Source organism: Equus caballus, chromosome 19 (assembly GCF_041296265.1).
Source record: "Equus caballus isolate H_3958 breed thoroughbred chromosome 19, TB-T2T, whole genome shotgun sequence".
NCBI classification, from domain to species: Eukaryota; Metazoa; Chordata; class Mammalia; order Perissodactyla; family Equidae; genus Equus; species Equus caballus.
Window position 1 is genome coordinate 41,432,843 of NC_091702.1, and position 143,471 is coordinate 41,576,313.

A 143,471-nucleotide genomic window follows, 5' to 3' on the forward strand; every position below is an offset into this window, starting at 1 on the left:
TTTCTCTGTATAGTCCTATTCTGTGTTGTGTAAGTGGCACTTTATTTGGCAGAAATGTCTCCCCACGTGTTTGTTTCTATCTGAATTGATCAGCACACATTCTACATGTCCATTAGCCAGCCTCAGTTTTTTCATTCTATTTTATGTGAAGCTCTATTTCAAAATGCAGCTTTTCTCAGAAGAGTGCCTGGCCATTCTCCTACAGGCTGTCCTGAATGGAAGGTGCTCTGCCCGCACCTGCCCGAGGCCAGCTCCGGGTACACACCTGGACAGGTGGTGCTCCGCCCCCTCAGGTGCACCCTCTGGGTAAACACAAGGTTTCCTGGGCTGCTGCCACCACCAAGCTTGCCAGGTTCACTGTTGCTATGTCTCTGACGCCAGTGCTAAGGAAAGTCAACTTTTAAAAACAACCTTTCCTTTCTTCTCTAATCTGGTAGAAAACCAAAGCGCGAGGCAGGAACCAATCAAGCAGGAGAGTGAAGCTAAATCAAATAAATGTTGAACTTGATGTTCTCTGACTCCGGTCCCCAGAATCTCTTGAGAGGTGCGAGGATCTGTGGAGACCCTGGCTGAGGGGGCAATTGCAAGGCCTGGGGCACAACATGTAAGGGAGTTCGAGGAAGAATAGGGGGAGTTCCTCTTACATTACTGCCTTCCGCCTGTCACCTGCGGCTGAACCTCAAAAAGCCTAACAGCCAGGCTGTCAGCACCACGCTGGGGTGAAACTGGAAAATGTCTAAGTTGGGAGAGAACTTTGAGATCTCAAGTGTAAAAGTTTCGTTTATTTTTTTTCTTATTTTTTTCTTTTTATCGAGTTCATAATAGTTTACATCGATGTGAGATTTCAGTTGTACATTATTTCTTGTCTGTCTCCCCATAAAGTGCTCCCCTTCACCCCCTGTGCCCACTCCCCCACCCTCCTTCCCCTGGTGACCACTGAACTGTTTTCTTTGTCCATGTGTTTGTTTATAGTCCAAATATGAGTGAAATCATCTGGTGTTTGTCTTTCTCAGTCTGGCTGATTTCTCTTAGCATAATTCCCTCCAGGTCCTTCCACGTTATTGCAAATGGGATGAATTTGTCTTTTTTATGGCTGAGTAGTATTCCATTGTATATATATACCACACCTTCTTTATCCAATCATCAGTCGATGGTAAAAGCTTCACTTTGCTGATGTGAAAACTGAGCCCCAGAGGAGGAAGGAAGCTTTTGCCAAGCTGACATGCCGGCTGGTGGCAGAGCTGCCATAGAACCCAGGGTCCTGGACAGCCCCCATGACTTCCCAAAGTGTGCTCTTACTCTCAAAACTAGCTCCTTTCCTAGTTTTCCTGTTGCCCTCAGAAGCCTTTTCCCTCCCGGTTAATGACACTGGGAATCTGAGAGTCATTATTAACTATTCTTCTTTATCTCATATTTTCAGTTAATGAGTCCTATTGAATCTTACTTTAAAATAACTTACTCTCAGGCCAGCCCTGTGGCCTAGTGGTTAAGTTCAGCACACTCCCCTTCAGCAGCCCAGGTTCGGTTCCAAGCACAGATTTATACCATTCAGCAGCGGCCATGCTGTGGCAGCATCCCACATACAAAATAGAGGAAGACTGGCACAGATGTTAGCTCAGGATGAATCTTCCTCAGCAGAAAAAAAGAAAAAGAAAAAACATCTTACTCCCTATTCCAGCTGCCATCACCCTAGGCAGTGCTTCTTCAGTCCCTGCCTCCTGCTGGCCTCCCTGCCTCTGGCCTCTGTCCAGTCCATCTGGCAGAAAGCTCCCATTGGGATAATAGCTCACAGTTGTCATACACATGTGTGCCACCACTGTTCTAAACGCTCTGCATTTATTATCTCATTTACTCCTCATAAAACCCTAAAAGCTGGATGCTTTCTTTTCTTATCCCCATTTTATAGATGAGAAAACTGAGCCAGAGAGCAGTTAAATACTATGTCTAACATTGCACAGCTGGCAAGGGGCAGAACAGGGATTTTATAAAACCAGGTAGTTTGGTGCCAAAGTCCAACTCCTAACTACTGTACTGTATTGCTCTTTTCTGAAGCACCAGTATTACTATGTCACTCCTCTGCTCAAGAACATTCAGTAGCTCCCCTCTGCCTGTGGGAGTTCAAAGTCCTAGTTAGGCCTTCAAGGCACCGAATGGTTTGGCTCTCACTTCCCCTCTCTGTGTCTCAATTTCCTGAGCTGTTAGTTGAGGATGATCACAGTAGTAACCACCCCATGGGGCTGTCATGAGGATTAAACAAGATCACCCCCGGAAAGCACTTAGCTTAGTGCCCAGCACAAAGTGACTCTTGATCAACGTGAGCGACCATTGAGTTACCTTTGGACCCTATTTCTCCCAACTTCCTTATAGTACTCCTCTGACCAGGATGTTGCTGTAAATAAATGGTCCTTCTTGTGTGGAACTGAACGTGGGTGTGGTTTTTCCCTTCCTAGAAACTTTCCCCACTCCCACTCCCGTATGCCGGTGTGGCCCAGTCCTCCCATCCTCCAGGCTCCCTTCGTCAGCGGCCCCTCTCCCCACACTAATTGAAATTCTTGGTACACTTACTCCCACCATACTTTTTTCCCACATCATTTGTTTAATCATTTGTTAAACATTTGTCAAAAGCCTGCTCTAGTAATAACAATAATTGAATTTGACGTTATAATTCACAAGGGGCTTCATGTTACCACTAAGCCTCTGAAAAGCTGCTCAAAAGCCTTGGAAGGTGGTTTCTGACTTAGAGCTGCTCTAGCTGCCCCAGCTGAGTGTCCATCCCAAGGACCATGGGCAGCAGGGTGGTGACGTCGATGGGACCCCCATCTTCAGGAAGCTTACAGCCTCGTATGCAAAGCAAGGGCTTCCTGCATGGGATGACAATCCAGGACTGACTGTGACAAAGTCTGGCGGAGCAGCTGAGAGGTGGTGCCATCACCCGTCAGGCACAGCATGGCTTCTGGCTGCGCAGGTGTACACTTCTCAGACAGCGCCTGGGGCAGACGCGCACACACCCTAACTGAAGGCAGACTTGCAGAAACAAAAGCTGCTTGCTCTCCAGCTGTCAGGGACGTCTCCAGGAGATCCCTGACGTCATCCGAGGCTGAAAGAGCTGCTCTGAGAGACACGTGGACTGCCCTCTCTCCAGCTAAGGAGGTGGCCAGCTCTGCCCTGGGCTGTCCTCTTCAAACAGACAGCTGCAGGCCACATGACGCCATCTCCTGACCTCAGTTTAGTTTCCTGGGGGCAAGAGCTGACTCAACTTCAACAATAATAATGTGCTATATTATCTCGAACTTTTGAGGTCAGGAAGCTGATTTTGCTTTAAAATGTCCACTGCCTTCCTTTCATCGAGCTGGTGAGGCAGGCTGGCAACAGAAGCAGTGGGCCCGGAGAGGTGAAGTGGCCCCCTGTCTTGGGCAAGGATTTGGGAGGGCCCCTCCTCCAAGGAGGCCTGCGAAGCGCCCTAATCATCTCGGCCGCATTGGAACAAAGCTTCGGTCAAGGTGAGTCCCTCTTGCAGAGAGGCAGATGTCAGCCCTTCAGGGAGATCTCGATCTCCTCCTTCCATGTCGCAATCCCTTCATCGTATTGTCACAGCTGTAATTCCTTACACAAGAGAAATCAGTTTAATGGGTAATGTGGCAATATCTAGCAGTTTTACACAGACATTTACCCTTTGACTCAGAAAGTTCACTTCTAGGAATCCATCCTAAAGACAAATGGTCAAAAATTCGAAAATTAAGTAATAGACACAAGGCTATTCATTGCAGCACTATTGATGATAGCAAAAGACTAGAAATCACCCGATGGCTATAACAGAGGAGTGGGTAAATAAACTAGGCTGCAAACAGGATGGAGTACTATGCAGCTGGGAAAGGAAACAAAGAGCATTTCTTTATTGCTGTGGAGGGATCGCCAGGATGCATTGTTATGTGTAGAATGTCAGGTGAAGAAAATTGTTAGAGTGGCTATCATTGGGAAGGGAGAGACGAATGTATCATATATGCTTATTTAGTTATAGAAAAAAAATGAAGGATAGACCATGGAAATTTTTTTTAAGTTATATGTAGGAGGAGAAGGGGGACAGAGTGAGACACACAAGATAGAAACTAGACTTTTCTAAATGTATCTTATTTGGTAGATTTATTTTGGAAGCTTGTAAATATATTAGAAAATCATAAAACAAATTTAGATTTGACAAAACAAAATAAACTTGTTTATCAAGTTGGCGGCATAAGGACGCAGTGAGGAACTATTTCAGTGATTAAATGCATCAACGATGCCTACATTAAAACTCAGGAATTTGACAGTACGTCCCTAATGGGTTATCTCCCAAAGAGCAAACCCAAAACCTTAAGTTGTTCTTAACAATGAAAAGTGAAGTGTGGTAGCATTGGTATTGAAATTCTAAGACTGTTTGTATGGATGGGGGGATAAAGCAGTGAGTGCTTACATTGGTTGTTTTGAAAACTGGGATTTTTGACATGAGAGAAAGGAGGCATAGACGTAAGATCAATAAAGTTAAGTAGAAAGTCTCTAATCCTGAATTTGAAATAGAAATATTAGTATGAACCTATGAAGTCTTTTCTTGAAAAAAAACTATTTCTAGAAAAGTGGCTGATTCCAGATCTGGGGTCCGGGGAAGGAAATATACAAGATGAGCCTGGAACATCACATGACACACCAGAGAGTAAACAAGCTGTCAAGGACAATAGGGTGCCATCAAAAGGCAGGTGCCCACCTCTGCCTGGGTTGTCCTCTTCAAAACCACAGCTGCGAGCACATCAGGGGTCAATGTGCGGAGCCTCCCACTAGCCAAAGACGGGACAGCATAATTCAATAAGAACCATAACTGCAATGACTGAAACTCAGCAAATCGGTTTAAAACCATGAATTCATAATAATATTTAAAAAAATTAAATCTTATTGGTCACCTTTGGTGGGTGCTGGGGATCCATTCACTATTTTGAAAACTGGCAAATAAAGAGAAAGAAGTAATTGCTTTACTCTTCCGCTGATAAATATATCTTAGTTTAACCACACAGGTGATCAGGGAAAGCTTCTCTTCTGGATGTATTCCAGCCAGTAAACGCAAAAGAAACTAAAGGATTAAAATATCACCACTTCACAATCCTTAATGAGTTAATGGACTTGGACTCTGATCCTCGGGGACTATCAAAAGACAAACAGGCAGATGCTAGGTGCCTCCTGAAGATACCGGTCATGAAGTCGTCTTGGCAAAACGTCAAACTTATATTTGATCAACTACTGGAGATCCAACTACTAGTTTAGAGGAAATGCTCTAAAGGGTGGAGAATGTGTTAATGCAACCACTGGCTGCAGTCACCAAAATTCAGATTGTGAGAAATTCCACGTGACAAATGACGCAGCCTCTTCAACAAATAAATGACAAAGAGGAGAAATCTATGGAGTAGAAGGCATTTAAGAGGCACACTGAAATCTTTATGGATGACAATGATATGATGATATATGATTTGCTTCAGAAGAATCCAGGGAAGGATCAGTGTTAGGATAAAATTAGTCATGAGTCATTAGTGATTGAAACTGGGTGATAGGGCCGTGGGGGTTCACGACACCCTTCTCTCTCTTTTGGTTTATGTTCAGAAATTTTCCACAGTAAAAGAAAAACAAAACAGAAAGAATAGAAAAAAAGGAAGTCACAGAAAAGCTGAATAAAAATACATTTTCCAGCGGCGGTGGCCCCTGTGTGTGCTCCCTGCTGAGCTGCAGCCAGCACAGAGCACGGGGTCTGCTGTCAGTAACCTCTTGATGAAAACGCCCGAGCTTCAGGTCGAGCTTCAGTCGAGGGTACCGTTTCTCCCAGGTTGGAAGAATGTCCCTCTGCAGCCTGGGGTCTGACTGCTCGTACAGCAATAGCAAGGAAGATAATTCACTCTGCAGGAGGCAGGGACGGGATTCCTCCTAGCTGCCCCTACTGGGAAGTTTAGTTTTTTCTTCTTTTCTTTACCTATCCATTTATTCTCTACACAAGTATTAAATGTCTGCTGTGTGTGTGAGTCACCACATGACAGCATAAGGCCTTAACAGGGGCCCAAAGCAGCCACGTGGCTAGAGAAAAGAAGTGGATTTTGAAGTTAGACAGACTCAGCGCCAATCCTGGTTCAGCCGCTTTCTAGCTGTGTGACCATGACACATTCCAGCTCTGAACCTAGTTTCCTCAGTAAAATGGGGATAACACTCCCCACCATTTTGCCGTTATCAGAATTAGAGATAACAGTTGGAAATCTCTCAGCAGAGTTCCTGGCACATATTTCGCTCCTTCTATTTATTTGCTGGAGTGAAGTTTGTACGCACTTTGGCCCTTTCTCCTTTTGGAAAAGCAGAGCCCAGGCGATAAGACTAGTGGAGGTGGGTAGAGGAACCCAGGAATCCTCTCTTCCTATGGCTAAACAGGAAAAAAAAGAAAACTTTGCCTGGGCATCCTTCCCATTCTTCAGAGCCCCTTTCGAGTTCTTCCTGCAAGCAAAATTAGTACCCCCTCCTTTCTCCACAGCTTTTCCACAAGTGTATTTTAACACATCCTTGATTCCTTTTATTAGTGTGATTTTTTTGTCAATACAGCTGTTCCTCTCCTGTCTCCCTCTCCCCCGGGCTATAAACTTCCCGATAGGGCAAGAGTCTTCACCATCTTTCTTTTCCCTCCCTGATGCCCAGCACAACGTCTTGCACATTGCAGGCCTTCAAAAAATTGCTTCCTGCCTTGAAAACCTGCCCAGCAAGGGTCTGCTGTATGTGGGGGGATGCGGGAAGAAAGAGGGGGCCGACATTTCTCCTTCACTTTAAGCTCTGTACTGTATTGTGTATACAAATGGAGACCGAATCCCTTCAATTTATACAGCATTTTATAGTTTATATATGCAGAAAGTTTTTGTTGCTATTACTAATCTTACCGTTTAAACTTTTCAAAAATTCATAAAATTCCCTCATTGAAATTTATTCATACCTTCTCTTCCTTTCGGTTAATAATGTAGAGGTAATAGAATTTTGTCTCAATTCTCTATGGCCTGCATACAGCACTTGTCTACTAGACACGTGGGGACAGGGGTCCCTAAGCTGGAGACTACAAATTTCAGCTGACCATGAACCCTCAGATTGTGCATCAAATTGTACACGTATGTGTGTGTACACACGTGCATTTTTAGATGGGGCGATGGTCCGTGGTTTTTTAGTGGCTTCTCGTATGGGTCCCTGACCTACCTAATGAGAAGAGCTGCATTAGCTAGAAGAGGTGCAAAATGATGAGAAACGCTAAGTGTTCACTGGGAACTCTACTTTTAAAAGATAGTACAGGGGCTGGCCCCACGGCCGAGTGGTTAAGTTTGCCTGCTCTGCTTCGGCGGCCCGGGGTTTCACCGGTTTGAATCCTGGGCATGGACCCAGCACTGCTCATCAGGCCATGCTGAGGTGGCATCCCATGTGCCACAACTAAAAGGAACCACAACTAAAATATATACAACTGTGTACTGGGGAGCTTTGGGGAGAAGAAGGAAAAATAAAATCTTTAAAAAAAAAAGAAAAAAGAAGATGGTACAGGTAGTACTCACTCCCTATTTTCAGCAAACAAGGAGAAGGTGTGATATTGATATAATAAGACATATGTGTATTCGGTCTTTATCCCCAAAACCCTCGGAATTTCCCGAGTGGTAGAGGTGAGAGGAGTGTCATTCTGTTGTTATTCATAATTATTCATAATTAGCCCCTTTCAATCAGGCCTGAGTGTGCGCTAATAAGGTGACTGGTGGGCCCCTGGGTAACTTCTGCAGGGGTGCTGTTTGCCACAGGAACCAACCTTGTGATTAAAGGGCTGAGATTTTCAGACTCCTCCCCCACCCCTCCCCTCCATGGGGTGGGGAGAGGTGCTGAGACTGAGCTAATCACCAAGAGCCAAAGATTTAATCAATTATGGCTGCATAATGAAACCTCCATAAAAACCTAGAGTTTGGAGAGCTTCCAGGTCGGCAAACACAGCCACACGCTGGGAGTGTGGCACACTCCACGTCCTCAGCGACAGAAGCCCCTGCGCTCAGGACCCTGCTGGACCTCGCCCTGCGCACCTTTGCAGCTCGCTGTTCATTTGTACCCTTTATAATAGACCGAAGATAGAAAGTAAAGTGTTTCCTGAATGCCGTAAGCCATTCTGGCAAATGATTGAATCTGAGGTGGGGAGGAGTTGTAGGAACCCCGATTTTGTAGCCAAATCGGGCCAAAGTGTGGGTACCCTGGGGACCCAATACTTTCAATTGTCTTCTGAAGGGGGGCAGTCTTGCGGGACTGAGTCCTGAAACCTGGGGAGTCTGACACTCACTAGTTAGTGTCAGAACTGAGTTGAACTATAGGATACCCAGTTGGCGTCCGGAGAGTTGGAGAACTGGTTGTTGGTGGGGAAAGTAAATGTGTGTTTGTGTCAGTAAATGTGCGTTGTGAGTAAAAACACCCCAAGAGAGGAAACATCCTTTTCAGTAATTTTAATGTATTTTACCTTGTACCAGGAATGCTTTGATAATAAACATCCTGTGGGATAAGGGGAGAATGGGTACAGAATATAGTGATAGACTCCAGTGAAGAAACTTGAGTACATACTCCTAAAAGATATCATACTGTGCCATTGATTCCATTTCCAGAATTGTAAATAAATCCATCTCGAGGCTCTGAAGGCAGATTACCATGAGAAGAAAAGAGAATTATGTCATCGTAGGGCAGAAAGTAATCTTCCTGTGAAAGGCCAAATAACACTGCACACCCACTCTTTCCTCTGATCTCTCATTTCTTTCTTGCAGCCAGCCTTGTTCAGAACTTTGACATAAGCAGTAACCTCCTAAATTGTCCCATTACTTGGTTATCTCTTTTGTTCCAGATTAGTCATTTAACAAGATCATCTTAATCAAGTTGTTCCACACTGAAAAAGGCAGAATGGCCCTTCTTTGCCCACCTTGCGTGTAGGACCCTTCACAATTTGACCTTATGCGCCCTTCCTAAGGTTCCTCATACTCCCTGCACATACCCACCCTTTGGCCGGCTGGCTTACTCAGTCTCTTCCAAACACGTCTAATAGATCCCATTTGTTTACACTTGGAACGTCCTATCCAGAAGGCTGTCTCCCCATCTCCTTCCCAAATCATAGCCATCCTTCAAGGCTCCATTCCTTTCCCTCCTCTGTCTGCCTCCCCATTCAATTGTTTCTGCCTCCTAGAAACGCCAACATTCCACATTTATTCCCTGTTCTATGTGGCCCTTTCCCATTAACTAGCTCCCTCATCTTTGATTTTCTCAGCTGCTCCGTGAGTTTCTTAAAGGCTTTGCACATCACGTATCTCCCTGGCCCCTAGCACAGGGCCTGCCTGCAGTAGATATCTGATCATTTCTTTTTCATTGATTAATTTTGTAATCACCATAAGGTTTGAACTCCTGAATGTGGCCTACAGGCCCTGCGTGAGTTGGCCTCTGCCATTCTCTTTGGCCTCATTTGTGTCTCCTTTTCCTAAACACTTTATACCGTGCCATCCCCAGGACCAGTCAGTTCCTTAAGCACTCCAGCAGTGACATCTCATGCCGCTTCCTCTGCCTGAACACTCAGTGCCTCTTCTTCGTCTTGTTGACTCTTACTCAACCTTTGGGTCTGCATCTAGGCATCACTTCCTAATGAGAAGTCTTCCCCTAGACTCTGTTAGAAACTACAGGTTAGTAATCAGTGGCAGCCAAATGCAGTGAGTGTGTGTGTTTAGCTAGAGGAAATGGGAAACATCCACATCACCCTCTCAAGAGCTCTCTCCAGCTTCTTCTTTTCCTGTCCCCTAGTCCCCTTTGGGTGCTGGCCATCTGAAATTACTCACAAGACCCCTGGATGGACTTTGCTTTCTTCTGCCTCGGTGCCTTTATACACATTTTTCATTCTGCCTGAATTCTATTTAATCCACAACTTTTCTTCATCCAGTTAACTCCTATTGATCCTTCAAAGCCCAGGCAAGTAGTCTATAAAATGGGAACCATGGTATTAGTTTCTACCTGAGAGGGTTGTTGTGAGGATTAAATAAGTACATATATGGTTCTTAGACGACTTCCTGGTATGTAGTGAGTGCTCAATAATTTTTAGCTATTGTTATCGTCAGCACTAACATCATCTTCTTTCTCATCATTATTATCAGTATGCTTGATACTATATACAAGTATCATGACATTTATCATGCTATATAGTATTGCTTTTCATGTCTGTCTCCCCACGATCTGAACTCCTTGTTGATTGAATGGTCATCAAATAACTAGGTCATTCTACAAGCCCTAGCAAAGCATCAACACTCAAAGCTCGGCAGAAATCCTACAAGAGCTGTGAAACGGAAAACATCAACTGGATGAAAAGACTGGGAAATGGAACAAGTAAATAAGCCTAAAAAGAATGCCTTAGAAACAACCACAGGACTCCTATTCACCACTGGGGAGAGTGCAAGTTGACACAACCTTATTTTGCAGGGCAATTTGATGCTTACTACTAAAATTTTAAGTGTACGTACCCTTTGACCAAGCAATATCACTTTTAGGAATCCATTCAATAAAAACACTTACTAAGGGGCAGGCCCAGTGGCACAGCGGTTAAGTGCTCATGTTCCGCTTTGGGGGCTGGGGGTTTGCCGGTTCAGATCCCAGTTGCGGACATGGCACCGCTTGGCACGCCATGCTGTGGTAGGCGTCCCACATATGAAGTGGAGGAAGATGGGGATGGTTGTTAGCTCAGGGCCAGTCTTCCTCAGCAAAAAGAGGAGGATTAGCGGCAGTTAGCTCAGAACTAATCTTCCTCAAACAAAACAAAACAAAACAAACAAAAAAACCCCACTTACTCAAGTATGCAAAGATAGATGATAAGGTTGACCATGACAACATTATTTGTAAACCAAAAAATTGGAAATAGCCCAAATGCTCATCAAAAGGGGACTAATAAAATTAATTGTGGGATTATAAGGCATCCATACAATGCAATCCTATGCAACTATTGTGAAAACAAGGTAAAACTATATGTACTGAAGATACACGTCCATAATACGTAGTTAAGTGAAAAAAAGCAAGTTGTAAACTAGTCTAAATGTATGAGCCCCATCTTTTGGTCAATTTTATTGAGGTATAATTTAAATACAATAAAATTCACCAATGTTAAGTGCACAATTAGATGCATTTTAACAAATGTATATTGTCACATCACCACCACCACCACAATCATGATATTGATAGACTATGCCCATCACCCCCAAAAATCACTTTGAAACCTTTTACAATCACTCTACACCCTCACACTCCGGCCCCCCGCAACTACAGATCTGCTTTTTATCACTACGGTCTTTTACTTTTCTAAACTTCGTATAAATGGAATCATACAGTATACAGTCTTAAGTCTGGCTCCTTTCACTTAGCATAGTGCTTTTGGGATTCATTCATGTTGTTGCCTATCAATAGTTCATTCTTTTATTTTTTTGAGGAAGATTAGCCCTGAGCTAACATCTGCTGCCAATCCTCCTCTTTTTTGCTGAGGAAGACTGTCCCTGAGCTAACATCCATGCCCATCTTCCTCTACTTTATATGTGGGATGCCTGCCACAGCATGGCTTGGCAAGCGGTGCCATGTCTGCATCCGCGATCTGAACTAGCAAACCCCAGGCCACCAAAGCAGAATGTGAGAACTCAATTGCTGTGCCGCCGGGCTGGCCCCAAATAGTTCATTCTTTTTTATTGCTGAGTAGTATTCCATTATTTTGGGAGGGGGGGCGAAGATTAACCTTGAGCTAACTACTGCCAGTCTTCTTCTTTTTGCTATGGAAGACTGGCCCTGAGCTAACATCGTGCCCATCTTCCTCTACTTCATATGTGGAACGCCTACCACAGCATGGCGTGCCAAGCAGTGCCATGTCCACACCCGGGATCCGAACCAGCGAACCCCGGGCTGCCAAGAAGCAGAACGTGCGAACTTAACTGCTGCACCACCTGGCCGGCCCCTGAGTAGTATTCCATTATAAGAATGTTCCACAATTTATTTATTCACTTATATTTGATGACATTTGGGTTGTTTCCAGTTTTTGATGATTGTGCATAAATCCACTATAAACATTTATGTACAGTTTTATTTAATTAAGCTTTTTATTTTGAGATAACTGTAGATTCACATGCAGTTGTAAGAAACAATACAGAGAGATCCCCTTATTCAGTGGCCCCCAATGGTAACATTTCATAAAAGTATAGTACATATCACAACCAGGATATTGACATTGATACAGTCAAGATACAGAACAGTCCCATCTTCACAGGGACTTCTCGTGTTGCCTTGTATAGCCACATTCACCTCCCTTTCCCCTTCCCCAGCCCCTGGGAACCACTAATCTCTTCTCCATTTCCATAATTTTGCCATTTTAAGAATGTAATATAATGGAATCATACAATATATAACTTTGGGGGGATTGAGTTTTTTCACACAGCGTAATTCCCTGGAGATTCATCTAAGTCATTGCATATTTTCATAGTCTGTTCCTTTTTATTGCTGAACAGCATTCCATGGTAAGGAAGTGCTACAGTTTGTTCAGCCATTCACCTGTGGAAAGATGTCTGGTTTATTTTTGGTTTTTGGCTGTCACGGATCAAGTTACTACGAACATCTGTATACAAGTTTTTGTGTGAACATGAGTTTTCTTTTCTCTGGGATAAATGCCCGGGAGAGCAACTGCTGAGTTGTATGGTAGTTGCGTGTTTAGGTTTTTTTGGGCTTTTTTAAAGATTGGCACCTGAGCCAATCTGATGCCCATCTTCTTTGGTTTCTTTTCCTTCTTCTTCTCTCCAAAGCCCCCCAGTACATAGTTGTATATTCTAATTGTACATCCTTCTGGTCGTGCTATGTGGGATACCACCTCAGCATGGCCTGATGAGCAGTGCCATGTCCATACCTGGGATCCGGACTGGTGAAACCCTGGGCCACCAAAGCAGAGTCTGCGAACTTAACCACCTGGCTACGGGGCTGGCCCCGTCTGTTTAGTTTTATAAGAAACCACCAAACTGTTTTCCAAAGGGGCTGTACCCGTTATACATTCTCACCAGCAATTTCGGAGTGATCCAGTCTCTCTGCATCCTCACCAGTGTTTGATGTTGTTATTTTTTACTTCAGCCACTCTGCTGGGTGTGTAGTGAGATCTCACTGGGGTTTAATTTGTATTTCCCTAATGGCTACTGATGATAACACCTTTCCCCATGCTTATTTACCACCTGTATATCCTCTTTGGGATGTCTGTTCATGTCTTTTCCCCATTTCTTAACTGGATTTTTTTCGTAACAGTTGAGTTTTCAGAGTTCTTGATATGTTCTAGAAACTAGTACTTTGTCAGGTCTGTGGTTTGCAAATATTTTCTTCCTCTCAGTAAATTGTTTTTTCATTCTCTTAACAGGGTCTTCTGCAGAACAAATTTTCTTACTTTGCGGAAGTCCAATTGATCCATTTTTCCTCTTAAAGATTGTGCATAGATTTTTTATGTTTTCACTTATCTCAGATAAAAACCTAGGCATGAGATTCCTGGGTCATATGGTACATGTATATTTAACGTGATTTCTAAAACTTCTTAAGTACTTTCCAAAGTGACTGTACCATTTTGCATTCCTACCAACAATGTGTGAAAGTTCCAGTTGCTCCACATCCTTGCCAACACTTGTCATGGCTAGTCTTTTAAAACTCAGCCATTCTAGTGGATGCATAGTGATATCTCGTTGTGTTTTTAGTTTGCATTTCCCTAATGACCAATGATGTTGAGCATCTTTTCATGTGCTTACTTGTCATCCGTATGTTTTCTTTGGTGAATTGTCTATTCAAATCGTCAGCCCATTTAAAAAATTGGATGTATTTTAATTGGTTGCTGTAAGCATTTTTTTAATATATTCTGGATACAAGCCCTTTGACAGATACGTGTTTTGCCAATATTTTGTCCCAGTCTGTGGCTTGCGTTTTCATTTTCTTGACAGTGTCTTTTGAGGAGCAAAAGTTTTTAACTTTTTTTTTTTTGGTGGGGAAGCTTCACCCTGAGCTAACATCCATTGCCAATCTTCCTCTTTTTTTTTTTTTTTTTTTTGCTTGAGGAAGATTAGCCCTGAACTAACATCTGTGCCAGTCCTCCTCTGTTTCGTATGTGGGATGTTTCCACAGCAGGGCTGATGAATACAGTAGGTCCACGCCCAGGATAGAAACCTGTGAACCCAGGCCGCCAAAGAGGAGTGTGCGGAACCAAAAGTTTTTAATTTCAACGAAGTCTACTTCATCATTTTTTCCTGCTTTTTGTGGTCTGTTTAATATATGTCCAAGCTAAGGTCACAAAGACTTTCTCTTATTTTTTATTCTAGAAATTTTACGTTTCCAGCTCATATTTAGGTCTATGATCTATTTCAAGTTAATTTTTGTGTTTAGTATGAGTTAAGTGTTGAGGTTCATTTATGTATGTCCAAATATCGATTATTACAGTGCTACTTATGGAAAAGAGTGCCCTTTTCCCACTGAATTGCCTTGGCGTCTCTAAGGAGTTTTCCAACTGCACAGAGGGAACGGTTCCCATAAGCCTGCCCTCTCTGCAGACATGTGCTGCAAGCCTGGGGATTTCCCAAAACCACCCTCAGGTTTGATACTTCACTAGAATGACTCACAGAACTCAGGAAAGCTTATACTTACAATTACAGTTTTATTATAGCAAAAGCATACTAATTAGAACCAGCCAAAGGAAGAGACATGAGGCAAAGCCTGGGAGGGTTCCAAATGTAAAACTTGTATCATCCTCAGGAATGTGTTGCCCCACTGGCACTGAAGTGTGGTAATATGCACAGAGTATTGCCAACCAGGGCAACTCACCTGAGCTTTAGTGTCCAGAGATTTTACTGAGGTGTCATTATGTAGGCATGATTGATTGAGTCATTGCCCATGTGATTTATTCAATCTCCAGCCATTCCTCCCTGGAAGCCTGGCTGTTATCATGTGACCCAAAGCCACAACCCTCTAATCACATGTTTAGTCTTTCTTTTATGGCCAGCCTGAGTCATCTCATTAGCATAAAGTATCAGGTGTGGTTCCAGGGTCCCACCATGAATAACAAAGACATCCCTCAGGAAATTCCAAAGGTTTAGAGATTACTTCTGAGGATCGAGGACAAAGGCCAGACCTCTTTGAATGCCACCTTTCTCGCTACACAGCATCTTTGTCAAAAATAAATATACAACATGGTTCCTATACAAAGGTTTAGGGTATATATGCAAAGGTCTATTTCTGTAATCTATTCTATTCCATGATCTACCAGATAGAACAGTAGAAACCTTTTACTTTGTAGGTAAAGTGTTTTTACAATACTTGGTTTTTAAATAATGTGCATATAACACTTTTGTATTCAGTAAAAAATGGTAAGGATATATGAAAGGAAAATCATTTGCCTAAGTAGAAATGAAAAACTCAACACAATGGTTGCAATATAACATTGGGAAATTTCCCAGCAAATGAAGCAAAAAGATTAGAAAATAGGAGAGAAAAAGGTAAGAAGTTAGAGTATTAATTCAGGAGATCTTACATCTGAACAGCATTGTTCCCAGAAAGAGAGAAAGAGAAAAAAGGAGGAGAAAACAATCAATGGAATAATTCAAGAACAGATTAAACTGCCAGATTGAAGAACTCATAAGTGACCAGTACCATTTTAGGGACCAAGAGGTTTTACTGCTACCAGAGAGGGAAAAAAGCGAGTCACACACAAAGTTTAGGAATCAGAATGCTTCTGACCTCATCAGTGATACTAGAAGCCAAAATGCAATGAAGCCTTTAAAATTCTGAAGGATGTCATTTCCAATCTAGAATTCTATACCCAGCCATACTACCAATTGAGTATGAGAGTGGAAAAAAATTTCAAATAGGTCTCAAAATTTTTACCTATAATATACCCTTTCTCAAAAAGCTACTGGAGAATGTACTCTACTCACAGGTAGAATAAATCAAGAAGGGGGCCTAAAACGGGAAAGAGACAAAGACTCCCCAGGAAGATGGTGAAGGGAAATCTCTGTGTACCAGAGGTAGAGATTAACCACTTTCCTTTGTAGATGTGTGGCTCAAGAAACAGATATGATGGGAACCGTCATCACACAGATCCCCACTGACATTATACTCTCATTTAAACTTGAGAACAGGTTTATCTGTATTAGTCATGGCTTCACAATCTATTAAGGAAATTCCTGCTCATCTCTTTATGCCTTGCTGCTAGAATCAGTTGAGAACACTCATTTCACAAAAACACCCCTATTTCTGAAATGTTCTGCTTTGACCTACTCTTGAGAGCTGGACATAGACTATGGTGAACTTAGAAGCAGAAAGTGCAAAGCAGCCCTCTCCCTCTGTCCCTATTCCTACAGTGTGTTCAGTGCTTGATCCATACAGAAAATCTGACAGATGCCCAGATGCAAGTGAGCCCTCTTGGCTGGAGACTTATTTCCCTGAAGCTAATGAAATGTAAGCCCCTTACTTATATATGTTCCTCTCAAGGTCCAGTACCTAACTCAGTATTTGTAATTTTGACCTCATAATCTTCGTAAAGAGTCCTCCAAATTATATAATCTTCAGGCCCTACAAATTCTGGATCTGTCCCTACTCATGACTTTTCTTTTGACTTCCCCAGAAAAGGCTTTTGAAAACTGAGGAAAGCTTAAGCTACACTATACCCTGGTGACTCTTCTCAAAAAAGGTGGTTTGCCCCCCAAATTTCATCTAATACTGGCAACAATTCTCTTTCTTTACACAGCTAGATTTGTGTTATTCAAATCCAAGGAAATGATTGTTTAGGGACGTGTAATATGGGGAGTAAAACTGTAAAGAAAACTGAGATGATTAACACAAATGTCAGCATAGTCGTTACCTGGGGGGAGAGAGGGGTCGGGGAAACAGATTGGAGAGGGGCACACGGCTTCAGGCCCTAGTAGGCAACAGGTGTTTTTTTTTATTATGTATCTTTAAACTGTGCATATGCTTCTCTGTACATGTGATACATTTAATAATGTAAAAGGCAGGGGAGCTGCCTAAAGAACATTGTTTCCTTCCTTGGTTGGGAGCACAGCCAGACAGCCAGACAGCCAGACAGCAAGTGAATAAGTGCAGAGTCATTGTCAATAGCAAGTTAAGTACAAAAGGAAACAATGATTTTCTAACTTTCTAATAAATCTGTGCCTGAGAGGAAAGTGGTAACCCAATAAAGCCCCGACTATGTGGGGAGGGGCAAAATCCAGCTGGCTCTCCAAGCCCTCCCAACACAACAGCATCTTTTTGGGGCCAAAGTGTGTCAAAGGTCTAGTCCTTAGTTTTGTGTGTCCAGGAACTTGATTTTGGATGCCCCCCTGGGGCTTCCCAGGCTTGGAGGGAGCTCCTCTTAACGACCAGCCGCTTGTGAACTCCATGAGGACAGAAACCATGATTTCTCCATCTTTAAATTCCCAGTGCCTAGCAAAGTCCTACCTACAACATAACATAACTGCACACAGTGAAGAGCAGACACATGAGAAGACAACTGCTGCCACGTGATGAAGTGCCCTCAACTGGACGCCCAAATGCCTGACTCCAGGCAAAGCTTTGCCATCAACTTGCTGTGCGACTTTGGGCAAATTGCTTTTCCTCTCTGGGCTTTGGTATCCTCGGCTATGAAATTAGAGGTGGGAAGAACTTGCGGAAGGAATGCAGCATGTATAAGGACCCAGCAATTTTCAGGCTATGCCTGTTCTGTTGTCCACAGAGACCATTTCAAACTTCCTCCACTCTGCCCAAATCCCCAAATCTCTTCCCATTCTCCTCGCTCTTAGCAAATGACCTGGCTCCCTACTGCACAAAGAAAATAGAAATCTCTGATGGGGACTGTCTCAACCTTACACTGCTGCGTCTGCACCCACGCTCTTCCTTGTCCCACATGGACATGAAGGAAGTATCCTTTCTCCTGAGAGCTTAAATTAAACATGTTCCAGTCATTCCCATTATAAAAACAGAAACAGAAACTTTCGTTGGTCCCAAATCCCCCTCTGGTTGTTAATGTATCTTTCAGCTCCCTTCCCAAAGTTCTTAAAAGTGGTCCAGACTCCGTGTTTTGTTTCCCCACCTTTCAGTCCTTCTTCAGCTACCTCCAGTCTGGTTCCCCCTGCCCCCACCTTCCTGTCCCCACCCCTCCCACTCTATCACAGTGGCACTTCTTAGGGTCACCAAGGACTTCCATTACCTGAGGGACACTCTCACGCTTCCTCTTCTGCGAACTCTCAGGAGAGCACCAAGCCCAGTGGGCCACTTCCTCCTTCCTGAAGGCCTCTACTTTCTTGGTTTTCAGACACCAAACACTCCTCATTCCTATCTAAGCCACTAATCAGTCTCTTTTGCCTGTTTGTCCCTCTCTACCTGATCATTAAGTTTACAGGGCCGTAAGACCCCGTCCTGGACTCATTCTCGTCCCACTCTACACTATCTCCCTGAGCAGTCTCATTCATTCCCAGTTTTAATTCAGAGATCCAGTCCCTCGCTCACCTGTTCACAAGCATTTATTGAGCATCGAGAATATGCCACGTTCTGTGAGTTTTGGGTACAGGGTCCCTGGACTGTTCCAGCCAGATAGGGAATCTTTTTTTCATTTGCATTAAAAAAAATCTCTTCTCTTGTGTGGGTGTGTGCTGATTTTACTTAATTTTAGCTAGAGTGTATTGAGTGCTTATTCTTTGCCCGGAGGTATTCTAACAGCTCTGCAAGAATGGTCATTTAATTCTCACAGCAGCCCGATGAGGGAGGGACTTTTGTTTTTTTAACAGACTTTATTCTTTAGAGCAGTTTTAGGGTCACAGCAAAACTGAGCAGAAAGTGCAGAGAGTACCCATATACTGCTTGCCCTCCCCGACTCACAACCTCCCCCGCTGTAGACATCCGGCACCAGAGTGGGCCATCTGTTACAACTGATGAACCTAGGTTGACACAGCATTATCACCGTAGGACCATAGTTTATATTAGGGTTCACTCTTGGTATTATACACTCTATGGATTTTGACAAACGTATAATGACATTTATCTACCATTATAGTAACACACAAAGTAGTTTCATTGTCCTGAAACTCCTCTGTGCTCCACCTCTTCATCCTCCCTCCCCATAACTCGTGGCAACTACCGATCTTTTGCTGTCTCCATAATTTTGCCTTTTCCGGGACATCATGTTGGAATCATACAGTATGTAGTCTTTTCAGATTGGCTTCTTTCACTTAGTAATACGCATTTAAGATTCCTCTATGTGTTTTCACAGCTTGATAGTTCATTTCTTTTTAACACTAAATAATGTTCCATTGTCTGGATATACCACAGTTTACTTATCCATTCACTTACTAAAGGACATCACGGTTGCTTCCAAGTTTTGGCAATTATAAATAAGGCTGCTATACACATCCATCTGCAGGTTTTTGTGTGGACGTAAGTTTTTAATTCATTTGGGTAAATACCAAGGACCATAATTGCTGGATGACACGGCGTTATGGACGGAATGTTTGTGTCTTCCAAAATTCCTATGTTGAAGCCCTCTCCCCCAGCATGGCTATGTTTGGAGATGGGACCTCTAAGGAAGTAATTAAGAATAAAAGAGGTCATAAGTGTGGGGCCCTGATCTGATAGGTTTAGTGTCCTTATAAAAAGGGACATTAGCAAACCCTCTTTCTCTCTCCCTCCACATGAGGAGAGGCCATGTGAGGACACAGTAAGAAGATGGTCCTCTCTAAGCCAGGAAGAGAGGCCTCACACAAAAAATGAATCATCGAAAACCTTGATCCTGGACTTTCCAGCCTCCGGAACTGTGAGAAATTCAATTTCTGCTGTTTAAGCCACTCATTTGATAGTACATTGTTATGTCATCACAAGTTGACTCATAGCTATGGTAAGAGTATGCTTAGTTTTGTAAGAAACTGCCAAACTATCTTCTAAAGTGGTTTTTCCATTTTGCATTCCCAGCAGCAATGAATGAGAGTTCCTGTTGCTCCACATCCTCACCAGCATTCTGTATTGTTAGTGTTCTGGATTTTGGCCATTCTAGTAGGTGTGTGGAGGTATGTCATTGTTGTTTTAATTTGCAATTTCCTAATGGCATACGATGTTGAGCATCTTGTCATATGACTTTTTGCCATTATATGTCTTATTTGATGAGATGTTTGTTTCTTACTCAGGTTGTTTGTATTCTTATTGTTGAGTTTTAGGAGTTCTTTGTATATTGTGGATAACAGTCCTTTATTAGATGCATCTTTTGCAAATATTTTCTACCACTCGGTGGTTTGTCTTCTCATTCTGTTGATGGTGACTTTCACAGAGCAGAAGTTTTCAATCTTTTTTTTTTTTTTTTAAGATTTTATTATTTCCTTTTTCTCCCGAAAGCCCCCTGGTACATAGTTGTATATTCTCCGTTGTGGGTTCTTCTAGTTGTGGCACGTGGGACCCCGCCTCAGCGTGGTCTGATGAGCAGTGCCATGTCCGCGCCCAGGATTCGAACCAACGAAACACTGAGCTGCCTGCAGCGGAGTGCACGAACTTAACCACTCGGCCACGGGGCCAGCCCCCAGAAGTTTTCAATTTTAATGAAATCCAGCTTATCAGTTATTTCTTTCATGGATCATGCCTTTGGTGTTGTATCCAAAAAGTCACGGCCATGTCCAAGGTCATCTAGGTTTCCTCTTATGTTATCTTCTAAGATTTTTTTTTAAGATTTTATTTTTTTCTTTTTTCTCCTCAAAGCCCCCCAATACCTAGTTATATGTTAGTTGTGGGTCCTTCTAGTTGTGGCATGTGGGATGCTGCCTCAGCATGGCTTGATGAGCGGTGCCATGTCCGCGCCCAGGATTCCAACTGACGAAACCCTGGGCCACCGCAGCAGAGCGCGCAAACTTAACCATTCGGCCACGGGGCCGACCTCTAAGAGTTTTATAGTTTTGTGTTTACACTTGGGTCTATGATCCATTGTGAGTTAATTTTTGTGAAAGTGTAAGGTCTGTGTCTAGATTCCTATTTTTGCAAGTAGATATCCAGTTGTTCCAGGTCCATATATTTAAAAGACTATCTTTTCTCCATAGAATTGCTTTAGACACTATTTTTATGCACATTTTACAGAAGAAGAAAAGTTAAGGAACTTTCTGCAGGATCATGCAGCAAGTAATTGGCAGATGACATCCAACTCAGGTTGTCTGCCAATGAACTCATGCTCTATCCACAGCTTTCTGTTGCTTCTCTATTTCATGCCCCTCTATGTAGTAATGAAGAAACACATGTTCATTGTAGAAACAAACTAATAGGCCAAAAGAAGCAAGTAAATATTAGCCATAACTCCATTACCCAGAGATAACCACTGTTAACATTTTGACATATACCCTTCCAGCCTTTAACCTCTGCACATAACTACGGTAGGTTTTTATTATAAAAATTAGATGATAATGTATTCTTCTTTGTAACTTGAACTTTTTTCATTTAATAATAAACCGTGAACATCTTTTCATGTCAAAAAACATAGCTTTAGAATACAATTTTCCTCGGAGGTACAGTACACTCTCACACAGATTTATCCCAATTTTTCAGCCTACCCTTTCTGTTAGGCACGTAATTTGTTCCTATTTTTCCTTTGTGGTTAAATCTTTATCAGCACACTTAGTTGTTCCTTAAGATAAATCCTAGCAAGAGAATTGCTGAGTCAAAGAGTGGAGAGGGATGTACCTTTCTAAGGCTGTGCTGAGGTAGCTGCCCTGATCAGGTCTCTGGCCACCACCTCTGGTACCATAGTTGGAGGGCATTTGAAATGGCCAAGTCCAAGGCCACAGGCCGTTTTTTTCTTTGTTTTCAAACATGTCAAGTTTCGTCTTTTTTTGGAGTATTCATACAGAAACTTAGGAGAAACTACAATGGGAGCTGCTAGCCTGGTACCATTTTGAATTAGCAAAGTCTTCTTTAATTTGGTGCCTGAGCCCCAGCCTTGTGACTGTCACCAGTGCTAATTTGCCCTCAAAGAGCTCAGCCTCCTGTGTGCACAGGCACTGGAGGGGGAAGGTGGGGACAGGAATACACACGGCTAGCTTGAGGGCTATGCAGACTGTGGCAAGTCATATTATAAAGTGCTCTGCCAATCCAGAGAACAGAGTAATTTAGGGTTTGGGAAGATGGATCTGAAAGCCAAGGGACAAGGGAAAGACTTGGACAAAAGCCCAGAGAAGTGGGAAGACTTTGGGGGTGAAGACCTTGTGGCCATAATGAATAGAATGTTAGAATGTGTGCGTGTGTGTACACGCGTGCGCACGTGAGCACACACACAGGCGATATTTAAGAGGGTGTGGTTGACTACTGTAGAAAGTCTAAACGTTGTGAAGCTTTGAGCGAGAGGCCACCAAGGTTAGTCGCTGTACTACAAGCAACAGGAAACTAGGAAAGGACTTTTAAAAATAATACCTAGTATGAGCAGGGTAGTGCAGCCAGGAACAAAAACAGACTTTCTGTTGCGCTGTAGATGGGGCCCAGTGCTGGTCTCTTCCCCTCCCCTCTTTCCACCCTGGTGATTAGGAGAGCAGAGCTGGGAGGACAAAAGGGCAGCCTGCCCATCTGCTCAGCTGACAAGTACACTCTCAGAGGCTGAGGAATGTTCGGCAGGTCTTCACTCCGGACTCAGACAATGTTTAACCACACTGAGCCTCTGAATCGAGCCAACCGTCTCACAGGCCAGCGGTCATTATTTCAGGAGTTCTAAACTCTAAGGGCAAAGAGGGTGAAGAGAGGGAGGGTGAAGGCCCAGGGGACAGTTCCTGGAACGCATGGGGTCCTGGCTTGGCTGCCCAGAGAAGTCACAATAGAATCAGACAATTTGTTGCCTGGGGGAGGAAGGGAACCCAACGGGCAGAGGACAATGGTGGTGCGGGAAGTTTAGGAAGTTTTCCTGAGGTGCCAAAATTGCTAGTTCCTTTTGTGGCTGCTCCTAATTTAGCAGTCTGCCGCTCTCCTCTCTAATCTCACGGTGGCCACCATGACCTTCCAACTGTTGCCGCCTCCAAACGGTTGATAGAAATTGCAGCTGAAATCCAGCACCAGCAGAAAGACACACCCTGCAACACCCTACGTTTTGCTGAACATCGCAGTTTGGAAGCCTTTTTCGAGAGGACAACTTTTACTAAGCCGTGGCTTGCATTCAATTCTCTTCAACTTGAAGATTTTTCTGCTCCTGGTTAGAGAGTTAGTCCTGAAGCCCGAGAAAGCGCTGGCAAGGCCTGTGCTGAGGGCTTCATCACGAGGCTGGTCTCTCTTGCCTTCACAGAAAGAAATTCCCCCGGAGAGCTCAGCATTTGGCTCTGCAATTACGCTTTGAAATGGAGATGACGTTGACTGGGGCAGACTGGGGAAATCCATCTGCAGGGCCCATGCAGAGCACGGGGCGGCTGGGGATCAAGTTCCTCCCGTCTGAATCGGTGGCTGAAAGCAAATAAGCTCTAATTTACCTAATCTTTTCACAGCCCCAAGAAACTGGAAGGAGCCCTGAGTCAATCAATAGACTTTTCCTTCCTCCACCTAGCTTGGTACAAGACGCTACCAATGTTGTAATTAGGAATGCTAATTTTAGCAATGATTGGTAGGAGAGTCATGCTAATTATTTCAAAACAAAAACCACATTTTTCAGATTTTCCTCTTCTCATTTAGCAACCTCTTCCGAAAAGAGTCACAGAGTCACATCGTGTTTGCTGGTTCTTTCTCATCTTCCGGCCTCTCTGTGTTGCAGGCGCCCAGGGATCAGGCCTGGGGCCTCTTCTCATCTCTGTTCTACTCGCTGCCTAGGTCACCTGAGCCGGCCCTGTGACTTTCTGCAGCATCGTGTGCTGATTACTCTCAAATGCCCCCTCCAGATTCAGATTTCACGTGCATGACGTGTGTAGCCGCTTGGGTCAATCAGCGTCCCCCGCCTCCCATTTCACTCACCCTCCCTTCCCCAAAGCCTTTTCCCCGTCCTCTTCACTATTTCCACAAATCGAAACTTCCTGTTTCCAGCTGCTCAGGCCTCAAACCTTGAATTCATCTTATATTCCTCTTTCTCCCTTACTTCATATATAAATCATCAGCAAATCCTACTTCCTTTACCCTCAAAATATATTCAGAATCTCTCTCACCTCCTCTCTCTTTGCCGTTCGAGAGCAAGATATCATTCTTTCCCTTCTATAAGCCTCCCAAATAACCTTTTATGGTCTATGGGGATCCTTTTACAACATGAGTCAGACCAGGTCAAAACCCTCCACAGGCCTCTTTCCCACTGGTCCTGCCCGCTTCCCTCTGACCCGCTCTCCTGCCCCACCCCTGGCTCACCCTGCTGCTCTTCGGCAAGCACTTTTCAGCCTCAGCAGAGTTCACTCTTCCCCAGATATGTGTGGTTTGATCCCTTCACTTTCTTTCTTAATGTGCCACTCCAGTCTAAAATGGGATCCCCACCCTTCAGTGCCCTCTAGGCCCCATATGCTGCTTCCTTTTTCTTCATTGCATTTATTACCACTCAGCATTTTTTTTTGCACAAGATTCGCCCTGAACTAACCTCTGTTGCCAATCTTCCTCCTTTTCTCCCCCTTCAAAGCCCTAGTACATAGTTGTGTATAGTTGTAAGTTCTTCCACTTCTTCCATGTGAGCCAGCGCCACAGCATGGCTACTGACAGATGAGAGGTGTGGTCCCTCGCCTGGGAACTGAACCGGAACGCGCTGAACTTTAACCGCTAGTCCATCAGGGCTGGCTCACCACTCAGCATTTTATCTATTCATTTGTTTATTTATTGCCTGCCATCCCCCCACCAGAATATTAACTCAGTGGGGGCAAGGTCCTTGTTTGTTTGCTGCTAAATTCCCAGTGCTCAGCACCTACAATGTACTTAATAAATACATGTTAAATGGGGGGATCAAAAGGCTCTTAGGGTTTATTCAGTCCAAGTGTATCACTTTACACATGGGGATACCATGGCCAGGGGGACAACTGTCCAGAGGAGGCCACTTCAAGATGAATAGCTATGCTGGAACATGTGTCCAAGTGCCCTGACACGCAGCCAACCCTAAAAAACTGAGGCCCGTGGTGAAGAGCTCACCCTAAGTCAGCGCCAAGCACGTGTTTGTCTGTGCGTATTATCCAATACTCAACTTTATCGTGGTAATATACTCTGATGCTTACATTTGATTCTTTTTTTTTTTAAAGATTGGCACCTGGGCTAACAACTGTTGCCAATCTTTTTTTTTTTCCTGCTTTATTTCTCCAAAACCCCCTGTACACAGCTGTATATCTTAGTTGCAGGTCCTTCTAGTTGTGGGTACATTTGATTCTAACGCTATTCCATTTTTCAAAAATACTGACCGGGGCCGGCCGAGTGGCCGAGTGGTTAAGTTTGCGCACTCCGCTTCGGTGGCTCAGGGTTTCGTGCGTTCGGATCCTGGGTGCAGACATGGCACCGCTCATCAGGCCACGCTGAGGCAGCATCCCACATAGCACAACCAGAGGCACTCACAACTAGAATATGCAACCATGTACTGGGGGGGCTTTGGGGAGAATGAGAAGAAGGAAAAAGAAAAAAAGATTGGCAACAGATGTTAGCTCAAGTGCCAATCTTTAAAAAAAAAATCGCCAAGGGAATTCTGTATCTACTGAGATGGATGGCTGTCCACAAATATGGTTAATGAAAAATAAGTTTATTAAAAAAAAATTAAAAAATAATACTGACCATAGTCCATTAAATTAATTTCATGACCTGTTAATGGATTGTGACCCACCATTTGAAAACAGTACACTATACTACAGGGTAAAAAACAAATCTTTCTATATATTTTTCCTGTTTTAATAGTTCTAAAAAAACATGGCCAATGCACAAACATATTTGTTTAAAGACTTTTAAAAATGTTAGAGGAGAATAATCTGTTGACAGTAATTCCATAGTGAACTTGGCTGTGCAGAGAAATAAAAGAAATACCTAAGGTCTGGTTTCGTGGGCCTTATGGCTCATGTATGTTAATCTTGAAACATCATCTTATTCCTGATTCCATCTCTGTCACCCTGTTTACAGTTCTGAATTTCATGCTATACCATGTCATATTCATTTTCTTGGTTTCGTGCCTTGTTTTCTGTACCAACTCATGCTTATAAATTGCTGCTTTGTACTTTCAGTCCAAACAGTGCATTCCAAAAGGAGGCAGGAGGAACGGTGAGGGTTTTCACATAGCTGACTTTGTTTTGACAGTGATGGTATCTGACAGAGTGGGAACTGATTACAGCCCGACACCCAGGCTCAGTGTACACACCAACTATTCATAGCCGCTGGGGGCAGGGAGACACACATGAGCATGGGGACGAGAGACTGAGAAGCTGGTCAGGCTAAGGACAAGGAATATGCGTTTATGCAAGGCACAGAGGTCAAGGCCACGTTAAAAATCAAGTATTTAAATATTGGCTCCCGCACAATAACTCTCTGGTCTAAATTTATCCCACTCTTCCAACTCCCACAGGACTGACAGAGCAGCTAGGGTTACCATGCAGGAAAGAGGCGGAACAGGGTCCAGATCTGTATCTAAAAGAAAGGTCAAATGAAAGATGCAGAGAATTTGACATGGCTCCTTCAGATGCAGTGAAAGATGCTCCAGGTAACGGGATATGATTGCAGGAGTACATGGTTATATAAACAAGATAACTACCTTCACCATCTTCATTATTATTGCCGTCGTCACCCGTGTGGCTGGGAATTTCAGTGGGAGTGTACCACCCAGTCCAGGCCATTCCAACTCTTCTCACAGAGATGGGGAGAAAGACCCGGTGAGACTGGGATACGTGTCCTCGTTATTCTCCGAGGGCTTCCCCATCCATTCCCGGCCCTGCTCTGTGCCCCCTGGGTTCTCTCTAACTGCATCCCCAGCCTCCCTGTTCCTCTGGCTTCCAGTTGGGTTTGACCAATGGGAGGCACTGGCAAGAGATTCCAAGGTGACGTATTTATTCCCAGCTCCATCCCACTCCATCCACGCTGCTTGTTCTCTGCCTTCCTGAGCTTCTGGCAGTGGTCATTCCTCTTCAGCTCTGGCTCCTGTGGGAGGCCCCTCTCCTGAGACTCTAGCTCTCACAGGCTCCAGCCGCACCATTTCCTCCTCTCTGCCCCTCAGACCTGGTGCTAGTCCCTGGGGACCACACCATTCTGTGCTGGTTCCTTAACTCTGGCCACACCTTTGTAAACAATCCCTTCATTAAGCTCTTATTCTCCCCGCTTCTCCTCAGTTAAACACTTTTGAGTGTGCATCTGTTGCCTGCTGGGCCCCTGACTGATGCACTTGGCCTCACGTCTATGGATGCTCCCAGCCTCATCTCATAGAGTTCCAGGCAGGCAGAACACTTTGCTGCCTTGAAATCTGCCCTCTGGCCATGGCACAGGCCCCTGGGGTCTCTCTCTACCCGTTCCGGTCCTGCTTTTTTGGGATGGTTGCCAGCTGCTGAATGCCAGCAGCTGGCCAGTTGAAGTAGCCCCTGGCTTTGCTATGCAGTTAGGGACAGGACCAGGCAGGGCCAGAGATCCTGGCAGCAACTCCAGGTTTTTCAGGCCTCATTCCTTTCCAAGGGCTCAGGAGAGGTGGAAATGGGCTGGTTCAAGCTAGTCCCTAAGGGGAAGTAGACTCTCAGGAAAGAGCTTTAAAGGTCATCTGGGCCAACCCACTCCCTTTGCAGCTAGGGAAGCAAGGCCCAGGCAGCAGGGACTCCCCCGAGATCACAGGAGAAGGTACTGGGAGAGACAGGGTGAGGACCCAAAGCCCCTGCATGTTTGTTATTAAATCTCAGCGCTGGAAGGAACATTAAAAGTGTGCAGCCTGACCACCATAAACAACAAAGGACAGGGCTCTGCCGTTTACAAGAGGGGATTGCCAGAGCCACATTGGTCCCTGGCAACCTCCAACCCTAACGGTAACCAGAGATGGTCCAGATGGTCCAGACAGGGCAGCGGGATGTGACTTGGTGTGAGCAGGCACCAAAGGAAACTCCCTTCCACTCAAGGTTCCCACTAGCTCCTCACTCCTAACAGGGCAAGCTCCCTGCCAATGGGCCAGCTCACGGAGCAGCCACACAAGGAGTGGGCAGCACGGCCTTCCCTGCTTCATGTGAGTCCATCCTGTGGCAGAGCGTTGGCCATGTTCCCCAGCCAAGCTCACTTCCTGGGCCCTCGGCTTAACTAGGTTTCCCAGCCCTGGAGGCTGGATGGGACCACATCTTCACCAAAAGAAGCAAAAGTGAAAGCTATGGGTCACTTTCAGTTCATGGTGGTGAAGGAAAAGCTTCACTCTCTCTTCTGTCCAACTGACTGAAAGCAAAGGATTCCAAGATGGTGAAGTCACCAGATGGGCCCAACCAGGATGCCTATGTTTCTGGAAGACAGCTGTACGGGAGCACCACCCCACCGGTGCCACCACATCGTACTATAAGGAGTGAGAGATAAATAAGCCTTTGTCGTGCTGAACATTGAGATGAGGAGTGGAGAAGGGTGGGCAGCAGCTAGTGCTAACAACCCTGGTTAATACAGAAATCGAGTAACTCACCAGCTAACCCACAAATCCCTCAATCCCTCGGGCTTGATCTTTCAGAGACATCCTCAGGCCCTCCTTTCCGCCCTATCATGGAAGTCTAAATTCACTGTCTCCCATCCAATCCTCCCTCCCTCCCCTCCCCTCTCTCCTGCCATCTATCACCTGAACAGCTCAAATACCCTCCTAGAGAGTGGGTTTTCTCCCTTAGAAGCGCTCTTCCTGCTCTGCTGGAACCGTTTCTTTAAAGGGCCCTCTGACCCTCTTCGGTTCTCAAATAACACACCTAGCCCTGCCCCTGGGATTGCCTGGATCCCAACGGTCATTGCTGGGCCACTTTTCTTAAGGCAAAGCTACTGGTGAATAGCAGTATTCTCTTTGGGTTTGCAAATGCACACAGAAGTCTCCCTTATCTCCTTTATTGTTTCATAGAGACAATAATTTAAGAGCACTATTTACAAGTTTTTGATAACAACAACCATAATAGCAATGACAGAGATGATAACCCCACCTGTTTTTTCCATTGTAGAAACTTCCAGCCATTCACCCTATCAATCTCTTAAAATAGAGTCCTTCCTATCTTGACTCTTCCCTTTTGGGACATGACCTGGGTTTCTATGTCTAATCTCCAAGATCCTGGGGTGGTACCCACAGAGAGACATTTTTTTAGTTGCTTCAGGCCATAGGGGATTTTTCTGCTTTAGAAGACAATGAAATTTGTGCTTTTTCCCACCCTCCTGGAGGAAGAAATATTTCAGGGGGCACCACACCTAAACATCCTGGGCATTTCTAGCAAATCTCAGCAGATGATGAGATGGGTCGGGAAAAATATTGCAACTGAGGCCTGTATCACATATGGGAGAATTTTTTTAAAAATCAGTATAGGTAGTCAATTAAGTTAGAGTAGCCTAGTCTTTTATCAGTTTCTCTTAACTTGCTCTTGAGTTCTTAAAGGGTAAAAATCTCTAGTGAGATGATCGTAGATGATTATGGGATGGTGCCTTAGTGATGAGTGAGTGAGTGAATTATTGACTGATTGACCGAATGAATGGATATTATAATCTATTTGCCTCATGACCATGTGAGGCCATGGAAAGTGGGCTCTCCAGAGTCAGGAGACCCAGGCCCTAACCTTGGCCCTGTTATGAATTCAACCATGTGATCATAAGCAAGTCAATTCTGCAGACTGACACATGGTTTCACCACTTGTGAAATGAAGAGGTTGGACTAGATCAGTGCTTCTCACACCACGTGGACATAGATCACCTGGGGATCTTGTTAAAGGCAGATTCTGATTGGGGGGGTCTGGAGTGGGGCCCCAGATTCCTCATGTCTAATAAGCTCCAGGTGATGCCAATCCTTCTGGTCTATGGGCCACACTCTGGGTAGCAGGCATCTCAATCTCCAAGGTCCTTTTCCTAATGCTCAATGGCTCTATTTTTGACACCTCAGAATAATCAGTTTATTTACCACTCAGTAACCAGACTCCTTATAAGAGGTAAGTTTGACCCTTTGGTAGTTTCCATATCAATCAGAAGAAAGTCCAATTTTTACCAGGGAGGCCTGAAACGCCCTCTGATTCCCCGGCTCCATTGCTTCTCTGACCCCCTTTCCTGCCACTTCTTGCCCTTGCTTATACACTCCAGCCATGTTGATCTCTTTGCTCTTCCAGGCAGGCTCTAGCCTCAGAGCCTTTGCGTGTGCTTTCCCTCCACTGGGAATGCTCTCCCCCAGAGATCTGTATATATTTGGTCTTTGTCCAAATGTCACCTTATCAGAAAGGTTGTCCCTGATCACCCTATAAAAATTATTCCCCACTTCTGTTCTCTCAGTCTTTAACTCCTTACCCTGCTTAATTTTCGTTCACAGCAAATATTGCCATCTAATATCTTGCATAGAGGTTTTTGCAGCTAGCGATTGTCGTATTTATTTAGTGGTGTCTTTGTTTTGATTATTGTGCATTTATTTGATTATTGTGCATTTATTTGATTATATTTCTATCGTCTTTCTCCCACTTGAATGTGAGCTCCATGGGAGGAGGAATTTGTCTATTTCCCTCACTACCATCTCTCCAGGACCTGAACAGTGCCCAACCATCATTTGTTGCATGAGCGAAAAAATGAATAGATGAATAGAAAAGTGAGATATGGATAGGCTATTTAAAAAAATAGCAGGGCCAGCCCCATGGCATAGAGGCTAAGTTTAGTGCGCTCCGCTTTGGCAGCCCAGGTTTGTGGGTGTAGATCCTGGGCGGGGACCTCCGCCACTCATCAGCCATGCTGTGGCAGTGACCCACATATAAAGTGGAGATAGATTGACACAGATGTTAGCTCAGGGCTAAAAAAAAAAAAAAAAGATAGGGCCCTCTGGTGTCATTTGAGCCATCCGCACTCTCTCTATCTACAAGAAAACTTAGTCCCCAAGCTCCCAGAGGCTGCCAGATAGAAGGAAGTCTACACAGAAAATGGCTTGGGAGTCGCCTTAGCCACAGAGCAGTTTCCATACTCACAACTCACCTGACTTGCCTTTGCAGCCATGGTCACCTGAGAGGTGTATATCCAACTCTCCTTGCTCCATTAACCTTCTGATTGTGACTTATTCCCATGCTGACTTCCCACGGTGAGGAAGAACAGGCTGGTCAGGCTGACCCCAATGCCCGCTTCACCTGGTGTTTATACACCTCATTCTAAATTAATCATTCGGCATTCTGCTTTAACCCCCTCCAGTCTCCTCCAGTGAGTCAGCTTTCTGAGTCCCATTAACTTTGAAGCCCTAATGGGATCAAGTTTCTGAACCTTCAAGGTCAGACCCTGGACAATGGCTACTTCCATAATATGTTGCTACCCTGTGAAGTTTCTCAGCAGTTGGCCAGCTGGTCCTTCCCAGGCACCACCCAGCATTACTGCAAGATTTGTTTAGCATCTTCCCACAGACCCAGCAATTCCACTTAGAGGAGTTGATATTAAGGAGATAATTGGATAAATATGTAAAGACAGATGTAGAAAGGTACCCTTTAGTGCACTGTCATCTCCCCTCTTCCTCAGCTGGAGGTAGTGGTGGTGGTACTTTTGTATCCCATGTTGTCCCCAGATGTGGGTGGGTGCTACATCCGCCAGTCCCTACCTTATATAGCACCCACTGGAATTAATTGATGGTGGTGTCTCTTACTATAACTGTCAGGGGAAGGGTTGTGACAGAGTAGCAGTTGGTTAAGTAATCTGTACCCAAAGCTCAGAAGTGGATGATGTTTTGGCCTCATTTAGTGACCAAGGAATTAGTCAGCCATGTCTCTTGCTGGGGCCGGGAGTGGAGTCCTGGTCACAGAGCAGCAGCTTGGCTGGGTGAGCTGAGTCCTAGACCAGAGGCTGGTCAAGTCCTCAGTTCTGACTATTTCTGTGGGCACTATAGGGGCAGGTTTGCCAGCTGCCCTGGAAGTCAGCCATGGTCAGATGGGCTCCAGCCATTGACCTCAACTTGAGGCCTGCCCCTAGAGTATGACAACTTCTCCAGCAAACCAAAGGCCCCTTTTTAGTCCCTCTCCTAGAGAACAGTAGCACCTCCCACCCACCCACTCACTTTCCAGGGAGCCTTAGCCCTGCCATAGCCGCCCTCACCACTGTGGAGGAAGCAAGCTACTTTCAGTTTCCAGAGATGATTCACCCTCCCAAGGGTGACCAAGATGACATCTCTCCCTAAAGGAGGAAATAACCCCCCAAGTTAGTAAAAAACTGGGAACAACTAATCTATCAGCCACAATCTGGCTGACCAAATTAACATTTATTCATGTAGCATACTAAGGTTTGCTCACACAGGATATTAAGGTTTATCATGCAGCCATTACAATGAAAATTAGACCTATGCAAATAGTTAACTGAAAAGAAGAATACATTTATCCTCTAGTCCCAATTTTACAGAAATGTGGATGTGCAAGTGTAAACGTATGTGTATGGAGAAATAATTGAACGATATTCATTGACAGGCTAACAACAGTTACCTCTGGGTGGTGAGATTTCTGGTAAATCTTTTTTATACTTCTCTGTAGTATTTGAAATTTTACATGGAGCATGTTTATTTTGTAATTAGGGGAAAAAACCCTATTTTATAATTAGGGAAAAAAACCTTCCATTTGATTTGGTATATTTAATGTGCAAAGTGCTGGAGATGTGGCTGGAGAAAGTGCCATGGAAACACAGAGTTGAGAGTAGCATTAACCCTGCCCAATATTTGCAGTGTCGGCGTGCACGAGATCAGATGACCCCTATGATAGGTCTTCCTATTTCATGAATCTATGATTTGAAGACGCCAAACAGTATCTCCAGATCAGAACTATTTATAAGAATCATTTCCTTTGTAATGAGTTGCAACTTCCACTAACCGCTTGTGTGTTTGGATGACATCATCTCTGAGATTTATGTGAAATGACTCCTTTTCCTTGATGCTATCAAGGAGTTTCAGCTGTTGAGTTCCTCATATTTCTTTGTGTTTAGAAGATATTTGAAGAAGCTGTCATTTGTCAAGGTTTAATTGTTCCCGTTATTTATTTCCTGGCAAGTTTCCAGATATTGCTGGGCAAATTTGATAATGAGACCAGCAAAGATGCTGAGAGATGGAACGTGTCTACAAGTGCCGGCTTCTAGCCCCCATCTTCCACTTTTTAGCTGTATGACTTGAGTTAGTCACTGCTCTCAGGGCCTTGATTTTTTCATTTATGTAAAAGGGGGAGGGGGGAGGTTAGACAAGATGATTTTGAAGATCCTGCCCAGCTCTGATTCTCTATGATGAGTTTTAACTCTGAGATTATAATAGAGTGTCTCATAGCCATGGTCCCGAATATGCTTAAAGTTATCTCAGTATTGAAGTCTTTCACTAGCTATAGAATTATATTGTTGAATAGTGCCTCAGGGTCCACTGCTTGCATCCCTCCCACACCACCCCTATAGGTGGTCACTGCTTGCATCCCTCCCACACCACCCCTATAGGTGGTCACCCTGTATCTACCAACACCTACAGGGACAAGAAGCCCATTTCCCTTTAGTCAGAAAGAGCATTTAAAAGGTGTGTCTCAGCAGAACTGAAATCTGGAACCCTGGAACGCTGTTCCACGCTCTAGGTCACTTTGCAAAGGGCTTGCAAAAGGCACTTTCCTTTTGTCCTCTTCATTGCCCCGCTGGCAGCCTCCATGAGGGTGGTTCTAGCTCCTGAGGCTGATCTTGGAGGAGGGGATCTCTCTCTTCCTACTTAGATCTCAGAACCTGAACAAGGCTCAGCAGTTCCTCATTCAAAGTTCCCGTGATGAATGCAAAGCATGTAGAGTCAGGAGTGTGGGAAGTCAGGCCTTGAGTCCCTTTTCTCAGACCTTGTCCTTTTGTCCTGAACAAGGCCTACTGCCCTCCCCTACAACCGTGTCGATGTCCCTTCCTCTCCTAACATTAGCCCTTCTCTCCCTTCTCATGTTCCCTCTTTCTCTTTTAGCCCTTGGAGTTCCTGCATCTCCCCACCCTGTTTTCCAAGTTATCAGTGCTCTTATCAGAAATCTCCAGGTCCCAGTCCCCTCTTGTGTCTGTAAATTGTACAGATGGTGGTTTTGGCAGAATCATTGTGTGCAGAGAAGGCAAATCCATATCCAGGCTAAGTGGCTAGTCCAGTAAGAACAAAGTGCTGGCCCTTCTATGAGGGAAACGGTCCAATGTAATCGATTTGGTACCAGGTAGCTAGCCGATAACCCCAGGGGCATATATGAATCTCAGTGTTGGTCTCTACTGCTGGCAGATTGGGCACTCAGCAGTGGCTGTAGCCAGGTCAGCATTGGTGAGTGGAAGTCTATGTTACTGAGCCCATGCATAACCTCCATCGCTGCCACCATTCCCACTTTGTTCATGAGCCCAATGGGCAATGACAGGACTGACCAAGGAAAGAAGTTGACCAGAACCACACAATAGGTCATCCCATGCACTTGATTATTAAATTTCCCCTCTACTGAGGCTACCTTTTGGTGAGCATCCACACGGGACACAAATATCTTCGCATCTTTTGCCCATTCAGAGTGGTCTACACACTTATCTCTTCCCCAGACCTCCTTGTCACCAACTTTTCAATAATGTTCCTGCCAAGACCCTGATCATCCAGCCAAACCACTGACCACAGCCTGTATATCAGCATAGATTCTTACTTCTGTATAAATATAAGAGTTCTAGTTTGAGTAAACAGAATATATCTTGGGTCACCAAAACAGAGTCATGATGGTCCTTCAATTCCCAGACTTGAGCCTGTTTATAGACCAAGAGCCTGTTGAATGAAGTGGAGTCCAGATATCCTTGAGAAAGGACCCTGCTACACTGCCCACATTTTATACTGTGCCTCTTTCTCTCAGCCTTCCCCAAAGGGACCATGATCTACTAGCCAATGCCATAGGTCTCTGCAAGTCAGACTATTGTGATTAATGCTTTGGCACAGTTGACTATTATGGTAACCACACCCATCTTGTCTTTGGTGATTCAGTGCTGTCCCTTGGTCCCTGCCATTCTGGGATTCCATTACCCCCATTGCATTAGGGATCCCACTTTGGTTGTTGCCGTTCCTACTGTAACTTTTGACCTGCAGAGGAAGTTACCATGGAGCTCTTCAAGGATGCTGAGGACTCCCTCACAAATTTATTCCTCACAGTCATGGTGAAAGGTGTGTCCTCTTGACCCTCCTGAAGTTGGTGAGCAGGTCTTACAAGATAAATCCACTCTAACACGCCAGTCTCCCTAAGCTGTTGGATACCTTCCTCTACAATATTCCAAAGCAGTTCTGGCATTTAACTTCCGTTTGGGTAGGCCACCTTTGGGGCCGTGTTTTAGACAACCAACCAAACTGTTAGAGACCTTTCTAACCCCTCAATCTAAAACATTGAATTCAAGATCTCTCCTGAGCAGGCCCAAATCAACAAATCCTGTCTGATTCAACTTTATATTCCTTCCGCCATAATCCTAAACTTTTAGGATCCATTCTATACATATTCCCCAAATTTCTATATGTATAAATTGGAAAAAGCATTCAGCTTTTTTGGAGTGTGCTGTATCTCCTCATGGGTCACACTTGGTGCCTCACTTGGAGCTTGCTGGGACTTGAGCCTAGTCACAGGCTGAGAAGCTAAGAGTGGTGGCAGGAGTAGCAAATTAATACAGGCCCAGACTAGGGCAGAGGCTGTGGGGATGCGTAGGAGGATGTGATGGTTAATTTTATGTCAACTCGCCTGGGGCATGGGGTGTACATTATTCTGAGCATTTCTGTGAGGATGTTTTTGGATGAGAGTAACATTTAAATCAGTAGACTAAGTAAACCAGATTGCCCTGTTTGATGTGGGTGGGCCTCATCCAATCAGTCAAAGGCCTGAAGAGAACAAAAGGTCTGACTCTCCCACAAGTCAGAGAGCATTCTACCTCCCTGATTGCCTTCAGACTGGGACATTGAATTTTCGCATGCCTTTGGATCCAAATGAAACATTGGCTCTTCCTGGGTGTCAAGCTTGCGAGCCTTCGAACAGGAACTACACCATTGGTTCTCCTGGTTCTGATTGAAACTAAACCATGGACTCTCCTGGTCTCCACCTTCCGGATCTTGGGACTTGCCAGCCTCGATAATAATGTGAACTAAATCCTTATAATAAATCATATATATAGTTAATTGGCTCTGTTTCTCTGGAAAACCTGACTAATCCAGAGGGAAGAATGAGAAGGACCTTAAGGAGAAAGAAGGGATAAGTCTTAGAAACTGATAAAATATAGATTTGGAGGACAGGGGAAAGAGATGAGAATGATTCCAAGGTTTTACCTTGGAGACCGACCAGAGGAGAATGTGCTTAACTTAGATAAGGAAGTCAGGAAATGAATAGGTTTCGAGGAGAAGAGAGTGTATCTGATTTAGCCAGCCTGGGTGTGCGAGCCGTGGGATTCACGTAGGGGCACTTATACATTCCTGGAAGGAACTTGGGACCAGTTTTGGAAAACAGGTCTAGTTCTGAGAAAACAATGGGAGTCATCTCTACAGGGAGAGTTGAAATTTTAGAGCAGATGAGACCAGGTAGATGATCTCAAAGATGCTGCCCAGCTTTGACTCTCTACGACGAGTTTGACTTCTGGGATTATAATAGTCCTAGTTCTGAATATTCTTAAAATGATCTTGGCATCTAAGTCTTTCATTAATCACAGATTTGCAGTGTTGAATCGTGCCTCAGAGACCACTGCTGTTATCTCTCCCCCACCACCCCTGCTAGATGGTCTCTCTGTATCTACTAACACCTACAGGAGCAGGAAACTCCCAAGGCAGCCTATTTCTCTTTAGTCAGAAAGGGAAAAAGGCTGATTCTTGAGAGGAACCAGCATGAAAAGGGATTGAGGGAGAAGATTTGTCAGCAAAATAGAGGAAGCAGTAGGTGAACCAAAGAGGGACAAGGGGAGGTTGCTATCAGGGAAGTCAAAGGAGGATTAATCAAGAAGGTCCTGGAGAATCAGACTTAGGCTTCTGGACTTAGAGATGAGGCGACCACTGACGACTGAGGAGGGGATGATTGTAAAGGAGCGGTAGAGACCAAAGTCAGATTCCCAGGGGCTAAGATAGGTTTCGTGGGAGGAGTGGGGCGTGTCGAATGCTTGTTCAAGGGAGGGTCCCTTTAGTGGACTCTGTGTGGTCCCCTCCAAGAGCAAGGTGCATTTGAGCCTTTCTTGGTACTGGCCAGTGGAGGACCCTCCTCTATTATGAATACTCAGGACTACCTGAATGCAATTTAGGAGGTAGGTATAGAAGAATCCAGCTTTGGATGATTGCTTTATAAAGCGGCATGAGCTTTGCAGATACAATTTTGTGATGGCTCATATCCATACACAACTAGACTGGAGTCATCTATTGCTGGGTCACAAATCACACCCACAACTGAGTGGCAGAAAATAACAATGATTTGTTACCCCATTACTTTTGTGGGTCAAGAATTCAGACAAGACACACTGGGGACAGCTTATCTCTGCCCCATGACGACTGGGGCCTCCTCAGCTAAAGACTCAAATACTGAGGAGCTAGAATCATCTGAAGGCTTAACTGGGGACTGGAGGATCTCCTTCCAGACATAGTCCATTCATGTGCCCGGCAAGTTCATGCTGGAAGTTTGTTCTTCCCTACATGGTCTCTCCACAGTGTTGGTTAAATGTCCTCACAATGTGGCAATTGTGAGCAATGCAATGGCCCAAGGTGGAAGCTGCAAATTTTGTTAGTGCTGTCACCTAGGAAGCCAAACACCATAAGGTCTTCAATATCCTACTGATGTCGTGGATCAGCCCTCTTCATTGTGGGAGATGACTATACAGGGTGTGAATACCAAGAGACAAGGATCATCAGGGGCCAACTTGGAGGTTTGCTGCTACAACTGACATGACAGAGGTCAGTTAAAGCCAGATCAAGGTAGTACCAACAGAGAGCTGAAGGGCAGGCAGCTGGCAGAGACCCAAGCCTAACTGATGGGGTCCAGTCCTGGCTATTCCAGCCAGGGAGTCTATAGATGGTGCTCCCTTGTCTATCAGATTTTTCATCAACCCAAATAAGCTTCCATAGGTGGAGAGATTATAGTTTCCTGAAAGGGAAGCATCAGCTGGGACCTTGAAAGCAAAGCCACACTAAGCCCCTTTGCTGGGCTGGACAAACTCTTTGCTTACTCCATGTCTATGGGATGCAGAGCTTCCGGAGGCACATTGTCTGTGGCTGCTAATGAATTCAGAGCTGAGCGGGAAGAGGTAGTGAAACTACAACAGGGCTTCAAACGGGATTCTCCACTGAGCAAAGCTAAAGAGAAATCTGCATGACATCGTGGATTTGGATGAAAATAGCCTCTCACCCTATGTAAACAGAAAGCTGTACATTCATATGTGTGCGGATATGCAACGCTATGCAGGAGCCCGCAGGAGTTTCCAATTTGGCACACTGTGGTTTAATGCCAGAGCACGTCCGCAGCTGTTCTACTGACCCACAGGACAACGGAGAGGCTCACATTTTTCCTTCTCATCACTCCTCCACCCCTGGTGGGAGCTTTCCTGCCATGTGGCCTTTCCGGATCAAATGATGTAGCTGGGGACAGCCGAGAAAGCTCACGCCTGAACACAAGGGCAGGGAAACCAGTGGACAAGATGTGAAAGGGCTTGGTAAACATGTGAGAGATACTGAGGTGCCAAAAGCACAGTGCAGAGCTGCCCCACTAGAGAAGTGTTGCCTAGAATGTGCTCTCTTCTCCTGGGACGTGGAGAGGGCAGGAGCCCCTTAAACAGGTGTGCCCTGTTCTCAAGGGAGCTCACTGCAGCTGAGACCTGCTGCGTCTGAACAGCTGCTTCTGCACGTGGTGACTAGGAAGAGATTCCCCCCAGGAAAACAAAGGCTTCTGTTTCTATTACACAATAATAGGCTCTGCTATTATTATAATTATTATAATAACCTCTGTTATTATTGTGCTGTGTGACCAGGGTAAGTCTCTACCCTTCCACGTGTAGTTTCTTCATCTCTGCATATAACAACCCACTTCTCTGGGGCTTGGACACACAGTTGTTAAGTGCAGGAGGAATGAGTCAACATCCACTGAACTCCAAAACACCATTAGCTGAAAGACTTACCAGGGACACTTTGGGCAATAGTGTTATTTTGCTCTCCAGTAATTCCTCTGGCTTCCTCCAGCGCTGTGGGGCATTGAGATAAGCCACTAGCTTGGAGGCTGGATGCCCAGACACCTGCTTGATCTGCCTTGCTGTGTGCCTAGAACACATCTCTCCCCAGGGGGACTGCCACTTTAAAATGAAGGACTTGACCAGTGGTCTCTGGAGAGTGCTGTCTACTCTATGGTCTTTCATGGCCTTAAGTCTAAAGGCTGGGGTGGCCACATGACGCATTGTGGCATGTGGAGCAGATGGACACCTGAGTTCTTGCCCAGCTCTTCAGGAGAGCTCAGAGATTAACCTATTCTGTTTTTTCATCTTGACTATGCAATAAATCACCTAGGGGAGCTTGTAAAAAATACCACCCCCCTGCTTCACCCAGACCAACTGAATAGGAATCTGAGGGTGAGACCCCTGCCTAGGTATTTTTTAAAAACCTCCCCCAGGTGATGCGAATGTGCATTCCAAGGCTGAAATCACTTAACCCTTCGTGGTTTACAGCTCTCAGCAGAGAGAGGCTCAGTCTCCACACTGACCCAAACACCCTCTTAGCTGGCAGCAGAGCTGGGACTGTACCTCGAAACTTGTGAACTCCAATCTTTGAAAAGTTCCTTGGGGCCAGCCCGGTGGCGCAGCAGTTAAGTGCACACGTTCCGCTTTGACTGCCTGGGGTTCGCCGGTTCGGATCCCAGGTGCGGATATGGCATTGCTTGCCAAGCCATGCTGTGGCAGGTATCCCACATATAAAGTAGAGGAAGATGGGCATGGATGTTAGCTCAGGGACAGTCTTCCTCAGCAAAAAAAAGGAGGATTGGCAGCAGATGTTAGCTCAGAGCTAATCTTCCTCAAAAAAAAAAAAAAGAAAAAGAAAAGTTCCTATAAGTGACTTATAGATATCTCTATATCTTCCCCATCTATGGAAACTCTTGGCTTTCCTCAATAAAAGTCATCCCTGTTCCTAATGAAAGCAAGAGAGGGACATCTCCACATGGGGAGGGAAGTTGGACCCCACACTGGCTTATTTTCTGAGAGTCCCTTTCCCCTTGGTGATCCCACTAATCACAGGCGCTGCTATCAAGCTGGACTGTGGACCCCTAGTTCCCACTAAATACAGCTTTACTACAAGTTGAGGAACAACTCATGGGAAGTAGCCACAGAAAGTCACATCCACCAAGAAAATCTGCTCCCACTTCAGCTCCCTTGTCCTCTGAGATGGATGCCTGGCGGTGGCCTCCCTGCCTACCCCCATGTGGCCAAGACCAGGTTCTTCCCCAGAGGACCAAGAAGTTCCATTAGGCTTGACGGCTGTCTGCAGAGTTCAGACCAAGGGAGAAAGGCCAGGAGTCTAAGGCCCATCTTCTAAGTTTGAGCTTCCCCTCCTGCTCATTGACACTTGGAAGGACTACACTCCCTCCCGCCCTCTGTCTCCCACAGCTGTCAGACCTCACCTGGCCCCCTCCTCCCGTTCAGGAAGTGCACTGAGAGTAAATAGCAGGGGGTTGTTCTGAGATCCTGCTTTATCTTTTCCCAGCTAAGAGACCCAAGACCCTGTCACAATAGAATGAATTGCTGGACCAATAGTCAGCAGATCTGGATTCAGGTTTTGAGTGTTTGATTTACTTGCTACAGGACCTTGGGGATGTATCTTAATTCCTCAGAGCTTTCGGCATCTCACCTTCAAAACACGGATCTAGAGTCCTGCCCTGCCTCCCTCTCAAGGTTGTGGCAAAGATCAGTCTCATTAACGTGTGTGCAAGATTCTTATAAGCTGGAAAGACTGCTTGAGTGAGGGCCTTTATTATGAAGGAATTAAGGGTTGGATGGGAGTACAAATACTCAATGGACGTGTTTTTCAGAGAATTAGAATATTTTGTCCAAACTACTTCAGAGTTGGAAAATAGCTTCAAGGGATCCTTGCGTGGGTCTACAGTGGCACGTCTCTAGTATTTATGGGCTCCCTGAGGGCATACAATGGGGCTTACAGAGCGAGGCCCCAGGGCATACAATGGAGCTTACAAGAGGGAGCCCTCACCATAGACCTTGTCCTCTCTTGAGTGGGAGAAGCTGTCCCAGAGCCAACACCTCCATAAGGAAGGCTACATGCACCTGGGCTGTCGCCAACCAAATGTGATGATCTTTGCTACTATCATTTATTGTGCCTGGTACATGAAAGATGCTCCTAAATATTTGTTGAATGAATTGTGATTCCAATATAAGGTAATGCCCATGCTAATCCCATACTCTTTTGAGATCTGCAACTCGTCAGGACAAAAGTAATAAATATTACTGAGGATTAAATTAATTGGGGGGGGGGCCAGAAATAACCAAAGAAACCTCTCCAATTATAGGATAATACATATATATTCATTGTAGCTAAGGAGTAGGTGTTACGGGTATGTATTATACATACGCAACAAAAAGAAATAAGAACACAATTCAATTTCATAAAACTTTTCTAGTGACTATGATTAATATGTGCCCAAAACCAGGCTGGGCGCTGCTGTTGGCAGGGTATAGAGAGAGGTCACCCACAGTGCTACAATTGAGGTGAGAGACTGGACGGTGACTGCGGGGGAACAGGAAGGATTTGAGGAAGAGGTGGCATTTGAGACAGGCAGAGAAGGGGAACTGCGAGAATAATCCAAGCAGGGGATCTTGTGACAAGTGGAAACGTTGGGGCCTATTATGATTCAGTCACAGCAGCTACTGCTTGTTGAGCATTTGCCATATGTAGGCTTTCCACACACGGTCTCATTTACTGATAACTCCATGAGCTAGGTATTTTTATTCCCACTCTACTTATGAAGAAACTGAAGTTCAGATTGTCACAAAGCAAGCAAATGGCACAAACAGGATTCAGACACTGGTTTGACTCCCCACCGGTCCTTGCTCTTACACAGTCCAGGATGAATGGAATTAAGCGCTCATAGAGCGATACAATGGGAGCAAAGATGGGACAAAGACAAAGCACGGAGCCTCTTGTTTATGGACCCTGAGGTGTCTTTATTTAACACAGAGGCTGTGGGAGATACAGGAGGTTTTAAGGAGGGGGAAGAATGCGATTAGAATTGTGCCTTGAGGTCACTTGCTGGCCATAGGGATCGCAGACTAGAGATCGGTTAGGAGGCTGTGGCCATGATCCAGGCTGGGGGCGTGAGGAGCACAGCTTGCCATCAAGTTTTGCTACTCAAAAGTGTGGTCCCTGGACCAGCAGCATCCTATCACCTTGAGCTTGTCAGAAACGCAGACTCTCGACCCCCACTCAGCCCTATTGAATCAGAATCTACATTCTAACAGGACACCCAGCTAGTTCTAATGCACATTGAAATGTGACCAGCATTGCCATAAGGGACAGGAGCACTGCTGGGGGGCCACTCCTCCTAGAGGTGCACTTCTTTTTTGGATGGCAGATCTCTTTGAGAATCAAAGGAAAGCTGAGGACCGTCTCTGTAGGAAACAGCGCAGATGCACACCAACATGAGCCTAGAACCGCAGGGGCTTCACAAAGCCCTGAGAGCATGAGGACCACTGCTGGCTCTGTAAGGAATCCCTGAATCTCACCTCATTAATCACTTAGTTGGGGAGCAGTGGTGAGGAGTTTATAGCCAAAACAATTCAAGTCTGAAGCCACGGGCTGTCATTTTAGAGACCTCTTCAGAGCCTGGACGAAGCTTAGGTCACCCCAGCCAGGGCCAAGACTCTGTTCCCATCCCCATCCCCCCGCGCCTGCATTGTTCTCCAAATCCCCTGGTGATCTGAGCAGATACCCTGGAGCAATGAAGTGGGGCCCACCCTGGCTTCCTTGAGCAGACAGGGCCTGCCTGCCTGCTTTTCTTTAGTCTCAGAAAAGCCAAAATTAGCCTCACTTTTGTTTCTTTTCTCAGGAGCCTCTGCATTGTATCTCAGGAAAGGATTATTGTGCTCTGGGGACCCTATCTTATCGGGGGGCGGGGGGGGGGGGTGTGGGGGAGGTGATGAGTGAAAGGAAAATGGTCTTTGACAAATTGGTTCAATTCGGACAATCACGTGACTTCCCAGTAATTGCCCACCACTGCTTCAGTAAGGCTATTGTTTCAGCTCCCAAATATTTAGCCAAGTGGGCGGCCAGGGGAGGTTGGGGAGCGGTCAGAGGTTTGAGAACATGATAATGTGGGGAAAGGACTTTTTCTGGTGAACCTCTGGCGTTACGTTGGGAACGCTGATACCCAGCAGGCTCCGGGCGCGTGACTGGAGTTCTTTTTCACTCACTGAGTTCTTGCGGGGGTAAGGAGACACCTCAGGGGCACTGCCGGAATGCAGGGAGACGGGAGCGACTTCGGAGACGAGGGCTCTGGAGGCGGTAGCATGAGAACCCAGTTTGATTCAGCAATTACTGCCTCGTGGCTGGACAGGCTGCCTTGCTGACTCCTCCGGGGAGAGAGGGAAATATTCTTTTACCTCTCACAGTGAACACTGCTCAGAAAAGCAAAACCACGTGCCGTGAGCCAGGGGGCAAATGTGACTTGAGCTGTCTGCACTAAATGTTTCACACAAAGAATTCAAGGTGAGACCAGGCATTTGCCCTTAGAAAACTTGTCAAAAATTCCTGCATCTCCAGGGAGAGAGCGCTCCTGCTGAACCTCTCGGGCTTGCTCAGCCTGACATCCCGGGACATTTGGGAGATGAGGCTGGTGGCGGCAGCAGCACGTGAGAACGTGTGTTATCGAAGGGGAACACTTTTCCCCTGTGCTCATGCGGTCATCTATCTGATATGCCTGTGGGTGGAGGTGGGCAGAGAGCGGAAGGGAGTGTCCAGTCACCGGCGACAGAAAAGAGCCATGAGGTCATCGGAGCCTAAGGCTTTCCTCGCTGACCATGGGTAGCAATTGTCTTCCCAGCTTGCTTTCCCAGGGGCTCACCTCCGCTCCCACGGACGGTTCTGAGTGGGATTCCTGCTTGGGACATAAGTTTTCTTCCAACTGAAACTACGCCCTGAGGGCCAGATAGGGGATCTATTATTTGGCAAGAGATTTGAGATTTAACTTTGAGAACACTTTGTTTCCAGGTTCTGATGACAACTCCCTCACGACTGATCCTACCCAAGATGTCACCCTCGCCTCACATAACTCCCTGCTCAGGAACCACTGTGTGGGCAGCCCTCACCCACTTTGCCCTTGCTCTCCCCATGAGTCCCTTCCCATTGCATCTCCCTAGGATTTGGGGTTCCTCCCCACTCCTCTACCCCAAGACCTACTGAATCAGCAAGACTTGAGAACCTGTGACAAGCAGACCACGCCAGGGATCTGCTGCACACTGAGTTTGGGAATCATTGAGCCAGCTGATCTCTAAGGACTGGTTTAGCTCCAATATTCTAGGATCAAGATGTTCTGAGGGATGGCAGGCTCCGGGGAAGAAGCACACGGCCTCCCACGTGCACAGATGAGTTTTAATAACCATCGGGTCTCAGGCTTTTTACTGCAGTGATTGTCTACCTGGGCTGCATATTAGAATCATCTGTGGGGTTTTTAAAACTCACACATAATATGGTTTCCAAGCAGAGATGAGATGTGTGGGTTTCTTCCCCCTCTTCTCTAAGAAGCAAAAAACCACCTTGGAATTGCCGGCAGTGGTTCCACCCAAAGGGTACGTGTTGGTACCAGGTGTTCTCTCTGGAAATCTCCCCAATGAGGTGCCACAGAGGAGAGCGAGCCTTCTGAACAAAGCGGGCTGTGGAGACCTCAGGACTGACCCTGGTAACTTCCTTTAAAAGAGTAGCCTCACTGTCTGGCAAAAGGGATGTACTCAGACCCTTTAGGCTCCAAGGATGGTCAAAGAAAAGCTGCGGACCCCAGGGTGCATCTCTGGGGTGAGAAGAGGAGAGTGGAGATTCTGGCTCCACCAGCTTGTGGGGCTGGAACTGAGTCTGAATCAGCATCCGGGGCCAGCCAGTGTCCTGGGAGGAGGCTGCGGAGGTGAACTGCTACATGAGGAGACCATGTCAGGGTCCCCTTGGCCAAGGTCAGCAAAGGGGGAGGTGGTGGTCCCTTCTCCAAGGGCCACAGCTGGGCATGAAAGGCTGCCGGGAGCATCTGGTGGGCACCAGCTGAGGATGAGGTAGGACCAGTGTCCAACAGTGACACCATGGGGCAGCGGGAAGTCACAGCAGAAGTAGTGATAATATTTCTTTGGTGTTATTTGCCCAGCATTGATCTAAGTGCCTTACACTTATTCATTCATTTAATAACAATTAATAGCAGTTCTGTCAGGGAGTCATTATCACCCCCATTGTACAGAGAAAGAAATCAAGGCAAGGAGGTTATACAGTTAGAGAGTTGCTGCCAGGCTGTGAACCAGGCAGTCTGGCTCCAGAGCCCACATCCTTAACCATTATGCACTGCTGCCTCAATAACAATAACCATAATTTACTGAGAACTTACTATGTCTATTATGTTCTCTGTGCTCTTTTAGTCTTCACCACAATCTGACGAGGTGGGAACTGGTTTTATTCCCATTTTGCAGATAAGAAAAGCGAGGCACAGGGAAGATAAGTAGTGGTCTGCTCATCGTCCATTCTCGCCCCTCTGGGAATGGAAGCCGGACTCATCCCAGCCAATCCCACAGCTGCTCCTTCACTTTTTGGAAGTTCTAAGCCTTTAGGGTTCCCAGAAAAGTGAAGCTAGTGGAAAGCTTCGTTACGGGATGCTGGGCTTCCTGCAACAGAACATGTGCACTCTTTAGTGAGGAACTGGAAAAACAAAGGCGGTACGACAATATTTCTACCTCCAAATTTGTGAGAGCAGATCATAACAATTTCAGGGGCCCCACCCCAGATTTGTGGAATCAGAATACGTGAAGGGTGAGGCCAGGAAATCGGAATTAAAACAGAGCCAAAAACAAACCACAGGTGATTCTGGAGCACAGCCAGCATTGAGAATTACTGCCTTGATTTCACAGTCGTATTTCCCTGCCCCCAATGAGCAGGCAACAGTGTTTCTAGGAACTGGTTCTAGTTTTCGAGTCCTCCTGCTTAGAAAGAAGCTGCGTGTGGGAGCTGACCAGAGGGAAGGAGCTGTTAAGGACCTGGGCAGAGAAGCAAAGCCCCAGGAGCCCAAGATTCATGCCCATGCGCTCTTTGTTCATGCCCTCCCCTGGCCTGCTGGACTTGGCAAATCATTATCTGTTCTTCAAAGGTAGGCTCAAACATCTTACTCTTAGTAAACACTTCCCCTGTTCAGCCTCCCCTCCTCCAGCCTTGTGCATCTCAAAGGACTGCCACTTGGGAGCCCACCGCTCAAACCTGGCTCAGAGCACTGCTCACCACATCCCTTCCCTGTGTTGTGCCCCTACCTTTCAGGACTGCCTGTTATTTACACCTTGCCCTTCTGCTCCCCTCACACCGGCCAAGCAAGGTGCCTGGGACATCATAACCTCTCAGAAAGTGCTAGCTGTTGAACGTAAGGGAGAGGAAGGAGGGAGGAAGAAAGATAGAGGGATAGGGAAGATGAAAAGGGCAAAAGGTAACACAGATGGAGAGTGGCCAGTGAAATCTGATTTAGTGTTGACCCCTTGAGCACATGTGACCTTTGCTCTGAGCCATGGGTACAGCCAGTCCAGGCACTCATCTGGTCGCCCTGGAACTATGCACACAGAGTACTGAGAGAGAGAGATGAGAACATTTATGGTTTCACCAGGAACCATTTCTTATTTCTGTTGATGCTTATAACAATCCTATGAGATAAGTAGGGTAGATCTGAATAATCTCGTCTTACAGGGGAGAAAACTCAGGCTCCGGAAGCTAATAAGCATGTCCAAGGTCACATGGCTGGTAAGCAGAGCATGGGTTAATCCAAATTCATTGCTAGACAGACAAAAATAGCTCCGATTCTTAAGGTTGGAAGGGCCCTGGCATATCATCTGATCCAACTCTCTGGTCAATGTGCATCTTCCCCACAACTTATTGGAGGAGAGGGGATGGAGCTGTGTTGGAATAACCCTAACAATGGGGAGCTCCCTGCAGCCACTGCAGCTTGGACAGGACCAAATGAAAGTTGTCCCTTACACTGAGTTAAAGTCTTTCTCTGTAGCACATAACCAGCAGCTCAATCCTCTCCTGAAGACCAGTGAAAGGCGTGTTCCCTTTCCACTCTGTCAGCTGTGCTCCACCGCTCTGAGACACCACGACCGACATCCTGGACTGAGGCAAGGCCCCCTTCCCCGGCCTCAGAGCGCTCCAGCAGAGGGCTGCCCGTGCTTGCTCAGCTGGCACACTGACTCACTCCCGACAGTGTAGGTGAGTCACCGCTTGCCTACGGGGATGTATTTCCCATTTGAGGTATATCAAAGGAGAACATCCTCTGCCACTCTCTACTTACGCAGGAGAATGTGGAGCATCTCAAGAGATCTCAATCCTGCCTCATAAGAAGTTCAAGGGCTTTACTCATACAACTCATGCTTCATAATAAAAATGTACACAAGGTCTAAAAGACAGACCTGGTGAGTTGGACCTAAAAAAAGTGGAAGCTACAGAACAAACAGCTTCCTGCATAGGATGTAATGATATACCTGAGAACTTGAGGGCCTTTAGGGGTTGGAAAGGCCTTTTCAAGTTTTGTTTTCAGTTTTTGCATTCCATCAATAAGGCAGGTAGGAGAAAAGTAAACTTTTTTTGTGAACAAGAATAACAGGAATCAGTCTCACAGCCAGAGAGGCATGGGATCAGGACCTGCCCCAGGCCGTCTGGGTCCGAGGTCAATAACTGAGTCTGGTGTGTGTGTGTCACTGGCCAGAGCAAGCCCTCTAGAGACTCCCCAGGTGGTGACAGCCCAGGCAGTCTCGTGCTTCAGCTCAGGCCTGCGTGCCGGCTGCTCCCCCTGGGATTGGCGGCAGCACTTCTGAGCCTGGCGTTTTATTGTGTATTATGTTATCTCAATAGGAAAAGGCAATTCAGGGGAAGAATTTCCTTGTCACAGTGCTCCAGGCTTTCCATTGTCCAGCTTTCTTAGCCCAGGTTCATCCCCTGGGTCTGACCATTACTCATATCCATGGAGGCGCCTTATCAGAGCTGTCTAAGATAGAGGGTCTATTTTTTTCTCAGTACCAGACGAACTGGAATCTGTCCACCCTTTGTGGCCTGACATCATCCCACAATTAGCCGGTTTGAATCCAGCCACACTGAGAAGATACTCGAAAAGCAGCCCCTCGTCGTCCAGTTGTCTCGTTCACAAAGCCCTGGGACTTCAGAGCCCTCTGGGGAGATCGAGAGCCATCTCACAGAGGAGCTGACTGTGAGGGTCTTTACTCCGGAGCTTTCTTCCCCAACTTGTTTCTCTGAAAAACTTCGAACCTACAGGAAAGTTGAGAGAATAATACAATGACCATGCCTCTACTAGTCACCTAGATTCACCAACTGCTCCCATTTCATCACATTTGCTTTATCTCTTTCCCTCCGCTTACATATCCACCTGAAAAATATATACTTTTTTCCTGTCGAACCATTTAAAATAAAAGTTGTCAAATCATGATGCTTCTGTGAAAATTAATCAATGGAAACCTCATTTAAAATGGAGTGGGGAGGGGCTGGCCCCATGGCCGAGTGGTTAAGTTCGCGCGCTCCGCTTCAGCAGACCCGGGTTTCACCAGTTCGGATCCTGGGCGCAGACATGGCACAGCTCATCAGGCCATGCTGAGGCGGCATCCCACATGCCACAACTAGAAGGACCCACGACTAAAATACACAACCATGTACCAGGGGGCTTTGGGGAGAAAAAGGAAAAATTAAAAAAATCTTAAAATGGAGTGGGGAGGCCAGAAGAGAGAAATCTCACGCACTTGCCACTCCATGCACACTACAGACCCAAAGAGGGGAGGCGGACCTTGCATCTCCCACAGGAGGTGATACTACTTATGACCCCAGCGGAAGGAAGGAAGGAATTCCTCCTCGTCCAGCGACAGCTCAGCCAATGAGAGACTTCCGTAACTCAGCCAATGAAAAGCCACCACACTTTCCCCAGTCTCCTCCAACGGACGCTTTACAACATACCCTCCCAACTTCATAAAAGAACTTCTCTCCTTTCTTTCTTTGGACTTGCCTGCCATTTGGTTTGCCATAGATGGCATGTCCTGAATTGCAATTCTTTTCCCCAATAAACCCATTCTGCTGGTAAATAACTGGCTGTTTGTTTTAGGTCAACACTTCTAAACAGTTCAGCATGTATATCCTAAGAAACGGCATTCTCCTATACAAGCATAATGCTATTATCACTCTTAAGAAACGAAACAAAAATGTTAGCTAATATACTGTACATACAGTCTTGAGTTGCTTAGCGATGGAGACACGTTGTGAGAAATGCATCATTTGGTGATTTCATCGTTGTATAAATATCACAGAGTGTACTTACACAAACCTAGATGGAATAGCCTACTACACACCTAGGCTACATGCTGCTAATCTTTTTTTTTTCTTTTTGAGGAAGATTAGCCCTGAGCTAACTGCTGCCAATCCTCCTCTTTTTGCTGAGGAAGACTGGCCCTGAGCTAACATCCGTGCCCATCTTCCTCTACTTTATATGTGGGACGCCTACCACAGCATGGCGTGCCAAGTGGTGCCATGTCTGCACCTGGGATCTGAACCGGCGAACCCTGGGCCGCCGAAGCAGAACTTGCGCACTCAACCGTTGTGCCACTGGGCCGGCCCCCATGCTGCTAATCTCATGGGACCAGCATTGTCTATGTGGTCTTTCACTGACTGAAACGTTGTCATGTGGCTCATGACTACATTCAAATCTCCTCAATTGTCCCAATAATCCCATACAGCTTCTCATCCCTCCCTTTAGAGTCCTTTACACTAGAACAGTTCTCTAGTCTTTTTGTTTTTTGTCTTTCATGACATTGACATTTTAAAAAATCCAAAGTAGTTACTTTGTAGAATGTCCCATAATTTGGATTTGTCTGCTTGTTTCCTCAAAATTAGATTCCAACTAAAATAGCTTGGCAAGAATATTTCATAGGTGATGATGTATCCTGCTCAAGATACTACCTCAGGAGGCACATGATGTTAATTTATCCCATTTTGGTGATGTGAATTTGATTATTTGACTAAAGTGATGTCTTCCAGATTTCACCATTGTAAAGAAACCCATTTCCATTTGTAATGAATAAAGTCATCTGTGGGGTGACACTTTGAGATCGCATGAATATCCTATTCCCAATAACCTTTCACCTAAAGCTTTTAGCAACCATTGAAGTCTTTGCCTGTCAATTATTATTATGGTGGATCACTTTTTCAGTTTGTTTTTATCTAATTTTAAAATATATACATCCTTATTATAGAAAGGGTGTAAAATACTGAAAAGTATAAAGGAAATATAATTTCTACATACACACAGAGAGCAAGATAAACATACAAGCACCAATACATGGTACAGTCGCTTATGAACGTCCCCTTGTCCAGTGTTTCTGTGGATTTTATTTGGGGGAGCATACATGTATTTATAACTTTCTTTAGTTTGTTTTGTCTAATTATATAATAGATATATACTAATTGAAAAAGTTTATAAAGCACCAAGTAGCATTAAAAAGCATAAAATTTATAAACAGATCCATGACAAATTTACTTATATATTTTCTTTTTCCTATGTCGCTTTTCTTATTCATACTAAGAACTCTAAAAAATTTCTGTTCTTTTAATTTTCTTTGAACAGCGACTTGGCTGTCCGATTTCCCCAGGGGCTCCCTCCTGCCTATTTTCTCTGCTTTGGGAGTAGTTTCTATCTGGCCTCCCACCACCTTTCTCTGGTCCTGGGGGATGTGACTGGCAATGAGCTGTCGCAACAGCAGCTGCTTGAGCCAAAGGGTTTCTCTTGGAATAAAAGGTGTTTATGCTGCAAATTTTAAGGGAAAGGGGATTTAGGCGGAGATAGTTTTTTAACTGGGGGATGTATTGAACTGCTTCCACAGTCAAGAAACCACTATTACAAGAATCCACGTAATCCCTTTACTACAGAAAGTCTTATACTGACTTATACGACTCTTCTGATCTTGTTAGTAAACAATGTTTTTAAAATAAAACAAATAAAACAAAACAATGTTTTTAAAATGATTGCTAATAGTGGCACACACTCTTGTGTTCTGCTTTTATTACTTAACATCTTCTTTTGTAGATTTTTTTTCTACCGTGTAAAGAGCTGGAATTCATGTTGTGAGAACGAGCAAGCCACTCAGGCACTGAACTAGATGATTTCAAGGTAATTTGGGTCTGGTCTTCAGTCTATGGTTCTATGGTCTTTTAGGTTGAATGGCAAAATATCATTTCTTCGTTAAAGTATAATGCTTACTCTTTGCCAACAGTGGGGTTTTGGAGCTTTATCACTTTTTTGCTATTCTAAATAGTTTTATGAGAATATTTCATACAAACAGATCAGTTTTAAAAGTAATTTCCTTAGGACAGTGTATCTCAAGAGCTGTCTGGGATCATCTGTAAGAGAACTACTTGGGGAGCCTGTTGAAGATTTCCAAGCCCTGCCCAGATCCAGGAAATCACTAGGGGTGGAGCCTAAGAGCCTGCATCTGAACAGCGATCGCACATGTCAGAGCTTTAGGATATACACGCATTCCACAAAGTGTGATTGCTAGTCAGAAGGAAAGGCCCATGGAACGGCTCTTTTCCCACGTGGCCAGGCCGTCCGTGGGAAAGATCGCGGCGACTCCAGTGTATGAGGGCCCTGGCTCCTGTTGTGAGTTTAGGAAATCCGTCCGACTTGCACTGGAGATGCTCCAAGCGCTGGGACACCTGCAGGAGCAGAGGCAAAAGGGTGAAGGGCAAGGTCAAGTCCAGAGCAGAGGAGTGGAACTTGCCGGGCTGTCGATGTGAGCCGGAGCGGGCTGGATGCAGAAGCTGGACCTGGAGCAGGAATGGTGGCTGGCGAAGGGGCCTGGTGTCCAGGATTCCACAGCGACCTGCACGGCGCGAAGACAGCTCTTAACACACAGATTTTGATACGCGAGTGGCCCTGTCCTAGCTGCTGTGTCTTATTAGCCTGTAATTATGGAAGCTGGAGATAATCTAGCTAAGAAAAAAAAATGTGTAATCTTAGAACCTTATAGCTGGAAAGCATATTTGAAATCAAACCGAATGGAGAACAAACAAAACGGTTAAAACTGATCGACCTCACCCAAAAAAAGAAGAGTAGTTGCCTGAGAAGCAGGATTGTTGGCGGCGGAGGGGAGGGGCAGGGCATTGTTGTTTTTCTTCATAAGCCTTTTGCTACAATCTGATTCCTTTTTAAAAACCGCGCACCTGCACTATCTTTATCTAAAAAAAAAATTTTTTTTAATGTATTTGGAAAACAAAGACGAGAATGATTTACAGCACACCAGAAAGGATGTCGAGCAGTCTCAAAAACGCTGGGAACAGTAGTTATCTTGTAATCACCCCCTGAAAGGGCCAGAGGCGTGACTGGACACCCGGGGCCGCCGTCGGCAGCTCGCCCGAACCCCGGTGGGGACTCCGGGATGCGGGAACCCTTGCGGCGGCGCCCGCGGGACTCGCGGGAGACCGCGGCTACTCTGTGCGCACGCGCAGAGCCCCGCATTTCCTCTCTTCCCGGAAGTCCTCGGGCGGTGATCTGAATGGACCGCGAGATGCTAGGGGTTCGCGCCTTCTCCCAGAAAAAGGTAGGCAGTAGGAGCCAGCATTCAGTTCTGACGGTGCCCACAGTGGCCCTGCTCCCGCCGCGTCGCTTGAGGAGACCACTTCGTGGATGAGCCCAGTGGAGGTGGCAGAGGGGGGCAAGCGCTGCAATCCCAGCCGCAGACCCTGCGGACCGGGAAGAAGAGCCGCCAGTCCCGGCCCCTGGGGGACGATTTCCAGCTGAGTTGCCGGGAGGCTATACTAGAGTTTTCCAAGCGACAGATTGACTGAGGCACTAGCAGCGGTCCTGGATGCGCGGTGCCTTGTTCAGCTTTCAGAGTTGGGAAAAGAAAAAGCAAATCAGATGTTCTCAAAATCATTTGATTTAGCACCATTCCTTGAACTTCTCTAAGGTTGCCCCTCTCACCTGGTGATGACCTTTGGGATAATACCAGACAGGCATGTGTAGGCTCAGTGAAGAGACCCAGGTCACCATCGCACCAAATCTTGGGTTCGTTCAAGGCAGAGCCACCTCTGCCAAAGCATCAACTTGAATGTCAGTAAAACATCATGTGAAGCCGAACAGAGTAGAGCAATGCCCGCCCGCATGGTTGGAAAATTTGGAGGGGGATGATCAAGAAGGGACAGAAAAAGAAGTGGAGAGAATCTTGGAAGTGTTGCGAAATTAGTCTTGAGACACTCCTAAGACATCTCTGTCCTTCTTTTCCTTAATTGGTACAGATTCTTTTTCTCTCACTGTGGAAATATTCAAATATCCCTCAGTATAAGAGTTGGTTTAGCAAGAATGAGGCTTGACCAAAATAAACTGCCAATAATAGAATCTCTCAATGAAGAAAGCGAATGAAATGACCAGAATCCCTGAGTTTGGAAACAAGGTTTTATAAATTTTTGGTTTTCAGTACTGGAAGGAATCTGCAAACTTTTAAAATGTCAAATGCTGTGATTTCTTCATGTTACAGCAAAGACTGGTTTCTTTGTAAAACGGAAATGTTACTTTAATGGATAGTAAAACCAAAACAGAAAGAAGTATATATTCTATAATGAAACTTATTTTCCAAGTAGATCTGAAATTTGTCTTAATATTTTAATGTCTGTATCTTGAGAATTTATAAAGATGTCAGTCTTCTGTGGGAAACAAAAGTTCTCTGGCATTTTCATAAAAGGGCAAAAAATGAAAGAAATCTGGCCTTTGATTTTTACAGATGAGGAAACCATGACCAGAAAGGGAAATGACTTGACAAGGCTCACCATGAATCAGACCTGGGAACTGGAACCCAGCCATGCTCCTTGGCCCAGTGCCTCTCCTCATTGTGTGGGAGCTCATACCCCATTGTAGCAAACATGATGTGAGCGTGGCATCAGATGATGCTCATAAATGTCTTCATCTACTGAAGTACTGGTGGGGGATAAGGGGATTGGTTCTTCAGGATCTAGACAGGATTTTAAGAAAATCTTGGTGATAAGAGCTCTACTAAATCATAAAGACTTCTTTGGGAGATAAAATGGGTGAAATCCTTTTTTTTCAGAGGAGCTTAAGTAGGGGCTGGATAATCACTTATTAGGGTTGTCAAGGGTATTCAGACCTCTGTAGTCCCTTCCATCTGTGGGTCTGATTCTTGGGTTACCCACCAGCTTTCAGGGCATATGTGGCCAGGAAGTATAGGGAAGGAAGAAACTCATCCCTCTTCAACTCTACTTTGAGTCAGGTATCGTGTTGAGCATTTCATATGTGTTAATTCACTTAGTCTTCACAACAAGCTCTCTAGGTAGGTGTTACTCTCCGTCTACCTCAGGAGTTCACAAAGGTTAAGTAACATGTTCCAAGCCATGCAGATAATAGGCAGCACAGCTGAGACTGTATTACAGCATCTCTCATCCCCAGATGAGTGGGCAGGAGAGGATGCTTACACAGACTGCTCCTCAGCTTCTCTGCAGTGTGGGTAACCCCTCGCACCGCTCAGTGAGTCTTCAGGGCAAGTAACTCCTATTATCCTCCCATTCTGACTAACAACTGGGGATGAAGCTGCATTGGAGGCCCAGGTCAGGGACACTCCTACTAGGAGAAAGGCATTTTGCTTGGCACCTCTTCACAAAGGCTCCAGAGTTGCCGAATCCACTTCCAGTCCCAATGAGAATCTGCCTTTGCATCACAGGCAGTTCTCACTGAACAATGAGGTCAAACTCTGCTTCCAAAATTCTCAGTTTAATGGTTCACCCTGGGTGACAAGCTTGGACCATGATAGGAAGTATCATGATAGGAACTGCTTTGTGAAGAAAGAGGCTGGAACAATGAGATCTAGGAAGACAGTCAACATCTGGAGCTCAAGTAGTTTGTGCTGCTCAAAGCCAATAAAATCATTTGATGTTCTTGGGTGAATGGCCATTTCCAGTAGGATCCAACCAATTTCTGATGTCCCAGGGAGCATGAGCCAGCCTGTCCCTGAGAGAGAGAGGCTGCGCTAAAGGCAAGCTCCAGAGATGTCATGCTGTTACCATGCCTTCTGCCTTTCTAAAGATGAGCCTGTCTCCTGCCCTGCTGTTGTCACTCAGATTAAACATGTTCCCCATGTTCATTCTATATCCATGACTGTACACTTCTGCTTCCTGAAAAGTTGTGGCCATAGGGATGTAAAACTCACCCATCAGCTGTGGCCTACCTGAGGCATGTCAGTCACCTTCCTACTCTGGTATCTCCCAATGGCAACCAATTAGCCACAGAATTAAGTGCCAACTCCTTAGCCTCCACAGTCTGGTTCCTTTCCAGCCTCTTCACCCACCCCCTACAGTGCATACTGTGCCACCTATTCTGGCCACATCGGATTCCTCCTTCCTTGACTAGATTCCACCCTTCTCTACTTCCAGTCCTCTGTGTGGCTTCATCTGCTTGAAGGCTCTCCCCCGCGCCCCCCAACTCAAATCTTCATCTTCCCTCAAAGTACAGATTCAGTGGTTAGGATCATAAAGCAAACCTGACTTTAGCAAACTGCATTGTAAGACAACCATGGTCCAAAACAGTTGGATAATTGCGGTGGCTTTAAGTTCGCATCTAGCTCAGAGGTCACCCAGGGGATTAGGATCTCCACAGAGACCTACAGAACCAACCTGCTTCCTAGAGCCACCCCCTTGTTCATGCTGCTGGGACGAGCACTACCCCTTAGGAGAAACTGGGCAGCTGCAGCTGAGTCACACAGGCTGCCAAGGGTCAGCCAGGAGCAGAGCTGTGTTCCTTGGCATTTCTCCCAGTTCCCCTCGTGGTAGACTTCTGTGGCTGTGCCGGGATTCAGACGTATCGCTGTGTTCCACAGTGAGCTACTTCAATTCACTCCATCAGGATTTATTCCCTTCAGTGTTCCTCCCGCCTTAGCCCCATTGCCTCCACCCTTCCCCTCACCTGTGATCACAGTACCAAAATAATCCTACAGTGGGATTGCTGTGCTGGGATTGAACGCCTTGGCCATGCCTCTACCCTCTGCATGCCCTCAGTCACCTGCTGAAGCATAGAGTGCCTCTCACCTGCAGACCCCGTCCCAGCACACACCTCGCCCGGTTGGAGCAAGTCCTGGAACCTAGAGCAGTTTGCCCTGCTTGTTCTTGCAATGCCGGTGATCTCACAAACATGTGGTTGACCAAGCAGTCCTAACTTCCAGCAGAAAACTCAAGTAGGTGACCGGAGGGCAGGAGCCAGGTCCCATCAGTATCTGTGACTGTGTCCCAGACCCCCAGCACGTGGGCCCATCCCTCTCTTCTCCAGACTCAGCTGGGTCTTGCAGAATGGGGCTCTGCCGGGATCCAAACACATTAACTGTTAGAGAAACTCCTTCCTGACACCCGGCAGATATTCAGAGTATCGCTGAATCTAAAAGGAAAGGGAAAGGAGGGTCCAGTGTCCTTTAGATGAAGGTTTTTATCTCAAAGCAAGAGTGGTGTGTGAGCTTCTAATCTTCAGAACAAACTCTGGGCTTGTCCAGGTCTGTCCACAGGTCCCAGAGTCTTAGCTCCCTTCTGAGCCATAGCTCAGACCAGCCAGGCTCAGTGACAGTTCCTGGTTCCTCACTTTTATAGGCGGCCTTGGCAGAAGCTTACATTCCTGCCATGGGTGTCACTGCATGTTGATCAGTTGTCTTGCTCAGTTCCTGACAAACACTAGACCTTGGGTTCTGAGCTGATGTGCTGGCTCCAGAAAGTGTTACTCGTCGGAGGTCAAGTCCACTGGCCTCGCAGAGCAGCTGTGCACCTGGGATCTGAGCATCTCTACGTTGTCTTTGTTCCCTTCAAGGTTTACATCTTCAGGGTCCCACTGTGGAGAAAAGACAGAAAAGGTACTCTGGTGGAACAGACCCTTCCCATCTCTTACAATCCCCCCAGCAACAGCTCCAATCCTGGTTCTCATGGCCCAGACACAGACAAGGACAAACAAGTAGGGACAGGTTAAGCAGGCCTGTGTTTCTAGGACCTAACAGGGCAAGGATAACTTTAAATCAAGGAATTAATGGACAGCCACCCTGAGCAGACCAGCTCCGCTTCCCTTCCCATCCTCTTTTTCCCTGTCTTCACCAAGACTGAGTTGTGTTCCCTTTATCCTGAGAACTCCCACCGCCATGCCTAACTTATTCCTGGAAAAGACCAGGGAAACTCAACCTATTCTTTATGGCTCAGGTAAGTACCTCCTCCTCCAGGAAGCCCATCCTGACTGCTTACATTGAGCTCTCACTCTCTTTGTACTGCCTGTATCACTTGTTTGCAGCTGAGCGTGGACAGCCCTGCCCTTTCTCTGGGCATCCGCCTTGTCCCCTCAGGTGGATGATGAGCTCCGTAAGAGCAGGGCATCCGTCTGCCCTTGTCCCCCACATGGAGTTTCCTCTAAACTTGAGGTCAGTAGAGCTGTCAAACACAAACACTAAAAACCTAATTCAGAGCAGTGGTCACTGCCAGTGGCTATTTCATTGCTCTGATTCAGGAAGTATGGGAAATTGAAATTTGCAGGGGTAGGAGGAAAAGCTTAAACGAAGTGGGCACAAAGCATTGACGGAGCTGTTTACAAAGTCCTCCTATTGTTGTAATCTGATGGAGGAGAGAGAGAACTTCGCACACGCGCCAAGAGCAAGGGAATCCTTAGTGATGCCAGCACGGAGGCAAGGAGGGGTTGGGCTCAAGCTCTCCTTCTGCCACTGACTTGCATTCTCTTCTCTGGGCCTCAGTTTCTCCATGTGTAAGTTGGGATGTTGGATCAGCAACTAGATAATTCGATCTCTTTCATCTCTGAATTTTTCTGACTGATGATTCTGAGACATAGAGTCATATCTGACAGTATCACAACACCCAGGAAAGAAGTAAAGTCCACATAGGATGTGTCAGCCCAGGCCAGGCAATCTATTTGGGCAAGAAAATAAAGCCAGGCATGGATATGCACTCCAAGAAAAACACTCCACCAGCTGCTCAAACTTGAGCTGAGTCACACAGTCCGGTCCTTAGACGTCCGGGATAAGATTTTCAAGGCTCCCTGAGCCACTGACAGATAAAGCCCATGCCGTGCCAGTTATAAAACACAAGTTGCGGCTTTGTTTTGAACAGAAAGAAAGAGCGCAGTTCAAATTAGTGATTTACTGATAACCACTGAACCGAGTTCTCCTATTTGGTAACTAAAAACGGCATCATGTTGAAAAGACGATCTCATCCCCAGTCACCCTGCAGGCCAGCAACTGAGCTGATTTGGTTGGTGCAGCTCAGCCCCCGGTACCTGTCGGGGGCTGTGCCAGCCACTTCCAGTGCTAACTTCTCATTTACCTTGCAGACTTGCGGGGACACCTCTAAGCAAATTCCTTCCTGACATTATCAAAGATCCCACATAAAACGCCCCCCCTGGCCCTCAGCCTCTGTGGCCAGTTGCCCAGTGGTGGAAGTGGGGGCCTGTTCCATTCTCTGAGGATGGACAGTGATGAATGCTGTTTTCAAGCTGAGGCCCATGTTCTAGATCATACTTCTGATCACCAGAGGGCCCAGGGTGCTCACTGAAAAGGCTGATGCCAGGGACCCACCCTGGAGCCTATATGTGAGCTGGGACCTGAGGTTTGGCATATTAACATTCTCCTAGGGCGATCTTAGCCACCCGGATGTTTCAGAACCACTGCTCCAGCTCCTGAAATGGCTTCTTAAGAGTTACTCTTGCGCCTCCTGACCGGTTCAGCTGCCGGGAAACAGAAGCAACCCGCCACTTTGATCAGGCGCACGCTTTGAAGTGGGTTAAGGCTTCGAAAACATTTTAAACCTCCTCCTTCTGAAAACCCAGAAATGTGTTTTAAACTTCATTTTAAGTAATAAAAACATTGCTGGAATCCAGGTATAAAGAGAATTTGAGCAAAAGACGATCTACTCTCTTACCAAAAAAAAAAAAAAAAATCCCAGGAGACAACAGGTGCGCGGTAGTTGTCATAAAACACGTGCTCATCTGCCGGGTCTCAGAATGACAATGTGGGGGATTATCTCCGTTACTGCAGCCACTCCCAGTGCCACTCCCCTTAGTGACCTGCAGTTACTCCCCTGGTCCACCGACCTCTGCTCCAAACCACACATCTTCCTTGGGTTACGCATTTTCTCTGAGTCACTACTAGATGGTCTGGACAAAGCAGAAAGAACTGTGCACTGAGAGGGCCCCGAAAATACCCTGCTCCTCAGACTCGCCTCTCGTTTTCACATTCTTTTTCTCCCTAAAGAAATTTGGCATGGGCCCAGTCATCCAAGGGGGGCTCACACAAACAGGAACTGAAATCAGCCACAGGAAGTGCCTTCTGGAAGAGAGAGAGAGCATGACTGTCCATACGCGCTCCGACTTTAGGGCTTCCCAATACTTCTGCTGCAGAATAAAAAGAGAGAGAGAAAAAACGTGTTGGATAGACTTTGCCACCATCACAGAGCAGGGCAGAGCTCAGCGCCAGCCGCCGTCTGCTCCGTGAGCCAGGAGGCAGGCCCTCCGATGGTCTGGGCAGAGGAACAGCTGACTTCAGCAGGCAGAAAGGCAGCAGCTTCTAGCAGCTACAATTTAGATAGGATAATTGTGATAATTATAAAGGGCTCGAGGTCCTTGAAAAAATTATAATTTATACATATTTTAAGATTACTATTATTAGAAATTATTATCATGAGGCATAATAAGAATAATAATAAATCATCTTCCATTTACTAACCACATGGTTGGGATGAGTCAACTCAAACCCATAAAACTAAGAAAGAGAGATGCAAATAAAATCCCCACCTTGAAACTATGGGGTATTTGCTACCTGCCAAGATTCGTTTTTAATCAGCCTTGACTGCACGGTTGGTTCTGCCCCGAGCCTCACAGATACCTGACTCAGGTTCTCGAAGGGCGGCATCGCCGTCCGCACTCTCCTCCAGCAGCTCGTGCAGTGCCTGGGAGACCTGTGGGGTTTTTTGGCTTTTTTTTTAAAGATTGGCACCTGAGCTAACTTCTGTTGCCAATCTTTTTTCTTCTTCTTCTTCTTCTTCTCCCCAAAGCACCCCCGGTACACAGTTATACATTCTAGTTGCAGGTCCTTCTAGTTGTGCGAGACCTGTGTTTCTGACCCAGAGCTATGAACCTACAAATGTCTGTTATATTGATCTGTGAATGTCCGTTAAATTGAATAGCTGCCAATCCGAACGGTCCGCTGGATTTGGCATTGTCCATTAAAACAAAGCCTCTACTGTCTTTTAAATTTTCATTTTGAAAAATTTTTTAACTATAAGATTTTCCATCATATGCAAAGTAAAAGAATAATCTAATGGACACATCCTGTTTTATTTGCTCTAGCTCCCCAATTATTTTGTTTGCTGAAGTATTTTAAGGTACTTTCGTCTGTAAATACTTCAGTATGTATGTCATGGTTGGGGACATTTTCTTTAATCCTAGGCACAATAACATTATTATACCTAACAAAATTAGTGATAATTCCATAGTATTCATCTTTTAATGACATCCTGCTGGAAGGAACATAAACTGAAAGAAAAAAAAAGATTAATGGAGAAGACACAAAATTACTAAAAATGATGGTTCCGTACATACTGCAAAAGACAGAAATGTGGGCCGGCCCTGGGGCCAAGTGGTTAAGTTGGCGCACTGTGCTTCGGCGGCCCAGGGTTTCAAGGGTTTGGATCCTGGGCGCGGACATGGCACGGCTCATCAAGCCATGCTGAGGCTGCGTCCCACATGCCACAACTAGAAGGACCCACAACTAAAATATACAACTATCTACTGGGGGGATTTGGAGAGAAAAAGAAGAAGAGAAAAAAGAAGATTGGCAACAGATGTTAGCTCAAGAGCCAATCTTTAAAAAAAAAAAGAAATGTTGACGACACAGGGGTTCAAAAAGCTAAATAATTTTTACAAATGTAATGGAAATAAAAAGAGAAATGAAAGAAAAATTGCTAACCTTCACCTTTCTTTAGAAAATACAAATGTTCATGTAAAATAGAAACAGTAATCTGTGGTTACCACAATGAGTGGCTGTTCTGTTTGTTTGTTAAAAAAATCACTCAGTGCAATGTGATACAGTGGATTGTATCCTGGAACAGAATAAGAACATTAATGGAAAAATCGGTGAAATCCAAATAAAATCTGTAGTTTAAGTAATAATAATGTACTAATGTTAATTGCTCAGTTTTGACAAATGGAGCATGGCTGTGTAAGATGTTAACATTAGGGGAACCTGAAAGAAGGTACACAGGAACTCTCTGTACTACCTTTGCAACTTTTCTAGAAATCTAAAAGTATTCCAAAATAAAAAAGTTTATTTAAAGCCAAGCAAACAAAAAGCTTAAGAGTCCCCCAACTGGCTTGCAATGAAAGCTTGAGCCTTCCTTTCCCTATCTTCAGCATCGCAGGCCGTCTACGATTTAAGAAGAGTGCCCTCATGTGGGGGCCAGGAGTCAGGGCTCCTTTTGTAAGTTAGTTTTTAAACCCATGATGACAATGTGCCCAAGGGGTACAAATAACCCAAATCTTTGTAACAGAGGTCTCTCCTCACTCCCCTGAAAAGTAAAAACGAATAACATTTTATAGTGTCTTCCTCAATTCAAGAGCAAAATGTGTTCATTTTTGTATAGAAATTTCCTTTCCAAAAGCAAAATAAAGATCGCCCATAATCCTATCCCCAAAAGACAGCCTCTACCAAGTTATTGAATAGCCCTGTGAAACACACACGCACACAAATCAAATCGTGCAAATGACTTTTCTCCCTTAACACATAACGAGCATTTCACATATCCTTAAATGGTTTCTGGGAACACAATTCCAGCACCTCTGTGACCCACAGCATGTAGTATTTCAATTCACCTCATTTCTAAATGCACACTCTTTCATGCTTCTGAAATCAAGAAGCATCCTGTAGCCCCTGTCCACAGGGCCCACGGTGACTTTTCCTTTGTTCCTGAAGACTCTGAGGTGTGTCTTAGCCATTGAGGAAACAAGGTCACACTCCAGGCTTCTCTTTTAGACTATGGGAGCTGGGCCGGCCCTCAGAGACCGCATGTCCAACTCCCTCCTCTTACATTTGCGGAGAAGTGACTCCCCCAAGACTGGGGAGGTGAGACGGTGCTGGACTCAGGACCGATGATAAGGCTTTTTTCTCTTCTAATTATAAAGTTTAAGACTGGCCAGATACACACCAGCTACAATTCTCTCCTAGATTTCATTAAGTAGAGTTTCCTTTGACCTGGTACCTTCCAGACTTTAAGAAATTACACCAGATGCTGCAACATTTCATCTTTTCTATCTCCTTGGTTAATTAAGCCGTTCTAAGGCACTTACTCTGGGTCAAGCACGGTTTCACCTCCCCACGCTTTCTTTCCTCCTCTCTAATTGCCCAAACTCACCAGGCTGCACCTCCTCCCTGGGCTGCTGTGGGGACAAGGGCTGTGAGGTGGGAAAGGCTTCACAGGCCGGGAAGTGCTGTATGCAAGAAAGAGCAGGGCTTCTGCAGCAAAATGTTCCCCACCTTCTCGGTCACCCTGGGTGGTTTAACTACTCAAACCTTCCTCCGCTCAGTTCTGAACAGGCCCATCGTGAACGGGAGCAGGGAGAGAAGAATTCGGACCCACAGCGGGTGCGTTTCCTTTACAAAGATGACACACAGCTTCACTTCAGGCACATCCCAAGGTTGGAAAGAAAGGGCTGAGGCGGAGAAGCTGTGTGCATTAAAACGGTGGGCAGCAGGGGGTGGGAGCGAGACCCTCTGAACTCCAGGCACAGGAGATACAAACTGTGTTTAGACCAGATCCCAGTGGGAAAGGCCTTGGCAACCTTGGCTCCTGTTCCTGACTTTCTTTCTTTGTATGTGAGGAAGATTGGCCCTGCACTAACGTCCATTGCCAATCTTCCTCTTTTTGCTTGAGGAAGATTGGCCCTGAGCTAACATCTGTGCCAGTCTTCCTCTATTTTATGTGGGATGCCGCCACAGCGCCATAGCAGTGCTAGGTCCATGCCCGGGATCAAAACCCGCGAATCCCAGGCCGCAGAAGTGGAGTGCGCGAACTCAACCGCTACGCCACTGGGCGGCCCCTATGTTTCTAGTTTTTCTTTTAATCATTTTTCCCCCCAGTCTGATTGAGATATAACTGACATATAACATTATATATTCCTGATATTTGGGAAGAAATTTCGCTGTTCAAATGCTGCTCTGAAGAACTGAAGAAGAGGCCTAGGGAAGGACGGGAAACGAGTGCAGTCAAGTTTGATTCGGGAGCTGGGCTGCCAGATAAAACACGGGACTCCCAGTGAAACCTGAATTTCAGATAACAAGGTTTTAGCAGAGGTATGCTTATCTGAAATCCACATTTCACTGGACATCCTGTATTTTTGTCTGCTAAATCTAGCAACCTACTCAGCAGTGTAAGAAGGCTTCCTGGAGGAAGCAGAATTTAGCCAGGGCCTTGAAGGGCAGAAGGAGAAGACCAAGAGAAACCAAGGAATCCAGAGAAGGGAAAGCTGGCTGGATGCACAAAGAGGAACCTGGAGAGTTGACCCAGGGCCAGATGGTGAAGTGTCCTGGAGGTCAGGCTAAAGGGTCTGGACTTAAGCTATCAGCAGGAAGGAGCCACAGATGGCCTTAGAGCAGTGAGGCTGTGGGTTGGGCGAGTGCTGGGGAGATCTTGGGTAGCACAGCAAAGAAAGGAGGAGAGATGGGGGCAGGAGCTAGTCGGAAGCGCCTGCACTGGTCCAGGTGGAAGCAATCAGGCTCTCTCCTGGATTTAGGGGCCAGAGGAGGTTTTCTGAGAGTAGCATCCAAGCAGACACAACAGCCCAAGCTCCCGTGCCCTTGAGGTACATTAACACGTTGTGCTGGTGGCTGATGCTTTTGTTTTCCTGATGGAAGCCTTTCTGCTTATAAGAACCGGATCCGTGTGACTAACCACCACCCACCTCCTCCAGCGCTGCACTTTGACACTTAGGGTCGAGTTCCTAAGTGAGACCTTAAAGATGGCCCAGTCCACAGCTGGGGTTTCACAATGAGCAATTGTGGGAACAGTGGTCTGCTGCGGTAGAAGCTCCTTCACATTTCGACCTCGTAAGAGCCTCACCACCCTCCCTGAGGTCACCATCTCCACTTTCGGAGCAGGTGCAGAGAAATGAATGGGCGCTGCCGGTTCCGTGGCTATAGGGGCCACAGTGAGTATCTGAGCCCACTTCCGGCCCGTTTCCGCTAGGCTGCGTGTGGCCTGTTTAGTAGTCTTGCAAAGCCACAACGGCACCCCTACTGCAGCCATACAATCATTCTGTGATATAGGTAGGACGTGTCTCATGATTCCCACTCACAGAGGGAGAAACTAAAACCCAGGAAGTCTGGGGCAGGCCAAGGCCACCTGGCCAGTCAGCAAGCCCAGACAAGCCCCTGTGTCTGTCCCGCTCCTGGTCAGCGCTTTCCCCTGCACAGCCCCTTTCCGTCTGAGGGCCCAGTGCAGCTTCCTTCCTCAGCCCCACGTGACCAGCTGACTGCCCCACACATTTGGGGAAGTATTGTCTCTCACTGTCTCATGACAGGTGGTTCCACCTCTCCAGGGAGGAAACGGGTCTGGGGAGGGCAGACATCGTGTCCTGGACTTGACTTCTGGCCTTTGGTACCTACTGCAATGTTCTGGCCTCCTTCTTCAAACTTACATGTATTTTCTTCTGAAATTAGAACTTTCATAGTCTCTTTCTCTCTCTATGAATATATATAAGTCTTTTTTTTTCTTAAAAGAAGGATTTGGCTGTAAAAATGGCAAACATCCGAGGGAATCTGTCCTGTCTGCTGGTGTTGGAAGCAGGGTTTGGAGAGGGAACAAGCAGTCTTGGTTGTCAAGAGCCTGAGGCAGAGAATTAGCAGGGACACACGGGCTGGGACTTGACCCTCTTCAGACTCAGCAATCTGGGGTTTGGCTCTGTTCCTACCCTCCACACACGTACACACACGTACACACACACACAACTGCACCAGCTCTGGTCACAGTCATTCTCCAACATGCAGGCTTTGTTCCAACGACAGAAACAGCCTCCTTGCAGAATTCCCACAAAGCTTCTTATAACAGGTCTACGGCATTGTTAGCACAGAAGAAAAAAATGACTAAACACTCTTTCATCACAAAGCTGGACTCAATCTTTGCTTGTATCCCAGAGGCTAAACCAACAAACAAAAAAGGGCCTTTAAAAGGCACAGGAACAGTTTCAACGCTGGGGGAAAGTCAACCCAGTGCTTATAAGACAGGCGCTGGCTGCCCCGAAAGTGAGAAGGGCACTTTCCGGGGTGCTCTGCTCCTTCTGGGCCTGGGCCCCCACCCAGATGACGAACACAGGAACCTTCCTCCACTTCTGCTCAGTGCGCCCTCTGGAGGCTTGAGCCAGGAGTGGGGCTGCGGGGGTTGAATGGGCGAGTGAGTGAATGAACGAGTGGATCCAGTCTCTGAGAGTGTGCCACCTCGTGTAGAGATGTCTGGAGATCCACACAGCCCAAGCAAATGTCCTCTCTCCAGGGTCATGGGTCACACTGAGGCTCCGACATCACTCGTCGGGTGCCCTGATCAGCCCAGCCAGTGGACGCTTGAGGAAAGCTGGAAATAATCCAAGTTCTCCCTCCGTGCGAGCCCCCACGGCCTTATCTGTCTCTGTCCCACCCTTCTGCTGTTCTGCCATCATTGGAATGACTTGCAAATTCCAATGTTTTATCCTGTTAGACCAGGTGCTCTCCGAGAACCCAGGCAGAGCACAGGTGAGTGGAAAGACCCCTGGAGAGAGAGTTAGTTTTCTCATCGGTAAAGCGGGAGTGATGGATAATAAGCGTGGTCCTGCACACCTTCCCGGGGAAGAGTGCCTGCCGAGGCAGTGGGGGGTAACCACGGGGCTTTCAGAGCCAGTGGAGCTGTGTCCACATCCCAGGTCAGCCACCTATTCTTAATAATGTTTTCTTGGGCAAGTTACCTAAACTCACTGACTCTCAGTCCCCTCTTCTGGAAAACAAGAATAACCAAGGTGCCTGCCTCAGGGCTGTCGAGAGGATTCAATGAACAGTGCTGGTAAAGCATAGAACATATGGTGCCTGGCCCATGGCACGCACACAGTCACTGTTAGCAATGAGTCCTGTGATTCTTATTAAGGGATTTAAAAACACTCCGTGAGCTAGAGTGCCGTGGATGCAGCGCACGGTTGGGGCACCTCCCCCAGCACTGCAGGAAGCAGGTGTTCAAAACAGTTGGTACGTGTCCCCAAGACACGGACATAAAACCGCCATCTGAGAGTTAAGTTACAGAGTCATAAAGGACCACAGAAGACATGAACACATCACCTTAACGACACAGAGTGGCTCCCAGGCTCCCAGGCCTGCACAGCGGGAGCTGGAAAGCATTCTCTTCTGGACCCAAGGGGTCAAGCAGAAGCAGAGGTGGTCAGCAACAGACAGGGACAACACGAGGTGGCTGAGGGCACAGAAGCCCACCTCAGGGAGTCCAAGGGGGACAGTGGGGGTGGGGCAGCCCCAGAGTGGGGACAGATGCCCCAGGTATCTCATTCCAATGCCAAGAAATATTTAAACTGTGCAACCTGGGAGCAAGAGAAGGCACAGACCAGAGGAGGTGACGCCCCAGGGCCCAGCCTCCAGCCATATGCTCTGGTCCCTTGGGCGTGTGGTCCGGAGGAGTGAGGCGAGGAGCAGACTCTCGACTGTGACCAATTTAACAAGTGTTGTCCACCTTGTGAGGTGGGTTCAGCCCAGCCCATCTGTCCTCCTGCATCCTTCTTTTAAATTCCCACCCTCAGAAAACGTTTGCTGAACGAGTGACCGCACGGGCCTGTGAAGCGAGGAGTGACACTCATCGGCTAAAAGACACCTTCTCGCTCACCTTCAGCCACAAAGGAACCAGGACCTTTCAGGAATATTGCTCCAAAAAACAGGCGAGGCTGTCAAGCCTGCAGAAGCCAGTCCTTGGGAGGCAGCTGCTGGTTGGTGGCCTTGTGGGTTAATTTTAATTTTCTTCTTGACATTTTCCAAATTTTCCATAATAAACAGGTGTTACTTTTAAGAACAGAAAATACAGGTTCGCAGAAGGCCCAACGGACCACACACCTGACAAAAGCTTTGCTGTCTGCTGTTCACACATTAAACAGTCTGTATGGGACCTGTGCCACCCCGTTGACCTGCCAGTGTATGTGTTTGTTGAAATCCTAAGGCGATGTCCCTCCAGGCCGCGGTGGCCCTGTCATTTGGAGTAGTGTGTATGTTTCAGGGAGTGCAGCTGGAGGACTGTCCTGGGGAGAGGTCTAGGGGTGAGCTGGGGCAGCTGCTTCTGAAAATATATTCCTTTTAACATGGGCAAAAGCCTTCATCTCCATTTGCCTAATTTAAGAGTGTGACCCTGTCCCCTTGGAATTTATATATGTAGTTTTAAAAAATGTCTAAAACGAGAGAGACAATAGAAGAGGGGAATTCAACAGGGGGAGAGCAGGAACTACAAAACACGGAAATGGCCCAAACCAGCCACAAAAATAAATTTCCGAATTTTTCAAGGTCACTGTCCAATCCTTACCTCAACTGAGGGTGGGTGACAACAGTCGGCCTTGTTTCCACAGAGCTCTCCTGGGCCCTCCCTGACTCACCGACTTAACTGACCCCTCTCCTCAGTGAACACTTTGCTGTCAGGCTCATTCTATTCCCTCCCGCCTTAGAGCTCTGCCAAGTCTGCTGGTTCCAGGCTGCCAAGCCACGTGCCTTGGGTGTCCTACATATCCCGAGACTGGATCCAAGAAATAAACAACACCCAATGACATGGGGATACGCAGACCCCAAATGGTCCTTGGTCTGGTGCAGAATTTCTCATTCAAAACCCAGCTCTCCATGACCAGCTGTGTTCCAGGATGGAGGGACAGAGAAAAGTGAAGGTAGCCCAGGCTGATTTTGAAAGCTGGAGCAGCATGGCAGAGGAGACAGGCCCCGACAGCTCACCAGGCTACATGGCAGACAATGGAAGTTGTGTAAGAGAGGTGTATGCTCTGGGCACACAAGGGAAGGAGCCATTAATCTCTGGGGTGCGTGTGTGTGTAGGGGGGTGATTTCACACAGGAGGTGGCATCTGGGTAGGATTCTGACACATGGAAACTGGGCTGGAGAAAACCCTAGAAGGAAAGGCCCAGAGGCCTGGGGACAGGGGAACAGTCCACAGCCAGGGTGGACCTTTAGATGAGGGCAGTGGAGGGGCACGAGGCTGGCGCAGGCGTGAAAGGTCTGGAACCTCACACTAAGGAATCTGGACTTTACCCCATAGATCAATGGCTCTGGGTCTTCAAATTTCAGGGTCTGCTATGGGTTCACCAAATTTGAGGGACTTACTCAGGATGGCTAACTTATTATTTTGCCAAAAAAAGCCACTAAAACCAAAACCAAAACCTGAATGCCAACATCCACTTACTATTGTTATCATTTCATCAAAGGGCATTTTAACACCAAAATAGTAAGAGAAGACAAACCCAGAATGAAAGACAGTCGTTCTCCCCTCAAAAAGACTGTTGACCCCCTTCTGCTGACACCACATGTCCACTACACTGTCCTTGTTCTCATTTTCCACAGACAAAGGAAACTTCCTCCTAGAACGGGGCTGGAGACACAGCTGTGGGACCAACAGGACAGCTCAGCCCTGAGAGTTACACTAGTTTGTGACATGTGTTTTGTTCACAGATCCAAAAACTCAAAATGAGGTAAAGTTTATGAAAGTACCAGGCATTGTTTATGACCCCGACAGCGCCATAGGGTGGAGCTGGTGCCCCTTGGGGAGAAGAAATGTTTCCATGGTCAAATGGGTTTGGGAAACACCGAGACGCTTTCAAAGTTAATTATTCATGCGTTTATTTCTGTAATACTTGAATGTGCAAGTGGTTCTTCAAGACCGCACTGCAATATGCAGTGTTTCTCTGACTAATGTGACCGTGGAAACCTCTCTCTGCAGGGACAGGACGGGGAAACCCCTCCAGCGGCTGCGGGAGCCCGCAGATGCCCATTGATTATTCAGCAGGCGGGAGGCTAGCGGCGGCTCAGCGAGCAGCAGGGCGCGCCCCGAGGAGGACCAGCAAGCACTGGTAAAGGAGGACGCCCATGCACCCGCCGGCAGGCGACAGCGTGTACCTCGAGGTCGGAGTTGATGGAGGACACCTCGGAGGAGCTGCTGGAGGACACGCGGGCCCGGATGACCTGAACGGGAGGGTACGAGGGGGGCTCCGGCAGGGACGCGTCTCCGGTGCTCGTCTGACCGTCGCCGGGCAGCCTGGTGGCGCTGCAGCCTGCCTGCAAGGTGTGTGGGAAACGGCGGGCGGGGAGACTGAGTTGACTTCTTTCTTTCTGAATGGTCAAAGCATGCACGTACTCCAGTATTCAAAAGGTAATCCTGCCTGGCCTCCTTTGTAGGGATGTCCCCGGGGCTCAGATGTAAATACCCCCGACAGCTACTTGTACTGGACCCCACATCATGAATGGCTCCAGCCGTGGATGGGGTGAGCACACAGTTTCACGTGAAAGTCGGCTGGACAGGCGGAGAAAGTCCGCAAAGGCGACAAGGGCAGCGCTCTGGGCGGCCCCTGAGCGGGGTCGGGGAGGCGAGGAGGCAGAGGGCTCCCAGCAACAGCAGTCCCAGAGTCTATATAAACTCCCCAGGGCCTGACCACACCCGAGTCAACAGAGAAAATGGAGTTTACAAATGCTCCAAGCCACCCACGCCACGGCGCCAGGGCCCTCGGCCCCCCAGCGCAGCTCCGACCCAGGCTGCATCTCTTGGACAATTTCTCCTTAGGGTGGTGGCTCAGGAGGGGAGGCTGGGAAGATGAGGGAGCCCCGTGCCGCTCTTGTTGCCCACTTCTACGTGGCTGTCCCAACAGGACTTCTATCAATACACATGGCAACAGGGTCCCTTCTGCACCACAACCTTGCCGGTGGGGACATTCTCACGAAAAAAAGAAAAAAATTGCTAACGAGCAGGCATGAAATGGCAGCACAGAGAACATGTTCTCTTTATAAAAGCTCAGGTCCCAGAAGCAGAAAGACAGTATGAAACCAATTTCTACGATTTTCTAACTACAGGATCTTGGGCAACTGACTTACCCTCTCTGTGCCTCAATTTTAAAACAACAAAATTATTAATAAATGATAATAACAGAAATAATAAGAGCATCTACTTCATAGGGTTGTTACGAGAATTTGGGTTAATAATAATTTTAAAAAGCAACTATTTGTGAACCCTTGGTGCCAGCCATTATGTCAAGTAAGAAGCAGTATTTCATAGGGGTTATGGGTACATACTCGGCAGATAAAGGTCTGAATTCTGATTCTACCACTGACAAACTGTGTGACCCGGAGCAAGGTGCTTAACCTCTCTGTGCCCCAGTTTCCTTATCTGTAAAATGAGGATAATATGTCAGGGGTTGGCTGCCAGGCTTAAAAGAGTTAATCTATGTGAAGCACATGGACCAATACTCCAGCCCACAATAAGCACCATGGAAGCGATGGCTGTTAGTATTTACCCTCAGTAAACAGAGTACCAGGGGAATGGAAGCCCTAGAGCTGAGGGAGGATTCCTCCCCAGGCTGGACAGGGAGCTCCAGGCTCCCTCTCGCCCTCTGGTGGACACAAAAGGAAGAAATCGAGCGGAAGTATTTGCTCAGAAAAGTGCTGGCGGGCCCCCAGCGGAAGAGAACGGAGGAGGACCCACTCTGCCTTCACGGAGTCTGTTCTCCAGCAGGCATCCCCTCAAGATTCAGGTCCTGGAAGGGCTAAAGCGAATGCAACTTTTGCACTATTATTTCTCAGAAGTTCCACGATTTAAAAATTCCTAGTGCACAGCTTTGGTCGGAGGCTGCCAGGGCTCCCCCATCGCCCACCCACGTACCCTCCGGTCGGAAGAAGGGCTTCCTGGCCGCCGGGGGCTGTTCCTTCTGAAAGCAGGCTCTGAATCTCTCTGAACCTCTCTGACACCTCACTCAGGGTTCTCGGCACCACTTCCCGAGGAAGAGCAACAACAAAGCGTAAAACCTCTCTCTGGGGCCCAGGCTCTCCCTGAGCGCCGGTGTGTCCCGCGGGCACCTCGGCGGGGCCTCTCCCGGTGGACTCCGTGTTCCAACACCTTTACGGGGAGCCCGTGACCGACAGGCCAGCGTCCATGCAAACAAGCCAGGAGGAGACAAAGTTTATACCCCAGCAGGAGACAGACAGCAAACAAAGGCAAAGGAGCGATAAGAGCTTCTCAGAGCATTTAAAAAGGTAATAAATCAATCTGACAGACGGGTGGAGGCCACTTTGAATGGGTGGTCAGGGAAGGTTGTCGGAGAAAGGAACATTGAAGACAAGAAAGAGGCAGCCGTGTAAAAAAAAAAAAATCAAGAGGAAGAGCTTTCTAGGCAGAGGAATGGAGAGAAATGCTGTGCAGCTGCAGAGGAGAGAAGAGCGGAAGCGAATGGAAACAGGGAGGTGGTGGTGATGGGCTGGTGGGGTCTTGGAAGTCTGTCTAAGGAGTTTGGGTTTTATTCTGCCTGAAATGAGAAGGCAGAAGAGTGTTTTAAACAAAAGAGAGCCAAGATGTAATTTACATTTGTATGAGATGCTTCTGGCCGCTGGACGCAGATGGAGCAGTGGGACAAGAATAGCACTGAAGAGCAAAACCAGTTAGGCGGCTGCTGGGTCTATTTTAAAAGTATTTACAAGACTCCCAAGGGATGGGATGGGCATGGGTGTGTAGTGAGGGGAAGAGAGGAATTTGGGGCTTGACCAGCTGCACAGACAGCGGTGTCGTTTACTGAGATGAGGCAGATGGGGAGAGGAGCGGGTCTGGGCATGGACGTCCAGGATTGTTTTGGACACGGCAAGTGTGAGATGCCATGTGGCGTCGCCAAGGCTGGAATTGAGGGAGAGGAACAGGATGGAGACTCACTCTGGGGAAACCAGCAAGAGCTGTCTTGAGAGCGCTGGGACGATGGGACTGGGAGAGTGTACCAAGAGAAGGGAGACCTCCAGGGGCAGAGCTGGGGGCGCTGCAACCTTAAAGTCCAGCTCACCAGGAGGAGCCAGCAGCCGTGATGGGGAAAGGAGACCTGTGAGGGAGGCAGGAGAGTGAGGGCCCCCGAAATCAGAAGAAGCTAGTGGCCAAGTGAGGGGAATCCCAACTAGGACAGAAACGACTGCAGGATTTAGCCACTTGGAGGTCACTGGTAACCTTGACAAGAACAGTCTTAGTGGGACAACAGAGTGGACTGCTTGTCACCTCTTTCCCTCTTTTCTCCAGCCCTCTTCCTCCTGAGGACCCCCCACGTGCAGGCCAGACCTTGGGGGTTATCTGGAGCCCTCGGTCTCCCTCACCCCACATCCTCACGCTCCCCCACACTCTCCCTCCAACTCTCCACTCCATCTCTGCATCTCCATCTGCCCCAGCCTTCGTTCAGGCCACCCCACCTCTTTCCTGGACTTATGACTGTCCCTCACTGACCGCCTTGCTTCTAATCTCCTCTCCCCTAGTCTGCCTCCTAACCTTGCCTGAGTGATGGCTCTAAAATGCCTGTCTGACCCTGAGTCTCTAGTCCTGAAGCCTCCTGGACTCCCAGGACCCTCAGAATGATGGTTCAGCCTCCATGGTATGATGATCTCATCCTTGCCTCCTTTCCACTCTGTCATCTCCCAAACTCCCCTCCATCGATCCCTCTACTGAGGCCTTGGGGAACTCCTTCCTCTTCTTACATGCCTCCCTGCCTCATCCTGCCCATCCTGCAGCTAAACTGTCACCTCCTCCAGGAAGCCTTCCATGACTACTTCCCACCTTCTGGACACGGGGCTGTGGCCACTCACCTGCTGCACTGGCTCGATGGTCAGCTCCATGTAGGGACTGATGGCTGCCATCATCCTGAGTGACTTGCAGCGCGGTAGTGTGGTGAGAGGCACCCAATCTGTATTCTTTCAAGTGGACACGGGAAGACAGAAAGGAGAATTCTTCAAGTTAGGAGACATTTTCTAAAACAAGGTTCTGTTTTCTTCAAAAGAACCCCTACAGTATTTTGTCTGTTCTTTTAGGGCACAGCTCACTTTCTGCTTCCTATACGATACATCTTATTTCTCTCTTTGAGGTCACAGTAGGTCAGTGGTTCCCAAACTTTGTGCACAGTGCAATCACCGGGCATCTAAAAAACAAAACAAAACAACTGATGTTTACCTCTCACCCCCAGAAATTCTGATTTAATTGGTGAGTGATATGACCTGGGCATGGGAGAGCTTAAAAGTCTCCAGATGATTCTAACATACGGCAGAGTCTGGGAACCACTGCAGTAGGCGCTACATAAATGCTTTGTAAAGCAGCACTTCTCAACTTTAGCGTGCATCAGAAGCACCCAGTGGACTTACTAAAATATACATCGCTGGACCCGCACCTCAGTTCCCAATTCTGTAGATCTGGGTACAGCTCTAGAATCTGCATTTCCAACAAGTTCCCAGGCGATGCTGGTCCAGGGACCACACTTTGAGAACCACTGTTGTCAGGGCCTGCTAAAGAGCTTGCAAAGGCTTCTCCTTCCTTCTTCAGAATGCTAAGACACAGAGTTCTCTCTCAATATTTTAGCTCCCTTTGGGATATAATTTCCTAAGAGTTTCCAGAATGGAATGAAAATAACCTCCCATGATAGCCTTCATGGGAACTTGGATCTTTGGTCCAAGCACCTGTATAAACCCTTTGACCTTGGTCATGGGCACCACTATCTTCTTAGGCCTAGAACATACAGAAGAGTAGTTTTCCTTTTGATCTGTCCCAATGCCCCTGTGGCCTCCTGACTCCCCTGCACCCCATCCCAGCCAGCGGGCCCGGTTCACTCACTGTCTCATTTCCACTCTCTGAGAGAGGAAACTAAGGCGGTGAGGAGCCCAGATAAGAGGTGAGAATTCTTCCTCAAAAAATTATCTTAGGGGCCGGCCCAGTGGCACAGCGGTTAAGTTCCAGGTTCCGCTTCTCGGCGGCCCGGGGTTCACTGGTTCCGATCCCCGGTGTGGACATGGCACCACTTGGCACGCCATGCTGTGGTGGGCGTCCCACGTATAAAGTAGAGGAAGATGGGCACGGATGTGAGCTCAAGGCCAGTCTTCCTCAGCAAAAAGAGGAGGATTGGCAGTAGTTAGCTCAGGGCTAGTCTTCCTCAAAAAAAAAAATGATCTTAGAAAAGAGGAAGCTGCTTTGTGATCAAGTCCGTACAAGGACTTGATGAGGTACTGTCTTGGTTATTTGAAACCAAGGACTTCTGACAACGACAAATCGCCTCAGTTAGGATAAGTTCTGGCTACTGATAGAGGTCACTGACTAAATCAGTCAAAGAAGGAGACACGCACGGTTACCCCAGACATACTAACTCTTAACTGGTGGTACGACTAATTATAAATGGTGGATGTTACTGTCAACGATGCTTATAAAGATCAGCTTTTTAGCAATATCATCTAAAAAAAAAAGCCATGTTAGTGGTGGCAATGATGATGTCAAAGATGCATGTGAAAATGAGAATACGTTTTTATGCAATATAAGGGCAAAAATCGCATTATTTCTAAATTAATATATTAACTTATGTGTTATGTGAATTTAAATACATATATGAGTAAGTAAATTGCTAAATAGCATAAGTGGCCATTTGACTCATCTACATTGCTAAGCATATATTAAAGTTTATTAAGTGATCAAAAAACTCTTTAAAAAATGTTGTAATGGGGAGAATGGAGGATCCTATTTATTCAGGGCACCCTTAGTGTTAAAAAACAGTGGTTTTTTTTTTAAAGTGACCAACTAGCCAAGCTCGGAGGGACCCCCAGAATTCCCAGGCCTGGCCCTAGCCAGGCTCGCTGCCCGCTCTGCTTGCAAACACATAGGTGGGACCAGCGGTTTTCCAGTGATGAGACCTTGCCTCGTTCCTCGCCTCCTCGTTTTCTTGCTCTTTCTCTGCACAGGTCAAAAGGGCTTGGGTGTCAGGGCTCCCTCTGGCTTCGGAGGTGAATCCTAAGGCCCTCCTCATCTTGCTCTTCATCACGCAGGAAAGGAAAATGATCTGAGAAGTGGCGTTAAGGCCCAAAGATTCACAGCGCTTCAACCGCCCAGTGCTGCGTCACCTCTGCACCCCACGGGCCCCACCCCAGGCTCTCTCCCTCCCTAATATTATCCTGCCTGGTCAACTCTAGAACAGACATGAGCTCATTCGAGGACAGGGCCACCTCTCTAAGTTCCCCCACCCTCGAGAACCCAGCCCCCAGCACCCCCCTGCCTCTGACAAGCACTTAGTAAATGCTGTTGAATAAAAGCATTTTGAAAAACATCTTTGAAGGGCATGGCTTACAGGGACAGGAGCGGTAGTGGGTTGGATAGCGTCCCCCCAAAATTCATGTCTACTTGGAACCTCAGAATGTGACCTGATTTGGAAATAGGGTTTTTGCTGATATAATTAGTTAAGATGAGGTCCTAGTGGATTAGGATGCACCCTAAATCCCATGACTGGTGTCCTTATAAGAAGAGGACACCCAGAGGTACACAGAGGGAAGAAGACCATGTGAAGACGGAGGCAGAAATTAAAGTTAGGCAGCCACAAGGCAAGGAACACCAGGAGCCACCCGAGGCTGGAAGAGGCAATGGGAGACTCTCCCCTGGAGCCTCCGGAGAGAGCGCGGCCCTGCCTCGATTTCAGATGTCTGGCCTCCAGGACTGCGAGAGAGCAAATTTCTCTTGTTTTAAGCCATCCAGTTTATGATAATTTGTACGGCAGCCCTAGGAAACGAACACAGTACACGAGAACATCGTAGTTTCTGAACTACATATGCTAAATCGACATGCACACACTATCACCACCTTGGCAGAGCTGTCACCCACTGCCTGCATCTCTGCCCGCCCAGTGCCTGCATCTCTGCCTGCCCACTGCCTGCATCTCTGCCCGCCCAGTGCCTGCATCTCTGCCCACTCACTGCCTGCATCTCTGCCCGCCCACTGTCTGAGCCTAGCCTGCCCTTGAGGCTCATGCCAAGGTCACTGGGGTGTCACGCATCAGCCAACACCGCCCAGGGAAGCAGGAAGGTGCTCAGCAGTCACTGACGAAGGGCAGCTCTTGTCAGCTTTCCTCTCTGCTTCCCAGCCCAGGCTCCAGCACCAAAGAGAACAGGGGGCAACGATCACCCCCACATGGCAGGTCCACTTGCAAAGCCCTTTCCCAGCCTTGAGAGGGAACAAGGCAAAGATGAGGAAAACAGGTTCGCAGAGGCTGGGGACCGACCCAGGCCGAGCAGACCCCAGACTGGACCTGGCTCTTCTGATCCAGGGCCAGGAGCCTCACACTCCCCTTTGTTGTTTCACAGAGCTCCAGCCAGGAGATAATTCTTACTATTCTTTTTTTAAAAGGAAACAAAGTACAAAATTACAAATTGCTGTTGTGTCTGCCTGCTCCAGGCTTCAAACCACCTCCTGGGCCGCTGGGAGAGAGTTCCATCCAGTAAGAGGAAAGGGGGATGGGGGGTGGGTGGGCAGGAAGGAGATGAGACACAGGCAGTCAAGCCCCCTGGGCCTGGGTGGATACAGCAAGGTCCAGCGAGGCACGGCCGAGGGAGGTCAGGAACCAGGGAGTGGCCCGAAGCAGGTACTCAGGCCGCCGGTCATGGGCCACGATGGCTGAAGCGTAGAGGAGGCCAGCCAGGGCCGACAGGAGCCGGGTCCACAGGTGGATGGAGGGAAACGTCCTACCCCGGCACTGGGCAGAGAGAGGAGGGGGCTGGGCGGGGAGGAACACTACACCCACTGCAGGTCCCTGGGAGCTGGATTCTAAGACCCAGGCCCCTGGTGGCACAGCAGGTTGGAGGGCAAACCTTCTGCCCATGGTCAGTCCACAAGGGTGCTGCTTCTGTTGGGCTTCCAGCTTTTGCTCAAGCCACTTACTTTAACTGATGAACTCCTATTCATCCCTCAGAACCTGGCTTAAGCTCAACTCTGGGAAACCTTTGGTTACCATCTCTACCCTAAGTGGAGTGAGTAACTCCCTCTTCCGGGTCCCATTGCACAGTATACATCCCTCCAGTGGACTGCGTTTCACCCAGATCATGACTTAGCTCCTTACACATGTGTCTGCCCAACAGACAGAGGGCTCCCAAGGGCAGGGCTGGGGTCCTCACCATCTCAGGGCCCCTGGCCCCTGGCCCCTGGCCCCAGGTCGGGGCTCGTGAATGTCAGCTGGGAGAATGTGAGGGAGCTGTGAAGAATTAGGACTGAATTACAAAGAGCCAAGGCTCAGCTCTCTCTTCTTGGGACCATCAGTTCTGAACAAGGCCAAATGGGGAAGGTCAGGAAAATTACACGTAACGTTCTGGAAACTTTGAAGCCAAGGGTATATTTTTGGAGAATGAGTAATGGAAATATTGATTGAAACAAAAGAAAACATATAATATTTATATGTAAGTATTGTTTATGGGTATGAAGTCACTTTATATATACATTTATATGTATATACACAAATAGATATATGATCACATAGTATATTTAAATTAATATATAAATATAAATTATATTATTTGTATCTATAATGAGTTTGCTCATTAGATGACCATATTTAGAGATAATATAGGCCTTGGCTAGGGAATGGAAAAAATTCAAGGGAAAAGGGCATGTTTTGGACAATTTTCCCCATTTTAATTAACTCCCCCCAAAATGCCTCAAGAGAGTTACATTTCCCTCTGTATTTCTTCTACTTTTGTTCCCAGGTCTCCCTGCTTCTCCTGCCATCCCTTAAGCGAGACAGCACCCAGGCCAGGGAGGGGGTGGGCGGCCCCCCGCCCCATCAGCCCTTCCGCCCCACAGAGCCCAGGAAGCATCTTCATGCCAGTCAGCCCTGCTATGGCGAGAAGCCTTGGGGTCCCTCAGTCTACCCATCCTCATTTTACAGAGGATACTGATGGCCAGAGAGGGGAGGTGATGTGCAGGGTGGGGCTGGGCCCTGGGCCTCCTGCCCCTTGGCTTTGTTCTTGCCGCTCCTCTGGGTGGGTGGAAGCTGGAGCCCTCTGCTCTCACCCCCGTGCCAGCTCACTCATGGCTCACTCACACTGCCCAACCACTTCCAAACCCAGTGTCCCTCCAGGGCCTAGAGCGCTCTATTTGCCTGCCAGTCTGGACACACAGTAGGTGCTTAATAACTGCTTGAAGAATGGAACTGGCTCGGTGACTCAGGATATGGCAGGACTTTCTCCAGCACAGCCAGGCCTTATCCAGCAGGTCAGGACAGAACGCTGGGGGCCGAGCGAGCCTGTGGCTGCCTAGCAAAGCCGTGCTGGGGCTGGAAGCAGGCCACACCTCCGACAGCTCCCGCAGCAGCCAGGTGCTGTCAGCACGATGTTTCACTGCTCAGCGGGAGTCTAACAGCCCTTGTCCTGTTCAAGGGCTCACTCCTGGGAGAACGTGAACTTTTCCCACCAAAGCCACCCAGCCATTCCACTCCTCAGTGCCCCCATGAGGGGTAAATTAGGAGCAGCTCCTAGGGGATCCAGGGTCTGAGACATTGCTGGCTAGGCTTTCCAGAACACCCCAAACTCTGTTGAGTTTCTCCTTAATAAGGAGACCGGACCCTGGGCCCTTCTTCATGAGACCAGAGACACTCAGGGCTGGAAGCCTCTCAGAGATTGTCCAGCCTAATCCCAATGCAATCTCACTTTCTCCTCCTGCCAAGGAGGCATCAGGCTTGAATGCCTCCTGTGATGGGGAGCCCACTACCTCCCAAGGCAGGAATAACAGTACTGATGGCACTCAACATGCCAGGCACTTGCAAAATGTCTAACCCAAGAAGTTCTTCCTTTACTGAATGGGGAGTAGCCCTCCCAATACCGTCTTGGTTATTGGTTCTGGTCCTGGTCTTGGTTCTGTTCTCTGAGAGTGCAGAGGAGAGGCTGTTCCTTCTGCCCCAGGACAGCCCTCGTGACTCCTGCATCCGTGAGCTTCCTTTCTTCCAGGCCAGATTAAGTCACTCATTCAGAAGTGTTTGCTGGCACCTACCATGGGCAGGCCCCAAGCACCCGGAATACAGTGGGAATAAAACAGACAAGGCCGCTGCTCTCACGGTACTAATGTTCCGCTGGGGACCAGGCAGCCACTTGGTAAATAAGTGAAGGAGCTAATTTCAGGTTGTGACAAATACTAAGAAGAAAATGAAGCAGCGTGAGGGACACCGTGGTGGGGTTGGCCCAGGGCTGTTGGAGGTGGGGTGGTGTTATGGGTTGAATTGTCTCCCCCAAACCCCCAGAGCCTGTGAACGTGGCCTTATTTGAAAAAAGGGTCTTTGCAGATGATCAAGTAAAGAGGAGGTCATTAGGGTGGGCCCTAATCCAGTACGACTGTGTCCTTCTACAAAGGGGAAAGGTGGACAGAAACACCTGCAGAGGGAAGGCCATGGGATGTGACACACGGGGAGACTGGAGTCATGCTGCCACCTGCCAGGGACCTCCCAGAAGCCGGGAGAGAGGCCTGGAGCAGACCCATCCCTAGTGCCTTCTGAGGGAGCACGGCCCTGCTGACACCTTGATTGCAGACTTCCGGCCTCCAGAACCATGAGACAGTACATTTCTGCTGTTCAGAGTTTGGGATAGCTTCTTATGGCAGCCACAGGAAACTAACACAGATGGCCAGGGCACTGCACCAGTTCCTTTGAAGATCTTCACGTGACCTGGCAGCTTCCCAGCCCCCGTGCCACCCTGGAGTCCCCCCAGGGGCCGCTGAACCGAGTGCAGTGCTCGCCACCCTCCTCTGCCGTGATCTGGGGACAGCACCTTCGCCGGTGAGGCCTCATGTCCCATGAGGTTTCCGGCTGTCACAGCACAGGCAGGAGCTTCCCACACATGATCAACTCCACACCTGCCATCCCCGAGTCCTGTTCTCCTGGAACTGCTAGTAAACGATGCTCTTGGGCAAGTGATTGTTTTTAGACTAACTGATGGGCCCATGATTTCCGGTGTTGGGCCTGGCATCATTCCCGTCAGCAAGGCCCTCCCGGCAGAGTTTTCACACGTCCCCAGTATCTTGCTCTTCAGCGGGGACTTTCCTGCTTCAGTGGCTTTTCCCACGTGCTCTCTTCTTTCCCTCATTTCTGCCTCCTCAAAGCCCACCTTCCCTTCGGAGCCAACCTGAGGCTCTCCAGTGCCCCACCGCCTGGCAGTGTGAAAGTCTTCATCCTCGCTCATTTGAATAGCGTAGGAGCCTTTCCTCCTTCTTCCAAGACCTCAAACTTTTGACTCCATCTTTCTGAGAGCATTAAAATAGCCTGCATTACATTTCTGTGTCTTCCATGAGACTGAGCTCCCCCAGGGCAAACATGGCGTCTGAGCATCTGTACCCCCACAGGACGGGCCACACAGGGCTTCCCTCACGCCACATGCTTGGAAAATACATGCCAACACGATGCTCTCGAATACACAGAGCCCCAGTGGCTGCTTGATTCTCGCCTCTAAAACCTCCTCATTCCATAATGGGACAGCTGTTCATCCAAGCCCAGGGCCTTTTCCCCCAGAGCTTGCTTTTCATTTGCTACAAGAAATGGAGAGAATGCAGTGGGCTCTCCCCCCGTGAGAGGCTCTAGTGGCCTCAGGACCTCCCCTGGGCCAGCTGCCCACTAGACACACACACACAGGGTGACACCACCCCTCTGCCCGGGTGACCTGGAGCTTCAAGGATGCTCCCAGATGCCCTAAGACCTGCCACAGTGGCCCATAGTCCCAGCCTCAACCCCGGGCTCACGATTCTGGAGAGCGGGGGGATCCGGGAGGCCCAGGAGCCGAGGGCGGCGATGCCACCCAGCAGGTAGCCGAGGATTTCGGTGTTGTCCTGTGGGGACAGTGATGCACTCAGCACCCGGAGGAGACCACCCACGTGTCCCAGACCTGTCCTTTCCTGCTTTTAGTATGTTCCTCCCAACAGCAGCAAAGCCTAACCCTGCTCCCCCCAGGGCATTGCTGGGACTGTGAGGGGGGACAGGACTCTCACTCCCCCACGGCCCCCAGGGCTGGCTCGGCCTCACCTGCAGAAAGCTTCCCAGGAGCCTCCGCTGCGGCCCTCGGATGAGGCCTGATGCCTTCGGGACAGCGGCCCAGAGGGCCCAGCCAGGGCCCAGACTCAGCGGCAGGGCCAGGGCAAATAGGCTGGCCCTGAGCCGCCGCTTCCTCTTCCTCTCCCGGGAGCCCCGACCTGCAACAGACACCAAGAGCCCACAGTGCGCCTGGGATCTTGAGCTCGACAGACAGGTGCATGGGAAGAAGTGGTGTCAACCCAGCCCCGAGGCCAGAACCACTCCCATCATGTTCTACAGGCCACGTCCTCCAGCCTTCAAGGCCCTGTGGTTGTGCCACCTTTCTGGAAAAGTCTCTCCTCCTCCCTCCCATCTTCCCCCAACACGACTGGCGCTGTTCTCCTTCCTCGGCCCTCAAAGCGTTTTATGGTTCAAGGCAGGGGAGACGTCATCCTCTGTCAAATGTATCTGCGCACACACAGTGTCGCCTCTCCTAGACCGGAAGCCCTGAGGGCAGGCACTGTGCCCTGTGCCCTGGCAGCTTCTATAACATCCACAGAGCCTGGCACAGAGCAGAACCGGCTCAAGCTTGGGGAGGGCATCAATGAGTGAACGTGTTGGTGCCAGGGCACCGGAATGGTGAGCAGGACCAGGAGCACCGTCTTTAAAAGTCTCCTTGAAATGTAAGACAGGTACTCCTCTGATCACTTCTAATAGGAACGCTTCTCTCTGGGCAGCATCAGCAGCTGAGGGCATCTTACATTTTCCCACTGACACAACCATCCCCTTTTGGGATAAGTGGCCAAGGACACTGCTGCCCCTTCTCAGGAACCTCCCAGTTCCTCATACTCAGGGTACTCATCCCATCTCAGTGACTTACAGCCCCCTCTGCCTGAAGTGGCCCGCGCCCACTCCTGGCATCCATTTCTGGAAGGTGTGGGGCTTCGCTTGGCCACCCTGGACTTGCACACTGAGATATCACTGTTCATCCCCAAAGCCACGCACCACCGCTCCTCCTGGCCTTTGCCCATGCTGTTCTTTTCTCTTGGAATGCCCTTCCCTGCAGTCTTAGTTCCAACATCTCATCCTCCTTGACACCTGCAGCCCCTTCCCTCCCTTGGTTGCCCACGGGGTGCATGCACCTCCTCACTAGCAGCTCTAGTGATCGTTTAGGGCCCTGTCTCCTCCATCCGGCGGAGGTCAGGGAGCCCGTTCATTCGCCTGTGCCTGGCAGGCGCCCAGCTCGGGTGTGACAAGAAGTAGGCACTCAGCGCCCTGACAGATGAAGACAGGAACAGACGGCCACACACTCACCCGAATTAGGCTTGTATCTGGAGCCGCAGACTGGGAAGAGAATGAACACAAAGTTCACCAAGTCAACAGCTGCCAGGTAGGCACCAGTGAAAACCTGGGAGCAGATGGAAACAGAGACCCGGTGTTTAAACATCGTTCAGCCATGACATTGTCTCTCATCCCAGATCTCCTCTACCACGTTGTTCTTCCAATATGCGGTGCTTCCAGGGAGCCTCCCACCAGCCCCAAGAGAGTCGATTATCATCCCTGTTGGACTGACGAGGAGACGGGGCGCTTAAATGACCAATCCCATTATGGCCGATGCCCATGGGTAGAGATGGGACCAGAACCTAGCCCTCTGCACCCTACACAACACTCTCCACCACACGGTTAGCCTCTGCTGCGTAACTGTGGCCACTGAACTCTTCTGGGCCTGTTTCCTCATCTGGAAGCCAGGGATAGTCACGGTGCCCGCTGGCCCCCCACCCCGCCCACGGACTGTTAAGCAGATTATGTGAGTCAATACATGGAAAGTGCTTAGACCAGTGGCTGAAGGAAAATAAAATGCGCCCACCCACAAATGCCCCAGCCACCATGACAGGACGGTTGGTGGGAAGAGCTTGTGCTCTGGAGTCTTAATCCTGGCATGGCCACTTACTAGGGGGTGACCTTAGAGAAGTTATTGAACCCCTCTATGCCTCAGTTTCCACACATCTAAAACAGGGGTAACAAGAGCACCCACGTCATAGGATGATTTGAGGATTAAATGAATTAATACATGGAAAGCTGTCAGTGCCAAGTACGTAGCTGAGTATTTAATAAATATTAGGTGTTTTTATTGGACTTGAGCAGGGCCTTGTTATAGCCTATCAGCCAATGAGAATGGGCCCCCAAAACAAAAGATGATGCTTTTCTGAGACAAGAGTGCTCACAGCAGCATCTAGAACTCTCCAAATCTGGGTCCCGACCACTAGGCTGCCCTTCTTCATGTCTGCCTGGGTGGGCACAAGGCTAGGACCAGCCCCATGAGGGACCCCCACCCTGGGGCCCAACAGATTCTCCTTGGCGTATGTGTTTTTGCATAGGCCCCTTCTCTGCAGGTTTGTCTGAGGGCCTAGACTTTGGGAAAACTTGAAACCCTTTCTCACTTGCTCCGAAGCCCGCATCACCACTTGGGAAAGGCTTCAGCCGCCCCTGCATGAGCTGGGCTGGCCCCAGGCTCGAAATCAGTAACAAGGACAATCCCTGTTTATGGAGTATCGACTATATGCCAGCTGCTGTTCAAAGTGATGGAGATTCAGTAGTGAAGACAAATTCTCGCTCCTGTGGAGTGGACATTCTGGCAGGGGTTAACACACGATAAGCCATAAACATAACCAGAATGTACAGTAGATGGTGGGTTCGGGGTACGCTACAGGAGAGCACAGAGCAGGATGAGGGGGTCTGGAGCATGTGGTAGAGGCAGAGCACACTTTTAAACAGATGGTCGGGGGAGGTCTCATTAAAAGGGTGACTTTCAAGCAAAGACTTGAAGGAGGTAAGCAGTGAGCCATGTAGCTATGGGGCAAGAGGATGGATGGGGCCCTGAGGTGAAACTGTTCCTCATATGGTGAAAGAACAAGACAGAAGCCACCGTCACCTGCGGGCCTGACGCACCTGGATCGTGAGCTGTCTGGCCAGAATCGCCCCGACGGTGTCACACAGGCTGGTCAGGAGGCAGCAGGCAGCACACGGCGCCATCTGGTCCCGTCTGGGTTTCTTTGAACATCTCAGATAGAGAAGCCTGGGTGACAGGGGTATGGACAGGGCCGTGAGCTTGGGCTCCCAAAGTAGGGTCTGAAAAGGGCACTGGGAATTTGTGTCTTCATGAAGCACTTTCCCCCCAGGTAATCAGCAGGTGTCTTTGGACTCAGTTTACAGACGAGAAAAGAAAGGATCAAAGACTCCCAGGACTCTGGTCAACAAGCCTGCGGGAGCCCCACCCCAGGAAACCTGGAGACATTCGCCTCTAACGCCTCTAATGAAGAATTTCTTTCCTCCTGCAAACCACGCCCCCCCCCACCCCCCGCCCCGACTCAATTTAATGACCCACCACTCAGTGCTGACAAACGAGCTGTCAGGTTTCATGTTTTGAAAGGAAGCAGGAGAGTTATAAAAGTAACTTGACAATGCAGTTAACTGCAGAGCAGGGTTACCCGCCTAAATTAAAAAGGCAACTGGTTTCTTTGACATTAACGTGAAGTCCTTATACTCCCTCCCGGCAGTGGGGTGGCCTGGCTTCTGCCACCGGCATCCAAGGTGATTTCATTTGGGTGCATGTTCTCCCACACAGGGAGAGTGAAAAGCTTCGAAGATGCATGGCGCTGTGGGCTGACCTCCCACTAGCGTCCCCCACTGCTGGCTTCTCTCCCTATTCTCCTCTTTCCACGCCGCCCCCCCCCCCCCCCCCCCCCCCCACTGCCACACACCCAGAATCAAGTGCAGAGACGCAGACAGGCTGGACAGGGCCAGAGGTTTCTTTGGCATCATTGATCGGATCTCGGAAACCATGTTGTTTGCCTGCTCCATTTCTATGGAGAAACCGAGGCACGACCACAGCGGCTCGGGTTTCATTACCTTTAACCACAGGGCGGTACTCACTGCACCTCATTAAGACTGTTTGCGGCGTTCTGGGTGTCAGCCCTGGTGCCTAAGGATAGGAGACTATTTGGGTTCCCAAACATTGCCTGACCTGCCGGACGAAGCCTGAAGCTCACAGGGGGAACATCACCCTTTTGAATTTGGGTCCCGGGCTCCTGAGAGTGATACAAGGCCTAGGAGTGAAGACTCTAAATTAGAGACTCTGAGCTAGCCCAGATCAGAAAGAATTATTTCAGCCCTCCCATTTGGGAGAGGGGAACCCGGAGGCCTCTGGTGGTAAGGTATGTCACGCGTGCAGGCTCTGCTCTGCACCTGCTGCTCTTCAGCACTTCCCCGGCTCTCAGGGGTCAGGGATCCCGGGCTGACCATAAGCCAGCCCACACACAGCTCAGAGGAGATACAGTCCCCAAAGACAAACAGTGGATCAGGGAGAACGAAGTCCTGAAAACAGACGGGCATCTCCAGACCTGAGGCAGGGGGAAAAGCAGAGGCTCTGCTCCCACACCGACTGGCTGGGCATTCTCGAGGGAGTGCTTAACCTCTCCAAGCCATAGGCTAGTAATCTAACAGTCTAATGTCTGCTAATGCTGACCTCGAGGGCGGCTGTGAGGAACAAATGAGATCATGCGCGTCAAGTGCCTGTTAGCTTCCACCCTCTGATCTGCAGACTTTAATCCTCACAAGCCTGCCCCTTTCTAATAGGATCTGGGGTTTCGCTTCTTCCCATTCACTGAGGCAAGTTAGTTAACCTCTAGGAGCCCTGGGCTTCCTCATCTAAACGGGGGCAATAACAGTCCCTACCTCCTGGGGTTGTGGCAGGGGTTAAAAGAGTAAATGAATGCAACAGCAGCCCACAGTAAATGTGCTAAGTGTCTCTGTATTCGTTTTCCAGTGACTAGTTAGTGGGGCTGCAGGATCTCCGCAACAATACCAAGCCCGAGGGTACTCCATCGAGTGCCTAAGGTGAGCGGTGCCAGCCTCCCCCAGCGGTGCTGGTCCTTTCTGCTCTGCCAGGAAATATTTAGGTGGCACCATGCTGGGCATTGCTTGTACCAGTCTGTGGATTTCTGAGCTTGGGACAGGGCGGCTGAAGACCCACAGGCCAACTTTAACCAGCGCTCACCATTAGAACCCAGGTTATGGTGACCACCCGGCCAGACGGCTCCAGATGCTGGACAGACCAGGGCAAAGGCTGTGGCCAGAGACAGGTCATCACCACCCACCTTCCCAATTAAGAGGGCCTTAGGTAAATTGAGGCCAGAAACAGCGAGAGACTCGTCCAAGGTCCTTGCCCTCTGCCAAAGGTTGGTGGCAGAGCCGGAGCAATAATCATGACGTTTCATGGGCACTTACTAAGGGCTTTACCGGTAGTAACTCATTTAATCCTCCCATGCGTCCTATGAGTTATCATCCCCGTTTATGTGAGGAAAATGAGGCCCAGTGGTTCTATCGGTTGCCCAGCTCACACGGCGAGTCAATGGGGAAAGGCTGACAATAGAACCCAGGGCTCACGGCTTCCCGTCCAGGGCCCCATCCACCTGCCCAGCCTCCTCCTGCTGGCTCGCAGCCCAGCCTCCCTGTGCGTGGAATCCGGAAAGAAGTATCCGACTTCAATCTACAGCAAAATGTTAGTTTCGATCCTGGAATTGTGCCGCCTCATGGACCCTCCCTTTCTGCCCCCTTCCCTCTAGGCTTCCAAGAGGGAGTAAGCAGCGGGGGAGCGCCCCATTCCCCCCGCGGCAGCCCCGGTCGCCCAGCCCCGGTCCCCATTACAGCGCGTGGGCGGCGATCCAGCAGGAGGAGGAGCAGATCCACAGGCCGAAGGAGATGCAGACGCGGTGGCGGGCGAAGCAGCGGTCCAGGTAGTCCCAGTCCCAGAGCGCGGGCGCGGGCGAGGGCGAGGGCGCGGGCGCGGGGCTGGGCGCCTCCCCCATGGCACGGCTCGGCTCCGCCCGCCGCAGTGTCCGAGCCTCCCGCGTGGCCGGGGACCCGGGCGCAGCCTCCCTCGGCCGCGGGCAGCCCCGGCCGCTGCCGCCCCGCGCCCCCTTCTCTGGGAGCGGTTCCGCCGCCGCGGCCCCGGACGAGCGCACCGACCCCGGGCGGGGATGGGCGCGCCCAGCAACGCGCTCCCGGGCGGCGGCGGCGGCGGCGGCGGAGACACGAGGGAAAAGTTTCCGGGACCGCGCGTCTCCCCACCCCTGCCTATTGTTGGTGGTCGACGGGCCGGAGGCCGCCCCCCAGCGGCGGGAGCCGGGAGCAGCCTCGGCACAAAGGCTGCGGCCCCCGCCCCCCAGGCAGTGGTGGCCGCGCCGCGCCCGCGGACCCCTTTGCAGTCACCCACGCCCAAAGCCGGCGGCCGGAGGGGAACGCAGTGACCTGCCGGGTCACTGTAAGGCACTTTGTCCGTTCATTAACCCGCCACATTTTCTGAGCTAAGCAATACACGTACTTCGCGCCTGCCGAAGCGCTTGGATGCTGGGGATCCCGGGGTGAGTGGGGCCTGGTCCTGATGGTTAAAGGGTGCCATGCAAAGGGTGCAGAGGGAGGCCGGGAAGGAGGAAACAAACGCGCCGGCGAACATATCCTGCCCCCACATCTTCTCGCACTCTCTTTCCTGAAACTGTCAGCGGCCCCCTCTGCCCCCACTCAGTCACCCAAGCCAGACTTCTGGAAGTCATTCTAGAAGGCGACCCCAGCAGCCAAGGAGGCAGATGATCTTAGCAATCTGTCCCCTGCCATCCAGCCCCACAGCCACACAATTCTGGTGCGCAGAGCTGTTTTTTCTTTTTTGAAAACAAAACTATTATTGTAATTTTTGAATTTCCTTGCTGATTTTAATTTGATTCAGTCTTTATGACAGCTTGCCTCTCCTCCAGGGTCAGCCTAAACCCTCGGAAGGTGGGCCTAGTTTAAAAATTGCTTCAATCCTCCCCACCCACCCTGGACCGGTTGACACACCTCGACATTTTTTCTTAGAATAGTAATTAATTCTCTACGTTTTTTGTGACCTCTTTGAGAATCTGAAGAAAACCTCATTCCTGAAAAATATATGCACATCCATACAGAGTTTCTCCTGCAATCTTCAGGAATTTATGGAATGCTTGAAATTCAATTATGGATTCCATGGAGGAGTAGACCCCAGACTAAACCCCCTCGTTTAAGGGTTTGAGTCCTCTGAGTCCGCTGCCTGAGCACTGGGGTGGTCTGGTCCATAGATCACTGGTATCAAAATCATTCTGGCTGATGTCAAAAAGCAGACCCAGTAAATCCAGCTCTCTGGGCACGTGTCCTTGGAATCTGCATGGATTCATTTCCTAGAACTGCTGAAACAAATTACCACAAGTTTAGTGGCTTAAAACAACATAAATTTATTCCCTCACCGTGTGGAGATCAGAAGTCTGAAACCAGTGTGTGGACCAAAATCAAGGGCTGCCTCTCTCTGGGGCTTTGGGGTGAGGGGAGAATCTATTTCTTGTCTTGCCTCTTCCGGCTTCTGGTGGCTGCCAGCATTCCTTGCCTTGTGGCCGCCTCTCTCTGATCAGCCTCTGCCTCCTGCCTCCACGGCCACACTGAGTCCTCTCCTGTGTGTTAGGTGTCCCTCTGCCTTGCTCTTATAAAGACACTTGTGATTGCAGTTATGGCCTGCTCACATAATCCATGGTAATCCCCGGGTGTCTCAAGATCTTTAACTTTATCTGAAAGGACTCTTTTTCCACGTAAGGTAAAATTTACAGGTTGCAGGAATTAGGACTTGGCATCTTCCGGAGCCATTATGCAGCCTATGACGCTGCATTTTCACAAGTTTCCTGGGAGATTTTAATGAGAAACACTGGTTGTGGAGACCGCCCTCAGTGAGGCGTGGGGAGCTGGGGGAGCAGTTCCCAGTCACTGGACTGTCGGCTCCGAGAAAGATGTGATGAGAACGGGGGCCTTAAAGCCTGCAGATCTTGGACGGAATTGTCACTCTGCCTCCTGGCAGTTGTGACCTGGGGTGAAGCGCTGATCCTCTCCACGCTTGAGGATTCTCACCTGGAAACTGAGAATGGTACCTACTGTAGAGTTACTGTGGTTGTTAGAAACTCTGCAGGTAAAGCATCTGGCACATGTCAACAGTGGAAATTATTATTGTTGTTGTCTTTCCTAGGAAGAGCCTCAAATCCACTCAAAAAAATGGTTCAAAGAAAATGGGACAAGGAAGGTCAATTCATGATAGGGAGACACAGAGCTCAGTTCTTGGGTCTTTTCTCGACCAGATGCCAGAAGCACCTGGATTTCTGGCTTTAATACTGTGGCTCGGCCTGTGCCTCCGAGCGAGCATCTCCAGGGCAGCCCTCCCGGGCTTTAGACTCACACAGGCAACTCGACATCCCCACTTGCATGTCTAGTAGAGCACATCTGAAACCAAAGTCGTGATTTTTCCTCCCAAAGCTACTCTGCCTGCTGTCGTCCCTGCACAGGCCGCCTGGGTGTCCTGGTCCTGTAGGGGCCCAAGTCCCCGTGCCTGTGCTCCTCCGCTAGTAGGGCGCCTCTCAAGCTGTCTTTCTACCAGGCTGTGAGCGTCCTGCAGCCGGGGTTGTTGAGTTCATACCTGTAACCTCAGCTCCCAGCTCGGTGCCTGGCACATGATAAGGAAAATATTTACTGAATGAATAAATTGATTTTTAAACAACCTGTAAAAATGTGATATGTACTATAGTAAGAGCATATTTAAAATGCTTTGGCAACACCTAACGTTGTGGGTGTGGGTGTGGTGGGGAAAGCTTTCAAGAAACGCCTCAGCTGGCTTTGGAGAATAAGTTTGCTCTTGGCAACGAGGCCATGGCGCCAGCCCCGCAAAGGCCCTCCTGGAGGCAGGAAGGGCAAGGCTGTGGACAGGGGCAGGTGGCAGAGGTGCTGCAGCCAGGGTAGGAGATGAAGTGAGAGGCAGGCCGCGGCTGGCTGGTCACGAGGGAATCAGGACTTCATCCTGTGGGGACCCTTAGGATTACATGTTCTGACCAACTCCCTCCCTGGCCCCAGGACCCCTCCCTAAGCCTCCCAGGACCTTCCGTGGGGCTCTTCACACGGTGGGTCAGCGCTCAGGAAGTGAATCAGTTCCTGTACCAGGCTCCTGGGGCCTGGCAGCTGTCTCGCCCCAAAGCTAAAGCCAATGCCTTTGGCCTTGGTCCAGAGTTTGCCGAAAAGGAAAACTAACAAGAGGAATCTTGCACATGCCCTGTCCCAGCTCCCAGGCATTTTCTGTTGGCAGAGGCACTGCGCCCGCAGGCGTCGTCCTGAAGAAGCGGGTGGCCCTGCAGGAGCAGGGGTCGAGGCCACAGTCCCAGCCACTTGCGGGGGATGGGCCGGCAGCTCAGCGGCTTTCTCCTGAGGACAGTTGCTTCCTGCCAGTCTTCTTGTAAAATGTATTATTTAGAGGCAGGGCTTGTGGCTACTACTCAAACATTACAAAAAGCTCTACGGCAGTTTGATTTACCTGCTGTAAATAGGGAGAAAGCGATTCTAAGAGAAAGCATTTGGAAGTAGTGGCTTTTCCAAATTTTACTGAGTCCCGTTGTGGACGTGTTGGAGCGTCACGCCTGAAGCAGGTGGTGGGACTGTCGGGGTCCTGGGCCCTATTTAACACTCTGTCATCAACTCACTGTATGATCTTGTGAAGGTTTCTTCACTTTTTCCCCCTCAAATTCCTCATTAATACCCTCCGGTTGCTGAAAGTCACTTAGTTCGAGATGCTCAGAAGCTAGGCAAGGGCTGATGGAACTGAATGACGTTGAAACGCTCCCCCAAGGAAAGCCCTACATTTTCAAAGAGGCAAATCTCAGTGAATGCTGTCTAATAGCAAGGCAACTCACCTTTTAAAAAGAGCCAACTAAATGGCATTCAGTATTGGAATATTTGCATTGAAATAATTATTGAAAATAAATATAAGTTCTCACCACAGTTGACAATTCAGAAAGAAACCAGCATCCTGCCAAGTTCATACACCTGATACTGGATATCCCCACTTCCCAAAAGCTGGCGAAGGTGGAGTAAAAAGAGGAACTAGGTTTCTTTCCCTTTTTTTTTTTTTTTTAAAGATTGAGATTAAGCCTCAGCGAGGAGGACAACTCTGGATGGTGATGGTAAGTTAGGCAAGTGAGAGGGAAGGTGAGCTTTTTTCCCTTTTTTTGGGGAAATAGCCTTTTTTTTTTTTTTTTAAGATTGGCCCTGAGGTAACATCTGCTGCCAATCTTTCTCTCTTTTTCTTTTTCTCCCCAAAGCCCCAGTATATAGTTGTATATCCTAGTTGTAGGTCATTCTGGTTCCTCCAAGTGGGATGCCGCCACAGCATGGCTTGATGAGCAGTGTGTAGGTCCATGCCCAGGATCCAAACTGGAGAACTCTGGGCTGCCAAAATGGAGCACGCAAACTTAACCACTTGGCCACAGGGCGGGCCCCAAGAACTACCTTCCTGTTAATTGTGATAACTATTTGATTCTAGCCAGCCTTGTTGGTCTAGTGGTTAAGATCCAGCGCTCTCACTGCAGTGGCCCAGGTTCATTTCCCGGTCAGGGAACCACACCCTTGTTGGTTGTCACACTGTGGCGGCTGCGTGTTGCTGTGATGCTGAAAGCTACACCACCGGTATTTCAAATACCAGCAGGGTCACCCATGGTGGACAGGTTTCAGTGGAGCTTCCAGACTAACACAGACTAGGAAGAAGGACCTGGCCACCCACTTCCAAAAAAATTGGCCATGAAAACCTTGTGAACAGCTGTGGAGCACGGTCTGATACAGTGCCGACAGGTGAGAGGATGGTGCAAGGGACCAGGCGGGGCTCCGCTCTGCTGTCCACAGGGTCGCTGGGAGTTGGAATCAACACAATGGCACTAAAAACAAAATTTGATTCTAGTCTCCTGGTATAATTCTGTCTGTTCTTCTAAATGGCTCTTAAGCCATTATGGCACTTAATTGTCTATTCATATGTCCTCTCATTCTCCAACTTTTTTATTTTGATAAACATTTCAAAACTACAGAAAAGGTGAAAGAATACCTCGATTCACCAATTGTTAACATTTTGCCACATTTTGTTTTCTGTCTCTCACTCCACTGGGAACCATTTGAAACTGCAGCCATCATGACACTTTACCCCTAAATGCATCAGCCTGTCTCTCCAAGGATGTTCTACACAACTACACCTCTATTACACTGATACAATATTATCTAGTATGTAATCTGTATTAAAATGTACTCAATTGTTCCAATAATGTCCAATATAGTGGGGTTTTTTTTTCCGTTCAAGATTCCTTCAGTTGGTGCTGTGTCTCTTTAGTCCAAGTCCCTTGTCTTATAGAATGTCCCAAATCTGGAATTGTCTAATTGTCTCCTCATGATTAGGTTGAAGTTAAATGTTTTTGCAAAAACAGTACAAGGTGATGTGTACTTCCTATCGCACCATGTCAGGAGGCACAGAACGTCGGGCTGGTGCCCCCCTGGTGATGCTGAGTTTGGTCACTTGTGTAAGGTGGTGTCTGCTAGATGGCTCCGTTGTAACTGGCACTTTCCCCTTTGTACTTAGTAAGCAAGCAGTGGGTGATACTTTAAAATGGGGTGACTATACCAGGTCCCCAAGGACACTTTACTCAGTGGTTTCAGCATCCATGATTTCTTTGATGGTTACAAAATGGTGATTCTATCATTCCTTTTACATTTTTTTAACTGGGGTTCTTTCCTAAAAAAAGAGTTTCCCTTCCTCTCCCTTTTTTGAATATTACTATGGATTCAAGGGTCTTTTTAAAACAATGTGATATTTTATAACATATAAACATTGTAAGTGTTTTAATACTGTTAGTTGCCTACCCTAGCCGCAGGCAAGATGTATAAATTGAAAACATAAATCCACCCCATCCATCCCTCCTCTGAAAAAATCTCACGATTCAGCCCTTGGATGGTTGGGTCAGGCAGAAGTTGCCAGTCATTAGCCTTAGCAGCTGACTGCTGAAGCTGCCACTAGCCACATCTTCAGTGCTTAGCAGTCAGTCTCACACGGCCGTAGTTACCTCCTGGACAGCACAGATTATACATCTCCCTAGGGCAGAAAGTTCTGTTGGACAGCACTGTACTAGAACGTCCACAGCAGCACTATTTTTAAAAACCAAAGTCCCTGGGTGATGCTGATGTGTCAGTGTAGGTCATCTATTGTCACAAATGGACCGCTGTGGTGCGGGGTGCTGATAACGGGGTCGGTTGTGCACGCGTGGGGATGGGGAATATGGGAACACTCTGGACATTCTGCTTAATTTTGCTCTGAACCTAAGGCTGCTCTAAAAAATAAAGCTTATTGGAAAAAAATTTTTTTTAAATCCCCAAACCGGCAAACAAAATCCACACTTCCATCAATAATGGAATAAATTGTTGATGTGTTTACACCACAGAATACTGTACAACAATGAGAATGATTTACTATTTATTGTATGTAAGCATATGGGTGACTCTCACAATGTTGGATTAAAGATGCTGGGCACATAAGAGTAATTACTGTAGACGCTTTTATATATAATACAAATCCGGTGAAAAGGTCAGAATGGTGGTTCCCCTTGGGAGGGTCAGTTGTGACTGACTGAAAGGAAGCACGAAGGGGCTTCTGGGGTGCCGGCACGTTCTGTGCCTCCATCAGGGTGCTGGTTGCATCACAAACAATATTTGTGAGAATTCAGCTATCTGTACACCTCTGACGTGTGCACCTTCTGTATACATATACACTTCTATAAAACGTTTAATAAAAATTTTCTTCAGGGTCTGCCGTGTGCTGGGCACTCTTACATAATGCCCTTCACTTTGAGGTTGCTCAGAGTTGTTGTTTCCCCTTCTACTGGAGTCCTTCGAAGGCGAGATCTTTCCTTTCTGTGTGGCCTCCTCTTCACCCTCAACTGGTACAGTGCGTTGAACACAACAGACAACAAATGGTAGCTAAGGGTGGAAATTCTGAATGACCTTCCTCCCTTCACACACTGAAAAGGGGAAAGTGCTATTAAAACCAGGTGGCACTAAGTAGGTCTCTGGCTTGCTGCCGGATTTTCCACTTTACCCACCAAGAGAACATGTGTTGCTATTGGCTTAACAAAAACCTCAACTTCCTTCTCATTTCCTGAAAAGTAAACAGATGACAAATGAATAGCAGGTTCTACTTTAAAAGGGTGGTATATTCCTTCTAATAAAACGCTGGAAAAAAAATTCAAAACAATACTGTGATAATGACTGCAATTTGTAAGGCTAAATACTAACCTCTACAACAGGAGTGGGACTACTTAAAAAACTGCCCAGGATGCTTAACCACTCACATTCTGGGCGGGAGCGAAGGTGGAAACAGAACTTCTTTCAGGGTGTCCTAGTTTGGGTTCTTCAGACTCTGAGCAAAGGACTTAGGTTCAGTGAGTTTATTTGGGGGGCAATTCCATGAAGCAGAAGTGAGGGAGAGGAGAAAGAGACAGGGAGGGGAGAAAAGCCACGAAGGGTGAGTTAATGAGATGGTTTTAGCTGTGGGCAAGTGAGGCTCAATTTCCAGGAGGACCTTGTGAGGAACATGTGGAATGTATGTCCAGAATGACAGGGAAGCTGAGGCACTTACTAACCAGCCCCAGTTCCTCACTGGGTGAGGCTTGCTCTGGGCCTAATGTTAAACCCCCAGCCCCGCTAACTGCCCTGTGCGCAGGCTGAGCAGGCTCCTGTGCTGCAGGAGAACGTCCTCAGGCAGGTAAGCAGAAACACAGGGCTTGCAGTGGAAAGCTGTCAGCCTGCACAGGAACTGTCCACTGGGGCTGCAGGTGAACTCAAAGTAGGCAAAGGGATATGGAGTGGGGTGGGGTATCTACACAGGCATACATCTCTTACTATTAGTATTTGCTAGAAAACTAAGTCAGATACTCTTCACAATTGTTCCACATTCATGAATGTTAAATATCAAAGGTATTCATCCAGAAATGAGCTCTCACATTTATGTTCAATTTTCAAAAAGGATGCCAATACAATTCAATGGGGGAAAAGACTAGTTTTTTGAACAAATAGTGCTGGTACTACTAGATATCCACATGCAAAAGAATGAAGTTGGTCCATCCCCTACCTCACACCATATACAAAAATTAACTCAAAATGGACCAGAGAGCTAAATGTAAGAGCTAAAACTATAAAACTCTTAGAAGAAAACATAGGAGTAAATCTTAATAACCTTAGATTTGCTGGTAGTTTCTTCAATATGACACCAAAAGCACAGGTAACCAAAGAAAAAACAGATAAATTTGGACTTCACCAAAATTTAAAATGTGCTTCAAAGGATACTATCAGGGAAAGATGACAACCCACTGAATGGCAGAAAATATTTGCAAATTGTATATCTAGTAAAGGACTTGTAGCTAGAATATATAAAGAACTCTTGTAACTCAATAATAAAAAGACAAATAACCCAATTAAAAAATGGGCAAAGGATCTGAGTAGACATTTCTCCAAAGATTTATACAAATGGCCAATAAACACATGAAAAGATGCTCAACATCATTAGTCATCAAGGAAATGCAAATCAAAACCACAATGAGACACCACTGCACACCCACTAGGATAGCTAAAATTAAAAAGACAGTAACTAGTGTGGACAAGGCTGTGGAGAAATTGGAACCATTATACACTGCTGGTGGGAAATGTAAAATGGTGGAACTATTTTGGAAAATAGTCTGACAGCTCCTTAAAAGGTTAAATACATCACAATTCCAATGACCCAGCAATTCTACTCCTAGATATTTACCAAGAGAAATGAAAATCTATGTCTACCCAAAAACTTGTACATCAGTGTTTATAGCATTATGCATAATAGCCAAAAAAAGCAGAAACCCCAAATGTCTATTAATTGATAAAAGGATAAACAAAATGTGGTAGGTGCACTCAATGGAATATTATTTGGCAATAAAAAGGAATGAAGTACTGATAAATGCTCTAACATGGGTGAACCTTGAAGACATTGATTCCATTTATATGAAATGAATAGAATAGGCAAATCTATATATAAAATAGATTAGTGGTTGCTTACGCCTGGGGGGTGAGGGGTGAGTGGATTGGGGGCTGATGGCCAAAGGGTACTGGGTTTCTTTTTGGGGTGATAAAAATGTAAAATTGATTGTGGTGATGGTCGTACAACCCTTTGAATATACTAAAACCCACTGAATTGTATGCTTTATATTGGGGTATGGTATGAAATTATTTTAATAAAACAGTTACAAAAGTAAAAGCATGAAAGCATTATATATTAGACTCTTTTTCTAAAAAGTCTCATATTTTGGCTATTACACTATCATTAAAGCAAAACTTAGTCTAAATACACACTTTATTCTTTTGATATGAAAGTTCCTGCCATATGCCTGTGTCTGTTCTTCCGTAAAGGGAACCAAGCACGCTTTCACACGCCAGTGCTTGGTCCTCTTCTGTCAAGAGCTTTTTAGGCTGTCTCACTTCTCTCACATAAAAGGGAATGACTGGAAGCAGGATGTTACAGAGGGAGGAGCACAATTTTACATCTTCAGCTTTGCCCCCTCTAAGTCTACCTGTCTTGATCTGGAATAACCTTTCACCCGACATTTAAGTGAAGAATTAGAACACATTTCATTCCTCCCCTGTATAAATCCTTCCCTGGCTCACCCACTTCTTACTCCCTGTGGGTTAGCTCTAGAAAAACACACGCTTCCCTCTGTGGTAGTGGCTATGTTGATGGTGATTTTTCAATAGGTCATGCTCTCCTGGGGCTTTTAACAATCACGTGTACCAGACCCCCATTCCAAGATCTGATACTGCCTTCTGCCCTATCAGGGGGTGCTGGGTACGTGTGTGAGGTTGAGAATCGCTAATCTAAATAATGTACTCAAAAGAACCCATCTAAAATGCCAGTCATGTTTTAGCAAATTAAAATCATTTAAAGAACATGAAATGCCCAAATGGCAGTGTATCTACATAAACCAATAAAACATCTGTTAGTGGCAATTTAATTTTAATATCTTTTCAAAAAATCCCCAACTTACAAATTAGTACACATTTGTGTATATGTTTACACCAACAAATATCTATCATTCATTCCCTCCTCTTTTCTGGGGCTCCAAGGTGACCATGTCAGTCAGAGCTGGTGCTCCGAGGAGCCCCTCGGTTTTGATACTGACTGCTGGGAGTGGCTGGGTGCCTCAAGGGCAGGGTCCACTCTACAGCACCACAGGCAACGAGCAGCTTCTGTTCTTGTCTGGATGCACAAGGCAGATGCCATTTCTGCTGCAGCCCAAGTTCACATATCCAGGTGCTTGTAGAGTCTACGACTTTTCTCTTTTTTATTTCTGTTACCATGTTTTTTCCAGGGCTTCCCAGCCCCGCTCTCAGAGCTCACGGTAGTTGCAGTGACCAGGCCACTGCCAGGCTTGTAGCCCATCACAGCCTGGACTCCTTTGGTCAAAGCTCTCACGTTTTCCTATGAAACAAGAAGAAAACATTGTTTGAGATGTCAGCAGTCTCCTTTGGAGGAGACTGCACAGTGTTATTTATGGAGGACTCCAAGATGGCGGACTTCCACCTCCTTCACTGGTCCTCTTTCCCCATTCTCAGCGTTCTGTCTTCAGTTCAATCTCTTTCTTCTCAACTTTATTTAGTCCCATAGCTTCTAATACCATCTAGAACTAGACTCCTAATACCAGTTATTTTCTGGAAGTTCCTATCTTGATATCAAAATTCAACCTGCCTCAACCCAAATTTAGTTAGAAGCTGACTCTCCATTCTTTATTTCACCTAGTGGTATAAGAATTCACCCAGCCGCCAAGACAGCACACTCTGTCTTCAGTGTCTATCACATACAGCTAGCCACTCAGTTCTGTTGATTCCAGTCTCTACAACGTTACTCATCTATGCCCTCCTCTCCATCCCCACTGCTAACCCAGATGTTCATTAGCTTTCCCTAGACCACGGCAAGACTCCTCCACTGCTTGATGATCCAGTGTCCACATTCCTACAAGAGTTCTCTGATCATGTGTCCCACTACAAATCTCTGCAGGCTCCCTGTAGCCCAAGGAATCAAGTTCATATTCCCTCACATGGCACACAAGGCCACCTACACATGGGCTCTTTACTGACAAAACCCACGCTCCCATATCTTTATGCCCTTGTTCACACTCCTCCTTCTGCCTGGAAATCTGACCCTCACCACTCCTTCCAACTGGCACATTTTTCTTTGTCCCTTAAAGTCCAGCTTCAGTATCGCTTCCTCTCTGTAGCTTTCACTTACCCACTCTCACTCTCACTCACTCCCAAGACAACTGCTCCCCAATCTGGGTTCACAAAGTACTTGACTTCCACCTCCGTCCTAGACCTAACATGTCATGTTCTTTGTTAACTTGCCCGTGTTTCCTTTGCTAGAATGTGATCCCATTATATAATCATTTTATAATAATTGTGTCTTACTTATTTTGGTATCCCAGGTCCTAACATAGTAGTTGGCACACAGAAAGTGCTCAAAAAAGTTCTGATAAATTTGTGATTTAAGTAAAACAAAACAAAAGAAAAAAAACTAAACAAATTTTAAGTTTACTTAGCAAAAAGAATTTAATCCAATATGATCTGCAAGTGTAAAGCAGTATCTCATGATTTCTTATAACAGTGAAGTATTACTCTGGAGGCTAAAGCTTAGATTCATGCATTATTATATTGTAATTAACTCTCAGTTTTCAGCATTCTTGTACATGACCTTTAGAAATGTTTTGTAAACACTTAAAAATTCAACTTGTCCTGTATGACAGTAGCAGGCTCAAGAAAGAACCTGTGATCTTTCTGCATATGGGTAAATTTTCTGTTAAATATTGGCAGCCTTGGATATAATTCAAACTAGGAGCCACAACAATCTAAGTTCCATTCCAGCTTTGTCATTTAAAACAAGTGTCCCTGGGTAAGTCACTCAGCCTCCTTGAGTCTCCATGTCCTCGGTGGTAGAATGGGGGTAATAACATCCGCTTGGCCTGCTGCACCACAGGCTCAGTGTGAGGCACACAAATAACGCCCCAGATGAACACAGAGACAGTCATTCTCTGGATACAACTGACCACCCCCCCAGCCCCCTTTTGGCTACTGTAGTCACTTAAAAGCATTTAACAAATACATTAGGTACAATTACATGATTAAACTGTTCTGCATATAAAGTTGTTCTTTAAAATGCTGCATACAAATTGTAGCTGTGAGGTAAACAACTAAAGTCATTAAAATGTGCTGGCTCAGAGAAAAGACAACCTACTAAATGGGAGAAAATATTTGCAAATCAAAAATATGATTTTAAAAGCTTGTATCCAGAATATACTGAGAACTCTCAGAACTCAACAACAAGCATTCCTCCAAAGAAGATATACACGTGCCAGTGAGCACATGAAAAGATGCTCAACATCATTAATCATTAGAGAAACAAGTCAAAACCATGAGACACCACCTCACACACACTACTAGGATGCCTAAAATAAAAAAGACAGAAAATAAAGATTGGCAAGGATGTGGCGAAATTAAAACCCTCATACATTGCTGGTGGGAGTGTAAAATGATACAGCCAGTTTGGAAAGTTTGGCAGTACCTCAAATGTTAAACATGGAGTTCCCATATGACCCAGCAACCCCACCCTAAGTATGTACCCAAGAGAACTGAAAACATACGTCCACACAAAAATTTGCACGTGAATGTTCACAGCAACATTATTCATAATAGAGAAAAAGTGGCAACCACCCAAATGGACATCAATAGATAAATGGATAAACAAAATGTGGTATAGCCATTCAATGGAATATTATTTAGCAATAAAAAGGAATACAGTACTGATATATGGATGAAGCTTGAAGGCATTATACTAAGTTGAAGTCAGTCACAAAAAGACCACATACTGTATGTCTATTTATATGAAATGTCCAGAACAGGCAACTCTATATAAAGAGAAAGATTAGTGGTTGGGAGGGGCTGAGGGGAGAGGGGAATGGGAGGGAATGCTAATGTATACAGGGTTTCCTTTTGAAGTGATAAAAATGCTCTAAAATTAGTGCTGATGGTTGCACAACTCTGTAAATATACTATAACTATTGAACTGTATATTTTAAAAGGGTGAATTTTACAGTATGTGCCTGATATTTCAATAAAACTGTTATGCAAAATGTGGTGGGTCAGAAGTTAAAGAAACTTTAAAACTTACCTGATGGAAAAAAGTTTTGTCAACTACATTTTCAATCTGTTTTGCTTTTCTATTTCCACCTGGCTGCACTTTGACTTCACCACCATTCATTCTGTTCTCTAGGAATCGCTGGTGTTGATGCTGAAAGGTCACTGGATCTCTTCCAGGAGGAGGATGACAGTACAGAAGTTTACCCTACAAAGACAATGCGAATGACAACAGCGCCTTGTAAGTGCCATCTGTGTAAAGTCCTCAGAGGAGACATCTCCACACGGGCACACTGTGCCAGAGCTTTCTGCTTCGTGATTAAGCTGGCTGAGCCGAGTTTTCGTCAACTCTGACCACAGAGTCCTCACTAATATGTGATGGTGATCCTAGTGTTCTAGATGCCTAGCTCTTCCCAGAGCCCCAAACTAGCATGAAACCTGTCTCCTCTGTGCTCCTGCTACCTTGTCTGCATTTCTACTAGAGTATTCTTCAGAACACTTATATGATTATACTGAAGAAGAGTATTTTCCAAAACAAAAACCAGGACACAGTGGACAGTATGACTGTACTCATGGCGATACTGGGCAAGTTGCAGTTGTTCACTGGGTGCAAACTTTCCTCTTTCCAGCATAAACACTGAAAACTGGTTGTTTTTAACTCACCTTCTCATCTAGTTTTATAAATGGCAAATGAATAAATAATTTATCCATACAAATGTTCTATTAACTACTTTCTTCCTGAATTGAAGGCGAGAGAATATGGCTGCTCACTTTTACTTCTCTGTTCCAAGAGCTCTGCTGATGTGGTATTGAGAGGAGGAGGGAATAAAGCCAAACCATCACAACCAGTTATTATTCGGGCCATGTTGTGTGTATTTACGGAAAGAATTAAGCTTAATATATAAAAATTATTGTGGGCTAAGTAAATGCCAGGCACTGAGCAGAGTGGTGTGTTTGTGTGTATGTATATACACACACACACACATCTCCATATGCATACACTGTTCTCACTTATTTCCCATAACGATCTCATGAGAGAGGCACTATTCCTATTTTATTGAGGAGGAAACCCAAAACTTAGCAAGTTTTCATTTGTAATATGAGAATAAAAACCTCAGACTTATTATTTTTAATGAGATAATACTTGTAAAACACTTAGAACTATTCTAGTGGGGTTAGCTTTGCATAAATAGTAGCTATTATTATTGTTACTAGATAAGTATAAGAAAATAGGCACATACACAGCTATAGTTAAGGAAGATTGTGATATGGCTGCAACAGAAACAAGCAAAGGGCTGCAGGAGATGGAAAGACCAGAGGCATAAATTTATCACTTTCACTGATAACAGATGTTCAGAGATCTTCATCTCTCATATTATGTTGTCAGTCACGTCTATGATTTATATGGTGCTAGCTGCCTTGGATCAAGAACACAACTCCAGCTATAACACAATCTCAATGAGAAAATATTCCTTTATAACTTAACAGGTTGCCATTATCTAAGAACACACTACGGAGAAAGAAGATTTACTTATTCAAGAGCAACAAGAAGCAAGGTTCACTCACATTGACATAATCCTTCAGGATGTAGCGCGCAGATCGAGGTTGGTCTGGCTGCCCATGGGCCGTCATGAATCCTCGCATATCTGTGAGGAGAAATGAAATTTGCAACACCTAAGTTAGGAAACAGAACACCACAACAAACACAACTGAGGTGATGGAAATCTAGCTTTTTCCATCACTACATTAACTACGTAAACTATGTAACCAAATAAATCACTACACTAACTATGCATCCTTACTCTATTTCTTTAAAAAATCAATTAATGTAGAAAATATTTTGGTTAGCATTATAAAAACATTTGATAATCTAGGAAAATAGACTAGACTGTTATAGTCTGATATCCTACCGACCACCTAGGCCCATGCTGTGACAGACACATTCAATTTCTCTCTACTCCAGTTATTTCTTTCATTTCTTGACTGTAAACATTTATACAAGGAAGCTACCTGGAGAACGCTGTGTTGTCCTATTATTAGCAAAACTCAAAGCCACAGGGCAAGTTTCCTTATTTAATGATATAGCTACACTTTTTTCAGTTTCCCAAACATACAACAAAGACCCCTTTGATATTAACTCAGAAGAGTCACAGAGCAGCGACGTTAAGGATACGGGGTTTGGCAGACAGGTTGGGTTCAAAACTCAGCTCCCTCACACACTAGCTGTGTGTTGGCTTTAGTTTAGAAGAAAATAGAACCCTAGTTCACACCATACACAAAAATACATTTAGTCAGATTAAAAATCTAAAGGTTTAAAAAAATAAAAGATTACAGGAAAACAGTTCTGTCCTCTTGGGATAGGAAAGGTCTTCCCAAGTAAAACACCAAGTCCAATTGAGCCAAAAAGGAAAAAAATAGTCTATTAAAATTAACTTCTACAGGGCTCGAGAAACCATAAACAAACATTGGGAAAAACATTTATGGCACATGTAACAAAGAACTCCCACAAATCGTTAAAAAGCCAAACACACAGAAAAAGGTGATTCCCAGAAGAAATATAAACGGCCATATAATATAAATATATTATATATTATAATATATAATATTAATAATATATAATAAATATAATATAAATACACATACAGGGACAGATGCTCAATTTCACTAGTGTTTAAAGAAATGCAAATTAAAATGAGTGAGTGACGGCACTTACAATGAACCGCCAATGACGCTTCTTTACAGCCCTGCAGACGGTGATCTTAGAAACCGTACACATGTGGCCATCCATTTTTACAAACTGGCTTTTCCCTTATTCTGATTTTATCAGACAGAATTAGATGACAAAATCTTAAAACACTCTCATTCTTTCAGTTTCATCTGGAAGTCAGACCAAATGGGAAGTCTGGTAGAAGCCCGCCTTTCCCCGTTTCAGGCCAGCACAGTGGAGAGAAGTCTGCATTAGGAAATCTGGGTTCTCACCCAGGCTCTGCCACTGACCAGAACCACCCCGGGGCGGTCATTTCAGGCTCTGCTGTCAGATTAGCTGTCTTAAAAAAAGGGGGACGAGAGCTGGGTGATCTTCAAGTTCTAGGACTTTGTGACTGTACCAGTCTTACCACAAGTGCTTAGCACTTATCCTCTTTAAAGTCTCTCAACTAACTCCTAGGTCTGATTTAAGCGTGGTTTGTATCAAATCACCTTTCTCCGCCAGTAGACAGATTTTTTTCCTTCCCAAGAGCTGGTGGAAATTCCTTTAAAGGCCAGCCACACATGCAGGAAACGCTTCTAAGGCTGCTCTTCTTTACCCAGACCACCTTTAAAGTTTGTATTTAAGGTAAAGAAGTCACAATCAGCTGGAGAAATGATAGGCAAAGGTAACTCCCAGTAGAAGTGGGGTAAAACATAGAGACAGGAGAGCTGTGGACTCATTTTAATGTCAAACGAGGTTGGCAAGGGACCGATGGACGGGCAAAGAGGACGTTCTGTGTCTCCATCCTAATCAGCTCCACTCTGTCGCAATCTCTGAGGCTCTCCCTCCTGAGGCTCCCTCACAACTCTCCTACCCTGCTCTGATAAGTATACTCACTTTCCTCCCAAGAACCCTTTTCTTTCCTGATAAGGAGAAGACTCCAGAAAAAGCCAAGACAGCCTCAGATGAGAACCTGTGTCTACACCTGAGTACCATCAAAGTGGTGAATGGCCCTACGGGCTTTTTCTTAGAAGTGGGTGACAGCCGCTGACAGGCCCTGCCAGGGCTCCCTGTGGGGCCTTTACAGTGACGGCATCTAGGCCTCCCTCCTTCAGGGAAGGAGCGCATGGGAAGATGTGTTTCCCAGGGATCGATTTCTGTGCTGCAGGTTAGGAGAGGGCAGACCTGGGGAAGAGGCAGAGGATACAAGCATCTCCTTCTCTAACTCTAAAAGCACTAACACACCGAAGTGAAGTAACACTCAGGGAGCAGTCAGCTCTCCCTCCCTTACGGGTGGACCCTGAAACCATCACCAGATCAACCTCCTGGAGGTCACCTCATAGGCAAGGCAACAGAGACGACAAAAACATCAACCCTCAAAGCTGACGCAACAAATGCTAAGAAAAATTCTGAATTTGTATCTTTGCAGACAAGCATTTCTCTCATTAAGTATATTATTTTTTTTCATGTTTTAAAATAAATCCCAACTCACATCCATAAGCTGTCAACAGTTCTTCTGATGTTGGAGGTCGACAGGGATCCTCATCTTCTCTAGGCTTTATGATATTAATGCCATAGGTAGCTTCTAAAACGTATCTCGGAATATTCTGGCAAACATAAGCTTGTGAAGGAATACAGTCCCCTGAACTGAGCCCGGCCCTCCCACGCTGTCTGACACACGCCTCTAAGAACATGGTACTTCAGCACTTTTGACAAAAAGCTGCTCACCTCTCCAAGAGGAGGGCAGTTACTGAAGATTGTTTTTTTTCTCTTTTAAACAAAACTTTATGCCACACCAATGATCACTTCCAAATGAATCCTTTAAAAATAACTATTAAAATATTATCTCTGAAACAGACCTTAAAGCTAACACATTTTTACCCTGAAAAGCATGATTCTAAATGAATGATAAATTTGTGAGATGATCCTAATTCAGGAATAAAGCACGAAGAGTCTTTGTTTCTAATCCTTACAACTATGCAAGCAGAGATTATTTTTTTCCTCCCTTGTCTAATTACTCAGACTTTCCTTAAGCCACGTACAACCTTCTATCTTGTACCAGTTATTCAGGCACGTGCTCCATATCCCCCCCCAGATCTAACCTTGAAAGGGCAGGATCCACATCTGATTCATGCCTGTGTCCTCCACAGAAACCAACCTAAGCTGGCTTGTAAATGCTCAATGCGTGCCTCATTACTGACTTACAGAGAAACTTAAAATACACAGAAAAGCATAAATAACATAACACCTGTGTTTCCAACTACCAAGAATTAATAACAATATTTCACCTACTAAAAATTACATTAAAAAATTCAAACATTATACCAGTGCCTCCCCCACCCAGGGGAAAGCAGTTTGTGGTGCATCCTTCAGCCCACTTTTCACACTTTCACATTCACAGGTATCTATTAATACGAAGTATCAATTTACGAGAGGAAAATCTTTACAAAAATGGTGTCATACTGTACATATAATGTTTTGAGATTTAATCAAGTTGCTGTAGGCAGATTTAGTGTATTCTTTTTAACAACTTATAGTATTCTATTTTAGCGATAATATATTTTATTTATCCTGGTAAATGAATTCTTACTCATTACTTCTTCTAGAAAGAAAATAAATTGGGGTAAACAAAAAGTTGTGGCCGTAGGGGTAGTCATCAGGGATCTTGTCAAGAACCGTGCAGCACCTGACATTTTTCCTTACTCACAAATCCACAAGGTCGTGTGCCAATTTCATGGAGCCTCCTCTCTTCTGCCAGGATCCACAAAATAGTAACAGACTAACCCGTCAGCCTGTAAGTAGGGTGAAATCTTACACCCTGCAGGTCTTAACAGATCTATCTTGGACTACTTTTTCCATGCTAGACACTATCCTAGATACTTCACACAAAGTTAACTCATTATGCTGCTAACAGGCAGCAGAGCTCCCAATACTCACTGTGAGAGCTTAGGCCAACTGTTTAACTTCTCTGTGCCTCAGTTTCCTTAAGTTTAAAGAAACGGGAACAATAGCAGTACCCACTTCAAAGGTTGTTTTAAGAATTAAATGAGTTATTACTTGATAAATGTTTTGTAAAGCACATAGCAACCATGCAATAAATGTTAGCTATAATGATTAAATTCTCCCAATCAACTGTGAAGCAGCTATTATTACCCCCATTTTATAGAAAAGGAAAGTCTCTGGAAGGCAAGTTTACCGAAGTCACTCATACAGTCAAATTCAAACACGTTTGCAAGTGGGGGCTGAGATTCCAAGCCTGGGTTGTTCCATTTGTACCAGGCCACACCGCTGCAATCAGGACATGAGGGTCTAATTCTGAAGTCCCAACGTCATCTCATTGTATAAACTTGGGCAGATCACTAAGAAGTATTTTAGATTTTCCATTCTCAAGATATCAGACTTGATACCTTGCATCAAATGCAAGGCAATGTCCAAACGGGAAGCCCTCATATACACATAACAACCAGAGCCTGCGCAAAGCAGAAAGGATATTAGTGACACAGGTGGGACGTGATCTCTCATCTGGTCAATTGGGAGGATTCCACTGCAAGTCATCTCTGCCTTGGTAGAGACAAAGGATGGCATCACCAGGCCTGGGCAGTCACATAAGCAGAGGCCAGGTTCCACATAGAGAGTCTGCAAGACAAGTAAGAGGTTTATGCTGGGCATACAGCAGAGAAGGGAAAGAAGGGCAGCATATGAGCGGCAAAGAACTTCAGAAAATACCCAGACGGAGAAAGTGGCTGAGAAGCAAACACAGAGGTCAAGGCTGCAGAAATACCTGAAAATGCTTGGTGTGCCCAGGAGTAGCAGACACAGACACTTTCTTGTTGCCCATGATGGTGTTGATAGTTGAACTCTTACCAACATTTGGGTAGCCCACCTAGAAGAACAGTCAACAGTGTATTTCTCAAAGACTCAAAGATGTTACATAAATAGTGGCAACACTAGCATCAGTGTCTGGTTGCTTAGAAGATTACTTGAAATAGATGCTGTTTGTTACACAATTTTTCCCCCTGTGGTGTGACTGCATTTATTCTGACTTGTCTCCAGCGATGAACAGTCAAGCAAAGTACGTTTAATTTTTACAGGTTTTGTTATAACAGCAGATGCTATAGGACACCTCACCCCCTTGTTCTCAGCCCCCCCTCCCCAACACTGCTGCACCTACAGGCATTTCGCTGTTTCCACCGCATGTTCCACACTGTGGGTGAAGCCAAGCATCACACAGATGTCTTAATCATCCCAACACACAATTATTTTTAACTTTTAATGACTTATCACCAAGTTTCTGTCTTGCTAGCTAAAAACTGTAACTGGCACAAAGACCTGATGTGGGTTAATAAGCTATAATACTCACTTACTCTTGGGTTCAGGGTAAGACAATATCCAGTCCTTGCCCTCTGCCTCTCCCCAACACTATCAATAAATCTGAAACTTCATGTTGCCTCAGCTCAAGCAGGATCATACACAGGAACAAAAGAAGTTCTCAAATAAGATGACAAGCAATCTTTTTGCTTAAATCACACCACCCTTGTTCCATGCTTTCTCTCAGGCATTCCTCCATGCTTCCAAATCCGATTCCCACTCTGAGATGGGGCCAAGGACCCTCCATCAACGTGACTGGAAGATTATAAACACCATCCTGCTGAACATAAAATCCCAACTTTCCACCTATTACAGAACTCACACTGGCCATACTTTCACCATTCCAGCTTTAACTCTCACCACTCTTCACACTTCAGCCACACTCAATTACCTGCCATTCCATGAACACACTTTGCCACTCCTGGAGCTTTGCTTAAACATTTACCTTTATCTGTCAGGAGTGCCTTTCCATTGTCACTTGTCAAAACCTCACATTATACTTGAAGGTGCAACCTCTCATAGAAAGATTTCAGATGACCGCTCATTAATTTCCATGTTCTCCTACTGCTTTGTGTTTATATCCTAATTACATATTATTATTTGTTTGAATGTTATTTGTTGGGGGGAGGGGACTTCTGTTGCTGTCATCTCCCCCACTCCCCAATCACGTTCCCTCATTATATACCCCTATAGCATGTGGAACTTTCCCCTCTTCACACTCGTCGCACTGGGAATTACAGGCCCTACGAGGGAGTGGACTCTGTCCGTCTTGTCTACTAAAACAATGCCAGGGCCCAGAAGCATGCCTGGCATGTGGCAGGGGATGAATAAATGTTTGCAGAGTGAATAAACGATTCTCAGGATTTCTAGAGCAAGAAATTCTGAAAGTGAGAGAGCCTGCTTAGCATTTCCATAAATGTGAGAAAGAAAGAAACCAACTCTTAGGGAAGCTGGGCTTTCTTGCACATGTGGAAAACGAATTTTTAGCAATATGGAGAAATGAAGCCTTAAAACTGAGAGAAGTTAAGTAACTTTCTCCAGGTTGACAGCAGGTAAACCAGTTCCGCTGCAGAAGTGGGATTACACAGAGGTCTGCCTGCCTCCAGGGACAACTCTTTGAACTGTGGACTAAAATCAAACGTGAGCTACTACAGATTTAAGTAGGCTTCTTATTGGGAGGAGGGAACGGAGGCTCAAAGTAATGAGGATTAACTATATCTGGCGTGTAATTTAAGAGCTGGAGGACTTTACATCTGCCATGATCTACTTTCTTCCATTCTGTTTCATTCTCTTGGATGGAAATGTTTAAAATAAACACCTTATCACTGGAAAATTTTAAAAATAAATAAATACCTTCTCTAACATCTTACATTTCTTTAGCTAAAGATGGGGCCATCTGGAGCCATGCTGTATCTCCTGGGGGTTTGGGCAGTTTTCAAAGCTGCCCTTGGAATTAGGGGAAATGGAGTTAGAGATGTGATCTCCTTTCCCCCATTTGTAGTGTTTATGCAACTAAAGCAATTGTCATAGTCTGCCTGTCCCCAAGATGTTGGGATTCTCCCTAACATGCATCTGAACATTGACAGTAATAAGCTGGCAAGGATCACAGGATGCCAAAAGCTTACAGAAAGTAAGAACGTTGGACTGGAAGTCTGAAGACAACATTAAAAGCTCTCTCATTCTAGTATCTCTTGGTAAGTCACATGACAGGCAGGGCTGAACTGGAAGGAGACTAGAGAAGGTAATTGTTATGAACACGGGTGTAACCAATATAAGCCTTGAGAAAGTTCACGCTTTTGAGCTGGCTTTGCCTGCCACACTTCGGACTCCCATGATGCCAGTGGGCAACAAGAAGACAGCAGTTCCCTATGATATCAGAAGCCTGACTGGTCTCTGGAGTTCCAGGGTAGCTACCAAAGGATGGGGAATAACGATCTTCATGTGGTAACAATTTGATGACATATTTCATCTTACCAGTCCAACAGTAAGTTGCCCATCTTTCACCTTCTTCCCAGTGTGTAGATGCTTAAAGATCTCCAATAATTCCTGCTTTGATACCAGGTGGCTAAAATTGTGTATTTGCCTCTTCTCCGGAGTCTTCCTGCCCTGAGCCTCAGAATCCACAGTACAGCTTTCTCTGCAGTCCTGGCCGCCGGCCTCTTCACCAGGGTTGCTGTCCTCTTCCGAACATGTCTGCCAATCTTCGTCCTCCTCCTCCTGACAGTCCTCATACTCACTGTCGTCTTCATCACTAGTGGCAACTTCACTAAGTGAGAGAGAATTCCCACCTAGAAGATGTTCAGTGTCATCATGTGGAGTTTCAGCCTCATCGCAACTGGAGTTTTCCAACTCAGTTGCGTTGGCTTCTTCAGCATCTCCATTTACCTGTTCCTGATGAAATAACAGAAATCACAAGAGTTCTGAAGTGTCTAACAACTGCACTTTTCACTCTAGTGAAAATACTCAAGAGCTGGTTATCTCAGATGCACAGAGGACAAGGAAAGTCATGAAGGGGACAACATAAGCCTTTCAGTGCAGGGACACAACCCAACTCTCAAGAGCAGTGTCGTGCGGGGGCGAGGGCGGTGGGCCTGCACTTTATACATTTCTGTATTACTTAAACTTTGTACAAATAACATCTATTACTTTTCTAACAGATCAATCTTTTACGAAAGCAAGGATTTAGAAAAGCCCATGTCAAGCTGAATTCTTTGGCAGTATATTATTTTGCAATGGGCTGTAGAATAAAACAAAGCATTTCTCATTAATAATAAAACATGTTAACATTCTCCTCTCTGAACAAAGCAAGAGGGGTGTAATCTGAGCTTCACTTTACATTTGCGTTTTTAAAGACAGTGGTTGCAGGTTTAGGGGAACTGCTATTCCTTTATAATCGCCTTTAAAACTCAAAGCACCATGGGTCCTGGTGCCCTGCGTATGAAATGCAGGAGCAACAAAACTCAACTCCGTATGCGGAAATTATTCACCAATTAAAGACTTGCTTTGAATAGAGAAAGGTAAGAAATCATTTACTATTCACAGGTGTGTTAATTCTTCTGCATTCCTACTGATAAAGCAGAAATAAGGCAATTTACAGTGTTACTAATTTATATCAACAAGGGTGAACTGGTTTGCATTTACAGGTGATGCAAACCTTGCTGTTAATATGAGCAGCTGTCACGGAGGAGAACACAATGAACACAGTTAAACAGGTTTCCTAAATTTTAGGAAGGTACAGATATAAACAAAATGTCGGAAAAGAGGTAGGATTTCCTAACCATGCCTGGCAAGTCAAAAAGAAATATGGCTTACAACAGAACCATAGAATTGGAAGCAACTTCTATGACAAATGAGCAATGAATGTAAAGAAGTGAGTGAGTCTTCACCGTGAGCTCTTCTGAATCATTTCAAAACACAAGAGAGACAGAAAACAAGAATGTGAACTCAACGTGGATGTAAGTTAGGAAAAGTAAGGCAGAAGAGGTTTAGGTTCAACAAAAATGATAAAGATAAAAAAAGGACTTTGTAGTAACTATATTAAAAATAAAAAGAAAACAGGGGCTGGCCTGGTGGTGTAGTGGGTAAGTTCGTGTGCTCTGCTTAGGTGGCCCGGGGTTCGCAGGTTTGGGTCCCGGGCACGGACCTACACACCACTCATCAAGTCATGTTGTGGCAGCATCCCACATACAAAGCAGAGGAAGATTGGCACGGATGTTAGCTCAGGAACAATCTTCCTCACACAAAAAAGAAAAAAAAAGAAAAAGGGAAAAGTCAATCCTTTGAGGAACAGAGTGCCATTTAACAGATGGCCAAGAGAAAACCACAGTACTCATTTCAAAAAAGGTCATATTTTTGTAAAATAAGAAGGGGCAGAACAACTATAGCAGAAGACCCAAACTTCAGAATGGCAAGAAAACAGTGAATATCAAGCCATTTTTAGACATTCCTATTTGATCCTCAAATGACAGATGTGATTACAGATATGACATCACAACAGTAGCCGGTTATTTTTTCTTGGGAAATCGCGAAGAACAGTAGAGATTTCAGAAGACTTGGGAGGAGCGAATGGTGCCTGGCTTTTAAAAAGGGAGAAGGAATATCTTCCATAAACCACACACTGTTAACCCACAGTCTGATGTGGAAACAATTCCACAAGTTACCTGGTGAGCCCTAAAAAGCAGACAGACAGCAACAGGAGCCAGCAAGGGTTTCCCGAGAACAGATCACACAAACAAACCCCATTTCCTGGTGGAATTTACTACTTTGCTAACAGTCCAGGGAATACCACAGATGTAGAAACTAACCCTTTTCCCACTTTTGATACGGTTATTGGGTTGGCGCACCAGGGCTAAGAGATATAGTGATTAATATTTATTCGAAAACTTCAGCAAGATAGCAACTTTCAGGAAAGATGTGAAACAAAAGAAATGATGGTTAGGAGGAAAAACCATGAAGCCAGACTGCCTGCGGACAGTAAGTACTTATACCTAGTGTTAAGAAGATTAAATGAATAAAGTATGTAAGGTGCTTAGGACAGTGGTGTGTAGCAGAGAATAAGTTTTCCATGGGTTAGTTTTTATTAACAACAGTAATAAAAGAATAATTACTGTTATATCCTTGCAAATACACCTGTATTCCTCACACTAAAATGCATGGTACAGGGTGCTTGATAAGTCCACAGGACGTTACAGAGTCCTACCCTTGGTCCTCATCTGTTCAGAAATCTTATCAGTGACTGGAAAGATACACAGAAGGGGAAACATACAAATCTGCAGATGATTCAAAGCTAGAAGGAAAAAAAAGCAAACTGCACATCCAAAATGAACTCTACCTTGGCCCCAAATCACTAACAATATTTAGTAGGAAAAGTACTATTCTAACTTGAGGTAAAAACAAAATGAAAAACTTTTTCCACATGTAAAGATGAGATAAGATTTGCTTAATAAGGCCGTTCCTTTTTAAAAAATGTTTGAGGGATTTGGTTGTTCATAGGTTCAATGAGCCAAGAGCACAATGTAGCTCCTTTGAAACGGGATGAATTAACAACAACAAAAAATTATTAGGGGTATTTTGATCACACGAAGGAAGAGTCCCTCTGTATAGGCTCTGGGCAAACTACCCCTGGAATAATGTGTTCAATTAGGTGCCACCAATTTTAAGTGTGATCCTGACACAGGCAGACAGGCACTCAGGACCTGAGTGCCCCGGAGATGGTGTCTACGATGAATAGGAGAGCAGAAAATGTATCGCGTGAAGACAGAACTAAGGGGACAAAGGAAGAGCCCTTAGTCAAACGTTAGGGAGGAAGGCTTAGTTTCCCTCAACAGAAAAACTTCCTAAATTTAGAAATAAAGATTGAGCTCCCTGGTCTCTGTCATTTAAAGTGGTCACAGGGAGATTAAAGACTGTGCCAGGGAGGTGGAGGAAGGAAGTCTCCAGAGGCAGAGCTCACTACCTCGGGAGCCCATCAAGGCGGGGGTACTGTGTTCCCAGCACCAAGTTCAGCATACTCCACAGCCAACAGATGGTTGATAGAAAAGGAAAGGAGGAAGACAGGAGAGATTAATTCTCTTCCAGTTCTAAGATCTTATTATTAATTTCTTTTCATAGTTATTATTTGTTATTAGAAAATAAACCCCAAACTGTTGGTGTAAAATTTAAAAAGATATAGACAACAACACGGAGGCTGGTGTGGTGGCGTAGTGGTTAAGTTTACACGCTCCACTTCAGTGGCCCAGGGTTCAAGGGGTTGGATCCTTGGTGTGGACTTACACACTGCTCATCAAGCCACACTGTGGTGGTGTCCCACATACAAAATAGAGGAAGACCAGCACAGATGTTAGCTCAGAGCTAATCTTCCTCACAGAAAAAAAAGAGAGAGAAAAAAGAAAATGACATGGTGTATCTTAATTTAGGATTACCTCATTTCTTTGTTTTCAAAACAATGTCAAAAGAGATTCTAATCAAGTCCTGAGAAGTTACTACATCCTTCAGTTGTACCTGCTTTTCTTAAAAGCAATTATAAAGTCATTATGAAACTTCCTATACAATTTCCTGCCTAAAATTTTTAAAAATGAAAAATTACAGCTCACATCAGTGTGTAACACAGAGCGCTGGGGACGGCAGACTGTTCCACAACCTAAGAGAGTAACCTTCTGACTCATTTTTCTATAGGTCATCCTACTATCATAGCATTTAGGGAAAAAACAAACAGACACCCTGAATTCCCACAAATCTCCAATAAGAAACAACAAACAAAGCACATTAATCAGAAACTGAAATCCTCCGTGGAAGCCAACCTGCCCAACTCCCCCAGGTTACCTTGGAGTCCCCAGTCAGTTGAACGGCTTCCGCCAAAGCTGACCAGAAAATAACCTTCACATCTTGTGTTTCAAAGTGCGTGGCCCAGGCACTCCGCTGCTCAGCAGTCAGCAAGTCTGCCTTATTGATCAGAATGACGTTCTCCTTCTCGCCATCTATTTCTTTCACATAACGTTCCTGGGCAAGACAAAGATATTTAGAAAGGCCTCTTCGAACAAGTAAAAACTAGGCAAATTATATTGAAGACCCCCAGCTCTGACTCAAAGTTTTTACTGCCCCCATTTTTAAATCACTCCTAATTTAAAGATTTTTCATCATGGTACATTCTACTGATCCTTTCAGTAAGCTTTGAAGAGAAGTTAGGTCACATAAACTTAGAAATATTCTTTTTTTTTTTAACATGGGTTTTTTTTCTTTTTTAAAGATTGGCATCTGAGCTAACATCTGTTGCCAATCTTTTTTTTTTCTTTTTCTCCCCAAAGCCCCCCAGTACATAGTTGTACATCTTTTTAGTTGGGGGTCCTTCTAGTTGTGGCATGTGGGATGCCCCCTCAGCATGGCCTGACAAGCGGTGCCATGTCTGCACCCAGGATCTGAACTGGTGAAACCCTGGGCTGCCGAAGTGGAGCACACGAACTTAACCACTTGGCCATGGGGCCAGCCCTAGAAATACTCTTAACATAAGAAATTGAAATGGTAAATAGAAATGCTTTCCCATCCTGTTGAAGTATAGCAGGTTCTTTCTCTTTAAATAATGTAGCTCCTCTCTTTAATAACACTGAATTGTTTCTTTTAAACAAAGTTAAAGCATTGCATAACTAGTAGATTTGGCAGCTAGCAGGGACTATTTTTCAGTCAAGTGATGACAGTCAATAATCTCATCTTTTAATGTAAAATATATTATTGAAGTCTAAAAGAAAAACAAGACTCAGTAACTGAAACTAATTCCCAAGCACAGCTCTTCATTAGAAAATACAACAGAGGTATAAAAGCTGACTTTATAAGTTTCATCATTAAGATTCTTGTTATTGTCATCAGTGGATTTCAAAATAATCTGTACTGGGGGCTGGCCCTGTGGCTGAGTGATTAAGTTCACGCGCTCCGCTTCTGCAGCCCAGGGTTTTGCTAGTGTGGATCCTGGGCATGGACATGGCACGGCTCATCAAACCATGCTGAGGCGGCGTCCCACATGCCACAACCAGAAGGACCTACAACTAGAATATACAACTATGTACTGGGGGGCTTTGAGGAGAAGACAAAGAAGAAAAAAAAAACTCAACAAGATTAGCAACAGACATTAGCTCAGGTGCCAATCTTAACAAACAAACAAACAAAAAATCTGTACTATTACGACTACGGTCCTCAAACAGAAACAGGAATACTTCACATGCGTACAGTGTTTGATTAATTCAAATCCTGTGTTATTTCATGTAATCCTCATACCTTAATTATTACTCCCTGTGGTGCTTTACAAACTTAGTTCACTTGTACAATACCACAGGAAGTAATAACTAAGGTGTGAGAAGAGAGAACTTAACGGGATGGATAAGAAATAAAGCGACTAGGAATATACTAAAGAAAGTAAATTCTATTTTGACTGACGTCTCTTAAAAAAGAAACACTGGCAAATGTCTATTAACAAAGTAGTTTCTAAACTAAAATCTAGAAAGTTCATGTAAGTGTTTGTGCCTTCCTGCAGATGGAAACAATTGTTTTAGAAGAGAAAACATCTGTCCAAACAGCGGCATTATGCAAGCTCCTGACCTTGGGAGGAGAGGGAGGCCTCGCAAACAAAGCGAGAGGACAGAAGGAATGCCTGCCTCCAGTTACCACTATGCTGTCCATACGCTACAGTGACGCTGTCCCCCCACTGCTGCTCCAAGGACTTTACGTTTGAATCTCGCCACACTTTACTTACCAAATCCTCACATCTAAACAGGAGTGGGTTTCGAGCATCTACTATCTGGACCACAATGTCACTGAAAAACAAACGTGAGATACTCCAGTCACTGTGAAGTGAAAGGAAACACTGACCATGTAATAACAGGAGCAAACACTTGCCACACATTAAGCACTTGACATATGTAACTTTTTAAGGTACAATTATTCCCAGTTTACATGAAGAAACTGAAGCTTAGAAACAGTTAAGTAACCTGTCCAAGGTCACCAGCTACCAAGTGATGAGGCCAGACTGGGAACTCTGGCAGTCAGAACCAGAGGCCATGCTCCTAATTAAAACATTTGCCTGCTATCATATGCCCTGGAGAGGCTCTGATGATGTTTCACTGCTAAAACTGCAATGGTATCTTCCAGTAAACTCTCCTGGCAAGATAAAAAGAGTATTCCAAATACTTCAATCCAAGGTGAGGTATGTTGCTCATGCAGTACCTAATCTACAGTTGTGTTAAGGCCTCAAAAGTAAACTAATAAATCACTTGCTGACAGCTGCCACTATCAAAGCCTATATCTTACTTAAACCCAGGGCTGACAAGAGAAAGTACACATCTAGCAAATAATCATCTACCAGTTCCAAGAATGCATTCAAATGGCAAAAATACAAAACAGCAAAATACCAACATAAGTTGCCACGCTGAATCAGGAATGAGTCCAACTACAAGAAGACATCACAATGAGAAAACTTTCTGCAGCTGAGAGCAAGCCCCTCAAATCTCTCACAAATGTAGTGGGGACTACAGCAGCCCAGCACTGCAGCAGTAAGTACTTCACGTCTCTGGGAGGATGAGCCCTTCCTTCAGCCTCTGTGGCTGGGAGGACACTCTAAGGGCCGGCTGTGACTGCCACCGAACGGGAATAAGGAGCAGATGCACCAGCACCTCACAGCGGTCTCCCCCATGTCCACACCTGGTTAGCCTGTTCCGAGGTAACTCAGGCAACGCTGAACACCAAGGAAGTAACAACTCTAGGTTACCACTTAGGGCAGGCTTTCACAGTCAAAGTGGATTTTCTTTCAGGATAGTTAAATTTCCAGCACAATCTTGTGATTCAAAGGAACTCATAGACTTGCTAATTTATGAGGAATTGTTTTTAAGTCTCTAATTAAGTGGGTCCCAGTATTTCTTCTTTCAGGTGATATCTACCACTTTCAAACTGTGAGGATTTAACAGTAAATGCAAGAATGATTGCAAAGAAAAGGATAAAGCCTGATAAACTAAAATTACAAGGTCCACAAACATTATGTCTACCTATCAAACATGAAGGAAGAATAATCAGCTTAGAAACCACTAAGAAAAGAAGACAAATTTTAGACAGCTTGCTTTGTGTGCTGAATTAGGATGCAGAGCAAAGTGCCAGCTATGTACCAGGAAGGGCTTACGCAACAATGGAAGTGCCTTATCTTACAGGAATACAGTGTTCTGCCCTGAGTGCCTCAGCAGTTTCCTGCATTTCAATGACATGTTATACATCAAATCTTTCCTGATAACTTGAAATTAAAGAGGCAGATGGCTTAGCCTGTTACCAAACAGGAGACATCTGCTGTACAAAAGACATCAGAAAACATGTCCTGTTAAAAGATGTGGCAGCAGTCACTTTATTGGTAATATTTCCATGTAATTCAGATCCACTTCCACATGATATAAATCAGACTCCTTGAGTTAGAAACATGTTCTCTCCTATAAAAAGAGAAATATCACATAAGAAAGATAACAGAGCTGTATTATAAATCCAGTGAAGCGAGAAGTTTCAACAAGTACAGGCTCACTCTGGGGAAACCAGTGGCTTGCTTAGGAGCACAAAAAGCATGTAAAGGGCCTCCCTGTTAAACGTGGAAGAATGAGCACATACGGTTACCTCTGCTCCTTCTCAAAACCTACAAAAACTGAAGTAAAGGCTGAAACTCATTAGGACAAAGAGGAAGAAAGAACAGCACTAAGAAATGTCAAACTAACCAAGAAGCAAACCTGTTCATGTCCCAGAACCACAAGAACGCTCAGGATCAGGAGCGTCAGATCCACTCTCAAGGCAAGAATGAGGTATGGGACTAAAACCAGTCTGACTAGGGAGCTCTGAGGTCTGCTCCCCTGTTCATTCAGCCAGACAACTACACCCCTTCAATCTCCTCTCTCAATGGCAGAAGGCCAGGGTTTATTACGGAGAAAATGAACCTGAGAGGCTTCAAAACTGGGACGTCAAACACAGGAGAAGGCGGGAAAGAAACGCTACGCTGAGAAAAAGGGGATTAAACACGAGTCTACATATCAAATGGTGAAAATGCCCAACGCCCTGGCATTGTACCACTGCTGTATAGCCTCATTCTCTTTATGAAACTGGCTGGCCCTACGGAGAATGCCGATAGATAGTAACATCTTGGATTATTCCAACAAAATAAAAATTGATCCCTGCTCAGTCACCAGATCGTGAAGTTCACCAGGTGGCAAACTTCACCTAAACAGGTAGTCCTGTCAGTTGGCCTTGTAATGCTTCGTTTTTAAATATGAACAGACAACAAACATCACTGACATCTGAGGAAGGCCTCCTACCTAAGAGTCAGAAACCAGAATAAATAGAAAAAAAGGAACACAAAGGAAAGAGAGCGTGCAGATGGGGGCATTCCCTCAAGGTCGAGGTTTTGATATTTTAGAGCTTGTTACCATTTTTCTTTGGAGTACACACCCTCACCTGCTAATGACGCACCAAAGGAGAGATCAGGTCACTCTGCTCCACAGAAGTTCCCAGAGAATCACAGTGGGTCTTCCCAAGCCCCTTCAAAGGGGTCTGCCCAGAGCAGCAAGCTTCTACTTTTTCAGGCTTAGAGACTTGCCTTGCTATCCTGACCTCCCCACATCCCAGCCCAATAGAGCTCTCTGTCCCCAAGGGAGCAGGATGGGGGAGGCAAGGAAGTGACTTCTCAAAAAACAGATATAATTCACACATCATAAAATTCACCCTTCTTGAAAGTACACAACTCAGTGGTTTTAGTATATTCACAAAGTTGTGCAATCATTACGACTACGTAATTCCAGAACATTTTCACCACGCTAAAAAGAAATGTAAGTGACTTTTACAAGTTTAATCCAAGTCACAATGCTAAATGTGCTAACACAGTCACGTGCCGCACAATAACATCTCAGTCAACAACAGACGGCGCATACAACAGTGGTCCCCTGAGATCAGTACCATACAGCCTAGGCGTGTATTAGGCTACACCATGTAGGTTTGTGTAAGTACACTCTGTGATGTTCACACAATGATGAAATCAACTAACGACTCATTTCTCAAAATGTATCCCCACGGATGACTGTATCCTTTTCTGAGAATCCCAATTAAAGTACCCTATTTCCTAACGTTCTTACTGGGTATATTTCATGGATTAAAAAAAAAAAAGAGCCTGAAGGTTCCAGTTAAAAAGCATCACTTCAAATATAAGATTTATTTATGAAATCCTTGAAAATAATTCACACTCTTTCAGGAAAACAAAAACCTTTTCACTATACCAAAGAGGTGAGACTGGAGAAAGTTGATTTATTAACTTCTAACAATTAGGACAAGGAAAAGACTGAAAATATCCCATTCTCAACTTATTAAAAACAATTCTCAGAGAATTAAAGCCCAATTTAAACAAATCACCCCTTGGGGCCAGCCCCATGGTGTAGCAGCTAAGTTCAGTACACTCTGCTTTGGCGGCCTGGATCCTCGGGTTTGGATCCCAGGCAAGGACCTACACCACTCTTAGTCATGCTGTGGTGGTGACCCACATATAAAGTGGAAGAAGACTGGCATAGGCGTTAGCTCAGGGCTAATCTTCCTCAGCATAACACAAAAGAAAATAAATCACCCCTTGATTTCCCCCAATCTTTATCCACTGCAATGACTCAGCCCACTGCCTTTCTATCTGTAACACAGCAGGAATCACATTATCTTTGTATTTTAGTAGGTACTGAGTCATGTTGAGTGCAAGGACTGCATTTCATTCATCTGTGTGCTCCTGGTGCCTGGCACTTTGGTTGGCCTCCCCCCATGTCTGCTCTTTGCAGGCAGATACCTACCCCTTTTCACACCCATATTTTCCATATTACCAGTCGGAATTCAACATAAATTTGCTGAAATAACTATAGGTGTAGAACTCATCTTACAGAAAGAGTTCATCCTTCTCACATGCTTATCAATCTAATAACAAAAAACACCTATATTTAGAAGAAGTACATTATCATACTTTCAGTTTTTATGATAATTCTCAATAGCCTTTTGCACAGCTTAATCCCTGTGTGCCTCCCCTCTATACCTCGTCCCTGGGCTGAGGAGCATATATTGACACCCAAATCTAATATAACACTAGTACAATGTCTTCATGACACCAAAAGAAAATGGTAACTTACCTTCTCTCAATCACCCTCCAGAGCTGGCGCCAAAAATCCAAATTTCTTTCAAATGGAGTCAATATCAGCTTTTGTTCCTCTTCTAGCCTGGCTTTAGAATGAAAAGTTTATATCTTTGCCAGATTATAATAGAAGGTTTCAAGTAGTATAACTGATTCTCAAATTCATTGCATTAAAAAATAAATACACAACTATTAACTGTCAAATTATTTGTATATACTTTCTGCTGAGTCAATATGAAAATCAAATTTAAATTTTATACTTAAGCTATTAAAGCCATGGAAGTTTATCTATCACACAAAATGACATTTCTCCCATACCTCTCCTTCTGGAAGAATGCTCAAGAGAGCAGCGATCAACTCCAGGGTGACTAATGGCTAGAGAAGAGTACGAAAAGGAGAGACAGCCAGCAATGGAGCAGAGTAACCAACTCACCATCTTTGTGCAAGGATGTATGTGCACCCAGCAATGCTATTTGTGCTCATAAGAAGAAATCTACATATCCTTTTTAAAAGAATCAAGCCTCCAAAATGCAAATAGCAATGCAAGCACACCAAAATGTCTAACTCAGAATTTCAAGGCCAATCTTCACATGGTCTAACACTCACCAGACAAGCTGACGTCTCCATTCTAGGAAGTTATCTTTCTCTGCCTGTTTGAGTTCTTCTGGGCTAGTGTTTTTGTTCCACTTTGGTCTAAAACAATCACAGAAGACAAAAAAAATTCCACATGAGTTACCAAAATAAAAAAGGGGACCTGGATTTAATAATGGCAGCTGAGAAAAGGAAGCAGAAAAAAAGGGAACATTAAATTAAAAATTTTACACTCAGTGGCCTTCTCGTGCCTTGTAATGTCCTACATTCTTGTTCAACTCACCTCCTTGGTATACACAAGAACTGTTTGTTTTTTTCATGGAGTTTCTTAATTCTCTGGCTCTCCTCAAAAGACAGCAGTCCAGTTCTAGCCTCAGGATGCACAAACTTAATATTAAGCTTCTCTGTTTATAGAAAAGAAAAGTGCTGTTACTCAAGTGGCAATATAGATAGTGAATGTGGGCCATTACTTGGAAAACCACAAATTTGAGCACCTAAAACGGAATTTAAGCTATCCTGATTTAGATGTCATTAGCCTTGGACAAATTATAATTTTCAAATTAAGTTTTATGCTAAAAAAAGGGAATGAAAGAAAGAAAAAACCTTTACTAAAGCTTTCAAAAGGCCAACCATTTTTTCAAGTACTGAGTTTATAAAACTCCGTGTGCTGAATGCACTTCATGGAAACAGAAACAGTAAGAGCAGGAAGAGATTGTAAAGATTCAGGATAACCAATCTCCTCATTTACATACAGAGAATAATTCTAAGACAAGAGGAGTTGGGCAGGGGGAAGCAAAGATTCAGCAAAGAGACTCCAGTTAGAATTGGTGAACTATTATATTACTATAATTTATATATTTATGATGAGTGCCCATAATGAATGTTGTATAAGAATTCATTTATTCAAAGGAATTATTATTTAAAGGAATTCAAGGAAATAAAGAAATGCTAAGTCCGTGTACAAACTACAGAGACCTCTAGGCCTCTCTATTTCACCACACACAGCCACCTCATCTCCACGGGGAGGTGACTCCACCGAGATAAGCACCTGAGAAGTCAGCTGAGCTTCTTACCGAAATGCTAAGGGAAGGTCCTATTCAAAGACAACAGGACATCTTCACCAACGTTCCTCCTGATCATTAAGCAAAGATGGAGGTCCGTTATCCTCGTCAGACCACTGATACCATCTACTACCGTGGCCTGCACAGTCCAGTAACCCAGAACAGTGAACCCAACCACCATTCTCATTCATGCCATCCTCAACCAACAGTCAAAACAGACATCTTCTAGCCCCATGTCTGACAACTTTTTCACATTAATTCCTCCTTCCAATGATTTCGCACCCAACAATCCCACTTAGCTTTGTCCAACCTCTGCAAACACCTCTAGCCCCTTGATTCCTTCCTCTTCTCCTAGTCCATCATCCAACTCGTAGCTTCATTTTTTTCCCTATTTGCTACAACAATATGATACATCCAGTCAACCACTCTCTGAATGAACATCATCAAATTCTTCACTCCACTGTACCCACTCCCAAATCTCCAACCTTAGAGAAAACCAACTATCCACTCCCATTCTCATTTCAGTAGCAATGCTATGAGTGCTGCTGCAAGTAATCACACAATAATGCAGCCACCTGGCTCTGAACTGTTGTTACTATCAACACTTGTGACACCAAATGTGTGTCTTCCCACACCAACAACCAGTTCTCCAACTCTCTGGACACCAACTGGGTGTCCTAAAATTCAATTCTATTCTGACACTAACCATCAAGAGTTAATGTCAGATACTACAGGTTTTAGGGCTCAGTCCCAGAAAACTGCCCCACTTTAGATACCAAATCTCTGAATGGGTTTTTATGGAGGCTTTAACTCAATCTCCAGCCTTCTTCCCTCCCCAGAGTTGAGCTAAAAGTTCCAATCCTTTAATTATGCCTGGGTCTGCCTAGACACCAATCCCCATCCTGAAGCTATCTAGGAGTCCTCAAGCACCAATTATCTCATTAGCATACAAAAGACTCACCACTCCAGAGACTCCAAAGGTCTTAGAAATTTTCATGTCAGGAACCCAGAAAGAAAACTAAATATATATTTCTCATTATATCAGAACATCAAACTGTCACTACAAATGTGTGGGCTCAACATTAGTTAAGTTCTTAGGACTTCCCACAGAAGGAAGAAAATCCTGCTATGTTCTTGGTTTTATTTCTCCCATTCCTTAAACTATAACTACTCTCCTTAAGCTCCCAAGGCCTCCTCCACCCACTTCCTTTCAGATGATCTTCTACCTTAATAAGAGAAAAACTGAAGCTATTAGATATGCACCCTCTCAGCTTCTCATCTACACACTTCTCAATGTGTGCGTCCACCTTCAGCTTCCTTCTTTCAGCCTCAGAGGAAGCTGTGTTCCTTCTTTTCTATAAAGCTAATCTCAACTCTGCTTTTGATCCCATTCTATTCCCATCTCCTTCCAGACTCAAACCATGTTCCATTTCCTTATTAATCTCTATTTTCTTTCATGTTTTTAAAAATTAACTTTTAATTACACAATTACACAATACATAGACTCTCCTTGTAAAAAATTCAACAATATAGCCAGCTAAACATTCTCTTTGACCAACCTCCAAACTTCTCCCCACCCCTGCAATCCCAGATCTCTCCCTTGAGGTTACTGATCAAATGCGTGGCCTTCCAAGTTTTTTCCTAATATAAACATACATATATGGATTGGTCATATTTTTTTTTTAATGCAAATGGTACCACACTATATACACTATTCTGCAACGTGATCTTTTCACTTGATAATTGGTCTTGGAGATCCTTCACATTAGTAGCCTGAAATTTACTTCATTCTTTTTAATTGCCACATGGTGTTACCGCACAAAACTGAGGTTCTCTTGCCTGATACGCATAAAGACCCGAGTGTTACAGCATCAGCTTTTAAGGAAAAAAAAAAGCTTTATTGTGAGGCCCATCTGCAAGGAGACAGGAGACATGAGCTCTCAGATCTGTCTTCCCAATCCAGAGCTTGGGGCAAAATTTATGAGATGAAAGACAGGGTGGTCTGAAGTCTAGAGACAGATGATTGGAGGTAGAGAGAAGTAACATAATTGACGATCTGCGCAAGTGTGGTCAAGCTTAACGGCTCTTCATAGGATGCGTGTTCAAAAAACGGCAGTGTTAATATGATCTCAGGGTGGAGTTTTCAGCCCCTTGATGTCAAAAAGGTCACTTACAAGGCATCTGCACAGGCCCAGTTGATGGGTTGGTGGTCTCAACCGGCCTAAACTGGGTGAGGGGTTGTTTCTCAGTTCCTGAAAAACCACTCTTAGTTACTCTGTTAAGATGGTGTCCGTTGAACTGGTCCTAGAGGACCAGTGGTTACAATAGCATTTCATAGCACGTCTATACCACAGCTCATTCAGCCATTTGCCCACCTAGTGAACATTTAGGTTGTTTTCAAGTGTTCATTGTTAAGATACAGCATCTTCTGGGAACTTGTTAGAAATGTAACTTCTCAGGCTCAACCCACACTTACTGAATCTTCAGAGGGGCCCAGGAGTCTGTGTAACAAGTTTTCCAGGTAATTCTGATACTAAAATTTGAAAACCAGTGCTCTCGGGTAGATACTGGAAAGTGGAAATGCTGGGTTGTAGGACATATACTTTAAATTTCTAATAGATACAACTAAACCAAATGTTGTATTTTCAACTTCTCCTTCTCTACTGGCTCTCACCCCAGAACCTGTGCACATGCTAATAGTAACCTTGATCTTTCACACACACACACACCCCCCTCTCTTTCCCTGCCACAGCAAAATATCTTAAAAGAATACAACATCCCCATTAACTCAACTTCCTTACCTTCCACTCCCTTTTCCCCTTGTCTCCAACTGTGGCTCTACCACTCCTTGCTCTTCACTTACTTCACCCCTCCACAAAGTCGGGTTTATTCTGGCTCCCTCACAATCCCATTCTCATTCTTTTCCCCATTCTTCTACTATTACTATTTCAATTCTGGCCACTTCTCTTGCTGGACTTAAGTCTCCTAACTGGTCTGTCATCCTCAATCCATCAGTGATCGTTCAAAAAATGAAACCTGAAATCACCTTTTATCCTTGCTTAAACCCCTCTAGACTCCTTTAAAGCCCCTATTCTTGCCGGATCTGACCTTTACCCACCTCCCTAGATTTGCTCATCACAACCTGCCCCTGTGTACTTTAAGCACCAGGGAGGACAAACTTCTAACCATTTTCTGAACAATGTACGCTGCTGCTGATATCTTAGCTTAAGTCCTCTGCCTGCCTGTCATCTTGACTGTCCTTCTAACATCTACTCATCTTTTGAGACTCAGCCCCCGGGTAAAGATTTCTCTGACCAGCCCAAGTCTTCCTTCAGACAAAACAAATACTAACTCCATCTTTTACGATCCCATTGTCTGCTACAGACTTCTTTCATGGCACCTAAAACAAAATTCTGCAGAAACAAAATTTGTCTTCGTCAACACTGCACTCTTAGTAGGCAGTACAATGCCTGAGAGTAGCTGGAGCTCAATAAAAGCATTTTGAACAAATAAGTGAATTTGCTAAACAACAGAATAACGTTTACGATAATAAAAGAGAGAAATAATAGTTTATAATGCTATTTCTGTGCCAGGTACTTTTCTAAGTGCTTAGAAGACACAAAAAAAACAAGGGAGAGCAGTGACTAAAACAAATTACATGCATGGAAAAATTCGGAAGAATTCACCATAATGTGTTGACAAGTCCTTTAAGATCTAATTCAAATAGCCTAAGTAAAAGCAGCAGGCCCAGGATTTTGCTTCTAACAATGGTATCAGAAAACATTTTCTGGAAATGCTGGTATTGTCCACCATAACGTTGATTGGTCTTTTTTCTATGAGAGATTGACTTTCCTGAACGTGATATAATGATGTATAATCTAAAGAGCTTATTAGAGCTGAATTTTAAAACTGTGGCACATTCTGTACCTCACATCTTGCGTTCAACTGGACCTTCCCACACTGCTTCTGGGATATCTGCCTTTGAGTTAAAGAGCTCATTTATGAGTTTAGCAGGGTCCGCAAAACACTTCCATGTAGACTTATTTGCAGCTAGTCTGCAAAGACGGAAATGTGACCAGTGTCACGTGTACTCTGCAACAAACAACTTACCAGCTACAAACTCTGTTCCTGCGAGTTCTGCAGTTGCAAGGAAGTCATCAAGGGAGCTCTGCTCAGTCACCGACTGAAGATTAAGACGACCCCAATCGTAGCCATCATTGAGTTCACTTGTATGCAACTACGCAGAAAACACAGGGTAATAATAATACAGCTGTTCCCTTCTGCTTGACATCCAAACAAACTCTAAACTCCCAAGGAACTAACTATTCTGTGTTCTTGAGGGTGCTGTCAGCCCCATTAGACTCAGTACTAATAACAGTTGACATTTAAATGAGCACTTTCTTACCTCATAATAGGCACTTTCCATTCATTATTTCGTTTAATGTTCAAAATTTTTTGAAGTAAATTTTATTGTCTGTCTACTTTACTGATGAGGAGAAAGGCTTACATAGATAAAATAACTTGCCTATATGTCATTGCAGCTAATAAGTAGTAGATGTAGACTGTGAACCCAGACTCTGTCCTGGCAGCCATTGGTGGTCAAAATATTTTGATGCGAGACTCACGGTGTGAAATCTATTTTATACAGTGACCCAAATGCTGGGATACAAATAGTGAGACAACTGTGTACCATGCAGTATAAACAAAAGAGTCCTGAAACAAAGTTATCTTATTACATGTAACAGACTGACATTTTGAATTTTATTCTGTTAGGTTAAAAAACCGCTAGTTGCAGCATACTTAGCTAAGTTCCAGACACACCCCAGCGTTTGATACACACCACCCTAACTACTTGCTCAGTACAGGTATAAAAAAATGGAAAAACTTAAGGTTAAAAGGTTAGGTGGTCTGCCCAGGGCCATAGAACCAGAAAAAAAGTCAGAGTAAAGATTAGACGCCAGTTCTCTTTAGAATTCACATTCAATCTTCCCACCACTTCCTAAAAGCTATATTAGTAACAAGCTGCTTGAAAAATCAATTAAAATTGTCATCTAATGATTACGTAATTAAAATGATCATCTAACAAAGTCTAATGTCCAGAGTAACTTCGACCTGATGAATAGCGATGAGCCCCGTATGCTGTTTACTCTGCATATTATATGAACGGAAATCAGGTGGTGCGGTAGTGGCACATGCTGAGTTAGCATCAGGGACACCCCTGACTTCAGCACAGGTTCTTACTGAGAACTTAGTGAGTCTCAAATCCCTGGGGGCCATGAATGTCGAACATCACAAACACAAGTCAAACTACTCCATCCACGTTTCCAGGATCTGAAAACGATGACCGTCTTAGGCCCTAGGGAAACATTACGCTGGCCAGCCACACTTTGGAGATGAAGCGTTCATCTTTGAGTGAAACCATCAGGCAATAACAGGGGCGAAGCAGGGCTTTAAGTTATTTCGTATTTCTGGTAGCAACTCGCTCCTCTGGGAAGGTCAATTCTTTGAACAAATTAATACAAAAGGAGTAGTTTTTGGTCTTTGCTGCTCAGAAATTTCCCAAGCTCCCATGGCTTATATGACAAAGACCAAGACCCTTCAAGATCTCACTCCAGTCTCATCATCGCACTATCCCTCCTTTCAAGCTTCCGCCTCTGTGTCCTCTGCCTACTTATCGTCCTGGCAGAACCTTATACTCATCCTTCAAAACCCTTCTTCTGCGTCGCTTCCTCTGGAAAATTTCCAGGACCTTTGACCCTCGGCTTCCCGACATTCATATTCTCATAACTAGACAGAAAGCCTGAGAAAGATGACACGGTCTGTCTCACCCAGGAGTCAGCGTAACGCTGGTTACGGCACCGCTGAGTCTGATGGCGGATAAGCGCCCGGCCGAGGGACCCAGCCCCCGGCACTCTCCTCCGGCCCATCAGCACACCACCGCCACACGAACCTTCTCTGCCGAGCTCGCGTTTTCCGGTCCCCAAGAGCTCGACCCCGGAAGTGACGTAGGAGCGAGCCCAAGTAGTGAAGGCCCGAGTTGAAGGGAAAACGAAATAACTTACTCCAAATTGCCCTTTATATATCCCGCACTTGCCAATATTATAGAATATAAATGTAAAAATGGTCTATAAACTTAATTTTCTATAGATATCTCTACGAATATCTCAAACTTGGATAGAGTGCTGGAATCAAACGAATGGTACCTTCCAGATTTGTGCTTCGGTCTTTGGTGTCCGGCGAGGAACTAGGAGACTCGAAAAACATGGCCTTTCACATTGGCGGTACTAACCCCGCCTCCTTGCTGTTTTCGTCACGAGGAGGCGGAGTCTCGGGTGAAGGATGTGGCTGGCGCGAGGTGGCGTTGGTTTTCCTCTCGTGTCTCAAGATGTGGCGTCGCATCTGTCCAAGCCCAGCAACTAAGTACCTTTTGGTTAACTTAGTCTTTCCGAGCTGCGAACTGGGGAGAGAAGTCCCTGCCTGGATGGAAGTTCGGAATGGAAGGATGAATAATGCTTCCATTATTCTTCCAAGGTTGCAAGGAAAGCCAACAGGATCTGAATTAAATGCTTTATTTCAAATAATTTTTTTTTAAGTTTAAAAGTTCCACTTAGAATTGTATTAAAATTTTCTAATAGTTAAAATAAAGTGAAGACAGTGAGCCGGCTCCACTCTTTGTAGCCTGAGCTTTTGTTCCTCATTTTATGTTAATTTCTCTATAATAGGAATATAAAAAGACAAATTAGAGTTGCGTGGGCGCTGGGCCTTTTACCGAAATTGCATTAACTGGGAGAACCACCTTGACCTTATCATGCTCAGAGAGGAAGAAGTTTGCCCAAGTCATAGATGGACTATGTGTGGTGTCAGGAGTCAAACCCAAGCCTTACCAACTATCCTATATGCTCCTGGGGAATGGGGAAAATGAGGGTTGTTAGCGGGTATTTCAGAACCCGGTGCTTCTCAGACTTTAATATGCATATAAATCCTCTGGGAAGCTCACTAACATGCTGATTCTGATTAATAAGGTCTGGAGGGAGGCTCTGGACTCTGTATGTCTAACAAGCTTCCAGGTGATGCTGATGCTGATGGTCTGGTTCGTGGGCCACACTTTGAGTAGCAAGAGAGATCTACTTACTTCTGGTGCAGATGAAGGCACTGAAGTGGACTGGCTAAAAGTCCAGTCACAGCAAGTTAGGGGCGTGCAGAGCTGGCACCATATCACCCACTCATCTCTGGATTCCCTGCCAAGCCCACTGTGTGCCATGCCTCACTGCTGACTCTTACTGAACTGGAGTCAACTTTGGGAAACACCCAAGGGGTTGCTGAGAAGCTGTGTAGTAGTCAGCGAGGCTTTGGGAAGGCAGTGCTCAGAGATCGGTGAAGGAATGGTTTCTCCCATTTCCCAACTTAGAAACCGTATATCTTTAAAAAACTTGAACATAATTTCCAGAAATAAGATATGGAGAAGACTCATGGGAGAGAATAAGCAGACAGTTCCTGGTATCTCTTGGAGCTGAGTGGTTAAAGATAAAACTAACTCATAAAGTAAGATTAAATGGATTTTACATTCTAATGACAAAAACAACCGTAGATGATACATAGAAACCTGCCTTCTCATTCCTGGAGCTCAATCTGGAAATTGGAACTTCACCCTCATTTCCTTTTCCGGATTTTGTCACTTCCAGAGATTTAGAGAAAGCAAACACTTTGAGTTTCTATCGTCATTCTTCTCATGGGCTCCAAAAACTGTTCACCAAATAAAGTGATAATTTAGTCAAGACTGGTGAGGAGTCAAAAAGACACTGACAGGTGGCTCAATGGTTAAGTTCACACGTTCCGCTTCTCGGCAGCCCGGGGTTCACTGGTTCGGATCCCGGGTGCAGACATGGCACCGCTTAGCAAAAGGCATGCTGTGGCAGGCATCCCACGTATAAAGTAGAGGAAGATGGGCATGGATGTTAGCTCAGGGCCAGTCTTCCTCAGCAAAAAGAGGAGGATTGGTAGTAGTTAGCTCAGGGCTAATCTTCCTACAAAAACAAAAACAAAAAAACAAAAAAAGACACTGACTTTGTAAGGTTAAAATGGCAGTAACTATTCTTAGCTGACAAATAAGTAAGGCTTAAATAATTCTAATATTTCCCACAAAATGTTCCTCAAATCTACCATTGAAAAAGAACTAACTGAACCTCAGTTTTCTCATCTGGTTAATGGGGATAATAATTCTTGTCCTGCAGAGGTAGCAAATGAGATAATGCTGCAAGGTCATTGCCTAGTGGTTTGCGGAGTACCAATTTTCACAGATCAACAAATCTTTTCCCCCAGCAACCCAAGGATGCAGATGAGAATCCAGATGTATAATTGATCCATGTTGAGGGATACTGGGCTAGTTCATTGAGAAAGGTGAGGAGGAAGGGAATTGAGGATGCTGATGACACAAGATCACGGGATCCAGATTCAGAGAAACAAAGTGAGATTGAGAGGGGAGGGATGATGGTGGTGTGAAGGGTGGAGCAAGGTGCTGGCCGCTGCCCCAGTGAGGGGGTTGCAAAGATGAATCAGCCCAGGTCCCTGCCTTCAACTGTTTCACCCACACACTTCAGGGAACAACACAATCCAGCCAAACTCCTCTCATCACTCTGTGAAGACAGTGGAAATGCTCATCCCCTAGGCTTGTGTCTGGAAGACTGGTCAGATCCTCCTGATTCCCCACACAGCAGAGCCCTTCTGTTTGAGCCAGGATTCTCTGAACAGCTGACCCCTGGAGGAGGCTGCATTGATTTTGATTCATATCCAGCTTCCAGATAGCAACACAGAGAGTGTTTCTCATTCATGATGTTGTGTAATACTTGATTTACTGTGGCTAAACAAATGTAGTTACAAGCCCTGAAACCCACACCCAGGAACAAACCTTGGAGTAGCTTTCAGCTCTCAAACTCCACCCTCTTGTGCCTCTGGGCACCACATCTTTCTGGGGAGGGAGAGGGGAGAGTGGGTGGGTTTCTGTTTTTTCTTTTCACCACTTGGCCAAAGATGTGTCAGTGGCAGAAAAATTGTTCCCAGGCAAACTTGCAGCCCCGCCCCTGCCGCTCTCCCGTTCTCTGCAATATTTTCTTCCACAAGGACGCTGAAGCAGTTTGCACAAGGCTGAGGGTTGTGGAAATAGAAGCCTGGCAGTCTCTGCAAAGTCAGTGAATCAGTAGGGAAACTCCCTTCGATTATCTGCAATTCTCAATGTATGCCTGTCGAAAACGGGTGGATTCTTACGCATGAGTGAGTTTCAACAATTCAGCCGCCTTTCATTTGTGGTTGTTATAAATGATTAATTTGAGTCACTTCAGTCAAACAGTGATTGCCTGCTTGTGCAAGTCATTGTGAGTGCAATGAAAAGTGTAAAAGATCTCTTGCTTTGGTGATACAGGCTACAGATCCTGTGGACACTATATTTGAACCTATGAATTTTTTCCCAACTCCTGTAGTTATATGTGGAATATCTCGGGGCTTCTATTCCCAACGACTTTGCAATTATCTTTTTCCTCACGACAGTCGAGTGAGAAAGGGCACTGTTATTTTTCTGAACTTTCGGAGGTAGAGATTGAAACCCAATAAAGTTAAGCAAAGTAAAACAAAGGAGGCTAGAAGTAGAATTAAAAATCACCAACTCTAAAATCTGCAGGTGGAAAGCACCAGGTTTCTCTCATTCATTCATTCATTCATTCATTTACTCATTCATCACTAGGCTCTGGGGGGTCGGCATTGGATGAACTCCCTGCCCCCATGAGCTTACATTTTAGTGGTGATCAGCCTGTCAGAGGAACTCATCCAAGTGTAAATCACTCAAGTCAGTGGTGGGGCCTTGAACTACACCACCTCTCAAGTTAGACCTTACTTTTTATCTCTGAATGTGACCCCTTCCCTTAAATCACTCTAATAAATACATTAATAAGTGTTACAGGTCAACCTGGATGGTGAGGGGATGAGGAAAAGGAGAAGGAGATGAGACTGGCCTCAAGAGAGGGGACTCCCGGGGTACGTGGTGCCATTTCTATTTATGGGAATGATTAGTATAGGGAAGGGAGAGACGATTATTCTGAGTGGACACAAAGCAAAAAAACTGGAACAAATGGGTAGAAACCACAGAGTCGAAATTTTAGGCTCAATTTGTTTGAACCTTCCTACAATCAAAGGGGTTCAAAGATGGAATGGACAGCTTTGAAAGGTAGTGAGCTCCCTGCCACCAGGCGTGTTCAAGCAAAGGCTAATAACCAAGAGTCAGGATGTACTAAAGCAGGTTCATGCTTCAAAGAGGGTGCTGGAACAGAGGACCGCTGAGGCGCTTAACAGGCTCTTTACCCTCATAGGTTCCCTTCCACTTCCTGCTGCCCTCTGCTTCACCCTAGTGTCTGAAGTAACAGGGGAACAATGGTGGTCTCAGAAAGGGTGCCTAGGCTGGTAAAGGCAGGGCAGTGCCTCCACCATGTAACTCAGGGAGAGGACGACATCCTGCGCCCTTTGTCATGTGAGGGTTGAGGGCACCATGAACCATCATCTGGCAAATTTAGTCATCATTAGTTACAAATACTGCTATTACAAATGGAAACATTAAGATCCAAGGCTTCAGGGTTAAAGCAAACCATGCAGGAGTAGTGATTTCTCCTCCCTCCACCTTCAGAGGGGATACACCGATCTGGTCCTTGCTTCTGGTGACAGTGAGGAGAAAGATTCACTTGTAAGGCTCACAGGTTCATTTCTTTTGACTCTTTCTCTTGCCTTTGCATTTCTGCATGGGTCTTGTTCAGGTGGTGAACATTCCAAACAAGCAATAAATGAAAGGAGGGGCTTCATGGCAAGCAAGGGTCATGGAGAGAGCATTTCCGGGATTTTGGCCCACAGGGTGACCTCTGGAGTTTGTAGACATCTGCCTTGTCTATTGTTCCTCTCACTACTGCGATTTCCTGTCATGGCCTCTGTTTTGCATTGAATGGTGTCTGTCAAAAAGATAGGTTCCAGTCCTAACCCCAAGTACCTGTGGATGTGACCTTATTTGGAAATAGGGTCTTTACAGATGTAATCAAGTGAAGATGAGGTCATACTAGATTAAAGTGGGCCCTAATGCAATGACAAGTGTCCTTATAAGATGATACAAATTTGGGGGCCGACCTGGTGGCTTAGTGGTCGAGTTAACGTGCTCCATTTCGGCAGCCTGGGGTTCGTAGGTTCAGATCCCGGGCACAGACCTCTCACTGCTCATCAAGCCATGCTGTGGTGGCTCCCCACGTAAAGTTGAGGAAGATTGGGACAGATGTTAGCTCAGCAACAATCTTCCTCAAGCAAAAAGGGGAAGATTGGCAACAGATGTTAGATCAGGGACACTCTTCCTCACGAAAAAAAAAAAGAAGATAGAAATTTGGACACACACAGGGAAGACACAGGTAAAACACCATGTGAGGACGGAGGCAGAGACTGGAGCCATATAGCTACAAGCCAAGGAATGCCTAGGATTGCCGGCAGCTGCAGAAGCTGGGAAGAGGCAAGAAAGGACATCTCCAGAACTGTGAGAGAAAAATTTCTGTTGTTCCAAGCCACCCTGTTTATGGCAATTTGTTGTGGCAGCCTTGGGAACCAATGGAGCCTCCGATGATCTTAGAACTGGAAGAGAATTTGCTCAGCTCACAAACAGGGAGGTGAGGGCCCAGAGAGGGGCAGCATCTTGCTCTGGGACCCTCAGTGAGTCTGGGCTGGAACGTGGGTGTCTGAGCTCTGGCTCTGATCGTGGCTTGTCCCTGCTCAGACGCCTCCAGTGACTCACCACAGCCTGGCAGGTGCCTCCGCCTGCCATTCAAGGCCCTCTGAAATCAGGCCCCAACCTGACTCAAACACAAACAGCATAGGCTTTGGAGATCTTGGGGAAGTTTCTTAACTCTTCCGGGCCTCAGCCTTCTCTTTCTGCAAAATGAAAAGAATATCAAGGACCCCCGGACACTCTCATGAGGATGAAACATCAGGATGATCTAAAGCGCTTAGAGCGGTGTCTGACACGGAGTAGGTGCTCAGCATCCTTGCATCTCCTCCTGTTGCCTCAGTCATTAGTTTTCAACATTAACCACCATCCGTATGAGCGGTTTCCTCCCTCTGGACTTCTCGCTCCTGTCTCTCTCTGCAGCAAGCTGCCCATCCTTCAGAGAAGCATGAAGCCCATCCCATCCTGATGAGAGCCCTGGTCTCTGTGCTGTTTGGCTAGAGGTTATTTTTCCCTCTGAGCCCCTACAGTGCTTTATGTTAAGTTCAGCCTTCGCTATCTCAGGTCAAACTCATTTGTACCTGTGTTTCATCCCCCACAGCCTCCCAAAGTACCTCCTCGAGTCCTCTCTGAATCACTGAATACTGGATTATAATCCTCTTAAGGGCAAGACCATGTGCATCTCCCCAGCACCTAGTGGGGAGAGGCCAGCAAAGTTAATATTTGTGATTGAACAGCTGATACTTTGCCAGCTCATTTGTATAGCCCAACTAAAGATGGGCCAGGCCCGCATGCCCAGAGAGAAATTCAAAAATAAGAGACAAACTAAAATACGGGTTGCATAGTATCCTCTTTATGCTCAATTTGAAAATCTCCAAGTGTTTACCTTATGCATTTAATTTCATTGGTATTTCTTTATACATTTCCTGAGAGATAGGGCACTACAACTCACATTGTTTTTGAAGTGGAAATCCCAGAGAGGTCAAGGGTCACTGGGCAGAGCAGAGGAACCCAGTGGACCACCAGTCTCATGGACCTGAGTATGATCTCAACCACTAGGGGGACCAGAGTGTCACCGTGTAGATCCCATGACAGTCATGCTTGGCTCTTACCTCTTTGGTGACAGTGAGATCAAGTACCAAGGGGACTTTTCATTAAGGTGCCCAGTGAGCGGCAGCTCAGTTGGGTCATGAGAAGCATATTTGGTTGACGAGGGCTGCTCCTGCCCAACCCACCAAATGAACGCACGAGCCCCCAAAACATAGCCTTTCAGAGAAGAGGAGAGTGTAGAACACGTGTTCTGCACATTTTTGTGTTTAAAAGCCTCTGACTTTATGTATAGCTGAAGGAAAGTGCCCTGAATTGAAACTCAAGTCACATGGGTCTTAATCTTGGCTTGGTCACTAACAAAATGTATGGCCATGTATATGTATTCTCAGGGTCTCGGTTTCCTCATCTGTAACACCAGGGGTGTTGACTACATTGTCTTAAAGGGCCCTTCCAATTCTGACAGTCGGTGCTTAGGACAGTCTGTCTGCTATGAAAATAAACACATGGTTAATGTTCATTCCACAAACGTTTATTGCATACTGACTTGGTGGCAGGCATTGGGCTAGGATCTGGGGACAGAAAGATGAATTAAATATAGTCACTGCCCTCAAGGAGTTCACAGTCTAGTGAGGGAGGCAGAGTTAAAGACAATAACATTACAAGAAGGCAAATGCAGAAGTAGAGATACATACAAGGGAGCGTAGAGAAGGAGTTAAGGAGGCCCAGGACATTTTTCCGGAGAGGATGGTACCCAAGCTGACTCTTTACAAATGAGTACGGATCAGCCAGAGGAAGTGGCAGGAGGAGGTCATTCCAGTTAGACAGAAGCACATACGCAATGGCAGGAAGACAAGAAACAGCCTCATGAGCGTGAGGAGAAGCACAGGATATTCTCCATTCCCGGAGCAGAAGTTGTGAGGCCAGGAGAGGTGATGGATGAGGCTGCAGAGGTGGGCAGGGGCCAGACCTGAAAATTCTCACGTGTTGCAGTGAGGAGCTGAGACTTTAACCTGTGGTTGGTGGGAAGTCACTGAATGGCTATAGAGGGAAGAGGTGCAAGGTCAGATCTGTGCTTGCTAACAGTGTGGAGGATGGATTTGAAGGGCACAGGTAAACAGAGACCCTGGAGCCCGGAGGAAAGAGATGGGAAGGAGCATGGATGTGGCTGAGTGGGTTAGTTGAGGTTGGCACAGTTAATGTTGCCCTAACTGTCTCAGTATTTTTGAGGAAGCACCAGGTCCTCTGCTTGGCTGTGATGGGGACCGGGCAGCTTCGGAAACTGGTGAGGATTCCGGGCACTCATTGAGGGGAGTGGCAGAAGGATTATTAGATGGCTGGCTGGATGGGAGGGGTATTGCTGCGGAAACAAATTACCATAAACTTAAATCAACAAAAATTTACAATTCTGCAGGTTAGAAGTCCAACCCAGGTCTCAAGGGGCTAAAATCAAGGTGTCAGTAGGGCCTCCTTCCTGGAAACTCTAGGGGAGAATTCATCCCTTGCCCTTTCCGGCTTCTACAGGCGGCCTGCATTCTTCGGCCTGTGGCTCCTTTCTCCATCTTCAAAACCAGCAAGAGAGGGTTTTCTCATATCACGTCACTCTGACCCTCTCTTCTGCCTTCTTCTTCCAGTTTCTAAAAAAATCGAGGTGAGATTCATATAACATAAAATTAACCATTTTAAAGTGAATGATTAAGTGGTCTTTAGCACATTCACAATGTTATGCAACTACCACCGAAATCCAAAACATTTTCATCCCCCCAAAAGGAAATTCCATTCCCTTTAAGCAGTTGCTCTCCATTCCTCCATCCCTCTAGCCCCTGGCAACCACCAGTCTGTGTTCTGTCACTATGGATTCACCTATTCTGCACAGTTCATATAATGCACTCATATGCTATGTGACCTTTGGTGTCTGTTTTTTTTCACTTAGCCTAATGTTTCCTGTTTCCATTTTTAAAGACCCTGGTGATTCTATTGAGCCCATCTGGATCATCCAGAATACTCTTCCTATTTTAAGGTCAGATGATTAGCAACCTTAATTTCATCTGCTCTCTTCCTTCCCCTTTGCCATGTAACATATTCACAGGTTCTGGGGATTAGGACATAGACATCTTGGGGGGGTCATTATTCTGCCTACCACAGCAGGGGTCAGAGCGTGTGTCGAGGCACTGCCTGAACAGCTGAGGGATTCTACTCAGCAGTCCAGCTCCAGAAGCAGAGCATACGGATGGTAGTAGTGGTTCAGGGTGGAGGCTCTGCTGGGTGGGTGCGGTGCGCAGAAATTGTGGACCCGATGCTCATCTGGAAAGTATTGGATGGGGAGCAGGGAAAAGATAAGAGGCTAGGAAGGAGTCCATAGTGGAAGAAATGAAGTGGGCTAGGGCAGGGCTCCCCAAACTTTAGTACGTGTTCAATCACAGAGGAATTTAAGCAGAGATTCTCATTTAGCAATGGGATCCGGGAGCTGGCCCAGAGAATTCTGCTACAGCCAGTGGGTGAGTCCATTCTATGAGGAATGCTGATGTAGATCCTAGAGGTCCTGAGGAGGTTAAAGAACTGATATGACAGGGGTCAGGAGTGAAGAGGGCTGGGAGAATAAGAGGCTGAGACTGTACAGTGCGATTTTTGAAGCTTGAGAGTCCTTGAACCTGCTGGGCTCATTCCCGCCTTGAGGCCTTCACATTAGCTGTGGCCTCTGCCAGCACAATGTTGTGCATGTATATAGTTATAAATGTTCTCATACCCACATTAAAGAAGCAAAAGGAAACAGGCAAAATTAATCTTAGTCATATATTCTAGGTAACTCACCAGAGTCAAAATATTATCATTCAATATATAATTACTATAAAATTACTGAGATCTTTTACATTCTTTTTGTCTTACTAAATCTTCAAAATCCATTTGTGTATTTCACACTTGCATCACATCTCAATTTAGACCAATTACATTGCAAGTGCTCCATAGCCACATGTGGTTAGTGAATACAGTATTGGCCAGCACAGGCTAGAATGTTCTCCCCTCGTATCTTTGCATGGCTGGCTCCATCTCGTTCAGATCTCTGCCCGGAGGCACCTTCCCTGTCCTCGCTGTTGAAACCAGCCACATTCCACTCCTAACACTGCTTTCTTTACTTCAGAAATGTCTCGCTATCTGATATTTTACTAGTTATTTGTTTATTATCTGCCTCCTCATAGGATGTGAATCCCATGGGAGCAAAGACCTGTCTGTATTCTTTAGCGCGATATCCCCAGCAACTACGTCACATCCACGGGAGACTCACAACAAATGTTTGTTGGATGATTTTGAAGATCCCAGATTTGTCATTTGTCATGTCAGAAGCCAGTGTTCATTCAGTGGGATGTTGGGGGAGGGGGACCGAGAGGCAGGAGCATTATGCAAGAAATAAGGTGAGGGGAGAGCTGGCTTGGAAGCCTTCTGTGAGCTAAAAGGCTGGCTCTCTGATGTTGGGTCAGAGGCTGGGTTTCTTTCCAGCTGTGACTTGGCTGTGTGTTGATTCAACCACTGGCTTATCCAGTTCGGTGAGAAACCATCCCACCAAATGGCACTTCTGCCTGGCACCAGTAGATGGGGCACTGTCATAAAAAAAAGTGCTGTCTGCAGTCCAATGCAGTTTTTAACCTCTTTCCCAACTGACTTTGCTGATGTTCTGTTCTGGAACTGCCTTGTCTCAGACCTGTGGTGTGGGTTCGTAAATGGTACTGCCAGCTTTCCTGGCCGAAGAAATGCAGCCTCAGTTTCGATGTGCTTTCCAAGGGGGTGACCAGCTTCTCTGCAAGGTGAGCAGGCCCCCGAGGCTGGCCCAATTCTAGGCCCCCGGGAGACAGCCTGGTCCTCCTCCCGGGTCTTTGAGCACAGGCTCTGAGCACGACTCACACACAGCGGGGTTTGAATTTGCCTAGACCTTTCTGTCCTCTTGAGGTTGAAAACAGGCTTATTAAGGGGCCAGCCCCATGGCATAGTGGTTAAGTTCGTGCACCTTGCTTCGGTGGCCTGGTTTAGCCGGTTCGAAGCCTGGGCTAGGACATACACTACTCGTCTTCCATGCTGCTTCGGCACCCAGATATAAAGTGGAGGAAGACTGCCACAGATGTTAGCTAAGGGCTAATCTTCCTCAGCAAAAAAATTAAAAAAACAAGCTTATTAAGAAGGTAGTCCAGGCGTGGCAGAGACCAGTCCACAGCAGCAGCTCTGTGGGCCTGTGCATCTGGGACCGACACTCTGGCTGCTGCTGAAAAGTCTGGCTGCCAGTAGAATCCTCCCTGCCACCACGCTCCACTGGTCTCCCTGCCTCCCTCCACTTGAGGCCCAAGGCGGTGCCCCTTGCAGAGGCTGAAACCAGCCTTAGTTCCCACCACTGGTCCCTCCTCCTCCTCCTCCCCAAACCCTTCTGACCCTTGGCCCTCTGAGCAATTTGAAAATGTTAACTGCTAGAACATGATGTCTGCTTTTGTAGAGGTCAGACTTCGAGAGTATGGACTAGGTAAAGGTCGCTTAGCACAGGTTTGCCTGGTGTGTGTTTTTACTAGAATTTATGATTTGGAGCACATCCTGTCTACTTCATTGCCACTGCAAATATTCCAGAAATTTGAGCAGAAGAGGCATTAACCTTGGCTTAAATGGTTTATTACAGTTCTAACTGGCTCATTCCAATACCGTGGCTGGAATCCCTCCATTAACTGAGGAGTAAGGTGTTACAGCTCTGGTCTAATGACAGCCCGGGGCCAGGCAGCCACGAAAAGGCCATTCATTCTCTCAGAGACTAGGGCCCAAAAACCATGATCAAAAAGCTTTCTTCTTTTATTGTTATAATCATTAACTCCACCCTAATCAGCACATATGCACTCATTTTCATGTTCTATAATTTTGTTGTCTTCTATACCCAGAAAGCCCTTTAATTCTTTCCTGCTTAGAGAAATCCTGTTCATCCTTCGAATGTCACCACCTCCAAGGAGCCTTTGCGGATTTTCCCAGTCACAATGAACCTTTTCTTCTTCCAGCTTCTCATTGTACTTTGGGTCTTACTCAGGGCATTTAGCCCCCTCTGTCTGCTTGTTCACATCCATGTCTCGTGCATCAACTCAACAATTAAGGTGTGCCTGTTTGTCCCAGGCACTGGCGGATACACGGCGCCCTTGTAGAGCCTGCGTTACAGCAGAAGCCCAGAGGTGGGAGGAGTTTGCATCCATCCTGGGACTGGGAGCTTCTTGGAGACAGGAATTGGGCCTGATCCTAGCTCAGGGCCTGACACCAAAAAGCTCTCAGAAAAGTTAGTTAAATTGAAACTCAGCACCAATGACTTTGAGAAAATTGGGTCAAAGTTCAAAGAAAGGTTAAAAGTTACCAAAGGCAGAGCACAGGGAATTTCCAGGAGAGGCCATGGTGGTTCTGTGGACCTGGCTTGGAAGCCAGAGGCATCCACGATCCCTGGTGGACTGGGCCCGTAGAGGGGGAGCGGAGTCCACCATCCCCCTCCAGGACAAGCTTGGGAGTTTGATGCAGCACCATCTGTCCACATATCACACATTCCAGCTAGCAGTTTTTTTGCTTTGAGCAGACCATAGAGGCAAGCAGGTTGTTTCAAGGGCCGGGAAATGAGTTACTAGCCAAGGGTCAAGCTGGTTAGATGACTAAAGCTACATTGTCTGGTTGGCACATGAGAAAAGCATGATTAATATGATTGTCATTCTCAGTGGAGAGTCGCTGGGCATTAATTGACACTCAAATAAAAAATGTCATTTGAATTTTTACTAGGAATTCTCATGCAAAATGTGTCAGTGATGTAATAAAACTGAATGACTGGCCTGCCAAAGTAAACTGAGTTCTAACCACACACAAACATTTCTTAGAAACCGTATATATCTCAGCAAACTGCTCTCCTCGGAGCCCTGACAGCAGGAGGGGGCACCACTGGGGGTTCGGAGCCAGAAGCCCTTTATTTTTCCACTACACCCTATACTATTCACTCCAATCTTCTTATCACCACTCATCTCATTTTTCACGATCTGCTGCTGACCTGCGGAGCAAGGGCTCCAACGTGGTGAAAAATAAATCCGTATTTTCTTTGCCCCTCTCTATTTTCTTTAATAGAATAAAATTAGGGGCAAAAATGATACTAAACAGCACCCAGTCATTCTCAGAGAACTGTCACACAATGAATGAACCACTATTTCCCCAACCTTTCTGCATTGTAAATTAGTCGAAATCCCACCTTCCACTACCTCCCCCAGAAGTTTCGATGGAGTGAATTGCAATTCAGCCTGGGCGTGGAGTGTCAGAATTCAAGTTGCTTCCTGAGGGGTAACCCCAGGTCTTGGCGATATCTGTAGATAAAAGAGACGCTGATAAATTTGGGATGTAATTGCCAGATTGGATTGGTGTCTTCTTTCCCTCGACCAACCGCTGCAACCAGGTCCCTTTAAGAAACTAGGAACCCGCCGGGCGTCCAAACCCCAGACGGAGCCTCTTCTCTGCTCCTCCCCTGTCCCCGCGCGGCGAATGGTTCGCGCCGGCCTATATTTACCCGAGATCTCCTCAGACCGTAAGGATGTGAGCCTGGCGAGCCGGCCACCGCTCCCAGCACCAGAGGGGGCGCGCTGGAAAGGCGGGCAGCAGACCGAGGGGGATCCCGAGAGCGGAGTCGGACACCCCCCGGAGGAAAGAAATGAGGTAGCGACCGACCCTGGAGCCGACCATGCGCGCGCCCCGCCCGTGGAGCCCCGCGCCGCCCCGGCCGAGCCCGAGTCCCCGGCGTCCGGCCGGAGCGAAGATGCAGTGAGCGGGACTGCTGCGCGGGGCCCGCCGCGGCCAGCCGGACCCGCCATCTGACCGCGCTTGGGGCAGGAGCTGATTCTGGGACCAGCGCAGCCGAGGGACTCTCTGTCTCCAGCACCCCTTAGGGTGGGGAGCACTGGCCCCTGGGCCCTTGAGTTTCCGCGGTTTCTGGCCCCAGCCCTGGGGATTGTGTGTGAGCGAGAGGGGGCCCTTTTCACGTTTGCCGAGGAGTTCCTGCATATTCTCGCACCATCGCGGCTGCCTTTGCTGGGGGGCTCCCTCTATTTATTTGCACGCGCGCATCTCTTTTTTTTTTTTTTTTTTGCTAGAGACATTTTCCGCTCCACTCTCGTTCAGTCTTTCTCTCATTTTGCTTGCCTAAGACTCTTTGCCCTCGTCCTTGCCCAGGCTGGGGTAAATCTGTGTGCGCTTTTTTTCTTCCCCCCACACTCGCCGCTGAATATTTTCTTCTAAGAATTCTACCCCTGCCTTCTCCAGCGGGCTTCCAGAGCGCTATACCTCCCCCACTCTCTACCACTGGGCCGCTCCCAGCGGAGTTTTATTTTTCGGCCCGAGTCCGGCCGGGGCGGGTGGATCAGCGGGGATCGCACCCGGCGCTCCGCTGCCGCCGCCCAGCTGCGCGGGGGCGCCCTCCGGAGATGCTGCCGTGGAAGAAGCACAAGTTCGAGCTGCTGGCCGAGGCGCCGCCGCGGCAGGCGTCCAAACCCAAGGGCTACGCGGTGAGCCTGCACTACTCAGCGCTCAGCTCGCTGGCGCGGGCGTGCCCCGAAGGCGCCCTCAGCCGGGTGGGCAGCATGTTCCGCTCCAAGCGCAAGAAGCTGCACATCACCAGCGAGGACCCCACTTACACCGTGCTCTACCTGGGCAATGCCACCACCATCCAGGCGCGCGGCGACGGCTGCACTGACCTAGCGGTGGGCAAGATCTGGAGCAAGAGCGAGGCGGGTCGTCAGGGCACCAAGATGAAGCTGACTGTGAGTGCGCAGGGTATCCGCATGGTGCACGCCGAGGAGCGTGCGCTGCGCCGCCCGGGCCACCTCTACCTGCTGCACCGCGTTACCTACTGCGTGGCGGACGCGCGGCTGCCCAAGGTCTTCGCCTGGGTGTACCGGCACGAGCTCAAACACAAGGCGGTAATGCTGCGCTGCCACGCGGTGCTGGTGTCTAAGCCCGAGAAGGCGCAGGCCATGGCCCTGCTGCTCTACCAGACGTCTGCCAACGCACTGGCGGAATTTAAACGGCTCAAGCGGCGGGACGACGCGCGTCACCAGCAGCAGGAGCTGGTGGGCGCGCACACCATTCCGCTAGTGCCGCTGCGCAAACTGCTCCTGCACGGACCCTGCTGCTACAAGCCGCCAGTGGAGCGCAGCCGCAGCGCGCCCAAGCTCGGCTCCATCACCGAGGACCTGCTCGGCGAACAGCAGGAGCAGGAGCTGCAGGAGGAAGAGGAAGAGGAGCACACCGAGGGCTGCCTGGAGGAGGAGGAGGATCGTGCCGGGGAGGGAGACCGGGCAGAGGAAGAGGCCGAGGCGCAGCAGGCGCTGGTGGTAGCCATGCACTTCGAATGCGGGGACTTGCTGGACACGCTGGAGAGTGGCCGCGAGGAGGCGCTGGGGGGCGGCGGGGTCTCTCTGGGCCCCGGGGCTGGGCCTCCGCCTCTGCTGCTGGGCAGCGCCTCCGACATGAAGGCCGAGCTGTCGCAGCTTATTAACGACCTGGGCGAGCTTAGCTTCGGCAACGATGTGCGCAGCCTGCAGGCCGACTTGCGGGTGACGCGCCTGCTGTCTGGCGACAGCACCGGCAGCGAGAGCTCCATCGAAGGGGGGGCCCCGGACTCCACCTCTGCCGCCGCCGGGGACCCATCCGGCCCCATCGACGGCGCCAGCCCAGAAGAGCCCCACTCGGGCTGAGGTCCCAGCAATCTCCAGCGTGCGCCCCTGGCGCCCCACTGTGACTCCTACCCGTCGTGTCTCTACAACCTCGT

General features: G+C 46.3%; 3 protein-coding genes and 1 long non-coding RNA gene across 12 annotated transcripts in view; 2 read left to right on the forward strand and 2 right to left on the reverse strand.

The window, feature by feature from the left end:
* Nucleotides 1-3,117: 3,117 nt before the first annotated feature.
* Nucleotides 3,118-48,764, forward strand: LOC111769067 (uncharacterized). Its single transcript, XR_011428814.1, has 5 exons — nt 3,118-3,500; nt 20,023-20,114; nt 44,312-46,436; nt 47,331-47,536; nt 48,341-48,764. It is a non-coding gene; the product is annotated as an uncharacterized lncRNA (long non-coding RNA).
* A 1,911-nt stretch (nt 48,765-50,675) lies between these two features.
* Nucleotides 50,676-87,679, reverse strand: TMEM44 (transmembrane protein 44). 9 transcript variants are annotated; one of them, XM_070242720.1, is made up of 12 exons: nt 87,123-87,428; nt 84,366-84,492; nt 82,731-82,824; nt 81,429-81,595; nt 81,149-81,235; nt 76,959-77,129; nt 75,309-75,449; nt 73,459-73,553; nt 73,225-73,329; nt 69,526-69,684; nt 56,408-57,191; nt 50,693-52,200 (listed from the first exon to the last, which is right to left on the reverse strand). In XM_070242720.1, the coding sequence occupies exons 1-9, from the start codon at nt 87,281-87,283 to the stop codon at nt 73,275-73,277; spliced, it is 1,098 nt and encodes a 365-aa protein (XP_070098821.1). In that variant the 5' UTR covers nt 87,284-87,428; the 3' UTR covers nt 50,693-52,200; nt 56,408-57,191; nt 69,526-69,684; nt 73,225-73,274. The 9 variants fall into 9 exon arrangements, with proteins under 9 accessions (XP_070098818.1, XP_070098821.1, XP_023479293.2 ...); XM_070242717.1 differs by lacking the exon at nt 73,459-73,553 and having other exon boundaries at nt 50,676-52,200; nt 87,123-87,456; XM_070242719.1 differs by lacking the exon at nt 50,693-52,200 and having other exon boundaries at nt 53,960-57,191.
* A 9,657-nt stretch (nt 87,680-97,336) lies between these two features.
* LSG1 (large 60S subunit nuclear export GTPase 1) lies at nt 97,337-127,879 on the reverse strand. Its single transcript, XM_014732826.3, has 14 exons — nt 127,719-127,879; nt 126,001-126,127; nt 121,113-121,233; nt 120,845-120,931; nt 120,237-120,323; nt 115,820-115,880; nt 113,902-114,078; nt 109,555-109,971; nt 106,994-107,095; nt 106,705-106,848; nt 104,705-104,828; nt 102,090-102,169; nt 100,558-100,731; nt 97,337-97,818 (listed from the first exon to the last, which is right to left on the reverse strand). The coding sequence occupies exons 1-14, from the start codon at nt 127,815-127,817 to the stop codon at nt 97,639-97,641; spliced, it is 1,980 nt and encodes a 659-aa protein (XP_014588312.3). The 5' UTR covers nt 127,818-127,879; the 3' UTR covers nt 97,337-97,638.
* A 13,266-nt stretch (nt 127,880-141,145) lies between these two features.
* FAM43A (family with sequence similarity 43 member A) overlaps nt 141,146-143,471 on the forward strand; it is a 3,191-nt gene continuing 865 nt past the window's right edge. The window contains exon 1 of the mRNA XM_005614926.4: nt 141,146-143,471. This exon is cut by the window's right edge and continues 865 nt beyond it. Within this exon, the coding sequence (XP_005614983.2) occupies nt 142,126-143,397 (1,272 nt within the window). The 5' untranslated portion in view covers nt 141,146-142,125 and the 3' untranslated portion in view covers nt 143,398-143,471.

Bases quoted from the DNA above. Each gene is read 5' to 3' on its own strand.
- TMEM44 (XM_070242718.1), bottom strand. From the start codon at position 87,283: ATGGGGGAGGCGCCCAGCCCCGCGCCCGCGCCCTCGCCCTCGCCCGCG. The intron at 84,493-87,122 runs GTAATGGGGACC...CCTGTCACCCAG, and splicing joins TGGATCGCCGCCCACGCGCT to GCTTCTCTATCTGAGATGTT. The intron at 59,745-69,525 runs GTACACGCTGTC...TTTATTCTGCAG, and splicing joins CCATCAACTCCGACCTCGAG to CAGAAGTATTGGGAAGCCCT.
- LSG1 (XM_014732826.3), bottom strand. From the start codon at position 127,817: ATGGGCCGGAGGAGAGTGCCGGGGGCTGGGTCCCTCGGCCGGGCGCTT. The intron at 121,234-126,000 runs GTAAGTTGTTTG...TTCTATAAACAG, and splicing joins AGGAACAGAGTTTGTAGCTG to AGAAGCTTAATATTAAGTTT. The intron at 107,096-109,554 runs GTAAGATGAAAT...CTGTTCTTCTAG, and splicing joins GGCAACTTACTGTTGGACTG to GTGGGCTACCCAAATGTTGG.